General features: G+C 33.9%; 3 protein-coding genes and 1 non-coding gene across 5 annotated transcripts; all 4 read left to right on the top strand.

Moving 5' to 3' along the window:
- Positions 1–15,655: 15,655 nt before the first annotated feature.
- On the top strand, positions 15,656–34,980 carry LOC150109157 (transmembrane protein 272-like). Of its 2 annotated transcripts, none has more exons than XM_090405866.1 (6): positions 15,656–15,773; positions 24,869–24,985; positions 28,060–28,170; positions 31,587–31,646; positions 31,899–32,105; positions 34,532–34,980. In XM_090405866.1, exons 2-6 carry the CDS (start codon positions 24,877–24,879, stop codon positions 34,705–34,707), a joined length of 663 nt encoding a protein of 220 aa, XP_090261992.1. In that variant the 5' UTR covers positions 15,656–15,773; positions 24,869–24,876; the 3' UTR covers positions 34,708–34,980. The 2 variants fall into 2 exon arrangements, with proteins under 2 accessions (XP_090261992.1, XP_090261984.1); XM_090405858.1 differs by lacking the exon at positions 15,656–15,773 and adding an exon at positions 16,819–17,046.
- Positions 34,981–42,603: 7,623 nt separating this feature from the next.
- LOC150109156 (uncharacterized) lies at positions 42,604–75,644 on the top strand. The gene is made up of 9 exons (XM_090405843.1): positions 42,604–42,723; positions 51,935–52,061; positions 54,274–54,356; positions 55,472–55,597; positions 65,669–65,749; positions 66,782–66,862; positions 68,453–68,975; positions 73,002–73,090; positions 75,241–75,644. The coding sequence occupies exons 1-8, from the start codon at positions 42,670–42,672 to the stop codon at positions 73,043–73,045; spliced, it is 1,119 nt and encodes a 372-aa protein (XP_090261969.1). The 5' UTR covers positions 42,604–42,669; the 3' UTR covers positions 73,046–73,090; positions 75,241–75,644.
- A 5,090-nt stretch (positions 75,645–80,734) lies between these two features.
- LOC150109154 (uncharacterized) lies at positions 80,735–102,417 on the top strand. The gene is made up of 8 exons (XM_090401744.1): positions 80,735–80,864; positions 83,196–83,322; positions 85,585–85,667; positions 86,786–86,905; positions 91,956–92,036; positions 93,049–93,129; positions 98,437–98,833; positions 102,335–102,417. The coding sequence occupies exons 1-8, from the start codon at positions 80,811–80,813 to the stop codon at positions 102,415–102,417; spliced, it is 1,026 nt and encodes a 341-aa protein (XP_090257870.1). The 5' UTR covers positions 80,735–80,810.
- On the top strand, positions 97,605–97,686 carry TRNAL-AAG (transfer RNA leucine (anticodon AAG)). The gene has a single exon. It is a non-coding gene; the product is annotated as a tRNA-Leu (tRNA).
- Positions 102,418–107,025: the final 4,608 nt, after the last annotated feature.

The following is a 107,025-nucleotide window of genomic DNA, read 5'->3' as shown; positions in this document are numbered from 1 at the left end:
TCATGATGGTGTGTGCACAATGAAATTTCATTTGTGCAAAAGCCAATGTTAGTTCTAAAAGGTGCCACTAGGGCGATTCATGGCGCTGCAATACCGTAGTGGGTAATTCAAAAAGTGACAAAACACGTAGGGTATACAGAGCTTTGTGTACACAACAACATGTTCGATATGATGTCCTCCGTTGTCAGTAACGTGCTGAAATCACAAAATCGTACTCATTCACAGAACGTAGAGTTTCACTCGATTCATGGCGCTGCAATACCATAGTGGGCAATTCAAAACGTCACAAAACATGTAGGGTATACAATGCGTTGTGTACACAACAACATGTTCGATATGATGTCCTCCTTCAACACGATTTTGTGCTGAAATCACAAAATCGTGCTCAACTGCAGAACGTAGAGTTTCACTCGAAATGTTATGGATTAGGGTATGACAATGCTGGTCTTGAGGTCCACTAAGTTGGTTATGTGTCCATGATAGACAAGGCTTTTGAGAAGTCCCCACAGCCAAAAGTCGCAACGATTCAGATCCGACGAGTGCGCTGGCCACATTGTACAAAAATGGGGCTGATGATTCTCTCCTCAGTAAAATGTGTCTGAATCAACTGCTGGACAGGAGGTAGCAATGTGAGGAGGAGCAGCATCATGCAGAAAAACTGTTGAATTCAGGCAGTGATGCTGTTGAAGTATTGGAATCACCTAATTGGCTAAAAGAGATGCATATCGCTGGCATTAACAGTGCAGGTAACGAGACCATCAGGACCGAGCTCTGCGAAAAAGATAGAGTCCTTTAATGAATTCCGCTGTAAAACCACACCAAACGGTGGCCTTCTGAAATGAAGTGGAATTTGTCGCACGAAGTGTGGTTTGCAGTTGTTCTTATTCACATCACTGTACAGATGGAAGTGAGCTTGTTACTCCTGTAAATGTTCCATGGACATTCGCTTTCCAGTTCAGTCTGAGCAAGAAACTGCATGGTAAATGTTTCTTGTGCACCCCGGTCAGGATTAAGCAATTGCTAAAAGTGGGAAATCTTGTAAGGATCAGAGCGAAGAATTTACCTTACGACTTTATGAACTGTGCTTATGGGTTTGTCTAAAGACTCTGCAATAGGCCATGCACTGCTCCTTCCTACGACATTTGCCATCTTTTCTTCCTTTAAAGCTGTGGCTACTTTCTTCACTTCTGCCGTTCGATGGACTTTCTTTCTCTACAAGGTTTGACATCTAAGGAACTGGTCTCTTCAAATTTTGGAATCATTTTTGAGTAAACCATTTGTAGTCATAGGACCCGTTTTTAATCCCTTTAATGATCTAAACTTTTGCAATGCTGTCAAGGCACAACTATTATTTTAGTAAAATAATAGTTGTGCCTTGACAGAATATTTCACTAATGGTGACATTATTTGGCCACATGCAATGAATTGACGAATTCCGTAACTGAGTGCTTTTATAGAAGCTTCTTTCGATGCAACGTCATTGTGGACATATTTAATTTGCATAAATGGTATTTGTGCAACGTTTCACTGTACCGGGTGATTATAAAATATCGTCAAGTGCTTAGAGCATTCTAGCGAGTAATGTATTGGACGAAATACACCAATATTCGGTAGACGTACAAAGTGGAACATGGGGATTCGATTTAACGAAAAAAAAGTACCAAGAGTCGCCAACAGGGGAAATTTTGGCGCCGCCAAATTAATTTTAGTAGGTGTCACTAATGATTGACTAAATGGCAAATGAAAGACAGCACACATCAATTTCATGACGTTTATTGTTAATTACAAATGAGGTTCAATATAACCACCTTTTCTGATGTTCCAGGAACTGCATACGGTGCACGATATTTTCCACAGTGGCTCGCAATATATCGGAATTGATTTGTCTCACGTGTAACGTTATTCGATCTTTAAAATTAAAATATCGGGTGCATGTCCTTGATACACAATGCTTTTAAGAAATCCCCACAGCCAAATGTCACAAGGGTTGAGATCAGGCGATATCGGTGGCCATGGCGTGGGAAATGCATGACTAATGATTCTTCTGTCAGAGAAATGTTGTCACAAAACACGCGTACCTGAAGTCCAATATGACAATATGCCAATATGCTACAGAACTTTGTGGTTCCACAACTGCACCAAAGAGGATGTCTCGATTCTACCATCTTCATGCAAGATGGTGCACCACCCGAACGAGTTGCCAGTGTTTGTACTATGTTCTATGACTACTTGCATTTAGCTCACTCTAGCAGACACTTTTATAGTTTTTTGTACTATATTCGGCATGAAACTCTCTGATCGCAATCTTTGAGTTTCTTATTCGGTTTTAAAACAATGTGGAATTTAATATCCCCTTAATTTAATTAATGTTTATATCGCCGAAATGAAGCCTGTTGGCTCTTTATATTTAAGTAACTTAATGGGTGCACCTTTTGGACAACTCGTATAGCAGAGTATATAAGTTCATTTCGCTATACCCTTTGGTATTAATTTGGTCTAGCTACTCACTGATGAAGCCTCAAAAAAGGCTGAAACCGGTGGGGGGGGGCTATTATGAGTTCTCTCTCTTAAGATTTTTGCCCTAAGGGAGCAAGTTGAGTCTCTGGGGAAAGTGTTTTCTGGCATGGCCTGCTGAGGGGCTTTGTCAGTGAATGCTTTTCTTCGGAATTTGAACGGTTCTGCTCAGTGGTGGCATTTGGGTGGAAGGCCACCACTGAGTGGAGCCAACGCTGAGATGGACGGTCTTTTGGCCACGATTGAGTGGCCTAGGGATCGTCTAAATTTTTAGACACGGCTTTACTTATTCATAAGGCTGAAACCGGTCTGGGTAGTGACCTCCTTACCATAATGTAATAACAGCATACATTTCCTAGGAAATGTGTTTTTACATTATGAAAAATACCAAGAATAGCGATCAGAACTTTCCCCACCTTTGCAACGAGTTGTCGGTGTTTGTACTACCTTCTAGGACTACTTGCATTTAGCTCAGGCTAGTATTCGCTGATACTTTTATAGTTTTTTATACTATATTCGGCATGAAACTCTCTGATCCCAATCTTTGAGTTTCTTATTCGGTTTTAAAACAATGTGGGATTTAATATCCTCTTAATGTAATTAATGTTTATATCGCCGAAATGAAGCCTGTTGGCTCTTTATATTTTAGTAAATTAACTTACAAGTATTGCAGCGCCATATATCTCCCTAGTGACAACTTATAGAACTAACGTTGGTTTTGGGGTAAAATAAAATTCAATTACAGCACACATCATTATATTAAATATTAAGTCGTTCCACTGAGTAGCTACCAGTTACAGCCTTTTGAAATCTGAACTTTAATAATTACAATCACCTTGTATAATAGTCAATTTCGATATCGTTAAAATTAGCTTATTTTCTCTGAAAAGTTCGATTCTTGTCATGACAAAAGCAATCTATATATGGCCTTTGTTCAAATGAATTAGCCAATTTACTTATGAAGATAAATAACAGGAATTTTTTTTATTTTTGTTGTTGTTATTTGTTTGTTTCTCGTAACTTGAATTTTTCTTCTGGGAAAAACGGGCAAATCGTCCACAGGACACACGTATTTAACAGGCAAAAATAGTATGCAGTGGGGTGATTATCTAGGCATAGTGTGGAGATGCAGGGGAAGCCGATGAAGTTTAGGCAGCACTTCCATTTATGAATTATAAATGGGGGTGCTGCCTATACAAAATAATTAAAAAAATATTTTTTTCCTAATCAGTAACCAATTTAAAAAAAAAAATCAGCTATCTAGCTTTTGGAGACTGAGTGGGCAGTTCAGTCTCCACCGGTAGCCAATCAGAGATAGCTGGCCCATGTCTATCACTATTTACAGCAACCACCAATGAAGAGGCTGGCAGACAAGTGCTGCCATCTCTTGGTACCTAACCCTAACAAGATATGTTACTGTCTGAAATAATGTGGGTACTATGGTCGATTTTCTTGAGTTTATGGGACGAATTACCCTAGTTTCCGGGAGGAAAAACCCGCTTGCCCGTACCAGAGATCGACTAACTCGGGAATCGGCAGAAGAAAGGCTTAGAAAAAGTTCCTCCAGTCGGCGACTAGACTTGAACTTAAGTCTGATTTCGAGCTACCAAGCGCAGAGGACGCTGCGCCACTTCCACTGAGCTACACAGGCCTCGTAACCAATTTATTAATAAATAGATCTACAGATTTATTTATTAATAAATTGGTTACTAATTAGGAAAAAAGTATTTTTAAAAAAAAATTATTTTGTATAGGCAGCACCCCCCCCCCCCCCCCCACTTAAAACTTCATGGGTTGCCACTGGTGGAGAGTGCAGTACGTAGCCTACACAATGGATCATGTAATGTTTTGTAGTGTAGAGTGGCCTCCTACTATCATTTTATCCTTGGATTCCTTGAATATATCATGTAATAACAATGACTAAAAGAAGTAAGTTAGGATGGTATAAAAAAATTCAACGCAGTTATCACAGCCTTGTTGAAGTAAAATTTAGATATCATTTAGAATTATAAATGTACGTATTTTAGAAATTTTGTTTATATGGACAGTGCAATGTGCTCTGCATATGCAAAAGATATTGATGTTTTCAATTGGAGGAGGCTATTGATATACAGACGCATGCGCGCTCGCGCACACGTGTGTGTGTGTGTGTGTGTGTGTGTGTTTCATTTTCCTCCCAATAGTAATCCTACCAGGAGGTAATTTATTCCTACATGCTCCACTGCATTACAATGCTTATATTACATGTACCTTACAAGTACTGAATAACATTTCTATTTATATTTTTGTATCGATTTTCATATTTACATTTATATTTTTATATACATATATTAACACTATACAGTATAATTCACATAATATCAGTGTTTATGTTAGATCACAAGGACTGGAAATTGATTTTATTAGCAAATTTAGTTAATTCTATGTAATACTGTTCGATAAATCTCTGTTTTGACACTGGCCACTTGTCACCAGAAGTGATGACATGTTGTATTAGAGGCAGAAGGAGTCCAATAGCTGACAGTCGTAGAGTATGTGGTCAACAGTCTGTTGATGGTGTGGATTGCAGATACATGATGGTATTTCAGGATATGGAATCTGTGTAGATAGTGTCTTAGTTTTCCGTGTCCCGTTAGTAGCGTGGTTAAACCTGGAGAAATGGCGTGTTTTTTTCAATCAGAGTCTTCTTCTGATGCTAGGAAAGAATTCTTTTGTCGCTGATCCGTTTTTTGATGTTTTCCATTCTTCTTTCCACATGTCTAGGCTTTTCTCTTCTGCAAGTGTTTTTATAGCAGATTTCGGGAATTTCTGATAACTGGTTTCTAGCCATTCGTTTCTAGCTGCTTCTTTAGCCAACTGATCCGCTCTCTCGTTTCCTACTATTCCAGTATGCGCTTTCACCCAGCAGAACTTGATTTCCCATCCCTCTAGAGTGAGATTTCGAACCAAATTTCTTGTCTGTTCTATTAATGCAATATGGTTGTTCTGGTTTTTTATGCCGTCTATAGTGCTTCTACTATCACTGTAAATTGTTGCTGTCTTTTGATGAGAGGTGTTGAGTTCTAATTCCTGGAGATATGTAAGTGACTGAAGTATAACAAATTGTTCTGCTTGATCGTTGGAACAGAGAGGATGTAGTCTAAAGCAGCGTTCTTGTTTTATGGACTGTCTGTTGTATGCAGTGAAAGAACAACCGAAGTTCCTTTCGGTTTTGCTTCCGTCAGTGTATATTTGGAATTCGTCACTTTCAGAGCTTTCCTTCTCCTTAATATTTGTTTTCTTAGTTGGGTGAGGCCACTTACTATAGTGAAGCGGACATTCGTAGCTATTTGGATCGATGTTGTAACTTTCGATAGATCTTCCGGAAGTGATTTCATGTATAAGAGATAATTCTTGTATTTTCAGGCAGATTGGTGTTAGAGCTACAATAACGCAAGCTGCCTCGAAAGATATGGTCCTGTATCCTTTGATTATGCGTATGGCTATAAGGCGTTGAACTCTGTTTAGTTTTTGTCGGTTTATCTTTGATTTTAGTGTATGTTTCCAGGCAGATGCAGCATAACATATCAGTGGTAGTATAGCACCGGTATATATCGTTTTCAGCGCTCGTTGGCGTAATCCCCACTTAATCCTTGCCGACTTAGCAAGGAGGTTTACTATTTGTAAGCTTTTTTCGGCAACATATGAGATGTGATTATTGAAGGTGAATTTTTCGTCTATTGTTACTCCTAGGTATTTTAGCTCACTGGCTACCTCGAGAACTTCTCCGTTTAGGAAGACTGTTACAGGTTGTTTTGAATTTTTTCGTGAGATGTGGAGCACTTTAGACTTGGTGCTATTGAAGGTCACTTTCTTCTCGCTCACTCTGCAATTTTAAAGAGTTCTTCGTTGGCCGTTAACTGCTTCGTTCTAACTGCAAGCCATGGCGTCCCCGAATCATTATCATCGCATCATCGGCGAAAGCTATGACTTTTGCTGCAGTAGTGATGACAGGCAGTCTTAAAAGCGAGTCGTACTGGATGTTCCAGAAACCTGGCCCACAGCAAGAGCCTTGTGGACAGCCTAGTTTTGACGTTGCTCTTCTGTCTGAAAAATAATTTTTTGTAAGGTAGAGTAAGTTTTTAGAGCATTTTAAATCTATTAATTGATTGATTATGGCTGGCCACCACGCAGCGTCGAAGGCTCCTTGTACATCGAGTGGGATCAGTAGTACGTCTTTTTTTTGCTGCAGACTGTGTTCTGCAAACTCTTTCACCTCCATAATTGCATCTACTGTGCTGGACTGAGGTCTGAATGCGTATTGATTACTGATTAATAAGTTTCTTGAGTAGACGTAGTGCATTATTCGGTTTATTAGAAGTTTTTCTAGTACCTTGCCAGCAACGTTTATGAGGCAGATTGTTCTGTATTTGTTAATTTCGTCAGAAGTTTCTTTTCCTGGTTTGATTATAGGTATAATTTTTGAGTGTTTCCATATTGAAGGAAATCGTGCTCTTTTTAGGCATTTGTTGTAAACTGTTGTTATGAATTCGGGGAATTCGAGAAACGTTGTTAAGAGTATGTCGCTGCTTATTCCGTCTTCTCCAGGAGTTTTTCTTGGATTCATTGATCTTAATATTGACTCGATTTCATTAGTTGCAAATGATTCGTCGTCAGGAAAGTCTATATCTGTTTCCATTCTTTGTCTGTAAGGTTTGTGGATTTCTTCATCTGTTGATTCATCGTCATCGGGAATAAACTTCTCTATCATAATAGCTGCAGTTTCTGCTAAGTTTTTAGTGTAGGTGCCGTCTGTTTTCTTGATAGTTGATAGAATAGGTGTTGTCTTGTTCTTGCTTGCTGCTAATTTATATATATGCAATTCCAAGGATTCGATACGGTTGAAACTGTACAAAATTTTTTCCGTGATTTTGTTTTCGCGTTTGTAATTTTGGACTGATAGCTGTATTTGGCTTTATAATAGTTCTGTCTTCTGCTCTCTCTTAAATCTTGGTTATTGTATGTTCTTTGGTAAAGTCGTCTGAGTGCGTTGACACGTTTTCTTAGGACTGTTAGTTCGTCGTTCCACCACGGTACTGATTTTTTCCCATCGATGTTTAGCTTCTTGGTTGTTCTGAGTGTTTGATCGCTGGATTTTTTCAGACCTGATGAAAGTTCAGAAGCAAGGAAATCTATATCGATTTGTGCTGATGCCCAGATGGCTAGGTTTTTGTCTAAGCTGAGCTGTTTTTCTCTGTTCGCATTAAAGTGATGTTCTGAGATCAAGCGTGAAAATTCTCTTTTTAATGCTTTTATAAATTTCTCTAGGTTGGTTTTATTGGTGAAGTATTTGGTGTTAATGCGATGGTTTTTGTTGTCTATTCCGTTTAAAATTTTGTTACTAATGATGATACTTATATGCAATGGTCAGAGCAGCTTTCCTGTTCTTCGCATTTCCATTCAGAAAATAACATTGTTTGCCATTGTTAGGTCGATGAAGCTGCTTCCTCTGCTATTTTCAAATGATGGAGTGTTACAGTCGTCGTAACACACCATCAGCTTTCCAATAATTATTCCCATGTGAAATCATCTAGATGATGTCTTAGACATTACAAGACATCCAAGTTTGCAACTTAATTCCTTTATGAAAAGAGCTTCCGTCAAACACAGTTCGCTTAGCCCATCCTTTTGCCTTCTAGATTGTTCGGTGCTACCACGTGACCCACTTTGCGTGCGATTCGAAAATCGTCAATTATAGATATTGTCTCAATGTGATTTCTCTGAATTTGTGGTTATAATCTTCAGGAATAGTGGTCGTCCTTAGGTTTTGGACACAGTGTATGTCTCATATCATGTTATGCACCCGTGGACTGATTATGATGCAGGCGTCATAATCAGTCTACGTCTATTTTTATAATATCTTTTAAGCCTTGAGCATAATATTTTGTTCCTTCCTCATCACAGAATGAGTAAAGAACCAAATAGCTTACAAACGGGTTAAAAGATTTCTTCACTGCATTATGTTTTTTTTTTCTTCGTCTAGAATGGACTTTAATCATTTTAATCTAGAGTATTTAGCTTCTTCTGCATATAATTGAATGAATGAGATAGGTACGGCATTATTTCTCTTTCTCTGGTATTCTCCCCCCCCCCCACCTCCCAAATGGCTCACTTGCATAAATTCTTAAATTCTTACAAGTGTTGGTACGAAAATAATATCTAATATTTTATTCTAGATATAATTTTTATTTAACAATGACTTTTTACATGGATCAGTCTTCCATGTTTGGAGAGCAATCCATCGTCATTTTTCAACAGTCTTCATCGTTTTCTATGCACTTTTGCCATAATGAGTGAGATAGTCATTGTTTAGTGAGTAGCTCTTCTGGCAGTAGAAATTTTGGTTCCCCTTCCTTTCCAGGAAAATCAGCTCCAGAACAGAGAGCATTATTAGTCAGGATTAGGAACTTGGAATAGTAGCTATCTATCGTAATGCATTCAACTATTTACTGTAATCTGTCTACTATCATCTATCTACTATAACGAATTCAATTCACCACAGTGCAAAGGGTGGAGGGAAGTTGCTAAGTTGATTTCAAAAAACCGTTTAGTGGCTAGTGGAGGGCTTTTTTTTTAGTTCTCCATCTTCTGCTGCTTACCCTAATGCTTTCTTTATTGTTGTTGTAGATATTTGGTAAGTTGTGCTTGGTATATCTTTAGTTTTTCCGTATTATTCAGCGACTTTTTCTATTATTATTATTATTTTATTTTGTTTTACTCTTCTACTGTATTTAGGAGAACCAGTCTGGGTCTGTTTTAAGTCCTCATTCAGCGGTTTTTAAAAATTATTTTTTAATGTAATTTCCGCCAATGGTGGTTGTAAAACTGATATAACTTGGTTGGATTATGGATTTTTTTTTTTACTTTTTAAATTAATTATATATATATATATATATATATATATATATATATATATATATATATATATATATATATATATATATATATATATATATATATATATATATATATATAATCCGGAAATCCTGCTTTAGAGACAAAACATGAAACTTCAGCAAAGTCACTTGAAAAAAAAAAAAAGTAGCGATAAAGTCCATTGGCCACTTAGAGAAAATCACAGATACCCACGTCGGGATTTCAGCTCGCAGCCTGTTGGTTGAAGAGTGATATGCTAGCAAGTTAGCCAACCAGTCCTTGAAACTTTTTCATTGTAGTTAGGATAGTTAGATTCCAAAAATTTATTTGTATCGTTATGTAACATTTTTCTTCTTTTTTTTTAATTTTATTTTTCTTTTTAAAACTTAGTGGAGAAACTCGTGAATGTCGTACTAAACCTTTGTTCCAAATAGCTGCTGGCTAAGATCATTTTTTTAAAACAAAAAGATGCGTCTACTATATTGTCTCTTTCATTTCTTGTTCACAATCTAAAAGGTCTCATGGATTTTTCCGATTCTATTATTAGCAACTTTAGTATCCCAATATCCCAGTCCGATATTATTCTCTCGATTCTACAGATCCTCTTAATCGATAAATTCTATAAAAGCAGCTAATGATAGATAGCCGATTACTCGATCTATCTTCACAATCGCTTATTTGACTTTATTTCTAACGTATACCTCAATGAAAAATTCTCGAGTCTGTAGCACTCTACCGCTTAAGACTTTATATTTTTTACCATTATAGAGCATGGTGCGAACAAATATCAATCCGATCTTTAATTCTGAGTTCTTACAATAGTCACTTTTACATATCCGACCTGAATGGTTCGATGTGTTCAAAGCGAACTGAAGTCCATTCAGGTCATTTGGCTGGTTAAGTAGTATGTCTTGGCTTAAGCATAGTTTTACATTAGGACAAATACTGCAAGAACGTCTCAATATCAAAAAAAAAAAAAAAATGTCAGAAAAAGGAGTGGAGCAGTTTAAGATCCTCACTAACATATGGAAAAGGCAACCTTATTGTGCACTGTTGATCTCTGTAGGTTCATCAGCTTTCTGGGTAAATTTTTCATCCTTCAGATCAAGATTGTTCAATTCTATGCATGGCATGATGTTGAGTGCTTAATAGATCGATATTCGTTCCTAAAATTGCATTAGCCAGGGTGAACGTTTATCGCTCTTCAACGTTTCTCGCATTCTTCAATGACTTTGGTACTTTTGGAGAGAAAATTGTAAATCTGTCATCAATTGTTTGCTATTTCCAGCCCGTAAAATGCTTTTTATGGGCTGGAAATAGCACAAATAGCTGGAAAAAAGCATTTTACGGGCTGATTAAGTTCAGTGTATCACGTCTGTTAATTGCATGTGTTCTGGCCGGCTTGTCTGTTCTGTCAGATGAAAATCTCGAGTTTGCGGGGAGGAAAAAATCCTATGTCACCCCATACGAGACAGGCTAACTTACCTTAAGTTCAAAAAATAATGATTGGCCATTAATAGGTAAATCAGTAGGTCCATAATAAATAAATTCGTTCATTTTTTCTCAGTATTCAGGGAGTTGATCTCTGGCTATTTACGGATTTTTTTTTTTTTTTTTTCTCTAGTGCTCCTATTCACCCCAAAATATTTGATAATAGTCTTACAAATGTCTTGTATAAAAGCGTGAAGGATGAATATGAATAATTTGGGGAGTTCATGCCCTTACTTAGCTAGATGGACTTCAGTCTCACCGGAAGACAGATAATTTTTTAAAAATTATTCTTGGAAAGGAGAGAAGAAATTACTGGTTTATAATATTAGATAGGGAAGCAGTCTAAATATATATTAGTAAAACAAACAAACAAACAAACAATTTCTCTTGTTTTTGAAACCTAAAGGAATATCTTTCACATATTTTTAATAGAATCTATCGAACGCATATTCATGCGTTCAATAGATTTCAATATGAATGAATCTTTTTTTTTTTTTTTCATTTTGAATAAATGCATATGATTAGATTAGTATTTCTTTCTTGTTCATTGATTTAGAATTTTATTCGATTAGACAGTTTTTGCCTCTGGTTGGTTGGTTTGTTATATCGAAAGTATTAACCAGTTCAGTGATTAAAAAAAAAATGAACAACTAAAACGCTTCCTGACAACCTCATTATGCGAGGTCTACAGCAAGAAGAGTTGAAGGTTGGATTTGAATCATGGACAATTCTCACCCCCCCCCTCAACAAATTCCAGTTAGTTTATCTTTGGCGCATGTAAGTAACATCGCTTACTCTCCCTTCTAGAACACTTCAAGTAGCTAATGAATATTCTATCATGGATTAACTCCAGACTCAGAACAAATTTTTCTTCATAATTTCTTGTGTACGGCTGTATTTTGAAACAGTTGCCTCCTATTTATGAAATTCCAAAAGAAAGCAATCTATAAATATTCAAGTCTAATGACCTTTCTTCTCTTTCCTCAACTTTCTGTCCATCCATAGTCCCAATGTATTATAGGTTAAACAGCCTCTGTGTATGAGTTTACTACTGAAAAAAAAAAAAAAAAAAGATTCCATATAACATGTCATAGAGAAGTACTGTACTGCGAAGATTGATTTAAAGAGACCTTCAGAAAGTTAGAGATAAAACAGTACCGTTGTATTTTGCTTGTCATATAAAAACGAGTTGGAGGATTTAGAATTTATTTATATCAGCAATTTAAAATTTATTATTATTATTATTATTTCTAAACTGGCATTTTTGATGGCGCCTTTTTGACTGAATTTTCAAGCCTAGGCCATTTTTATCTGAATAATAAAGTTAAAGGTATCAACAGAGTGATGTTTTAAACAGTGTACTCTTTCCAATAAAATATGAATATAAGATTAATACAGTTCTTGTTTGTTTATAATCAGCTACAAAGCAATAACAAAGTAATATTCTTTGAAACATGTTTTCATATCATCTGCGTGTTGTTCGAGAGTTCATTTGTTCTCGAATTTTTTTAAATTTCTAGCATTTCAAGAAAAAAAAATAGAGTTCATACTTCCAGTTATGAGAAGAAGTAGAAATGATAAATTATTTCTCGTGAAGAAAATGAAGCTGAAGAATAGGGTTACATTTTAATTTATTATGGTTATCAAACATCAACCATTTAAATATTATGAAGAGGTGTGTTATTTATGAAGTGATGTTAAGATAAAATCGTTATATTAATGTGTGCTAAGATTTTAATCAAGATATTAAATGATATTAAAGATAAAAGAGTATATTAATATAATATTATTCACTTTTCACAAAATATGTGATTCATTATGGAATCAGATTTGTTACGTGATTTCATTGATTATCTGTAACCGTTTGTAAGAAAAAGAGGGAGAGTGTGTAAATTCCGGGAAATAGTGTCGCATGATTTATGGTCGAGCTTTTCAAAGTACGTATGCAAAGTATAAACCATTAATATATATGGAAAAAAAATCAGCTCACGCTAGTTAATCCGTTATAGGAAGCAGGCAAGGCAATTTTAGAACTATCTGACTTTCATTTGGAGACTGAGGCCGCAGTTCAGTCTCTACCAGTAGCCAATCAGAGATAGCTGGCCCAAGACTATCGCTGATTATAAGCGGCATACGATGAAGAGACGACTGATATGTGTCTCCATATCGTATTCAATAATCCTAATACAATATGTTATTGTCTGAAATCGTGTAGGTTCTGTGGTCGATTTTCTTGCGTCTACGTGACGAAAAACCCGAGTATTCCAAATAGTTTTCCAAAGACACCATTGTCTTTGGGAAACTTTTATTTTACTTTGCTGTAGAATAACACATCTTACAAAATGCATAACAAACATGTGTTGTTCGGCCTAGCGAGGAAACAGGAGCTATAACTGGTCTACTAATTTTTACCTGTTTATTCAGTTCTACATTTATCAGAACTGGATGTAAATAGTCACTGTAAGTCTTTCCTAAAAATAATGTCATAAATATTTAGGAAGTCTAAATAGTTTATTTTTCTATATGTGTGTGAAAACACTGAATATTTTGAATTCTTCTCTTATTCTCGGTACACTTACCTTTGATGTATAGAATAACCAGGCAAAACAGAGGTTAATAAAATCTCTTGATGTATATCGGGTAATTTTATTTTCAAAAAAGAAAAATTTTAATTTGATCTGTCTATAATAATATCGTAATGATAAGAAAAATAAAAAATAACAAGCATCTGGTACACAAATTTCCAATTTCTGCCTTTAAATTTTCAATGGCATCCTCAATATTTTTTGCTGGGAGGATGGGCCAAATATTATTTAGGCTCCCTTACTAAACTAAACAGTTTATTACAATTTAGTATTGTAATAACTATTTTAGTTATTATTTATAACAATTTATTATTGTAACATGTTCGTTTTAATAATAAATTATAACGAATAGTTTTATTTTTGGATTGTCCTTTAAATTCGACAGAATGGGAGCTCCATCCCCAAGTACGAAAAGAAGACTATGATGTCTTTGTTTTAGGATTATTCCGAGGAAACTTAACCGTGAATCGAGCCTATTATGCCTTTCAATTACATGTGTTCTCTGACCAGATCATCTGCTTGGAAAGGAATGGATCCAAATTCCATGGAGGGAAATGTCTCGCTTCCGTAATGGGACAAACTAAATCACTTTCAGTTGACAAGCCTTTAGAACTATTCCTCGCTTCCTCGACGAGATCCGAATCCAAGTTTTTCTATTAAAGGTATATGTCATTCATCCAACTGCTCTGCAGAGGTGCTTGACTTCGCCAAAAGAGTGTCAGCTGATACGCGTCACTTACTGCATATCCCATAGACTATGTGTTTATAAATGCATGTGGTGGAGTTTAAGCGGCTTTTCGTATCAGCTCGTGCCAACCGCTAGAGTGCAAATAATATGTCTGTTTTTTTATCCCCCCCCTTTAATCAAGGAGAAGAGTCATGACATCTGTCCTATAAAAAGACCTAGGTTGGAAAAACCCACTGAAATTCGTAGAACCATTTAAAATGATTTTCAACTGAAGGCGTGCTACTCGTTCTCATAGGTTTTCTTCCCAGAGATTTTTTATTCTACAAAGCACAATAACCTTGTAGCATAATTGCTTCCTCTGTGTTTCCAACCACCTTACCAGTCATCTTACGCCGAATTAGTTTATCCTATCTACTAGTTATTTTATATAACCTTTTTAATATTTTGTTTTGATATCGAAGTTTTTCCATACACTTTAAAAAACTGCCTGTATTAACTGAATATTCTAGTTATTTTTATTCTAGCAATACTTTTAATCGGCAAATCAAAGATGAGATAAATGAAAACAATTTATACTGCTATTGTGAATTACAGAGAATGTTAAAATTTAAAAATCATATAGCAAAGAAATATTTACACGGAAATATTTTTGAATGTTTATAGAAGAATGAAGCTATCTCTATAAATAATTAAAATATTTATTTTAATTGTTATAATGTTTTTATAAATGTCGTTATTATGCTAAGATACGACTGTGTCTTGTTTTAGCATAATTTTGTGATAATGTCCCAATATAATTTTGCGATAATGTACGCATGTCCCAATAATCACGTTCCAGAACAAATCTTTAAATGATTTGTTCTGAAACAAATTTGTTAAGTGAAATTAATTCTGCTGTCCAAGTTTGCCTTTTGTCCAAAAATATTCCAATATCCTAAAATAACAAAACTGGTCACTTATGCGTCTCACTCATCTCTCTCCCTCCCACACACACACACAATGTCTCACAGTGATCGACATTGTGTGTGTGTGTTTGGGGGGGGGGGGGAGAATGAGGGCGATATAGCAAAGCAATAGCATGGTAAAAAAAATGTTGCACACTATTTTCCCCAAGTTTTACATAACTGAAATGAAATTTAAAAAAATCAGTATTTTTCAATAAATGAATATTCTGTAAAATTATAACAGGTGAATAATCCCACATAAATAAATCACTATTTATAATCATGACACCTTATTTTTGTAACCCTTTTTAATCCCATGATTCAGTATAATCGCAGTAAGTCATATTTATTAAACAGAACTGAATGAAACGTAGCAGTAGTTATCGCTGGGTGGTTTATATACTCGTTTGTTATCGATTCAATTATCAGATGAAAATCAACTAACGTTGAGAAATTATCTGCACCAAACATGCAACTGATTGTAACTTTAGTCAGGTGAGAATTATTTTCTGTATTGGGAACGGATTCTATAAATTTAGCTGCCACCATAATAAGCAACAGACTGAAGTCAGTTTATTTTTTCCTCATTAAGTCAGAAAGAGAACCAAAGAGACAAAAGCGATTTTAAAACAGGAGGTAAGTATGCACATGAACTTAATTGAGTTGGTATTCAGTACTAATTTTATTGTTCACAGAAATGACGTTGAAAAGTTTGAATATTTCTTGAAGAAGGAGAAAATGATTTGTTTTCCCGATGTACCAAATTGCGCGATTGACTATGAATGCAAGTGATGGTTTGTATACATAACATCACTTATTCAAGTGGTTCTCTATTTTTGAAGATAGACGACCATCTATCGCGACGTAAGCAGCATATATCCCACTTAAATGAAGAAAAAAAAAAGTTCAAATTTTTTTTTAAAGAAAAGAAATTTTCTAGTCTGTCGTTCCTAACATTATTGGAGGGAGAACAAAGAGGTCTCTTATTATACTCGATCTCCACAGAGAAAACCTAACTGAGAACACAATTAATAGGCATAGTAAAAGCATCTGTGTTTCCCTGAAATGTTTTATTACTCATACGGACTTTTTAATCGGAAAGCTAAAGATAGTTATTTTCCAATTACTGCTAGACATAGTAAAATATTTTTCTATATTTATTTTTATTTTCAAGTTTCTAGAATTCGTGACAGCTTTTTAATCTGCCGATGAACTAGGAAATATCTTTCATTAAGCAATTACATAGATTAAACTTGTTGTTCCTCTTTTTCCTCCCAGGTAAGTATACATATGATTACACATAAGTTTTTTATACTGCTGACTTGCTCATTTCCTTGGGTCAGACAACCAATTTAGGGGACCTTCCTCTCGCCCACAGAGCTGCATAATGTTTTAGTAAATTCTACATCACGGTCAAAAGTTCGGGCATAGTAACAATACTAAGAAAATTTTTCATGCATTATTCGCTCGTGACTTTTAATTAATTAAAATTACCTCCAGGTAATTTTTAATTAATTACCTGAAGGTTAGCGATTTTTTTTAATTAAAAAGAACACGGTTCTGTTTATTTTTTACTGTTCTCTTTTTGTTTATTAAACGACAGAGGAAGTCGGGGAAAGATAATAACGGTGACACTGTCAGAGTAGGGAGGAAAAGGGGAGGAAGAGATACAGGTATTTACCAAACGGACAGGTGTGACAGGTGTTCCATATGCTATTCGTGTAGTCGCTTTAATGTACTGGTAGGTGAGCATTGCATCAAAATATAGAATGCAGAAACATTTTACACAAAGAAATAGAACAGCTGAATATCACGATTATTATTGTTTTGTATGCATTTCAGTGAAGTGTTTTGGGATATTGGCAATGTGTATTTCATTAGAGTTGAATTCTCTAATTAAACATGAAAGGTAAGCTATAACTTATTTAAAGCCCTACTTAAATATTTAAAGGATAAGCAATGATGATGCTTGTCGTCTCATGTGCAATAATCCCGTGAAGAGCTGTATGCGCGCTAATTTTTTGATTTTTTTTAAATGCTAAGTTGTTAATATTAATTTATTTAGCCTCGCTCCCAATCCTCCCGAAACTTTTATTAGCTTTCGTTTCATATTATCTACAATACTGTTCCAGTAGTTTACCATGACAGCTAAGTCTATGTTTCCATAACCCTTGACGCAGATCAGTAGAATGTAAATAATGTCACATGACTCTTGATAAAAGCAAATATGTACGTCACTGCGTATTAAAATATATGCTAATAGTTTCAAAATGTGCTTTATTTCTTAGGAATTTTAAAAGTAATCTATACTTTATGTTTTATAAAGGAAAACAATAAAAACATTGAATGCAAAAATGATTATTTGTCGATGTATTAATATTTAATGGGAGTGTTGAATAGGCTTACTTATAGCATATACTGAGCTTGCTAAGTGGCATAAATATTGCTAATTGCTAATGCTAATGCCATGATAGGGTGGTAATCCTTATCTACATACTTTTGTTATTGTAGGTTAGTTTTCTGAACCAGTATTTCTTTCATGTAAGACGAAAAGTAATGTCATTTCCTTATGACACTGATAATTTTTACTTTTATTTGAAAGATTCTTATTTCTTCACATCCTTGGCAGGATTCGATCCAGATTCCGCAAAAATGAGCATCGCCAATTATTCTCGATTGAGCTAGAATCAAGATCTCTAGAATAGATGATTGATATCAAATTCTATTAAAGTTCCTTCGTTGAGAATATGGTTATGTGCGTATGGATGGACAACAAAATCTAAATAAGAACTGTTTCGAAACTCACTAAAAAAAAAAAAAAAAAAAAAAAGAACAGGAAGGCCAACTCTCTAAATAAGCTATTCATACTGGAACTTTGCGTAACGTGTTTTGTTTTACTTTAACCAGAGAACTCAATTTCACTGGTAATTCAGTACGCATTTTTAACGAACCAGTATTCCAAGAGCTGTTAATTGAATTTTTGAAATTCTATATCATTAACACTTATATTAAAATAATCGATTTGAATATTGCGTTATTCAAGAAGGGTCAGTGAATGCTTATTCTTTGTGAAACTGAGGACATTCTGTCAATATTTTTATTTAAACCAGCGAACTAATCAGAGATTACCCAATACAAATACAGTGTTAGTTTGAGATCCAGTTGGAAATCAATATGAAACTTCTTATAAGATTATTATTATTATTAAGGTACTCCGCTAACAGGGCTTAAGAAAGCCCTACTAGCGACTGTTTTAATAATAATAAATTTCTTTCCACTTTACTAATTAAAAAAAAACGCACTTTTTGTTATTAGCACTTGTGATTTACATCTTTCCATAAAAAAACGATTCACTCTATGCACAAAATATCGAACACATCCTTGTTTACAAGACTAACATCAAGGAATATACTGATGATCTCTCTCTCTATCTGTCTATAGTTTGATTAACATATTAATATAAAAAACACATAAAACACAGATACATGCATAAGTGGCTTAATGGCCTCATACGAGAAATGAAAGATAAAAAAAATAGTCCTTCAAGCGTCAATTACTGTTTTTCAGAAGCAATTTCCAAATCGAGTACTTGAGTATAAATCCATTTTTTTTTCATACTATATGATAACCAGTTAGTTCTAATGTCATAGTCTGCTATGTCTGACAATTGCATGTCTTAAATGGCATCCTGAATATTTCTTGAACGGATAACTGTATGTATTCAGTGTCCGAGCTATGTCTGTCCATCGAGTGCATTTAGTAGCATCCCCAAGTAGTAAAGGACCCACGTTCAATGTTTTCAGGAGCGTATCACTAGTAGGTTTTTAATACTACAAGCATGATATTCGTTATAGTAATCCCGTATGAAAATACCATGAAACCGATAATTATTATCAGATACTGTATTCTGCTATTTTTTGTTGAAATCCTATAGAAGATAAACTTGCAACTTGCTAGCTAAAGTTAATTTTAACCTTGTTCGAAAAGAAAAAAAAAATCCATTCCTCACACATTGCACATATTGGATTTCTAGTGTTTTTTTTTTTTTTTTTTTTTTTTTTTTTACTCACAATGACACTGTGCGAAACTAATAAGCCATGAAAGTGTCATTTGAATATCTATGGATTGAATAACGAAGAAAAATGTTGTTTGGAAACATAAAGCTTTCTGTCAACATGACTCACTTTTTCAAATAACGGTGAGTTCGTTTTATATATGATTTCATTATAAGCTTCGATAAAAAATATTCTGTTGTTAACAACAATAAGTAAACAGAAGAATATTTACTTATAACAAATGAGAAGGTTAAACCTGCATTCAGTTTTAACATTAATGTTTTAATATTTAATAGTGAATCATTAATCAGTAATGGAAGAAAATAAACCTGCTATTCCAGATGCCGGTTCTTCCTCTCCCTATCAAATAAACGTACAAATTCTTTAAGAAAATGGCCATAATGATTTATTTATTAATTATTATTGTTATTATTGAAGTTCTGTATTATAATCATACTGCATAAAACAAAGGAAAATATACTGCATAACATGAAATATATAATTAATTTATAGTATTTTTTTTTTTTTTGTAAAACCAGTCTTTACTAAAAATGAATAAAACCTATATCACTTTTTTAAAATTGTATTTAATTTTTAGGTATAGTAGCTCATTTAACATGAATGTTAACATAATGTACATTGATGTATTCGTTAAGTGCAGTTAGATATATGTATATAATAATAATTAAAAAAAAAACATGATCTCACAAATACGATCTTTATTCATCACGATCAGAACTGCATATATACTACATTCGATATAAAAGATATAGTTTCAAGCAAACGAGAAAATTTCGCTTTTGTTTGTAAATGACACATTTGACAAGAGCTTCGTGATATTTTTATATTTCACTGTTGCGCCATTCGGAACAAAAACCTGAAACGGAACTATAATTACGATAATTCCGAACAAAAACCCGAAATGGTGAACTATAATTGTGCTAAGTTGGGCATTGCATATGATTTGCTCTGTGCAAAGTGTTAAATAATTCAACTTAGAAAAAAAGTGAATTTTGAGGATATCCCTTTAATAGGAATCCCTACATCAATTTTAGTCAAAAATCATTAGTCGATGTAAATGGTGAAAATATTGCGCTATACACAGACAACGTGTCTGATATCCTACTATAATCAACTTCGCTGATAAAGAAGGCCTAAAAAAGAGGAACAATTTTATTTAATCCTTTCGTTTAATAACACAGCTTTTGTTTTGCCTTTACAACATTAATTTCTTTGATCTTTTGACCTTCTGTGACTAAAAAAGGAAGTCAATTTCGCTTTCCTTTCAGAAAGCAGGCGTGTTTTTAAACTTCCGTGCATTATTCGCAAAACAGGTAGGATGCTTGCATGGATAAACATGGATAATATAAACTGTATGAATGTACTCAGTATATTATCCTTCACGACTAAGATTAAAATATGAATTTAAATTTTAATATTAAAACTAATAAAATGTATAATAGCTTACTGTACGTTTTTAATACAATGGTTTTACAAATGGACAAATAGTTTATATTCTAATTAACTAATTAGAATGGCTGCCTCTTAACATTTAGCCTACGAGAATAGCCGAATTTCACCACCAATACAGTTTTTAAAAGCATATGGAGACCTTTGCTTTACCTTAGTATTAAACGTGTGGTCACCATTTTTTGAAGTACATAACAATATATAGTTGCACACAAACATAAACTTAGTTTAAAAATTGAATATTTAACGTAAACTGTCCATGAGGAACCTTTATCTGATCTCTTTCGACTGAAGGTGAGTTAACCAGTCTCAAACGGCGGTAGAGTTTTTTTTTTTCTCCCGGAAACTGGGGTTTTTCATCACTCAAAACAGGCAAACCGATCCCATGAACACATACGGCTACGGCCATAGGACGCACTGGAAGGCATAGGGCCAAGCAGGTTATCCTCGAGATGGTCGCGGTTGTGAAGTCCACAGCTAAAGAACCTCAATGGTTCGTGAAAAGTTTAAGACTAGCACGAACATATCACTCACATAGCCTCCTTAGACTCTAACAAATTTGGTGTTCTTTTCCGTTCTACACATTACTTATCTTCCTTTGAGCTCCTAATATTTTATGTCTCAGATTCGTCCAACTTTGGAGTACCCTTTCCGCATTTAGGAGTGGAGCACCTAAGCCCTCCCTAAGAATTCTTGATGATCTTCAGAAGAGGGAAATCCGCTTAAAAGATGACCTTCCCTCACAGATTCCCTTCGGTCAATTTATCTTAGTCGCCCTGTTTCATCGCATACCTTAACTATAGTCACTTTCATGGGCATTGCGCCTCTGAATTGGCTACTACCATTCCTCCACTTTCTTCTAACCTTAGAAGAATTAGGGCAGCCACTGGCCAACACCCATACATGTCCAGCTTCGAACACCCGGACTAACTTCTCATCATCTTCTTTCATTCACTCCACCTCTATTCTATCTCCTTTACTGTTTTTCCCACTAAGTACAACCTCCCACTCTTTAAGAAACATATGAACAGGCTACATTTTCTACTTAGTCACTCACCCACACATGGCACTGTAGTGTTATAGGTCTTGTGACCTTTCATGCATGGTGTCATTTAAAAAAAAATCTAAGTGTTCAATTCTAACATGTTTTGGAAAGGAAGTATCTAAAATTTTTCTCAGCTGTGATTTGGAAGTAAACCAACACGGAACATTATTTTGTGCTCTACTCATTATTAGCATTAAAAGGAGAGAATCTCAAAATTCTTTAGTTGGGACAAGATAAAAGGATGAAGTGTTTTTAAGTCTGTCTTCACATTTAGTTCAGGTACTCTTCGTTTTCGAAAATAGGATTCCTGTAATATGAGATTTTTATAGGGTTCCTTGGCTGCTAACAAAAACAAGCCCAAAACACACAACTATGTTTTATAGAGAATACTTAAAACACTAGTTCAATAGGAGTAAGATCGTTCAATTATAATAAAAGATCTGAACCCTGTTATGTTAACCGAAGATAATTCACTGAGATGATTACTACATCAGTATTGCTAAGTTTATCATGAAATTGTGTTTTATTCTATACATTAGATACGTTTGCTTTAGTACACTGTTTTCTGATCTATTTTATTTCAGAAATTAGAAATAAAAGTGCATATATCTTCCCCCAATGAGTCCAGAGTTCGTTTTCTGAGGAATCGAAAACAATCCGCTACTTGTACAAAGAAATGCATTCACTTTTCAGTGGGTATGTTACCTTGTCGAGTACTGCGGCAGTTGGAAGGTAACAGAGCATTTATTTCTACCCGCTTCCTTCGAACCTGACTGCATAAATTGGTGCATATGTTCATATCCGACTGGCACGCTATTACATGCCTGCAAAATTACAACACCTCCACTTCATATTTCCCTGTACAGCATTACTTCACTAAATATCTATAAACTTAAACGTAAATTTGGTAATTCTCAATTTAAATTATTTTTACGTATAATACAATAGAAAAATAAGTTAATTCACACTCGAAATCAGTGAAAATGCAACTATTGATCAAATGTATTACACATTTATTATTATGCATTATCAGATAAGCTGTGTAAGTTAAGTTAAATCATTATGTAGGTATGACTAGAAAATTTCGTTTCAGTAAATAGCCAATACGCCCAAATTGTGATTAAACTGCATTTTTAAGTAAGCTTTTTGTTCGTTTTTCTCTTCTTTTATTTTTGAGTTTTATTACTAATTTTGTCGTACTTTTTTCGCTTTCTTAATACGAATATCAATAATGTTTCTATTTTCGATTAATCGCCAGATTTACTATAATAGTCTTAATTAGTGTCAGCTAAAAGTGACTTTGAATCTTTAAAAAGGGAATAGTAATTCGAAAATATTATCGAAAATAATAATTGCTGGCTAGTGACGACAAAGGAAGAGTCCTTTGAATATATCCCCCATTCTCACGTCAGGAATCACATTTAAATTAAAATATACAGGTCTATCAAAGCATTTTTAATGGCCCTGAAAGCGTATTCAATCTGGTTATCATCCTTCATTTAAAATTTTCTGCGAATTTCATGACTATGAGTCATCATTATGAGTCATTTTTAAATTAGGAATAATCTATTTTGATTGTAGAGGGAAAGGGATGACTTGCTAATCGTATGACTAAACGCGTGTTATAGTTAAGCGGAAATAATAGTGACATGAAGAGATATTTGAACGACTCAATGACGTTTGAAAAGTACAGTATTTTGTTCTTATTTCTGTAATAACAAAAATATAAACGTATGAAAACAAAACTAAGAAAAAGCTGTTTGAGTTTTGAATGCCGCAGTCGCTAAATAATTGAATAATATTTACGTAATTGTATATCCACTTAGAACGCCATTTCATTTGCTTTTACATCATAGTAATTATATAGTATAATATTGCGCGGAGATAAATGCAGATAAAACTACTGTTGCTACTTTGATAAATACCATTTCGAAAATTACTAAATTTAAACTGCTGCGTTGAATTTAATTTCTTTTGGTGATCAAACGAGGATAAAGGAAACCTAATTAGCGATCATTGGAGCACTTATTTATTGCAATACTGAAAGAAAAAGGATGAAGGAAATTTTTAAATAAAAATGTTTGTATTGAATATAGCTTTCTTAAAGCTGCACTAGAGTTGTTAGATTCCATATGGAAAAATGGGAAAAACGGAGCTTATCATCTTTAGAGGATGATGATGATGATGCCTTCAAAGGATGTACAAGTTATTATAATATTAATGCATGATTAAATTTGCGTTATTACTAGCTTCCTGTCAACAATTTTCTTCTAAATTGAACTGATTTTTGTCAGGCCTCCAATACTGTCACATCATACGTTTCAGTCTTTGAGGCCCTACTAACTGCGTCAAAATCCAACTAGATCTTGACCCTCCTCCTCCGGGGTCTTTTTCCTGTAGTCCTGGCAAGAAAAAAAAATGCTAATCTTTCCTCTCTCCTATTCTGTTTAAGTGACCATAACATCTAAGGTTAGCTCTACTAACACATTCCTGAATGCTAACAATATTAAGTTCTTCCTAAATAATCTTCATCATCATTTTCTTCTTCTTATTATTATTTAAACTTTCTCCTTTTTCCATATTAAATTTCATTTTTTCATTATAAAAATATATTTTTATATAAGTCATCTTATGTAAATAAATTTATTTATTTATGTAAGATGAAAATTTATCTTCATCTTATGACATGCTTCTAGTTTCAGTTTTTTCATTCATGCATTCACACACTATTAATCTCTTTCGGTTAACGTCATTCACACAGTTTTCTTTTTGAATATTACAATAAGAATAAATTTTAATTTGATTCATTTGCAGGCAACTGTTTGTTGATTAAAAAAAAAAAGATGACTAGTGTATATATCGTTAGTTTTGGAAATAGGAAGTAAGCGATATTTATTTATTATTGCTGATTTATTGTATTAAAAAAAACTTGACCAATTGTGATATGTTTAAAACTCGTGTGTGTGTGTATATATGTATATATATATATATGTATATATATATATGTATATATATATATGTATATATATGTATATATATATATATATATATATATATATATATATATATATATATATATATGTGTATATATATATATATATATAATTTTTTATTTATTTATTTATATATTTATTATTTTTTTTTTTTCATATCAAATAAAGAAAGAAGAATGGAAGATCAGAGTTCATCCCTTTCAAAACCTTCCACCAGCTATGGAACCACCAATAATGCACCTCCAAGTGAATCAAATACACCTCCACCACCTTTATCACAGAGCGGTGAGTTTTAATGGTTTGTTTATAAAGGTATAAAGCGACGTGTCAATGCTAAAACACTCTTAGTGCTTCACTTAGGACAAATCTCAACGTCTTAGTGTTGGTTTTACAACAACAATTTCAGTTCACTTTTATAATTTTCTCTTCGAATACGTTCCTTTGCCAAAAAAAGGGGGAGGGGGGAAGGTGGAAAATTTATAAACATACTGACATTTAAAGAGCGGCTCTCTCTCTCTCTCCCTCCTTTAAATTATGTGTGCCAGTGTATCGTTTAGGTATTACATATGGCTTATTGGCCAGTCAGTCAGAATTATTTGGCAAATCGCATCCTAATTCATTCAAAACGTCCTTTTTCCAGAATTATTTCATTTAATGAATGGATAGGAGGCTCTATAAGAAAATAAACAGATATCTTCTTATAGAGTAATAAGAACGATAGTAATTTGTATTTATTTAATCTTTACAATAAATCGAGCCTTCGTCAGTCGTTGGAAAGACCTGGGTTCGAATACTGTACAGCAGGGTTTTCCAACTTTCAATATCCACGCACTCCTTTTAAAAGTTTAGCAACACTGGCGTGCCTTCCCTCATAATATAAAGGCAATTGGGAGAAGTTATAATATTTCATTCAAACACAAATAATCATAAAGATAGTTGTGTTAGTTGCGCTAACCAGCCGGTCTGCTTGGCCGAGAGGTTAGCGTATCTGCTCTTCAGCCAAAAGACTGGGGGTTCGAATCCTGCTGTGATCATGAAAAATATTAGTCCAGACGATAGATGGTGTTGTTGTAGATGATGATGGTAGTTGTAGTTTGTGGACTGAGTGGTGGAGACAGAGAGCTGCAGAGCAGGAACCCTCACTCGATGAGTCTTTGGACTCCCTGGAGGTGTCACAAATTTATTTTTAAACACACGCGTATTAATAAATGAATGATTCACACTCTTTACTTTCTTTATAAAAATTTGATCCCCATGAATTAAAGTGTTCTTTCGCACAGTTACCACAATCATTTTCACAATTTTTTTATTGCGCGTTTCAAGCATCCAGCTTTTAAACAGTGATTCTTATTAAAGGGTTTAAGAAATACAAAATAAAGATATTAATATTAGTTAAATATATTTAATACTAATTATCATTAGACTCTATTTCGATTCAAGATTTTTTTTAATAACCAACAACACAACTGCTAAAAAAGTAAGAGTATTTCCCAAGCATGTAACTTGTACATACGTCACAAGTTGCGACACAAACACAATTAAACATATATGCGCTTATTCGGGCGTAACTGAAACAATCGTTGATGACCGTTGCAATTTGAGACACGAATGATTCCGAAATTTAGCGGAGTTCCGATTTTGTGGTTCGAATTATTTGAATTTAAACTTTTAATGCAAATAGTTTGAACTACGCGGGCGGAAGGTGATCGTGCAGTCAAACAAACGCGGCCCTAACGGAGATCAGTCGTCAGATGCCAAGAGATTTTGTTTAAAACTTAATTTAGATTTTTTTAAGTTTCTGAAATTATTGAAAAATTAATTATAGAATAGACCTACCTGCGAGGTATATATTGTTGCGTGACAACAATATATATAACAAAACATAATCAAATTTTTTAAAAAATGTGCCGCACATTCCTGGGGTAACCGCTTGTTACACGCTGAGAAACATTGCCGTACAGAATGCGAGCAACATTTATAACGGAAGATGAGTTATTCATTCTCATTCTGAAGAGGGGCTTTTTTTTTTCAGGAATTTTCTGTGATTGGATTATAAATTATTGGCACATCGATAAGAGGATGGCTGACTAACGGATATCAAAAAGTCGTATATGGGGAATGTTAGTCTGCAAGATTTAAGGTAACCAGTGGTGTGTCACAAGGATCAATCTGTGGTCCATTGGTATTCAATCTGCACATTAATGGCATCGGGAAAGATTTGACCATCGACATACAGATGCTGATGATGCAAAGATAGGTAGGGTAATCAGGAATGCTGCTGATACGCAGTACTTGCAGAAGGATTTGAATAGGCTGGAATTGTGGGCATGGGAAACTGCATGTCAGTTCAATGTCACTAAATCTAAAGTCATGCACTTTGGCATGATTAATTATCCAATGTCACATTATATTGGTGGAATTGTGCTCGAAGAACTAATCAGGCTAGGGATCTTGAAGTTGAAGGGCCATATAGTAAAGACTGCAAATACAACTCAGAGGATGATTGCAATGCTATTACGATTTTTGACATGTAAAGATAAGAGTGTCATTTTGCCTCTTTACCAGGCCTTGATAAAACCTCACTTGGACTATTATGCGCAGGTCTGGTCTCCTCGTTTCAGTTATTGAAAGAGTGCAAAGGAGATTGTTAAAATGCTATCGGAATTGTGAATACTGATTTATGAAGACAGATTGAGAATTTATATACTGAAGACACTAGCAAAGAGGAGAAAGAGTTATATAATTGAGACTTACAAACTTTCGATAGAGTCATACAGGATTTCAGTTGATGGCATTTTTCGCTTCATGGAGGACGGGGAAAAGATAAGAAGGCATCCATGGAATCTGAGAAGTGGTTGAGATCTAGATTTTTCTCTCAGAGAGTGGTGCGTGATTGGAATGGATTGCCATAGGACGTTGTGTGTGCAAGCAGTATGAATGGATTCAACAACAGGAATGACAGGTGAGGAGAGTAGGGTCTCCTTCGATGAATCCTTGAGTCACTGGAGGCCTCTTTTAAAAAAATAATTTCTTCCTTCTGCAAAATAGATGAACAAACCAGTGAAGACACTGATAGTTTCCTTGACGTAATTTGATGTAATTCGCAATATATTAGGTTAATACTAAAAGTCACTAAAGTAGGATTGCGAAAATTTTATATTATGCTATATTCCTAGTTTATTAACCGTTGGTAGAATCTGCCTGATGGAGAATTATTCATATTTAAATAATTTAAAAATAAAGTTTGAAAACAAGTCCCTGAAAACTTGTGAAAGAATTGTGTATTAAAATTGACAACTGCATCTCTCTCTCTCTCTCTCTCTCTCTCTCTCTTATCTGAATAAATCCTTGTCTTCTAGGAAATATCCTTGCACCAATAACCTTCTTGGATCGCATTCGAAGGACAAAAGAAGAATCGACAGGCTGCTGTAATTTCTGTATTTCGCTATTATTAATGATTTTTGGTTCAGGTAAGTAGCTGACGAATTAAGTAAACATTATTTAAATTACTTTCATTATCTAATGATAGATATGGTTTGTTAAAAGAGAATTTGTTCTTAAACATTCTCCGAGAAGTAGGATTGTAGAATTATAGACCAAACAATTAAATCAATACAAATAACAATGTGACAGTAAATGTATGCCAATGTAGAATTTGAAATGGAGAATTAAAAGGAATAATGATCTTGATTAACTGAGAAATAACCGACAAGTAAAAGAGGATGATATTTTCAATTTAATTAACTTATTCAAAATCTTCTAAAAACATTGTTCACAAAATTTTACAGTCTTTTACAAAACATTGTAAAACATTGTTCAAACTATTTAGCTGATTTAACAAGTAAGATGTTTACTGAGGAAGCCTACTGAACCTTAGAAGTAGTGGAGATAAAAAGGAATATTAGTTAACAAGATGAATTCAAAAGGGAACTGAGGAGAGCATCTATGCTAGATGCTTACTACCTAAGTTGTAGCTTGGATGGAGTGAGACAAAAAATCCTTAATGTATAAGGGAAAAAGGCTACTGGGAAAAGGCTGTTTTTATCAGAATTTTGGTAGACAATATTTTGCCTTAAGTATAACTTAAGGCAAAATATATACTTAGTTATTATTAAGTAGTATAACTCTATGGCACAGATTGTGTACGATGACCATACTGAGTTCATGATACCTCTATTATTGTTTCCTACATTTCTCCTTTTTGATTTTTGGCGCTCTAATCTCTTTTGATCTACTCATTAAATGCCAGCAGCCCCAACAGTATTAAGATTTAAGCTATCGTCAGCCATGATAGCATTATGTTTTTTCTATTTTTTTCTCTACAGGCATTGTTTCAACCAGGAAGGAGATGAAAGGAGATAAGAGAATGTGCAAGATAAGAGATAGTGAAAGTGCGAAATAAGCTTCATTTAATTTCTGTGATCTTTCTGATTTCCCACAGTGTTGGGATGGAAAACCCTATTTATTTGCCCCCCGTATGAGACTGTCTAAATCACCCTCACTGAAACACTCTTCATAAATGCTTCTCGAGTCATAGAAATGATTTGAACCCAGATCTTTCCAAACAATGAATCAATGTCACAACCTCTTCATTACTGCTCTATGGAGACATTCATCTATCTTAAAACACATCGTTCAAATTCAGCAAACTGTTCAATTACGATAAACGAAATTAGTTTATCGTAATTGAACGAAATTGTCAATCGTAAATCATAGGGGGTTATTAGTAATTAACTGTTTTACTACTGAGTTCAAATATCGATGCTTCAACTCTAGATAGCTGATCTCTCAATAAATATTATCTACCTTCTGACGGGTATGGACGGGTTTGGAGAAACATGATGTCCTCAGTAGACATATAGGGCATTTGAAGGATATATATAGCACAGAGGTCTATTTAGTAAACTACAATCTCATGTCTTCTACCCATTGCAGTTGAATTACAACTTTTCACTCATTCACTGCTTGTCGCAGTAAATGATCTTCTTCCCCTCAGATTTTTCCGCCTCTGATGCGTACCCAGTGATCCTGTTTCATTCATGCTCTTCCTCTTTATAGATAAATGAATTTCCCCTACTAATCATGAATGTTATTCATAATTTTGCCGAAGACAGCGTACTTCACTTTGCCTGTTCATTTCAGAGGCGCTTAGCTCTCAAACAGTTCAATCTTTAGCATTTTCCATACGAATGTCTTAAACAGAGACTTCTTGTCATTCTTCAGTGAGATAAAGATAACCCTTGCGAGAAATATCTCAATTTTCTTCCTTTTACCTTTGATAACACCTAAATCTCTAGGAAAGATCAAAATCTCTTCATAGACTGACTTAGATCTCCTTCTAAAACTCCTAATAGTGTATAATGCTGTCCAAACCAGGACAGTCCGATTAAACGAACCACCCTTCTTTCACAAACAGACTCCAATATTTTTCTTATGGGTATTCTGTTTCTGCTTTTTCGGTCCATCATAATTCTGAGTTCCCATATGTCTAGAAAATCACTTTTAGTTGTTTGTCATATAGATTCTCAGTTCAGCTTTAAACCTACCGATTCAACTTCTCGTCCTCCTCCTTCATCTCTATTTTCTGGAAAAAGTCTTCATCACACTATTTTCTCCAATGATTACACCATACAGCTGATTGATGAAACGAATCAATAGATTCTGTCTGTCTTTCTTTTTTTTTTTTTACCTTAATTACTTTCCTAAATAGCATTGTTTTTCTGTAGGCTTTGCAAACATGGAGAGAAGAGTGTTTTAATATTAAAACAAATTAGTCCGTAGAATCAGTTTTGCTTTATTTATTGTTACCCGCAACGTATCATTTTTATATAGATTAGACTAATTTACCTACTAAAATCATCCCTTTAAAACTAAAAATAACATTTCCAACAAACTTTAATATGTATCCCAAATACCAAATTTCATCAAAATTAGTTGGTTAGGCCAGAGGAATAATATTCATATAAGGAGGAAGAAAAAGTAATTACTACAGATTTTATGAAATGTAGTGCACAACGGCTTTAAAAAGTCTGAAGGGAATAGACTGAAGAAAGCACTAAACTCTTATCTTCTTAATTTCACATTGAAAATACGGAAACACGACATAATCACGAGAATTCCTGTATCTTAATCAGTAATCACAATGCTCGTTGATGAAGAAATGTGGTTTCAAATCCCTAGACAGGATTCCAATCCAGATTTTTCCTCTTTCTAAGAAACTTTTTTTTTTTGGGAGGCCTTTTCAGCTGAAGATGAGTTGATCGTTCTCATACGGTGTGGAAGGGTTTTGATCCTGGAAACTGGGATATTTCAACCTACAAAACAGACAAACCGTCAGAACATGCAACTTGGCCTACCGGTCTGAATTGCTTCAGCGTTTTTCCGAACAACCAGAGTCGCATAATAATGACACGTTCTATATTTGGATTAAACGCAAGAAAAATAATATTGGGTGCCATGATGAGATTCATTAACCGAAACAGGCATTAGGTCTAGTAAATTAAATTTCATTTTCGAGCTCTAAGACCTTCATCTTCACCATTTCCTCTGGGACGTGCCAATATTTTAATTCAGGCAAAAGTTATTCAAGTAAAATTTAATATTTGTAAATGTTTATTTTCAAATTTAACATTCCGATATGCCAGGCATATGTTAGGCGTACATATTAGGGGTAAATAATGCCTCATACTTTATGATTAAGATTTCGTTATGTACAAATTGTAAGATCTATAAACATTTAAAAAAATTAAGTTAAAAAAACTATATGATTCTTAAACACTCTTTATTTTGCAGATTTATAAAGATGCATATTATATTAATAAAATAAAAGCATTAGTTTAAAATGAAACATATTTAGCTCAGTCAATTGTGTTACATTCTCTTCTAGTGGTGTGGTCATTTATCTTGGTTGTGACGCTGACAATCCCTGTAGTGATGGTAGTGATCGGTAAGTATTTTGTGCTGCAATTATTTTATTCATCCTTGTTTTCGAGATGTAGTAATGACGTCATTCGATCGCAAACTGTAGGGTAGAAGTATAACAATAACTTAATTTTACCACTCTATATATAGAATAAACTATATTTCATTCACATTTGAAGGTTAAGGATTATATTGTTTTGTAGATTACTTATAATTGTTAGTTAGTCACCTGACAAATGTCACGGAGATATCTAACATTTTTACTTTACATTTTAAGGAATTCAGTACATCACAGATTGTCCTTCTCGACCATTCATTCCTATCATGTTAACAGTTGGTGGTTGCGTAATGATTATTAATAACCTTATTAACATCGGGGAGAGATTCTGGAGGCTGTCTGATTCATCCATGCCCCGGCGACCAACAATAATTGGCTGGATCACTACCTTGTTAAATATATTCGCTTTAGGCTGGTTCATTGCAGGTAAGACATTTATAATTTAAGCTTCGCTTTTATACCTTTTTTTTTTTTTTAAGGCAAATCCCATCCTGGAGAGATTTTAAACCTATAACCCAGTTGTTTGACTGAAAATTAGCGATAATCAGGAAATCAGATATGGGCATCAGAAAGGAGACAAACTATGAAGCAATTCATGAAGTCATTTCTGGTCTCCGATAAGCAGGATGGTAATTTCACAGAAAGAGATGAAATTGATCTGCCACATAAAATTTTCGAACATCTATGATACAAAGGGATTCGAATTCACAGTCTTTGATTGGAAAGCAAAGACCGAAGCACTCTACCGTCCCGTAGAATTTCTCAGCTTACTACTGTAAACGAATTACATTATGAAAGATTGAATATGCAAATTGCTTTTTATAATATCACTACCATATACAAGAAGACTCAAGGCCTATAGCAAATAAATCAGATATTTCTGATCAGTGGCGGCTCGTGGCCTGAAATCGTGGGGTGCTGCACCTTTCGAAATATACATACACACTGTAAGTACTACCCAGACCGGTTTTAGCCTTTTTTGAGGCTTCATCAGTGAGTAACTAGACCAAATGAATACCAAAGGGTATAGCGAAAAGAACTTATATACTCTGCTATACGAGTTGTCCAAAAGGTGCACCCATTAAATTGCTTAAATATAAAGAGCCAACAGGCTTCATTTCGGCGATATAAACACTATTTTAAATTAAGGGGATAGTGACCTCCTACCATAATGTAATAACAGCATACATTTCCTAGGAAGTGTGTGTTTTTACATTATGGAAAATACCAAAGAATTACGATCAGAACTTTATTCACCTTTGCAACGAGTTGCCCGGTATTGTACTACGTACTAGGACTACTTGCATTAGCTCACGCTAGTATTCGCCGATATTTTTATAGTTTACTATATTCGGCATGAAACTCTCTTATTCGATTCTCTCAGTTTCTTATTCGGTTTTAAAACAATGTGGGATTTAATATCCCCTTAATTTAAAATGAATTTTTATTATTCTTTTATACAAAATAAAAGAATTATATAGGATTGTTGATGATAAAATTAAATATTACAAGCAAATATAAATAAATTAATAAATATATTTATATATCAAGAAAAATTGGGGGTGCTGCAGTTCCGCAGTGCCAGATGAGCCGTTCCTGTTTCTGATACATATTTCTCTTACATGAATGAAATGCAAGTAATCTATTTATATAAACGTTACTCTAAAACGGGGTGGGAGCGGCCCATCACTATTGTTTTAATCGTATTATATTATCCAAGAAATGATAAAACCAATTCGTTCTAAATGCCATGCCAAAGTGTTGTGTATGCAACTGATATTCTGAAGATGTTCCGACAATTAATCGTTATGAACTGTACACATGGTGACTTCAGCAGAGGTCGTCTTCCTAAAATCTTTTGGAAGTCTCGCTTATTTCGGTACACAGTGGATAGCATCTGTGTTCTCCAGTAAATAGGATGCAGGTTTGTATTCCGCTGTGAGCATAGATTATTTGTGACTGCTTTTAGGTGGTAGATCATTTTCATCGCTCTGTGTGGGAGACTATCAATCAGCGTAACGGAAACCTGAAGTGATTTGTAAATAATGTTCTGTGGAGAAGAGTTTCCGGGTTATCTAACGTTAGTTCAGGCAATGTAAAAAATGGTTTAAAAACCTTTTGAGTGAGTTCACACACACTCTAAATTTGTAATGCACAAGCATAGCACATTTTGAATTATCACTGTCTTACAATTCTATTTTGTGCTTTAAAATAATATATGTCACAGCTTTTGAGATAAACATAGAAAAACATTAGTATTAGATATTAAAATTATTAAGAAAAGTCAACTTTATTCTCACAAGACTCAGTTTAGCGTTCTACAAAAACATTTCGCTTGTCGCATAAAATGGACTTTGAACCTAGTGGAAGCTCGCTTTTGTTGATTGTTGTTCTACCCATGACGGCTGGGATAGGTTGTTAGAAGTACGGTATTTTATTGGCATACATGCCAATGTAGAGAATATAGCTGTCTTTCGGTTTATAGACTATGTCTCGCCGTTTGAAGGAAGAGAAGACTAAAATTTTCATGTTATCAATATTTTAGTGTGTAAACAATGATTTGTGATAATCTGTATCACTTAAAAATGCACAAAAGATGGAAATATTTCAGTTAAAAATGCACACCAGTGTTTAACTAGTGTGCATTGTTTATAAAGAAAAGAAAAATTTTCTTTTCTTTCCCCCAACCTTTTTTTTTTATTTTTAAACTATAAAAATATTTTTCATATGGTAAGTATTCTTCAAATTTAATTAATTCAACGACGCTAGCCACATTGCATTTTATTATTCTACTTCAGTTTTTCAGTTATGATATTTCTGTTGTACTAAATTTTCATTTTTTTCCCTTCCAGCTTGTGTTGTTGTGTATGGTATCTATCCACCATCCTATGAGGTTGGAACATCTACATATTGTGATCGCACCGTCTATTTGTTTTCGTTTTGGCTGTTGAATTTATGTTTTATATTCTTCGGTGGCGTGTTCATCATGGGACTTATTGGGATATGCTTTGCGATGTTGTTCCTTTAGCAACTGACTTAAGATCGATACAAAAGCTTAGTGACTGTTTGTTTACTATTGAAAGGAAGCAAATCAAACAGAATTCGTGATCTATTCTAAGAAAACATGACGTACGGTGCTAGAGTGTGCAGTTTTTGAAGAAGAAATAAAGAAGATTGTAAAGTCGTTAATAAAAAGAACTGCGGAATGATTTTATAACTAAATCCTAAGCAGTAATTTATCAACGAATAAAATTTCAATGACTTGTTAAATAAGTCAAATAAATTGTGAAAGAATGTGTAATTATATCTAATTTTTAATTACTACATGTTCACAATAATTTTTTTTTAAACTTAGTTTTTCAAAATATGGTTTCTTTATTAACTTATTCTCCATCGGAAAACAAACAACGAATATTTACAAAAAAAAAAAAAAAAAATAGAAGAAATTCACAAAACAAACCGAAAAAAAAAAACATTCTGGAGAATTGCTTTATCTATCCTGAAAGGAGGTCGACAGTTTTATTAAAGTGTTTATTTTAAAATAAAAGATAAATAAAATAAAATGGAACGTTCTCCAAGTATTAGGAGACATTTGACGATTTACATAGATACAAATTATGAATTCAAAAACGTTTCAGCAGAAAAAAATTCGATAGACTGCATTTTCTATAATTTTGTACAGAAAGTCTTCAATTCCAAATTAGTATTTATAATCTCTCTTAATTATGTTATAAGCCTCAATATACATTACCAGCTACATAACTGTAGGTTCAATAACAAGTATTTATAAGCTCCTGCGAATAACAGATAATTGAATTTTAGAATTCATAAAATAAATAAATATTTGAATATCATTTTATTTTCCAAAAAGATTTACTGCTTGGTTGTTTAGCATTACCATAGAAACAACCAAAAGGCTAGATCGAAGCGATTTGCTTGTTTTTTTTTTTTTCCCCTCAAAAGGAAAACGACAATTTCAAATTTCAGGGGGAAAAAACCCTTCTACACTCCATATAAAATAAAACCAGCTAAGTTATCTTCGGCTGAAAAATCCTTATAAAGATTCCTAGCGTCCTAAAGGGGAATTCGAACTCACGTATCCTTAACTGAAAGGATGATGTTTCGACTATGTGATGGGGTATACCCCAATGAGTCAGACCGAATTCTTTTACATGTCATCTGACGGCGGCCAATCTTATTATAGATGAATCCATTTCTAGTTAGTGCGTATAGACGGAAGTTCATGAGACTTCTGTAGGCAACAGCTGCCACCTGGCGTTCCAAACGGGAAGAAATTCTATTTATTTATTTATTTATTTTTACATTTGTGTTGATATTTCAGGAGCTGATGTATAAATTTTATTCTACCAGAATTTTGTCTGAAAGGACAAAATAAAAAAAAAGACTGCTTTACTTGCCTGTGTTAGAGATGGACTAATTTGGGAAATGGCTGAAAGAGAGAGAGAGAGAGAGAGACAGAAAGAAGTTGCTTCCAAACTAAATAGAATTGAACGTATAATGTTCTTTCTTCTGGAGACAGCATCGTGGAACTCACCAAGTATGCAGGAGACTGTAAAGATTTTTCAATTAAATAAACCAAGCGTTGTTAATGACGACAAAATACACGTGGGTTATAACTTGAGCGAACGTCTGAACACCTTTTGGAAAGTCTATTGAATTTTTTACAATGAGATCCAGATACACCTCCTCAATATTCATATGGAAGTGTTTTTATATATATATATATAAATATATATTTATATATATATTTCCACTTCCGTATGAATCCGACTAACTCGTCTTCAGTTGAGAAATCTTTACACATTCTAAAATTCGAATTCGTCTTTCCACCCAAGGGACATCAGAATGAATATTTTTAATTTACCTGCTGAGATCTTCACTTTGACAAATTAGTAGAACTATGGGAATTCTATAAAATAAAAATAAATGAACGCTTTATGCCAACCATCTCCAGGCACTACTACTCCTGTATTATTATATAGCACTGCATAGCAAAAATTTCCAATCCTCGAATTCCTTGTTTCTGATTTAAAAAATAAACATGTAAATCAGATTTAAAGAAATCAACCAAAAGGTACAGTTTTTTTTTTATTTTTATTTTTTTTATTATTATTTTTTTTTTTTTTACATATCCTCCAGATTCTCTTCGTTTAAATACAGAAGTGTTTCGCACTTTGTACTACTATTAAAAATAATTATGAAAGACGAGTTATGTCTTCTTCTCTTTTCGTATATGAACCTAGTATCTAGAAAGAGAGAGAGAGAAAATGATAGTCAGTACCGAGTTGCACCTTTTAACACGACTATTTGCAATATCTAGACGCAATCTTCCCAAACTGGCACGAATGATATTTAAGCGGTTGGGGATTTTGAATTTCTAAAATTATATTGCAACATTTACGTAAGTTACGATTTTTATTTCCTAAGAAAACCAAATGGTTTTCCAGCTAAATATTACACGAACAACAATCACGTTATCCAGAACCTGCTTGTTATGTATGATATTCTCTTCCGTATATACCCTTTATAGGCGTATCTCACACTGCCCATAAAAAAGGTTTGTAAAATGTGTAGCTATGGAGATTTTTGTGGTATATAATGTGACATACAGTATGTGGATTCTGATGGATATTTTGTTCGCTTAATCTTCTCTCCTTTCAGTCTGCAAATTATTCTACACGCGTTTCAGTTCAGTTCAAACTTCTATCTTGGAGAGTTAAGTGCAAAGTTTATATATTTTTATTTTTCGTATTGTAAATAGCAGCAACGGATATGTATTTTGATGAGAGTAAGAAAAAAAACCCTGAATAGTCGCAACAATGTGAAAAGTCCAGAAACTATATGAACCATACTTTTCATCTCGGATGTCAGACTTTCTATTTCACATTTCACAATATAAATTATTGATTCGGACAATGATTAGTGCGGAAATGTCTGGATATGTTAATTACCGATAGCATGAGATCTAGCGATCTAAAAACGTATTCTTTATGCCAGGCATTTTGAAATCAAGGGCAAACCATGATTATTTTGAAAGAAAAAAACAATTATCACAGGTTCTTCAGATTTTCTGGTATCTTAAAAATAAAATTTCTATAGGTATTATGTGAAAGTTTACTTATCACTTTAATTAATAAGTGAGACGTGGTTAGATGACGATGACATCCTGACAGGAATAGAGATGATCGGAAATGATATTTTTCGTGAAGATAGACAGGGAAGAAAGTCAGTACCGATAGTCAGTACCGAGCAGTGGTAGCAGATGAGTTGTGCCCATATAAGGTGGATTTACAAGGTGCAAATAGTGGTCACGATTTTGAGGCAGTATGGTGTGAGGTAGAAGTAAACAGGTTGAAATATTGGTTGGGTGTTGCTATGGACGGTAATGAGAAGGAAATGCATAGGTAAATTGGCCTAGCTAGCAAGAAACAAGTTATCATTATGGGCGACTTTAATTATGATATTATCGACTGGAAGCATAAGACTGCATCTGGAGGAAAAGAAAATTAATTTTTGGAGTTTTTGAAAGACAATTACCTTAGGCAGCACGTAACGGAGGGTACACGAGGATCAAGAGTATTAGATTTGATCATCTCATCAGATGATGTTATTATAAATGAGGTGTCAAATCTTCCACCAGTTGGTGAGAGTGACCACGAGGTGATCACGTGCAGGGTGACCAGTCATTCGAGGACGTCTGTTAGAAAGGGATATATGTGGAATTATAAGACTGGTAATTACGAAAAGCTCAGGAAACAGCTTGCAATAATAAATTGGGAAAAGGAACTGGATAGAAAGGATATCAATGCTTCTTGGGCCATACTCAAGAACTATTTGGGAGGCAATATCAGAGTGTATTCCAAAGGTTAAGAGGGTAAATAGAGTAGGTGTAAAATGATGAATCAAGAGATAAGGGATGCAATCTGGAAGAAGAAGAAGGTATTATGGAAGAAACACAAAATGAGTAACAACCAGTTTATAACAGCCAGTTGCATGAGAAGTATAAAGAGCAGGCGAGGAAGGTGATTAGCTTGATAAGGGTAGTAAAAATACAGTATGAGCAACAGTTAGCTAAAGCGGCAAAAAAAAAATCCTAGGGAGTTTTTTCGATATGTAGCCAGTAGCAGAAAGAATGATTATGGTAGGATGAGATTGATTGGTGAAAACGGAGGAATGATAACCGCTGCGAAGGATATAATTGATATATTTACTGAGCAATTTATAAAGGTATTTCATTATTGTAAATGCGACATCATGCAGAACTTGAAAGCAGTAGGAAAGGAGGAGGAGGAACTGTTAGTAAGTGAACAGGAGGTATATGAGAAATTGAATAGACTTGATGTAAATAAGGTTGTGGGACTTAATGCTATTTCACCACGTGTCTTGAGGGAATATGCCAGAGAGTTAACAACAACTTTTGCATATCTTTTCAACACGAGTCTCTCTCTCACTGGGTCAAGTTCCAAAAGAGTGGAAAGAAGGTAAAATTGTTCCAATTCATAAGGGAGGTCATAAGAGTTAGGCTTTGAATTATAGGGCCGATTTGCATGTCTGGAGTTGTGGTTAAGGTATTAGAGAAGTTAGTTAGGACAAAGATTCAGAATTGGGTTGACAACAGAAAATATTCTTTGGCGGCCAGCATGGATTTACTAAAGGAAGAGCGTGCTTTAGACCTGCTTACTTTTTATAATAAAGTGACAAATGCATTGGATAAGGGTGTTGCATATACAGTGGTATATTTAGATTTTGCAAAGGCGTTTGATAAATTGCCACATGACAAGCTGGTAATTAAATTGGAACGGATGGGGCTGAACAGTGGATTGGAGATTGACTGTCTGATAGGTATCAGAGCGAATTGTCTATGGAGGAGCGATATCCCAGAAGACGAAAGTTACTAGTGGTGTACCTCAAGGGTCTGTTTTGGGTCCATTGCTGTTTAATTTGTATGTAAATGATATTTGGAGAGGTCTGAATGGTGATATGCAGGTGTTTGCAGATGATGAAAAGTTGGGGAGAGCTATCAGGAGTAGAGCGGATGCTGTAGCTTTGAAAGAGTACTTGAATACACTGTCTGAATGGGTACATGAGTGGGAATTTCAATTCAATGTTTCAAAGTGTAAGGTTTTGAAATTTGAGAAGCAGAAATGGGATGTAAAGTACACAATTAGTGGAAATATCTTGGAAGAGGTAGAGGAGATGAAAGATCTGGGAGTGATTGTAGACAAAGACCTAAAATTTCGGGGACATGTTACTAAAATTGTGAAGACAACACAGCGGATAATGGCAATGATGCGGAGGACACTGACTTGTTGAAGAAAAGATATTATGGTTCCTTTGTATAAGGCTTTGATAAGGCCACATATGGATTACTGTGCACACATCTGGTCACCTGGTTTTCAAAAAGATGAAATTGCGTTGGAAAAAGTTCAGAGGCGATTGACTAACGTGGTATCTGGAATGTAGAGTATGAAGACAGATTGAAAAAATGCAATTTGCAGAAATTGGTGGATAGAAGGAGGAGGGGGGGGGATATGATCGAGACATATAAGCTGTTAAAAGGTATTACCAGATTAATGTCGGGGAGGTTTTGCACAAAATGGGTGAAGATAGCAGGAGAATAAGAGGTCATCCCTTGAAGCTGTATAAGGAGAGTGTGAGCAAAGTAGTGAGGAGAAGGTTTTTTGCATGGAAAGTGGTGAGTGATTGGAATGTATTGCCCGAGAGCGTGGTGAGCACAGAGAGTAAATATATTTAAGGCGAAGTATGATGAACTGTGTGTATAACAGTGGACCTCCCACGATGAGTCTTTGACTCCATGGAGGTTTTTATAATAATAATAATAATAATAATATACTTCAGTCTTCTCAATACACCTCAAAAGATTCTCAATACACTCCAAAGAATTCAACTGTAGAATGAAAAAAAAAAAAAAGAAACAGAAAAATTAAAATAAAAAGAAAATTACGGATCAATTAAGAAAAACTTATTAAAGATTCTTTTTCTTCTATAAATGCTCAAAATAATTTTCTGACGAGATATTACAGCAGCAGTTGTGTTATGTTTGTTACGATATCTACTGCTACTGCTGCTGCATGTGATATAGTTGCTAATAAGAACACTATCACAACAAGTAAACTGTTCGCGTTAGATTTAGGTTTTATCTCAAAGAAGACGATTGTGACAGAGTCCACAGTCTGTAAACTTCTGTATATTGTATAAACAGATTTGTTTTGGTCGAAATCGAAAGTTTTTGTAATCTGTAAGACAATGGTAACCACTTCTTCAAAAGAATGTTTTTTTTTTTTTGTCATACTTTTACTGTAGTTCACACAACAGAGGTAGTAAAAAGTATATCCGATTATTAGTGGGGAGAGAATAAGCTCAGCGATTTTTGCTTAAACAATTACTAAGTTTGTAATTTGAGAAATATTGGAAAGCTGTAGGCTGTTTAAAGAGACAGAGGTGAGTGTCATGGGAATGAAAGACAACCGAAAAAAAAAAAAACAGGTTTGCTGAGTATGAAGCTAGAGTGTATGTAAATAGTGACTAGTTAATTATCAAGTCTGAAAGAGCTAAGGTTATGAGACTGATGTATTATATATGTTAACTGCGTGTATTTTGAGTATTTTATCATTTTTGTGGGATGAAAAGCCCCACTTTCTGGGAAGAAATACTTGTCACCTCCGTGAGGATAATAAATGCTAGATAACTGAATAGTGCCCCGTGGAAGTACAGAGAGGAAAGAAATAGAGCAGTGTGACAGAGAAAAAGACGGAGATTAGTTGAATTGCTCAAGAGAGCAATTAGTTGTTCAATCTGAAATTTGTCCAATCTGTCCAATTTGTCCAATTAGTTGTCCAATCTGAAATTAGTTGAATTGCTCAAGAGAGCAATTCAACTAATTTCAGAGACATTTCCTGAAATTTCTCAGATATGAAAGTAATATTCTGTGGGTAGTTTTGTGGTCTGGTCTTATTTCGAATCATTTATTTAAGCTTTTATGGTGAGAAAGAAATATAATCCCAAAGTATTTATGAACACATTCATTAACAAAACAAGTGGAAGTACAGAGAGGAAAGAAATAGAGCAGTGTGACAGAGAAAAAGACGGAGATTAGTTGAATTGCTCAAGAGAGCAATTAGTTGTTCAATCTGAAATTTGTCCAATCTGTCCAATTTGTCCAATTAGTTGTCCAATCTGAAATTAGTTGAATTGCTCAAGAGAGCAATTCAACTAATTTCAGAGACATTTCCTGAAATTTCTCAGATATGAAAGTAATATTCTGTGGGTAGTTTTGTGGTCTGGTCTTATTTCGAATCATTTATTTAAGCTTTTATGGTGAGAAAGAAATATAATCTCAAAGTATTTATGAACACATTCATTAACAAAACAGTCCATCTACTTTTTCAAATAAAATAGATCCTGAATGTCCATTCAGAATATTTCACTCGATGAAAATTGCTTTTGGATTACGTGATACTGGCAACTACCTGAATGAAGAACGGTCATGCTTGTTTGTTTGTATAATAAAAACTGACACTGACAAAAATCGTGTCTTTTTCTTTTCATTTTTTTTTTTGTCCAGAAAATACAGGTTAGAAACCATATACTGTACTTGTGTTATAACAGGGTATACTATTTTTGCATTCTTAATATTTATTTATATTTCTCCGTAGAAATTTCCAAGAGATGTTGATAGAATAAACGTACACTCATTAATTGCAGTAATGATAATCATGCGTGAACACTTTGCACCGTTTGAATTAGTTTTTAAATCAGAGATAAGCTTTATTGTTTTTGTCTAATCTCTTGAAAAAAAATGATTTTATCCTTATCAGCATATCACATTAATGAAATATCTTGTAGGTGTTTTCAATGCTTTACAGCTGACAATGCACTTGTAGTAGCCCGTTGTAGGGTGGTAGGTTGTAGAAGGATCCGAGCAAAGTGTTTTTCAACACCGCAAAACATGGGATGTTGTTCCTTGTCTACATGGGTAAATACAGCAGTATTTTTAAGTGTGGTAAGTAAAATTTTGGCGATTTATGGTAACTATCGTTCATTTAATGTGTTACTTGCTTGCCTCTTAGTATGCGTTGGAAGTACATCTTCAAGTAAGTGATTTAAACAAAGGTATTGTTTCATTTAAAATCTGCTCCCACGGTCATCATTGAGAAATTCATCTATCATCACGAATTCCTCTTTTGCTGTACAGTAAGTCTCTAAATAATTGTTAATTGTATAGTCTGCTTAATTTGCTTCATTAATTAAACGCACTATTCGTTTCGTAATGGCAAATTTTCAGAGGACTTGTCAAAGTTTTTTTAAAACTCTAGAAATGAAAATAAGAAAAAACGTAGAGCAAATAATGTTCAACTCCATTATAACTCAAGTTCTACGGATTAACTTGAGTTACTCTCTACTAGATATAAAGAAATTAATTGGCGTAATGGGATATACCATTATATTTTTAACATATTATTTCTAATGTGGCTATCGGAATGATAGAGTGTTTCGAAGGCTGTAAGGCACATCGGTTACGCAGGGTGTGTGGAAAACAAAACGTGTCAGACGGATGTAGGAGATCATTGGAGTGCTATTGTATAGAAGAACAACATGCAAAATAAACTACTGGAATGTAGAATGAAGGAAAGCGTTTTTTTCTCTCTCATATATAGACGATTGTGAAGGGTATATAAAATGAAATAGGTTAATAAACAAACATGACAATAAAAAGATTATTAGGATTTTGGTTGTTTTCAGATTATCAACATCAGCAGATTCCTGATATGCATCTTCAGCGGTGTACAGAATACTATGACAGGATAGCTATCATTAAGTTTACATTATTACTAACTTTCTACCGCAAATTGTACTCCAATTTAGCATGTTATTTAGTTTCAATATTGTCAGATCTTATATTCAAGGCTTCTAATGCATTTCTAACTGAAGCAGTGCGTCTTCGTCTTTCTCAGGGTCTTTTCCCTGTCATTTCCTTCATTTCTAATTTTTTTTTTAATTGCCTCTAGAACAGGCCTGAACAACTTGATTGTCTTTGAGGGCTAAACTCAACTTGAACCACCTGACCAAGGGCCAGATAACTTCGGACCTTGAATCTTAGAATAGTCCACTGCAGTTAAACTTAAGTAAATTTGTTAGTAGGTCTACAGTAAATACTAATTAATATGCATATTTAAATATTTTAGAGAGTTACAATTAAAATTATAATCAAAATTATTTACAAACAGATATAGCTGCAAAATTTCTCAATAAACACCACTTAAACATAAACACAAAGTTTAGTAATAATTTCACTGAGAATATCACACTTATTCTCAGTGAAATATCAGTGACTGAATGTCATATTGTGACATTCTGAATGTCAAAATGTGACACATTGCATTTCTTTGTTGGCACTATTTTATCAAAGTTTGGTGTCATGTTTGAAGTGGCCGTTCTTAATATGGCCTCTAAATTGATATCACTTAAAGATGAATGCTGTTTGGTTTTGTTCAAGTTCATGACCGAAAATGTTTGTTCACAAGTATATTGCTCCCAGACATACAAAATACCAGGGAGACGATATCCAACAAACTTTTAAATTTATCCTGATCCAGAATAGAATAAAACTCTTCTAAAGTACTCTCTCTATGCTTTACCCGATAGTTTTCAGAACACTGGAGATCAATAACTTCCATCTGGAGTTCTACAGGTAGATTTCTTGCTTCGACAGAAAATGGATCCTCAATCACTTTTATGCGGACTTCGTCTTCATTACTCTATGGCATTCTTTTCTGAACTCCTCACTTAGAAGTGATATGTGCTTCTTATATTTTCCACCCACCATTGAATGATATTCTGATGGAATATTCTGTCGACAAGTTAAGAAATGTGACTATCCCCCTTAGCAAGTTGATTTTCAAACAAACTTAATTTCATTGTGAATGCCTTTAAGAGACATGAACTAAAAAACAAACTTATTTTTTCCTTGAAGCTGTAAGTTAAGTTCATTCAAGTGACCCAAAATATCACACAAGAAAAATAAATCTTGATTCCGTTCTTCATCCATTATTTCTGGGAATTTTTCCATATCTTCTTGAGATTCCAAAAATTCAACTAGTTCATTTTTTTAGAGTGAAAAAGAGTGACAAAAACTTTACCGCGGTTCAACCATACCGTACATTAGTGTGGTATGGTAGATCCACATACTCGCCATTTTTCTTCTAGAAACGCCTGAAACATTCTGTGTTTCAAACCCCGATCTCGAATATAGTTGACCAGAGCAAATACTCTTTTAATCACATGATCAAACTGCAAAACCTTTGAACATACCACCTGCTGATGAATTAGGCAACGAAATTTTGCCAATGGTTTACCTGCATACTGTTCAATAACTGTTACAGCAGCAACATTTTTTCCACACATAGATGGGGCACCAGCAGGGCAAACTGCTACTAAATTCTTGGAATTTAAGGATAGTTTTTCGGTTACACACATCTTTACATTTTCTGCGATCTCCTTTCCTGTTGTTCTTCCTTTCATTGAAACACAAACCAGCAAGTTCCTCTGTCACCCCAAAATTCTTATTAACACCTTTTACATATATTAAAAGCTGTTCAGGATCTTTTACGTCAGTGCGTTCATCCATAGCAAGCGAATAGTAGAAAAATTCACTGCCGATTTTTGCAGGTTATCTTTAAGATTCTAGGCAATATCAGCCATCCTGCGCTGAACAGTCATACGAGACAAACTGATATTTTCAAAATAATTTTTCTTATCAGGACACAATTCGGAAACGGCAATCATCAGACACTTTTTTTTATCAACTCTCCCTCAGTAATGATTTGCCAGCACAAACTATTTCTTGTGATATTTTTAAGCTTACCTTTGTGGCAACTTCATTTGCAGATGTCACTTTTTTAAAGGCTTATTGCTCACCGCTAAGGACTTTTAATAACTTTGCTGCTTTTATTTGCTTTTCAATTGCATCCAAATTGCCAAGGTTAGGATGTTTCGATTCAAAATGACGTTTCAGATTGTACTCTTTCGGCACGGCGATAGAGTCCCGGCAAACAATGCACACTATTTTGTCCTTGTTCTAAATCGATGTTCTAAATCTATTTTAAGCTTTTTACTTAAGCTCATTGTGTCGAGATTGACAATATTAATTACAAAAAACTAATGATGAAAAACTCACAATAATGCAGGTTATTATAACAGTTATGTAATGTATTGCTCCAGCTACAACCACCAACCACTACACTGCCAAAGCCAGTCAATGCACGGCCAACTTTGTGTAATACGATTCGCTCTCGTTCGTAGACATCAAGTCGTTATCACGGAGAAGTAATTTTGAATTTCCCCACAGCGACACTAGCGCTAACAAAACCTCGAAGCGATTGTAATAATTTGTTATTAAATATGACACTGGGAATAACTCCAAATGCAATTTATTGTCGAGTTGAAAGAAACACGATTGTGACATTAATCGCATGAACGTAAACATGCAGAGTCTTACTAAGTTTTTAAGAAGATTTTTTCCTAGCGTAGAATTAAATTAATTCAACGCTAGGAAAAAATCGTCTAATTTCATATTCCACAGTATGATTAAATAATTTCGATCAGGCAGATGGGCAAAAATAAATAGCACTGCGGGCCGTATGTTGTGCAGACCTGCTCTCCACGTCTTTTTAATAGAACCTTCTATGGGGCTATAGGCATAAATAAATCTCATGGTTTATTTTCCTATTTCAAATTTGCTCCACATCACTTTATTTGAAATTGCTAATATTTTTGAAATTCTATATTCAGCAAGTCTATATTCAGTCCATCAGAAAATATTAATAAATTAAAAATAAAAAATAAAAAAATTCTTCATCAATCTGTCGAACTACTCTCACCTGAGTGTCCTCTAAAATAACGGAACAATTTATCAACAATCAGATCCCTCACTTAGAACCCCACAAGTTAATCGATGACTACTAGCATGATTTCCGACTCAAGGTCTACAGCAGATCACCTTGACTACATCACCTATCTCTGGACACGTGCAACGGAACGGTTTGGAAAAATCTGCTGTTGTACTTGACTGACATTTCCTCGACATTCGATAAGATTTAGCATAAAGGATTGCTCAATGAAGTGCATCTTATTTTTGTATCTTTGTAAATGAATAGCCAGTTTTCTGTCTGGTTGTTCCCAGACATGTGAGGCATGTCTGAAATCTTGTGGGTAATGATGAACGGCATTCTCTCTCTTACCATTTCTGTATTAATGCAAACGTTCCTCAAGACAATGAGGAACGTTTGGAATATATCAACTACCCTGCTTCTCCTGAACATAAATGCATTCATTGGCCCGTACCTAATTTATTGTATTTGCTAGTGATAATATCATCCTCCACTCCGCTTACACATTTTACACAATCATCCATTGCTTTAAATTTCAAGTTCTTTTATAACAAGTGAACTAAACACTGATCATTATTGGGATGATGATAACCTATTCATCATCAATCAGTGTTATCAAACCACAGGCAGGTCTTTTTTTTTTGCAAATAAAGATCCTATATTATGTCTCATATAATTATCTCTGATAGCATTCAGAGATAATTAAGACCAGGATCTCTCTTTTTTTTGGACTGATATTTGACTCTAACCTTTCCTGGAACCAATATCCTCATCATCGCATGTGTAGGTTTTCTCCGTCTCGTAAAATTGGGGATTCCTCACTCTATTGCTATCACATTAAGGATAGCGCACCAAACACCTATTAAAAATTATCGATTCTGTTCAAAATTAGGCTAATCTACTGATTTTCTCTGTCACATACGTTAAGTTCTTTTTCTTCTTTGCCTTTTCTACTGAATTCTTCCTATCAGTTAAAACCGTATCGTATCCCAACATTTCGTATGGTCAATATTCAATAGTTCAATAGCTAATTCACAGAGCCCATTTCCTCCTACTCCCTCTTTCATTCTTTCTATCTTTACTTGAAACAGGCTTTCCCATAAGGTATTCACCAAGGGACAAAACCTCTTTCGCCCCACCCCCCCAACCAAAAAAAAAGCTTAACAGATTTCTCCTCTTTTTAAGTCTTCCTCTCGCTTAGCATTAATTTGCTATAAGTTCAGATGATTCTCGTATTGGAACTGATAAGAAATTACAATTTCATCTATCTCTTGTAACATTTTCTTCAAAGGTAACTTTTCTTATTTGAAAATAAATTAAAAAAAAAGAATAAAATGGGAGGTAAATCGTGTATTGATGATGAGCTGTTTTTGTTTTTATTTTTTAAATTGCGGCTTAAGGTTATGGAGGCAAGTATAGTAAGTCTGTTGTGTGTGTGTTTTCACGTTTGCCTGATTCGAGATATAATAATATCTCGAACAAGAAATAAGTTTCCCTTTTTCAAAAAGAACAACAATTCTTCCACCGTATGAAGTAGGTTAACTCACCTTCAGCTGCCAATGATCAATTAACAGTTCAAACATGCAATTATACAGATTTTGTGTTTAAATATATATTATTATGATGAAAGATTTCCTTTTCCGGTAATCAGATCGTTACTTGAGCTGAAGCATTTCGAAATTTGTGTATCAAATGTCTATCATGAAGCCTACCCTACTTTTAATGAAAGCGACAAGGTAGTTTTTTTTTCCTGACAAAACTGTTCCTTTATTTTTGACGCAACATTATGTGGCCAACTTTCAGTTTTGTTTCACATGATTTAACAAATAAAACATCAGCTTGCATCTGAAGACTGTGACTGGTTTCAATTAAGCCAAGGCATACAACCAAGATGGCAAGTTTATTAGTTGCCAGTGGTACATTTTGCGAGGGAGTGGAGAACTAAGTTTCTAGAGGAAAGATTCTGTTACCTTCGTATGAGATTCTGCTTCTGTTGCAAATATTTTTGAGTGAAAAAACTCTTCTTTTTATACTGTAATCTGCACTGAAATTTTGGAATCCAATTTCCCCCACCCCTTCCCATAGATTTTGTTCGTATGAACAAAGTTGACATACGTGAATACTGTTGTGTTCAGAAACGGTTCCTTAGTTTACTGTTTCGGGTATCAACCACTTAAGTACCTAGATATACCTGGTACTTAGGTGTTTTGGTACTGGAGAAAAACCATTGGCATAACCAAAGCCAGAGATCAACCAAAATGGTGCAGAAAAAAAAAGTCTAACATTAATATACAATCAAATCAACATATAATTTGAAAAACTATATACTGAGTGAAACACATACTGGTGAAAACAAAAACATACGATTCACCATCTATATAAAGGATGCCATGTGTATATCTAGATTCATAAGCATACTTACTTCTCCTTTTCTATTTTTTACATATTTTATGCAGTTTTAGTTTTGTTTTTTAATTTTACTTTTTAATTTTAATTTTATTTCAACGGACATATCCATACACAAATCCATAACAACAATAATGGCTTGTTCCACAGTGCTAAATTAGATAATCATTGTACTTAAATTTTAAATAATTTATCTGAAAGCCAGAACAACTATCCAAGTTACATCAATTCCTTTTACAATCACTTTTACAATCGTTGCTGGAGTTTGTTCTACATATTTTCAATCCTAACAATAAAACATGAACTGCATATATTTTTTCTTCTTTTCACAATCATTTTATTATATCCTTTGGAAGAGCCTCATTCAACAAACACATATTGACAAACTTCTGCCGCATCTTATATATTGTCCTGAACAAACTTCAATTACATACTTTTTTCCCTCTTTCTCCTGTTAGATAAATTCAGCAGATTACAATTAACGGATTCTCATAACATTCATGACATAATCTCTCCTTAGTGAGAGGAAATGTTTCAGTCTTCTCGGAATACCTTCATTTTTCATGGCATTCATTAGAAAACTTGGTAAAGCTGAGAGAGCTTTGCCAAGTTTTGAGTATAGACTTGAATAATGGTATTGCAACTTCCTTTCTCTTATACAGGGTGTTCGGGATAAATTTGACATATTTATAATTAATTATATTTTTCCGTAAGTTACATGTATTAACACACACTTCTCTTCATTTAAAAGTTTGGACCCTTCTTCATTCATATACAAGATGTCAGAAAGGATGGATAGCTGGAACCCACCTGAATCATGGAAGAGAATAACTTGTATCATGATGATTCGTGCCCGCCATCAAAATAAGGATATTACGACTGCTGCCCAATGCTCCCTGAATACAGTAAAAACAATCAGGCATGAACTAGAGACTTGCAATGGTGACTACGAGGATGTAGCAAGAAGAAAGATCCCTAGCAGACGATCTGATTGCGTTCGTACAGCAGAATTCCTCGCAAATCTGCAGGAACAGGTGTTGAAGAACCCTGGCATTGGAATTCGGGCTTTGTTCGTGGAGTTGCTAACTGTAGTCAAGCCCTGGATAACAAGGGTAGCCAATGGTAGGCCGTATGTATGGCAGCAGGATTCGGCCCCTTGCCACACCTCTGGGAAAAGTCAAAAATGGTTGTCTGAAAATTTCTACGACTTCACCAGTCCAAATGTTTGGCCTCCAAACTCCCCAGACCTTAACCCCATGGATTATTTTGTATGCGGCGCAGTTGAAAAAGACACCAATCGCACTTCCAGTAATACAAAAGCCCAGTTAATGGATAAAATTAAAACAGTTTTTGCGGCCCTTCCCAGGGAGACTGTAGCATCAGCTTGTTCGAGGTTCCGAAGCAGAATTGAAGCTGTGATCGATGCTAATGGTGGTTATTTTGAGTAAATCTTGTTGATAGTATTGTAATTAACTCTGCCTGTAATGTTTTTTTGTCAATTCATTAAATTTAATAGATACAAAGAAGATTTTCTTTTTCCTTACGAAACTGTCAAATTTATCCCGAACACCCTGTAGATGAAGCTTCTTTTAATTAACCCTACAATCTGCAGATCATCTTTAGTAGTATGTATGTATGTATGATTCTGAACTTAAATTTGCTATCAATTAACATACCCAGATCGCTGTGTTTATTAACTCTTTCTAAAGCCAGTAGTCCATTCCGTTTATAGCTAGCTAATGATACTTTCTTACCAATTCTCATATATAGTTGCATTTATCATATAGTTTTAAACCACACTTTCTCTACTTTCCCAATTCGATTCCGTCTTTTAAGATTATTCTGTGAAAAAATAATTGAGGTTGTTTAAACAATTAACTATTCACATCTTCACGTCATCTGTAAAGAGAGAGAAAGGAAAGTATATTTTAGTTTGATATTTGAACATCAAATTCTTTCATGTTTCCATTACACATTCATAACAAGAATGAGCTTTTTTATTTTTTAATCTTCAACAACTTCTCACTCGATTCCTTGAAAATATATGTGGAATCCTTTGAGAGCTTTCAGGATTCCTTTTAGCCTTATCGTTTCCTAATTGAGAGGGCTTCTCCTTATAGTACTTAGACCTTTGATCTAATCTATACCTTTATGTATATAATACTACATTTTATCATAATGTGCAGTTGTATCTATAATCCTTTTTTTATTTTTTGACAACGTAGTTTTACTAAAAAAGATGCAAAATTCACTTGTTAACACCGTTATTTCTTATTGGTAATTATTAGTATCCAACATTATTTTTTAAGAGCTTCAGTTGGTTCCGACGATGTGCTTTTGGTTTGAAAGATCTCTGTTCGAATCTCGTAGAGAAAGCAAAGAATTTAAGGATTTTCGTTTGAAGAGGAGTTAGCTAGTCTCACGAGGAGGTAGCAAGTACTTCCCCCTTGGAAATCAGTTTTTCTGCCAGAAAGGTACACACAATTTACAGACATAATACACTATTCAGATAGGAAACCTCTTATCAGAGCACTAATTAGGTTTTAAAAAAGCCAAATTACTTGGCTTGGACAAGTATTGAGCCTAACAAGCCAGGGAAAATAAGAAAAATTATTTTAAATAAATTCGAGCGATCCCTCAGATTACCAAACAATGAGCAACCTGAAGGATCATTTAATTCAGTGGTAGTTCTGTTCAGTGACAAGGTCATCCTACCACTAAGCAGAACATACAAAATTTACATACAAAAAACGACCACTTTATCATATAAGACATCATTATATTTCACTTTATTAATTTTTAGTTTCTTTTTCTTGTGTTCTCTTCAAACTAACGATAATATTCACGCTTGGATTTGTAATATAAATTTAATAAACTTTTCAATTTAATATTTTATTCTTATTTTATTTTATTTTTCAGTGGGAAGGATTATACGGAATATCTTGGACAACTACAGTGATCTCAGCAATCAGTGGTGGGGATGATTTCGATCACACAACTCAAATTTTGGCAAATATATACAAGGGCGAGGACCCAAAATCTTCTGGTAAGGGAAATAAATTATGAGATGACTCATTTATTTTAAGCATTATTATAATAGCAGTGATGTATTGTCCAATTATACGAGGATGGTCTGGAATGTTCTCTGCCTAACAATCAAAATTTATAATTTCAAAATTATTTTTATGATTTTGTAATGGCGATGTTCCAGCGCCATTATCCCGTCCCTGTAGTGGTTCTCAGTAAGATTTACAAAATACTCTGCAGTTGCAATCACCTCTTCATTCGAAGAAAAACGATGACCAGCGAGGAAAAGTTTTAGTTTTGGGAAGAGATAGAATTCAGAGGGAGCCAAATCTGTGGAATAGGGTGAATGTTCCAACAATTCATAGTCCAGCTCCCTTAATTTTCTCATTGCCAAAACACCTTTGCGGGCAGGTGCATTGTCCTAATGAAAGATGATCTTTTTCTTTTACAAACCGTGAATTTTCTCACGTATTTTTTTGTTTTGTCCGGTTAAAAGATCAGAATAATATTTCCCGGTTATTGTTTTACCCTTTTCAAGATAATTAATAAACAATTTTAGCATCCCAAAACACCGATGCCATGACCCTTCCTGCTGATGTAACCAACTTTGTCTTCTTTGGCGGTGAACAACCGGCTTCTGCCCACTGTTTTGACTCCTGTTTGGATTCTGGAGTGTAATGATGAATTCAAGTCTCATCCATAGTAATAAATCGACGCACAAAAATCAGTTTTATTCTTGTTAAAGAATAAAAGCACTGTTAAGAGATTTTCATGCGAGTGCGTTTTTGGTGTGCTGTGAGCAAGAGTGGTCCCATCTTGCGCAGAGCTTTTTCATTTGCAATTCTTCATGGAAAATATATCCTACACGTTCTTTTGAAATGTCAATAGTCTCAGCAATTTCACGCACTTTGACTCGCCGGTCATTCAATACCATATCATGCACTCGATCAATGATTTCTGGTGTTGTTACACTTTCTGGAAGTCCTTCACGTTGATCATCTTCAAGGCTGGTATGGCCACGTTTAAACTCGGCAGCCCATTTCTTAATTATCGAAAACAAAGGAGAAGAGTGCCCATAAATTTTTATGAACTTTGAATGAATTTCTTTTGCCGTTAAACCTTCTTTTACCAAGAATTTTATAACCGCACGATACTCAATTTTATCCATTTCAAGGGATACAGACACCACTTCAGACAGCTGCATAAAACAAACTGCTTAGTAGAATGACTTGCAATTTCACATGGATGCTTATCATAGATGTGTCGACTTAGAAAAAAAAAATTCTTGCCGATAGTGTTGCCATCTATGGTCGAGGCCGAGAAACTTTCAGACTACCCTCGTAGTTCTTCCTCAGGAAGGTTTTTGCAATATACGAGTAAAATGCAAAGTTATTGTTTCGGTTGAATGTCAAAGGTTTCCTTTTACTTTCGTATATAATCACATGAACAAAATAATTTTTTCATGTGAATATCATGTTCATGTAATTTCAAGCAGATTGATGCAGGCAATGCAGTGAAATGGTAGAAATTGGAGGGAGAGAGAGAGAGAGAGAGAGAGAGAGAGAGAGAGAGAGAGAGAGAGAGAGAGAGAGAGAGAGAGAAGCTGATATATAGAAAAAGGAAACGCTAAATCTTGTAGGTGATCTAAACGCAGAGTAGGAAATGACTACTCGACCTTCAGATATATCAGAATATATGGAGAAAAGAGTAAAGCTAATAAATATGATTAAGTACCTGTTTCTTTCTGTTCATGACTTGGACTAGTATTTGTTGAAAGTGAGGATTCATAGGCAGTCTTGTTTTTTTTTTTGCCATGGTTTTCATAAGAAAATTACTCAACCTTACCTTTATGCAAACATAATTATTTCTAAAATGTATGTATACAAGCGATCAGATGGAGAGGTCACGAATATCAATACTAGATAATTACCTTTTAAAAAGCAACAAACTATTTAAACTGAATTTAATTAGGCTTGGTGAATATTGTCAGAATTATTTTGCACCACAATGGTCATCACTCTTCATTTACCTTTCGTTTAGGATGCCTCATTAGTTTTCTAAGCATTTATCTACAAGTACAACCAAGTATTTATCTTGGTTGTACATTTTGTATTTTTCAATTTCATAATCATCTAACTAATGCAAAATTATAGAAAATGGCAGAAAAAAAAATCTCATAGAAACATTCATTTTTTTAACACTTGTCTAATTATACATTGTTTTTCCTTTAGCAATATTCTACATTGCAGTGGCATTTTTAGGCCTAAATATCGTATGGCTGTTTTCAGCTGTTTGCCTTAAAGTAGGAAATAAAGTAAGTTTTCTTTATTTCATTGATAGAAAAAAATTAATCACATTATGACAAAAAAAAAGTAGTTATGCTACAAGTTTTTAAACTGTTTCGTTATTTAGGCGACTGTGCCGCGAACGCTTCCTCTACATTCCTAAAAGAACAGTGGTATAAACGAAAATACATTTCATAAGAAGTCAGTCCAAGCGTTTTAGTTCGTTCATTTTAGAATATTTCGAATATTTCATCCTCATTTTAACATTAAATCATAATAATAGTTTTCATTATTAAAATTATTATTACGATAAGAGATGGATAAACCATCAGTAATAAGGTGAAGTACACAACTTATCCCAAATTTAACTACAGCGTAATACGAAAAATAATTCGAAAATTTCCTTCTATATGCACTAAAGCAGAAAATAAAATTAATAAAGAAAACGTTCATTTATATTTTAAATAATTTCAAATTCATTAATTAAAAAAACAATTTATTTATTTATTATATAAACATACTTTAAGATTCTGTAAGAAAAGTTAATTATAATTTATTAGTACCTAATTTAAAAAATATGTATAAAACAAAAGACAAATTTTTAAGTAATTATTACTAGATTATCTGTACAGGACTGGGATTTTGACAGCATTCGTTTCCATGAAAATGAACGCACAGCAAATTTATGATTCAAAATGAAAATGAGTTTACTTGCCAACAGTCGCAAACATGTTGCATAAACTGATGGGAGTTTATCACTGACAAATCCCAAGATCTTTTATCGATTTATCGCGTTTTAAAATCTACAGCTTTTCCTGACACATATCGCGTGGAAATCTATCGTTGAAGAGACGCTTCACAATTTGATTCTGTAAACTAAAGTATTTTCGTCATACATCATTCAATGCCTCATCTCTGTTTATACAGCGAGCGGAGTAAACCAGTTCTGAACCGAACTTTAGTTTTCTTCTAGAACTACGAGACCCACTACAACTACTTTATGGACCCCACGTCAAAGAATAAGTAAAAACCTCCAAAGTTGCGGAGTTACTTGGAATAATCTTGCGATCTGTTTATATTTAGAATACCTAATTATAACATTTATAAACATATACTTATACTGAAACTTCTGTTCTTCTTTTAGCCCACTTCGGCAACGACACTAATGATTCCATGGATTACCATAACACTCCTTATTCTGTTGGGAGAAGTGATAACTACGGCAACTTTTATCTACTTAATGACTGACAAACTCAAAGCAGAGGCAAAGGTAAGACAATGTATTTCTGGTTTAAATATTGCTATGACTGGATTTACAGCCCTCTAAGTTAAGCCTAATAATTAAAAGGAAACGCGGACTAGGATATTTCTATCTATAATGTGAAAAGCTTTATAAGCATCCTCTTTCCTGGTCGAAAATCTTCCTCAGCATTTTCAAAGCAGAACACAAAGATAAAATTGTCAGAGTTAGCTGAAGAGTATGATAGAAATATGAGGTTTTGGTCTGTTTTAAGTTATATCGAGTTCTCCCATCGAAAATATGCCATCTCTTAAAAATAAAGCAAGATCTCTTTGACGCCGGAGTACATTGACATCTTACATATATTCTGACTACCACCGAAAGCTGCTTGCTTACATGGATAAGAAATCACACACGCTAAAGAACTAAAATAAAAACCGATAAACTTCTAGTTTAGTTGAAAGGACAAACTTCAAATATAGTCTCCGAACATAACCTTCCTTTATATATTCACAATGTAAATAGTTTTTTTTATGAAAATATTTTAATTCTTGACAAAAAAAAAAAAAAACATAAGAAAGTTAAAATCGATCTGAAATTAAATTCCTACACAAAAGGTCAACAGAATATATGTGAGTCAAATTAAATTTCTACATAAATGTTAGTAATTGCTATGTAAATAGAATGATTTAACCTATAAGCTGATTACTGCATTGCTAAGAAGAATAGTAGGTTTTTTTTTTTTTTTTTTTTTCGGAATACTGGGCTGACTAGAATTGGGTCGAATTGGAATTACAAAAGCTCAATTAAGGCTGTGATGTCAGCATATTAGGCTAGTTTACCCGTTTCATTTTGTACGATGAAACTCTGAGTTTCAAGGTGGCAAACTTCGCATTAGCAGTAACATACATTCAGTTTAAAAGATCTTTTAACGTATGGGCAAATGTCTCAACTCCCTACAAATACTAGGAATACAAAGGACATTAAATCTGTGGAAGAAAAAGAGGGAGTTGAAAGACTAGAAAAGAGATAATTAATATTGAGTTGGGTTGAAATGTTCAGTAGAAGTGAGAAGAAACTGGGGAGGGGGAGTAGGAATATTGAAAAATCTATTTTCATTTCATTGTAGCACCGGAGTGAGGGATCAATGAAATAGGAAGAGATTGAGTCACGTGCTTCTTGCAGTTCGAAGGTGTGTGTGTGTGTGTGTGTGTGTGTGTGTGTGTGTGTGTGTGTGTGTGAGAGAGAGAGAGAGAGAGAGAGAGAGATAGAGAGAGAGAGAGAGAGAGAGAGAGAGAGCTTGAAAAAGTGCTGTTTTTAATATAGGATTAGAGATGATGTCATCAGCGCTGTTATCGAAAATAGGATATGAGATCGCCTGATAAGGAACTCTGATAATGCATCTTTGCGCTGTCTGTTCTGAACAGAAGATCGAAGTACAACATCATTCCAGTTTTTAACAACCTCCTCTAATCACCTTAAAACTTCAGGGGAAACTTAACGCATATGTTCTCCTTTCACGTATCCCTAGTCCGATGATGATGTCTCAGACTCAAAAGTATTTCGGAAATTTTATCGGCCAACTTCTCCTCCTCCTCATTTCTTACTAAAAGTTTTCATCCTAAACGCTCATACTAATTACATTCTTCTATCCCTCCTTTCTCTTTTCTGCCATTTTCCTCTTTCTACTCCAAACTAATCCAAATTTATTCCAGTTTTGTCCCACACAAAGAACCACCTAACTCCTTCCCCGATCTCACTCCTTTTTTTTTTAAACAATGATAGACGCTTTTTTGATATAACCAAACACTCTGAGAATTTAGCAGCTGCTAAAGTACAAACTACTCGGGGACAGTGGCGCTCCCAGAGGGGGGGGGGGGAAGGGGCACGGGCACCCCCCAAAGAAAAGGAAAAAACACTAGAAATTTTTTCAAAAATCTTTTCCTAATTTAAATTCATTTTTTTTATTTATGTTGTGTCGTGTCTTCTATTTCTATACTACTTACGAATTAGCGATCATTGCATTTGCTCAGTCAAAGGTCGTATGCGATGCGTAGTGTGTATTCGCAAATCGTCTACTCAACTCGGCCTCCCCCCAAAAAAAAGGTTAAATCCTGGGCGCTTGGTCCCCCCAAGATTAATCCTGAGTGAGCCACTGCTCGAGGATAATGGTGGAAGTTCACATATTTCTGAGGATGCCTTTTTAAATTAACTTATATAATCAAACATATGGAAAACATGAACAGATTATTATTTTTTTTTCTTCAATCCGTTTAGCTCATCGTATAGAAATGAAAGTTTTCTCCAGAAAGCAAAACCACAACACAGCTGAATAAGAAAACAAGAAAGACCCATGAATTAAAACTTGTAGAAATTCACATCCAATCTTTTCTCACCTTCAAGTAACGAATTGGTCATAATCAAGTCACGTGATATTCATAAACGTAATTTTGTAGGTATAGGACGGTTAATTCTATCACCGTATTTTTTGTTTGTCAATTGCGCATGTTCTGATTTGTTTATTTGTGTGTGTGTGTGTAGTAGATTAAGGTTTCAAAGGAAAAAATTCCTGGCCACTTCGGCATTGTTAAAAAGTTCTTCAATAAAGTTTTTCGCAAGGCGAGATATGAATGAGATTTAAGGCGAAACACGAATTGTTCATCTTCACCCGATGAACAATTGAAATATTGTTCTGTGAAGTCACTCTTCCAAAAAAATTATATGATTAAATTATTTTCTTACATCTGATAGTTCAGGTAATGAAATACAACATTACAGCAATTCCTATTTCCATAACTTCCTAAAATAATATTAAGATATACAAATACTTCAACATTACCTTTCTTCTTCAAAAATTCATATTGATTACTTTTTTGTTAGATGTTCAAAACATGACCAATAGGCAAATATCAGTTGTGCTTAACTAATTCGTAAGAATTAATTAAGACTCATCACATTACTTTAGGCATGAAGTTGTTAAATCGCTGTAAAGCAGAACTTTGTCGAATAATAGTGTATATTTTTTCAAAAATAATAAATAAATAAATTTCAAAAATAAATAAATAAATAATTTAAAAAAAATAAAATAAAGTTTTAACGTCTCATACGGAGGTAGCAGGGTTTTAAGCGGATAGGATTAATCTCCCAATTATAAACAGTAAGCAAGTATATAATAAGAAAAGTTACTTGCCTGTGGCAGGCCATTGAGCCTAACACGAAGGGGAAGATGAGATGTTTAATATTAATAATATTTTACTTATTTATTCACTAATTTATCATCTCATTCACTGCAAATAACAAACGAATGCAATTCGCAAATACAGGCTAATTAAAAAAAGTTAATTATCCTCTTAACGGACATACTGATCTTGTTTTCATTAAAGAGGTTCTTTCAAATAAAATCATCTAATTATTTGAAGGTTTTTTCCTACATGAAACAGAAATATTATACAAGGCGTTATAGATACCAACTGGAGAGAAGTAGGAGAGACCATAAGACCACCTAGAAAAACAATTATTTCATCAATAACGAATTTTTGAATCCGAGTCTGGAAGTTTCAGTATACTGAATTCTGTGCTCATCGAGACTGATAACGATCTTCATTTCAACATTTGGATAGATTATTTTTCGAATGAACCCAGAGGTTTCATAGATACATCAACCAACAAGAAAGAGTGGGCTTCAGACACACTATATGTGCGATTTTTGGTACTAATTTAATGAGATCATAATAAAATACCCGATGATTAGGCTGCAATGCTAAATGTGTTGTGCTTACCTTTCGTGAGTGGAATTACCATGTAAATGCAGAAAGAAAATTGAAATCACACGTGGAATTTCTTATGGAGCAGAATAAAATCATGTAAGATGATTCCAGAGAACATATAAAAAAGCATATTCCGTACTTTAATCTGATGCGGTTTATGGATGTCTCACACGAACACATCACGGATGTGTTCGTGTGAGAGTCCAACTAACCCAAGCATCCGTTACTCATGAAAAGATTTGTGTAATATATAAAAATTAACCAGACTCGGCATACAAAAGCTTTATTTTTTGAAGAATTTTCGAACCATGTCTTATGGTTATCTTTGTTATAACTACAAAGTATATTACATTTTTCGTATTAAATGTGCAACTAAACCCACGAAGTGGCGGTTGAATAGAACACACACACACACAATTCAGGGACAAATACTATTGATGGTGGTGGTGGTGATTGACGGTAGATGGCGTTGTCTGTCGGGTGGTAGTGTTCATGTGAGCAATTGGCAGGTTAAGTAGTTAAGAAAGGGAATTGTAGTGAGTAAAGTGCCATCCCAAGAGAAGTTCTTGGACTCAATGGAGGTCTCACCTAATAATAATAATAATAGCTCGACTTGAAAGAGAGTTCAAATGTTTTTCCCAGCAGTAATGTTGAATATTTGATAAAATGATTTCACAAAACTGCGAATGTTTGAGACTGTCATTTCTGTTTAGTACTAAATAAGTACCGTTGAATTACCGAATAATTTCAGCAGAAAGAAATTATGTAACAAACTCTTCCAATTTTGTTAGTTTACAAATAAGTTCTACAGGTATGCATTTTTATATTTTTATATCTGGGATATCTTGTATTTTAACTTCAAATTAATTGTCATGAAAACATTTAAACTTATTTTAGTAACAAGCAAAGTAGCAAAGAAAATATTTTTTATAGTTTATTTCATAGTCTATTTTGCTTGTTATTAAATCCCTATAACCTAATACTTAGTACCGTGAAACTTCGAACTAGAGCTGCTTTTTTTTCTTTCGCGATTTTTCTTTTTTTTAAAAGGACAAAGAAACCGTTAGACTGTTGGATGCTTATGCCATTCTATTAGAGCAAAGTACTGATAAAACATTCAACTATTCTGAGAAATGCAAAACATACAAACATAAGCGTAAGAGCAGTTGCCCCTATTAGACAGTGTTATCTACTTCCAGGACCACTAACTGAACTATATACTGAACTATACTATCGTGTGGTAAGTAGTGACAATGATTTTATCTCAAAGCAGTTCCTGCTTACCTGATTAAGATTTTATCATTTATCAATGTCAGTTTGCAGATTCCTGTGAAAATTTATGCTGTGACAACGATTTTTATAGTACATCAATGTGGTGGGTAGGATAAGAAATTTTTTAAGGAATTTTTTATATATAATTTTATTTATTTATTGTATATTTACTTAGTCCAAAAACTATGTCCTTGAGACCAAGTATGAAACTTTTCCAAGCTACTTCAGGCCTCCAATAATCGATGATGTTACACCCGGTGATGAAATTCATTAACCACCTAAAGACACAAATAATCGTGAATTGTGAAAAAGTGATGTTAGTCTAATTAAACATGGTTGATACACATAGCTAGTTTATCGTACTAAGACTGTTAAACCACTGGACAAATTGGTTTGGTTTATTTGGATTTTACGTTCGAACCAACTCAGGCTATGAGACCAGTATTATTATGTCTGTCAATAGCGTGTGTTCTATTGGCCGGTTTGCCTGTTTTGGGGGATGAAAAAACCAGTTTCCTGGATAGAAAACACTTCCACAACAAGGGGAAAATAAGTTTATTTTCCCCTTGTTGGTTGTGAAGAAACCACTCAGACAGTTCCTCCAGTGATTTAACATTCTTAGTACGATAACCTACATATGTGTATCAACCATGTTTAATTAGACTAACATCACTTTTCCACAATTCACGATTATTGCAACTGATATTCATTTCAATAATAATATTATTATTATTTCTTCCCTCCTCTAGAAGATGAAAGTATATTAATGGCAGTTACGGTAGCATTAATTCTCAATCGGTTTAAAAAAATATGCAAGATCGTATTCAAGTTTTTGTGAGAAAACCGAAGCCTCTCGTATCCGCCCCCCCCCCCCACAAATACCAGCAATTGATCCATTCACTAGCGAACCCAACTGTAGTGACAACCGAAACACTTCCTGTCATCATCCTAAATTCTCGTAAGCCACATGCCCTTTCGCTTTTCACATTCATCGGTTTTTCTTGTATTCTCTTGTATTTTTTTTACATACACTTTTAAATAAATGAATAAATAAATAAAATATATTCATCTTATTTTTATTTTTTCCACATTTTTATACATATACAACAATGCCACTACTAGACAGTTATCTACTTCCAAGACCACTAACTGAACTTAGATACTATCGTGTGGTAAGTAGTGAACCCACATTACCATTTTCATTGCTAATTACACATTATCATCGAATCACTATTTTCCTTAAATATTCGTCACATGAATTCATTCGGAATCCATCAATACTAAAAACAGCCAGCACAATAAAGTGCCTTTTTTTTAGCCAATCTAGAATCCAATTGTCACCTATCAAAGGCTGGAAGTGGTTCTTCAACTTCCTTTTCATGGAATATGCAAAGAACGAATGCACTTCTTGCTCGTATGAGTGTATGGACTCATACTCCTCCACTCCCCCTCCCCACCAGTATTTAGATTTCGAATTGCAGAAATGAAGCAGATAGTAATGAATAAATTCGTTAAAAAGAAAAGGATCAGAATTGGTGAGCGACAACATTTTCCTTTATTGATTATTCAAGTTCCTCAGTAGTGCACCCTTATTTTTAGAGAAGATAGAGGGAATAGGGCAGGAGAAGGATGAGGAGGAGGACGGGTATTATTTAATGATAACTGAAGAAAGAATTTCAGCCAACAAAAACAGAACATGATGAAAGACACCAGAGGTTTGAGAGGGTTGGATCTGGTAACACTATCAGACGTTCTATCTATAACTGCAGTCGAAACTCTACCTTCGATCAAGCAACGTTACCATGTATTCTTGTTCTGGAAGGTTGCTGAACATATGAAATTCTCAGTCAAGAAAGAGTTAATGTAGAACAATAAAGCTGGAGATTATAACAAACTTAGGTGGCTGCCTGGAGCAGCGCCATGGAAAGAGAGCTACATGGAATGAATGTGAGTAGTATGCATGAGAGGTGGCCAGGGATTGTTTGCGAAAGGCAGTATCAGAATGCATATCCATATCCAGAGTCAGGAGGATAAACCGAGTAGGGATTAAGTGGTATGAGTAGAAATATAAGCAAGAGCTGCAAAAAAAAAACATTGTGGAGGGAATATAAATAAAAAAGTGATCAGCATGCTCATGAGTAATGCAAAGTGTAAGCAAGAAGGATAACTAGTATGGTAATGAAGGCTAAATCAAATTATGAGAGAAAATGAGCTAAGTAGACCAAAGTAAATCCTAAAGAGTTTTTTGCTAAGAAATAAGTAAGAGGAAGTATAATTAGGGAAAGATAACTTAACTCTGTGCTGATAATAGGAAAGTGAGAAAAGTAGAAGAAATAGTTGAGTTACTATGAGATCATTTTGCAAGAGTGCTTCATCCAGATGGAGACTTTGCAGTTACTGAGGCGACAGAGACTTACTGAGCATTGGAGTAGATGAACTGGAGGCACTCAACTTATTGGTTTGCCTCCATAATGCAATTGGAAGCACAACGGGATAGTGCGTCCTTTGACTGGAAAAAAACTGAGTTCGATACTTGCCACGAGGAGAGAAATCTTAATTGGCTTTTCTTTATTATTAGGAGAGTTAGCCGATCACATACGGAGGTAGCATGGGTTTTAATGGATGTAAACTGCAGATAGCGTTATGAGTTGATAGCGGTAGTATCGTTGTGTGTAGTTGGAGAATTAAATAGATGATGATTAGGGGTGTGGAATGTAGCGTGCCCAAGGAGTCATTGGACTCCTTGAAGGTGTTACGTTATCATAGTAATAGTAATAATAGTGATGATGCCATTTGATTGAAAAGGTCTGGATTTAAATCCCGCCTGTGAAATGAGAAATTTATATTATAAGGGCTTTTCAAATGAAGATGAGTTAGTGATCTCCTAAGGAGGCGTCAAAGTGTTCCATTTCAGAATCTCAATTTCCTCCCCTCCCACTGAAAAAATAGACAAACCAACCAGAAACACCAGTGGTCGTAGATTATCCAAGAGAAACAAAATTAATTTTCCCACCAAAACGCTACATGATTTATGTGAAACGAACTTTGTTCATCATGACAAATCTCTGAGCCTGACACGTGCGAGAAAGATAAGATAAGATGAGATGAAATGAGATATTCAGAAATGCTTGACAATAAAAGAACTTTAAATATCGGAATGAATAGTTTTTGTCTGTGTTTTATGTGAATTTCACCACAAAGAGGTTGTTAGCCTTACAGTGTGTTATCATTACTGCCATACATAGACCAAGGGCTAGATAATCCGAAAACCATGTTCTCTAGCCTAAACATGGAAATTATCAAGCCTTCAGGTATCTAATAGCAGGCTATCACACTAGACTATAAAATTCATCTACCAGATTGTCTATTTAGACAGGTTATTGTTCCTATTTATTTATTTAAGGTGGACTTACGAGCTGGATTCTTAATGAGATGCATCTGAGTCTCCGAAAAGACTCTCCCAAGTCAACGTTTCCACGGAGTCACATGATTCATGCGTTTTTCGTGCAATAAAATAGTTCTAAATTCTTCAAAAATATGAGAAGATCGCTACATTTTTAAGCCTTTTTAACACACCAAAGAGATGAGAGAATTTTTTTTTTGTTTCTATTCGGGAGACGTGGTTTTGCATACAGCGATGCCTCGTGACTGTTATATGTATTATTGGTTCGGAAATAATTCTAAATATTGGAATCAGAAAATCATGATCGTTGAAATCTAAATGAATTTTGAGTGGAGACCTTTCTCAGACTCTTAAATATTTATATAATTATAATTCAGAACACCAGAAATTGATTAATCCATGTGTTAGGTAAAGAATTAGGCAGCGTAATTATTACGAAATTATTTTAATTAGAATTAGATAGAGCCAACTGAGATCACGAGACCATTATTATTATGTTAGTTAACTGCATGTGTGTATTCTTCGGCTGATTATCCTTTGTTGGAGGAAAACTCTTTCCATCCTCTTATAAGATCGACTAAATCATCTTTAATAGAAAAGCCCTTATAAAAGATATTCGTTCTAGACAGAATTTGAACTTAGATCTTTTCAACAGCAGGACAACTACTGCGTTTTTCACTCGAATGCATTACACTTCTAAGGCACTATAAAAATGTAAGCAATTTGTGAAAAATATTAAGAATATAGAACCACCTAACAGTCCACTATTATTTAGTAGTATCATTAAGAATGAAGGCATGGAACCCTACATTAGAAGGAAAGGGATCCAAACTGTGTGGACCTTCCTCATGTAGTGTCTCGCGACAAAGATATGGTTTGAATAAACACTTGTCGATTACAATGTTTTCATCGAACAAATTTAGTATAAAAATTAGTAAAATTGGAGCCAAACTGAAGGTGAGTTAATGGGTCTAATACGGCAGGAGTGGGTTTTTTTTCTCCCGGACAATCAGGATTTTCGTCCCTCAGAACAGACAAATCCAGTAGAACACACGCGATTTAGAGACAAGAAAAACAGGGTTAACCACTTATCCTCGTATTACGGTTTGGAAATCCAAGGATACTTGGAAGGCCATGAGCACTTAAATACATGTTAGAGCCACTGATAGAACAGAAAATTGGAGTCAATTTTAATGGTTACTAATTATTTTCAAAAATATTGGCAAATGGGTGTACATGAACATGAACTTTCGGAGAACAAAACTTTTATTCGAAAAAATCAAAACACATACAGAAGAGGGTCACACAGGATGATTAATATAGACCTGTACCCAAAAATTCTGTTATAGACTAAAAATAGCAGTACAAATTCTTTTCGAAGCGCTTGCGAATTTCCGGGCTTCATGTCAAGGCAAGTCTTCTAAAACTCTGATCGGTTTCAATTCATTCATTTCGAATCTAGAACAAAAACTTTGAGTTTAGTTCTATATGAATCACCGTGCACAATGATTGTAACTAATTCTTGGTCGCTCATTTTTAGCTGGGGAATCCAAGTTGGCTTTGTATATATCTTAGTTTGGAGATCCCTATACTAGATAAGGACATTTGATGTTATGTTACGAGTATTTTCTATAAATATTTTTTTCTTCATTTCTATAGAATTCCGCTATTTTAGAGAACAAGTATTTCATATCGGCGATTTTTGTATCCAAAGGAGCGGGGATTTTTTGGATTATTAATGTAAGTATTTGTTTGTAATTTTGTTATGAATATGAATATATATAATAAATCTAATTTTCGAATTTTTGCAAATGTGTTTACATGGAATATTTTTATTATTATACACTGTTGACCCTGGATTCTGCTCATACAAATCTGACTCTATATGCGAGACTACATTCATTGGAGATACTGCAGGTATTGTTAGTATGGTATAAAGTCTTAAAAATATTCCGTGTCACTACAAGATCAGAAAGCTTAGCTGGACAATCCCACTTTTTTACAGTAAATCAGAATAGCCATTGTATTAACATTTGAAAAGTGTCTGGATCATTTTGAATCTTCTCTCTGGTATATAAGTCCTAGTTCTTCGATCCTGTGAGTAATGGACCTCATCCTTCTCGAAACTATGGTCTATTATAAACGTGAGTTCGTGTATAAAAATGCGAATTATTTTATACTCCGCACCCATCAAAAAAATAAAAAAAAAGGACGGTTTTTATCAGCGATGCTATCATAAGATTACTAGATAAGCAACCAAAGATTGCTTCTGTTTTTCCCTCATAGGATCGAACAAATAAATTTCTTTTTGTCCCTTTCTTCTCCTTCCTAATTTTAGGAAAGGGATATTTTTGCACATTAATTCTTACATATGCACACGAGAGACCTAAAACCTACAGACATAATAATGCAGTATATGAGCAAATCGATAAGGAAATTCTGTAATAGTTTTTAGTTGAAGGTGAATTATGTGGGATTTAATGTGGATGAATTATTTTGGGATTTAATATTTTCAATATTAAATCCCAAATAACAGTATACCTGCCTTTGTCTGCATTTGAGATACTATACGAATTTACAAACGTATAAATCAGAACTCCTCCCTTCTGAAAAGTGCCAATGCTCTTAAAGACACTTTTTTTTATTAAATATTTCCCCCATTCTCCGACAAGCTGTCTTTCTTCATCCCTACTAGCATTCGATTGTTATTAATATGTTTCATTATATTCTTATTCTACTGCAGCGTTTTTCAGTATTTTTTCCCTCGTTTAGATAATCCTGCTCGTTTTCGTTGTACGAAGAATGAAAGAAATAGAACATAAGAAGAAAGCAACTCGAGTTATTTGCAGACAGGTAGGAGTTCTTCATTGCATGTGAATTTGAAAACAAATAAGTCTTTATATTATTATAATAAGGTATAGTTCCTGGAAAAATTCGGTATAGTCTTTACATAGTCTTTATATAACTTTTAACACCAACAGAATTTATCTTAAACAGTAGGAAATGAGATATGAGAAAAGTAAGTTTGATATGCGTAAGTATATCAAAAGTGGGTGTCCTATTACAAAACAAATTTCTTAATATATGCTTTGTGATATGTCAAAAAAAAAAATTAAAAATTCGAGAATCTTGAAAGGTGCTGAAAAATACTGAATTTTAAATTATTTTAATTTACTTGACACTGAAAAGTAAAAATAAGCTTACATGGGAAGACAAGCTCTGTGTGTTTGTGTGTGTGTGCGTGCGTGGTGAGTTTCTCGATAAGCGCGTTTTAGTCATGGTTTTATATATTAGTTAGATAGAGAAGTTGGTTAGATAATTCAAAAAACTCATCTTAAACCTCATACTATTTGCAGCTTAGATGAATTCGTCAACCAGTGAAAAAGCAGATTAGATACAAAACTTCATAGATTTACCCAAATACTTTTCTAAAAAAATAAAGTATTACTAATACATGCAAGTGTGAGGAATTTAAGCTCTACAGTTTCTAAAGGAAGGATAGATCTCTGATTAAAAATCGAAAAAGTCTAAAGCGATAAGAAGCCTCATAAAACTAGATATAAATGACAAATTAGAAATTTTTGAAAGATGAATTGAGTAGGTAGGGTGGCCGAGCGGTCTAAGGCGCTAGTTTAAGGCACCAGTCTCTTCGGAGGCGTGGTTACATCCCACCCCTGCCAAACGATTTTTTTCTTTCCAGGGCTCTTGTAATAATAATTAGTAATAATAATAAAAAATATTAACAGTAAAACTGAAAACGCTCATCAACTGTTAGTAACAATCATAAGTACTGAGTTTGAACGAAAGCTGTTTATTAAGTGCCATGGAACAATATGCAGAAGGACACAAAACAAATCTAATAGGCATTAAGCATATTGCGAATGCACCTCAAACGAACTCTTCAGATTATAAAAACCGTAAGAAATTCCTCATAACGATAAATAATATGCCAGTAATAACTGAATTATATATCACTAGCTAAATAAGCAGTGGACAGAGCCTCCATAGCCCACTCGATGTGAAATGAGCCGTTTGATTGTATACCTGGTTTCGAATCCTAACCTTCATCAGGAATATTCAACTGAAGTTGAGTTTCCTCTCTCATACTGAAGGGGGGTTCACTCTAAATAACTAGGGTTTTTATTTCTTAACTAGGAAAGCTCGCTAGTAGAATACATTCAGTGTACATACAAAAAATATCAATTTAGTTATGATCAACCATTATCTTAAAATTATGGTTGTGGAAGCCTATTTGAGCAGGTCGTGAACTATAAGAGACTGTAAGTACCGAGGATTATTATTATTATTATTATCATTACTGGATTTACTTCCCAGTATGTCTATATAATAGTTTTATTAACTAGTATGATCATAACAAAGATTATAATTTTTATTTAGTGAGCTTATTATATTCTGATCAATGAACTGTTTTTATTTCCATAGGACAATGGAAGGGAAAGTTACGAAATGCAGCCATTGAAGAGAGGACAAAATCCACACGCCCGTAATGAAAGACAATATAATTCTAGAGAAGTAAATCCCGCTCCAGAATCTGACCATCCACGTGCTTTTAGCAGAAGAGTTCGAGAATCCATGAATTATGATGATGAACGTTTTTCTAACTACCGTGAAGGCGGACGATCGAATAATCCGATCAAGTATGACCATCCGCGTACATTCAACTATAGTGAAGGAAAACGACTTGAAATGCCTACAAAACGAGATGATCGAAACTCGAATAGCGACCCAGATGCGACCAATGTATCCGTAAATATCTATACACGTGGAAGCGATCAGTGTTCGTATAAGTCTCCTGAAAATGTTGGCCGAAAATCTCCTATAATCAGACAGGCAAGACAACAAATAACAGACTATGAGGATGAGGAACCAATCAGACCATCAATGCCACGAATTGGCTTCAGTTATCAAAATAGGGCTTACGAAGAGGACTATGAAAGAACAAGAGGTAATTAAACCAATGGTAAATAAAATGATATAATCTGTATTTATTGAACAAAAATATGAATAACGATACCATAAATACCTGGGTTCGATTCAAGTCCAAGACGTCAGGAACCTTTATTTGGTCTCTTTCGACTACAGATAAGTTAGCAGGTCTCATATGGAGGTAGGGATTTTTTTCCACCCAGAAACTCGGGTTTTTCGTCCCACAGAACAGGCAAACCGGCCTGAACACACCTACAGACATAGGGCACACCACGGGGCATGGAGCTAACCACCTTATCCTCGAGGCGGTTGCGGTTTCAAATCGTAATAAGTCATGCCTAATACGAACGGAACAGGCTACTAGGCATAATATAAGTATAAGGAGGAGGAGGAGGAGAAGGAGGAGATCAATGCCATTTTGTTGATATTGGTGACAATCCTTGTTGCCTCATAATGCACTGTATCAGGCGTACGCGATTGTATAATTTAGATATGGATATTGTAGTGTAGTGAATAGGATGGATATTGTAGTGTAGTGAATAGGATATATAATAATCACCGCTTGAAGAACCATTCTAACCTCACTTAAGAATAATATAGTGTTTATAATAATAAAGGACTACAGGTTTAGGAGAGATTGACCATCATAGCATGCATCTGGTAGGATAAAAGTCATAGCTATGTTTGGGATGATGCAGAACTCTCAGAGAAGAATGAAATATACCGGAGCGCATGTAATTCCTACCAGAAGAAAATTCAGATCATTACTAATATTATCATTTTTGAATGAAGTGGTCAACAGTTCATTGCGCTCTCTACACTACTGCATACAATACTGTTAGTAAATTGGTCACACAAAAGGATTACAGAGTTTTTATGCAGTTACGTGCATGGTTTTAGTAGAAATATAATTTTAAAAAAAGTCCTGCTGATTTTCTTAGCTATTCCTTCCAGATGAGTTACAATGCACATTCTAGTACTTCGTATGGTGATTCGTTGGGTGGATTATTTTCCCCAGCACATTCGGGTATTCGAATGTTTCTTTTATTGCTACAAACTTTCATATAGAGATGTAGGAAGTGAATCTATCGACTGTAATTAAAAATCACAGAACTCATCAGGTGATTTATAGGATAAGAAGGCGAGTGATAAATTATTGATATAAATAATATAACTCTTCAAAATATGATACTACATCTCAACTCCAGAATACCACACCTGCTGATCAGGCGTAGTATTTATTGGATAAAGAAGAAACAATTGCTAGTGTGTGTGTGTGTGTGTGTGTGTGTGTGTGTGTGTGTGTGTGTGTGTGTGTGTGTGTGTGTGTGTGTAAAGTAAGGCTTTTAAAATAACATACTGAATTAAATTGCATTTCTATTTTCATTGTTTTCAAGATTAGAGAAAGATGAATTCAATAGAAAAAGCTTTTTTTTTACTGCGTTAAAAATTAAAATCCTTTTAATTTTCAAAGGCATACAGTTCACATGAAAAACTCATTTGATTTGATTTATTTGCAGAATCACAGGCGATTTTTATTTTAAAAAACAAAGAAGTTCGTTTTCCATATCGGTTCTACACAAAAACGTTCTACGATAATTCAATAATTTTATGCAAATATTGAATACATATTGAATGGTTGAATAAAGTGAGCAGTGTCAGATGTCAGAATTATCGTGTGGCCTTACTAACATTATGGTGGAAGAATGATTACTACAATAGATTATTACTGTAGATGAAGCCACGTGAAGTAATCCCCCAAAGGTTTCATTTAGCTTCTTATATTTGCTGAATATTCAAAATACTCTAAAACCTATGACTTCTGTTGTCCATTATGTGGACATATTATGTATTCTTCTAAACAACGCCTGATGATTTGAATTAGAGCTCTCATAGTATTCATCTATAAAAAAGAAATAAAGCTGAATGTTAGCATTACAGAGGAATTTCTCTAGTAGTATTCCAGGTAAGATTTATAAAATCATACTTAAAAGATTTAGAAAGATGTGGAAGAGAGACTTGGAGAAGAACAAGTTGGGTTCAGGCCGAATACAGATTGTCAAGATCAGATTTTGACAACCTGTATGGAACATTATACAGAGCAATACATAGTCTATATTTAAGTTGTATATCAACAGTTAGAATTGATGGAAATTCTGGAAGATGGTTTGACGTCAAATCAGAGGTAAGACAAGGATGCATATTATCACCATCTATATCATCTTATTCATCATCTATATGATCACATTATGAAAGAAAGTGGCATCAAGCCTGATATGAGAATTGGAGATGTCAAATTTAGTACTTCGCTTTATGCAGATGATGTTGATCATCTAAACACATTTATTGTAAGTCTCCAGGAATCTATAACTAAATTGATGACAACAGATATAATAAATTTGGCATGATATTCAGCAATAAAAAGACCAAAACTACGAAAATAGGTAGGAACATAGAAACTTTCAGCTGCATTCTGAATGCAGAGCCTACAGAACAAGTAAATTAATTCATCCTTTCTTTTAAGCTTACACGGTGATCCGAATGCATTTTTGAAAATTATGGAGACAACTACCGTGTTTGAATAAAAAAACTTATTTTAATATAACTAAAATCTACATTCGACGTTTCGACCTTTATGTCAAGATCATCTTCTGGAGCATACAACTATACACAATAGTTGTATAGTTGCATAAATTATTTCATATTTTTAGGTTAAGTGTTTAGTGAAGATGACAAATGAAATTTGGAAAGAGATAATAGAATTAGCAAAGTTGGTGTTGTGGCAAGCTAGCTGAATAAATTTTATGAAATAAGAGAGAAATTCGCCAAACCAACAGTACACAAAACAGTGTTCAAATCAGTTTCAAGTTATGGATCTAAGAGTTCTGTTAGAAATAAAGCACTGGATCAAAGACTAGAGACCACAAATATGAGGGTTCAGATAAAAATTAGGGAAGTTAACCGATGGCATCAATGGCAAAATGAAGATATTAGAAAGGAACTTGACATTATAACACATTCAAGAATGTGTTAGCAGAGCTAATCTAAGGTGGTATGGCAAATTAAACAGAATGGTGGAGGAAACGTTAGCAAAACAGGTGGTTATGCCAAGATGGCAGGAAAGAGACCCAGAGGAATATTAATATCTAGGTGATATTGTTATCACCTAGATATTGATATCTAGGTGATAACGAGGAATATCAATATCTAAGGCACTTCTGACTGAATCTAGTATTGATTCAGTCTGAAGAGCCTTAGAAGAGGCTTATAACAATATTGGCCTGCTCACTAGTAAGCATTTGGACTGATTTCGATCAAAATTGTTGATTTGATATTAATAATAAAGTAAACTTAATCATGTTGTGTTATCATAATACCTGAATACCCCTTGAGGGTACAAATCCTGAAATTCATGATGATGATGATGATAAAAATAAAACATTCCAACTCAAAGATGTAACTACCATAGAATGAAAAACCTGCTGTTGTTCAAAGCACGTCCTGTTATTTTTTTTATTTAATGCGAAGATTATCTTTATCATGGAATATAAAATATGAAAATGAAAATTTTATTTCAGTGACTTTCGTGCAACACCTTTTTAAACTGGTGCACTCCAAATTTTTCGAGGACCCATATTGATCAGTCATACGTCCCTTCCAGTTTGTCTTTGATTGCAATGATATATTTTACACGTTAGACAAATCACCTGTAAATTTTATCATGATTGGATTTTATGAAAAATAAAATGATAAAATCATTAAAATCATACAAGTTTATATGAAGATTCATAATCTCTACACAAATAACAAATTGAGTCAACTACTAAAGTAGGGATCACAAACATTTCTGAAATATATACAGTATATTAATGTAATACGATGCATTGTATTTTGGCTGTTTTTATCTATATGTATTTTACCGTATTTACGAGTAGATATATGTAAAATTCCAGAATTTAAATACCATTTATTAATTATACATGTTCATTTGACGTAATATACTCTTTTTAAGAAAATAATTAAATTATTCATTAACATATTTCAGGAAATCGTTTTAGAGAAAGACCTAATCAAAGAGATCGATACTGAAAAGAAGAAATTAAATGCCTGTTTTCGTGTATATCTTGAAGAAAGGTAAAGTAAATTGGACGAAATGGTGAAGAAGAAACATAAATAAATTATTACTGCAACAAAGTCGCGATTTGCATAAGTAAAAGGGAAGAAAATATTTAAGATATATATAAAAGTGTGTGTGTGTGTGTGTGTGTGTGTGTGAGAGAGAGAGAGAGAGAGAGAGAGAGAGAGAGAGAGAGAGAGAGAGAGAGAGAGAGTATATTTGACAAATTTGCTGCATATAGAATAAAACTAGTAAAATTATTTCTTACTATAACCATGGATTTGCCGTTTTGGTGTGTTTTAATTTTTAAGAAAGGATTATTACTATTACTATTATTACGAAAAGAGTCCAAGGAATGATCGTAGGAAGGCACAATAACTCCACTACACAACCCTCGTCTCCCATCCCTAATCATCCAACTGTGCACACAACAACAATACTAAAATCACAACGCAGTCTTCTGGCCACGACCACCAATGATATTTTATGCCTGTAAATGCCGTGTGTTAGTTTGGCCGATTGGCTTGTATGTGAGATGAATAAATCGAGTTTCTTATAGAAAAATCCTTCTACGTCAGTACAAGAGCGGCTAGCTTATCTTCAATTGAGAAAGCTCATATAAAGATTCCTCTCATCACGACGGAAATCGAACTCAGGCATTTTCCAATCGAAGGGCGCAACGTCCTGTTATTCTTCCAATTTTTAGAATTATTTTCAGAAGGATTTGCAGAATTCTAATTATTCTTTTGTATATATTATAATTATTTCAGAAAAATAATTATAATTCAGACATTTAAAGTTTTAATTATTGACTATAAGAAGATATACATAATCAAAATATTTTTAGTAATCATGTAAGATGTAATTATTAGGAGAGATTGTAGGAACATATATTCATTTTTGCTTCTTTTTCTAAATGTCTCCGTAGCGAAATCATGAGCACATCTCGCATTTGCAATAAAAGAGACGTTGGTTCAAATGCTGTCTAGAAACCTTCAGAACAGTTCTTCAACTGCAACTGAGTTAGTCAGTGTCATATAGGAGTAGAAGGGCTTTTCATTCGTGAAAGAAGTAACCTGGAAGAAGGCTACATTTCGATTAACACAGTGTACAATTATGAATAAAAACATGATAAAAGATAGTGACCTCCGTTGAAAACATTACAATCGCAATTAAAACGGAAAAAGTCACGTCAAAATTTATTATTCCTAGACTTTTCATTATCTCATGAATAATCATGAGATCATTATCAGTGCAGCTGTATGGTTAAAGAGAGAGAGAGAGAGAGAGAGAACAGAATAACGTTTTTATTTTTTAAATGTTATTTTGTTTTGTTGATGTCACAAGCAGGAGAAAAATTATATTTTATTAGATTAGAAAGGAAATAAATAAATAATACAATAATTCAACCATAATAAAAAAACAGAATTCATGAATATAACTAAAAATAAAAATTAATATAAAGAAAAAAAACTACAGAGGTGAAGTATATTTTAGGAAACTTGAATCATTCTAATGCCTAAATGCTATACAAATAATGACTCTATTCATGTGTGTTAACGGAGACCATAATAGTTAGTGATGTACAGCAAAATTTCTGTGCCATTTTGGATAATGATGATCTGGAGATTTTGCACAATATCATAAATTACAAGCTAGAGAAGAACCATAAAAATCGTTTGAGTGCAATATATCAGCATAGAACAATTACAATAAACACGATTTTTTTCAAGATAAAACAAATAAAGAAGTAATGCAAATATACTATTATTAGATAGCCATCCTGCTTAAATCCATTTATCAAATCTGATACAAAAATTACGAATAAAGCTTTTGATCAACGTCAAAAGCAAATCAGTGATTTTGTTTTATTTATTAGGATAATTCTAATGAACTGAAGCCACCCAAATAAGAGCTTTAAATAATGGAATTAAAGCTAACATTTGTGTGGACGTAAGCTGGTCTTTTATCAATTACCAAAGATATTTGATTGCCTGACTTTTTTTTTTAATCAGTGATTTCTGCATCTATCGCTTATAAAAATGCATTGTTTACAAGATTATATAAATTTTGAAGGAATTAATTTTCTTGTCATCCTTATTATTGTGTTACTTTTCCAGATATTCCAATATTAAAATTGTAACAAGTTTAGCTTTTATTATTTCAGGTTTCATTTTTCTGTAAGAACTACCTGGATTCATATATCGGTGGAACATTAACAAATTGCAATGAGATGGAATTTTTGTTTTCTTTCTGGCTGCTTTAGATTGTATTTTCTATTATTCGACAATATTTATCAGAAGACTGTTAGATATACTAGACACACCACATTGTCTTATGACAATTGAATTATTTGTTCATACAAAAACTTCTTGACTGTTCTTATTTTATAATTAAGAAAGACAATTGCAAAGAAGTTGAATTAACTGTAATTAGTTGTGAAAACTGAATTCATTTTACTGAACTGATCCACAGTAGCTAAATAAAAGAGATTACTGTAAAATTGGGAAGCAGTTGACAACAACAACAAATGAAATTAAAGTGAACTGTGATTCAGATATGTAAGCATTGTCAGTTACATGTACATATCTAATTCTGTAATATTTCTGTTTATAATAAAATATTTTTATTCTAATTTGGAATCAATGAGGAAATATAACATTTTTAGATGAATTAGTAGGAGTGAAATTTTTGTTAAAATATAGAAGAAAATATTTCGAAAAGTCGAGATATTTTCATTAAAAATATTTGGGGAGAGAGGAGATCTTCAAATATATCCATGTAAGGAAAAAAGTTCCAGGAAAGTGATTTTTGTTCCTTCAGATAATTTCCTGGAATGAATCATCCATTGATTACATAATGCTATTTTTTGGATGTTTATATCCCATCCCTCTCATAAGATTCTTTCAATTACTATTATTAAGAATCCATTTTTTATCACTACCAAAAGCATTCTGTAATTTATGGATGAACCCATTCTCTTCTGCTTCTTCTTTTGATAATTTTTGACACACGAAATGAGAGAGAGAGAGAGAGAGAGAGAGAGAGAGAGAGAGATAGACTTATTTCTGGCAGACGCAGAATTCCGGAAGTTTAGGGAAACTGGTAATCTCAGACAAGTCATATCAGGTGCATCTTTACTTAAGGCAGTACTGTCGTGTTTGAAGAGATATCTGCTAGACAAGAACATAAAGACTGATGGAAACACTATCACAGCTGTTGTGACAAGCAATCACTATTCTCATTAGATTAGTTAATTATCTAAAAGTCGTTTGACAGAGTCCATGGTCTGTTAAAAAGTCACCTATATTTTGATCCAATGTAAATGTTTTAACAATGAGAAAAAAAGCAGCATCTTATCTAGGAAAAATATATCATTTATGCTTTCAAGTTATCACTAATACTTGGACTAAAATCAGCTAGCACTTCTAAAATTTGATACGAAATATGTTTTTTTTTGTTATACGTTTAATTATTATTGATAAGTATATATGATATACTTCAATCTGATTACACAATATTTTAATATGCTCTACGGAATTACAGAGGTAATAAATTATAATAAATATAGTTATCGTATGTTGATAATATAGTTGATAGTATTATGATGATAGTAAAGTGACCATATCTTCGGGGGAGAGGGAACGAAAACATGATGGATACCGTAATATCAACATTGCGCAATGCATGAAGATCCATTACAACAAAAATAAATAAATAAACATGAAATGAAATGAAATAAAAATAAAATACTGTACATAATACAATTTTAAAGATGTTTTAAAATGCTGATCTAGTTTCAATTACATCGATATGGAGTTCAAAAAAACTGATTTTTAATTGTTAATTTTTCATTCAGATCAGTGGACTTTTACACTTAGACATTTGTACGTAAAATGCTAAACACCTCTTTGCAATATAATAATAATATAATAATAAAGTGAGAAATGCGTTGGTTAAGGGTATTGCATATACAGTGGTATATTTAGATTTTGCAAAGCAGTTTGATAAATTGCCACATGGCAAGCTGGTAATTAAACTGGAACGGATGGGGCTGAACAGTAGATTGGTTCACTGGATTGGAGATTGGTTGTCTGATAGGTATCAGCGAGTTGTCTATGGAGGAGCGATATCTCAGAAGAGGAAACTTACTAGTGGTGCACCTCAAGGGTCTGTTGTGGGTCTATTGCTGTTTAATTTGTATGTAAATCATATCTGGAGAGGTCTGAATTGTGATGTGCAGTTGTTTGCAGATGATGCAAAGTTGAGCTGAGCTATCAGAGTAGTGTGTATGCTGTAGCTTTGCAAGACGACTTGAATACACTGTCTGAATGGGTAAATACTTGGGGATTTCACAACCAGCCTTGTTCTCAAAAACATCTTCTGAATTAATTTTATAGAAACCCTTCAGTAATTTGAATGTCTGAATCATATATGCCCTCCTCCCCCTATCGACCAATTTTTGCAACCCACAAATCCTCAACCTGTTCTCATAAAGTTCATTCCACAGACCTGCTATCATCTTGGTCACTCGCCCCTGGATCCTCTCCACCTCCTTTCCATCAAGAAGAAACCTAGGTGATCAAATCTGGGCACAGTAGTCGAGATGGGGTCTTATCAAGGCTCGATACAGAGGAACAATAACCTGCCTGTCTCTGCTTGTCAACGTATTCTTCAGCAACCAAGTGCTTTAATGAGCTGATTTGGCCACTTTTGCAATGTGTCCTCTAAATTTCAATTCCTTATCCACCAACACTCCTAAATCTCGTGCCTCATCAATTTCCTGGAGCACAGTTCCACCAATGCAGTAAACTGCCGCCAATCTTTTCACCCAAAAATGCATAACCTTACATTTTGCCACATCAAATTGACATCCATTCTCCTTAGCCCAGACTTCCAATCTATCCAAATCATCCTGCAAAATTTTGACGTCATCCGCAATCACCATTGCCCTACCCAACTTCGCATCATCCGCAAACAAATGAACTTTCCTCTCAGATCCTTTCCTATATCATTAATGAACAAATTAAACAGCAGTGGTCCAAGAACAGATCCTTGTCGCACACGACTAGTCACAGGCTGTCTTGTGTATGAAGCTATAGTGTATGTAAATAGTGACTAGTTAATTATCAAGTCCGAAAGAGCTAAGGTTATGAGGCTGATGTATTATATATGTTAACTGCGTATATTTTGAGTATTTTATCTGTTTTGTGGGATGAAAAGTCCCACTTTCGGGGAAGAAATCCTTGCTACCTCCGTGAGGATAATAAATGCTAGATCAACTGAATAGTGCCCCGTGGAAGAACAGAGAGGAAAGAAATAGAGCAATGGTCAGACGAACTTAAGCTCAAAATTAACCCAGACAAAACAAAACTAAGTACTTTTAGTACAGACAGGAATAATAGACATTCCTACAATCCCAAAGTCATGATCAACAACAAGCTAATTGAAAAAGTCACAAATCCAAAATACCTTGGTATTACGTTTGATCAGGAATTACGTTTTGCACAACACAACTCTAACACTTCCAACAGAGCTCTAAAAAAATTAAATACACTGAAAAGGCTTTGTGGAACAAATTGGGACGCAAAGCCAAAAATCCTCAAAACTACTTACACTACACTAATAAGGCCAATAACGGAATATGCAGCAGCTATCTGGTCACCTTCGGCCACATCGGTAAAGAAAAAATTAAACAAAATTCAAGCAAAAGCATCCAAGATTATCATTGGTGCAGTCTCATCCACTAACGACATCAGAGCCTAACAGGAATGTGAGCTTGACTTGCTGGAGGACAGACGAAAATTTGCCACCATAAAATTCATAAATAATATCAGAAGCTACCAAAGTGATCATATCTCCCTAAAAACTTAGGAACATTGGAACCAAAAATGCAGACTTCACAGATCATCAACTTTACAATATGATGACACTATCAGGAAAGAAATAGGTCTTGATCAGCTAAATGCCCACATAAACAAAGAACCTCTATTTTCCAGTCCTTTACATTCAAATACCTCCATACATCTAAACCTTACCAAACTCTACAAAAAAAGAACCAAAAGAAATGCTCAAAGAAAAAGGCCTAAATACTATCAACCTTCTTTCATCCTCCAAACAGGTTATTTGTTATACCGATGGATCATCAGACACCAATATGATTAATGGAGGCACTGGTGTTCTCCTTCTACTCCCGAAAGGTGAAAAACTTTCAATAAAAGTTGAATCTGGGAGAATCGCTTCCAATTTTACCAGCGAACTCTACGCAATAAATAAAGCACTAGAAGCCTACTTAAATCTATCATCATCTCAACGATCTGAAGGAATTATAATTTACAGTGACTCAAGATCAGCTATGGAGGCAATCAAAAATGGCAATACCAAGCTCACACAAGACATCCATAAACTCTTAAATCAACGAAAGTGTTTTGGTAAAAGTTCCATTTTACAATGAATTCCTGCTCATGTAGGCATTGATCACAACGAAGCAGCTGATAAATTAGCAAAAGAGGCCAGAGAACTCAACCAAGAAACTCATATGATAACTCTTACTGATGCCAATGCACTAGCAAAAGCTAAACTAATTCCACTGAAGTCAGTGATACAACATCAAATTCCCGAGATTAGTGCTGACAGAAGGATCTCCACCACGATAGCAAGACTACGAACAGGACATTATAGAGGAATGAAGATCAATACAGATGATACGAGAACATATAGAAACTGCAACAACTGCCCCAATACTGAACTGACACCCACTCACATCTTTACCTCTCCAGCAATTACAGCAGCCTTGCAAGAAATATATCCTAATCCTGAACAACAGCTCTATACAAACAAAATCACAGACATAGCCAAAGCAGTACAAGGAGCACACGGAAACATCTAAGACTCTTCAAAGGACAAGACAACAACAACAACAACAACAATAGAGCAATGTGACAGAGAAAAAGATGAAGATTGGTTGAATTGCTCAAGAGAGCAATTCAACTAATTTCAAATACATTTCCTGAAATTTCTCAGATATGAAAGTAATATTCTGGGGGTAGTTTTGTGGTCTGGTCTTATTTCGAATCATTTATTTAAGCTTTTATGGTGAGAAAGAAATATAATCCCAAAGTATGTATGAACACATTCATTTACAAAGCAGTCCATCTACTGTTTCAAATAAAATAGATCTTGGATGTCCATTCTGAATATTTCACTTGATGGAAATTGCTTTTGGATTACGTGATACTGGCAACTACCTGAATGAAGAACGGTCATGCTTGTTTGTTTGTATAATAAAAACCCACACTAACAAAAATCGTGTCTTTCTCTTTTGTTTTCATTTTTTTTTGTCCAGAAAATGCAAATTAGAAACCATATACTGTACTTGTGTTATAACATGATATATTATTTTTGCATTCTTAATATTTATTTATATTTCTCCGTAGAAATTTCCAAGAGATATTGATAGTATAAACGTACACTCATTGATTGCAGTAATCACACTCATGCGTGAACACTTTGCACCGTTTGAATTAGTTTTTAAATCAGAGATAAATTTTATTGTTTTTGTCTAATCTCTTGAAAAAAAATTATTTCTTCCTTATCAGTATATCACCTTAATGAAATATGAAATATCTTGTAGGTGTTTTCAATGCTTTACAGCTGACAATGCACTTGTAGTAGCCCGCTGTAGGTTTTGTAGGTTGTAGAAGGACACGAACAAAGTGTTTTTCGACATCGCAAAATATGGGATGTTATTCCTTGTCTACATGGGTAAATACAGCAGTATGTTTAAGTATAGTAAGTAAAATTTGTGCGATTTATGGTAACTATCGTTCAATCTGATTGCTTTTAATGTGTTACTTGCTTGCCACTTAGTATGCGTTGGAAGTACATCTTCAAGTAAATGATTTAAACAAAGGTATTGTTTCATTTAAAATCTGCTCCGACGGTCATCATTGCGAAATTCATCTATCATCACGAATTCATTCCTCTTTTGCAGTACAGTGTCTCTAATTAATTGTTAATTGTATAGTCTGCTTAATTTGCTTCATTAATTAAACCCACTATTCGTTTTGTAGTGGCAAAATTTCAGAGAATTTCTCATCGTTTTTTTAAAACTCTAGAAATGAAAATAAGAAAAAACTTAGAGCAAATAATGATCAACTCCATTATAGCTCAAGTTCTACGGATTAACTTGAGTTACTCTCTACTAGATATAAAGAAATTAATTGTCGTAATGGGATATACCATTATTTTATTAACTTAATATTTCTAATGTGGCTATCGGAATGAGAGAGTGTTTCGAAGGTTCTAAGGCACATCGGTTACGCAGGGTGTGTGGAAAACAAAACGTGCCAGAGGGATGTAGGAGATCATTGGAGTGCTATTGTATAGAAGAACAACGTGCAAAATAAGCTACTGGAATGTAGAATGAAGGAAAGCGGTTTTTTTTTCTTTCATATATAGACGATTGTGAAGGGTATATAAAATGAAATAGGTTAATAAACAAACATGACACTAAAAAGATTATTAGGATTTTGGTTGTTTTCAGATTATCAACATCAACAGATTCCTGATATGCATCTTCAGCGGTGTACAGAATACTATGACAGTATAGCTATGATTAGGTTTACATTATTACTAACATCCTACCGCAAATTGTACTCCAATTTAGCATGTTATTTAGTTTCAATATTGTTAGATCTTATATTCAAGGCTTCTAATGCATTTCTAACTGAAGCAGTGCGTCTTAGTCTTTCTCGGGGTCTTTTCCCTGTCATTTCCTTCATTTCTAATTTTTTTTTTTAATTGCCTCTGGAACAGGCCTGCAAACTTTGATTGTCTTTGAGGGCTAAACCCAACTTGGGCCACCTGACCAAGTGCCAGATCACTTTGGACCTTGAATCTTAGACTAGTCCACTGCAGCTAAACTTAAGTAAATTTGTTAGTAGGTCTTTAGTAAATACTAATTAATATGCATATTTAAATGTTTTAGAGAGATACAATTAAAATTATAATCAAAATTATTTACAAACAGATATGGCTGCAAAATTTCTCAATAAACATCACTTAAACATGAACAAAAAGTTTACTAATAATACTAATAATTTCACTGAGAATATCACACCTATTCTCAGTGAAATATCAGTGACTGAATGTCATATTGTGACATTCAGAATGTCAAAATGTGACACATTGCATTTCTTTGTTGCCACTATTTTATCAAAGTTTGGTGTCATGTTTGAAGTGGCAGTTCTTAATATGGCCTCTAAATTGATATCATTTAAAGATGAACGCTGTTTGGTTTTGTTCAAGTTCATGACCGAAAATGTTTGTTCACAAGTATATTGCTCCCAGACATACAAAATAACACGTAGGCGGTATCCAACAACTTTTAAATTTATCCTGATCCAGATTAGAATAAAATTCTTGTAAAGTACTCTCAAAATAATTTTTCTTATCAGGACACAATTCGGAAACGGCAATCATCAGACACTTTTTTTTATCAACCTCCCTCAGTAATGATTTGCCAGCACAAACTATTTCTTGTGATACTTTTAAGCTTACCTTTGTGGCAACTTCATTTGCAGATGTCACTTTTTTAAAGGCTTATTGCTCACCGCTAAGGACTTTTAATAACTTTGCTGCTTTTATTCGCTTTTCACGTGGATCCAAATTGCCAAGGTTAGGATGTTTCGATTCAAAATGACGTTTCAGATTGTACTCTTTCGGCACGGCGGTAGATTCCCGGCAAACAATGCACACTATTTTGTCCTTAAACAACGTAAAAAAATATTTGTTTGTCCACTTAGGATTAAATGCTCGATGTTCTAAATCTATTTTACGCTTTTTACTTAAGCTCATTGTGTCGAGATCGACAATATTAATTACAAAAACACTAATGATGAAAAACTCACAATAATGCAGATTATGATAACAGTTATGTAATGTATTGCTCCAGCTACAACCAACCACTACACTGCCAAAGTCAGTCAATGCACGGCCAACTTTGTATAATACGATTCGCTCTCGTTCAAACTAACGATAATATTCACACTTGGGTTTGTAATATAAATTTAGTAAACTTTTCAATTTAATATTTTATTCTTATTTTATTTTATTTTTCAGTGGGAAGGATTATACGGAATATCTTGGACAACTACAGTGATCTCAGCAATCAGTGGTGGGGATGATTTCTATCACACAACTCAAATTTTGGCAAATATATACAAGGGCGAGGACCCAAAATCTTCTGGTAAGGTAAATAAATTATGAGATGACTCACTTACTTTAAGTATTATTATAATAGGAGTGATGTATTGTCCAATTATACGAGGATGGTCTGGAATGTTCTGCTCCTAACAATCAAAAAACAAATTTATAATTTCAAAATTATTTTTATGATTTTATAATGGCGATGTTCCAGCGCCATTATCCCGTCATCGTAGTGGTTCTCAGTAAGATTTAGAAAATACCCCTCTACAGCTGCAATCACGTCTTCATTCGAAGAAAAACGATGACCAGCGAGGAAAGGTTTTAGTTTTGGGAAGACATAGAAGTCATAGGGAGCCAAATCTGTGGAACAGGGTGAATGTTCCAGCAATTCATAGTCCAGCTCCCTTAATTTTCCCATTGCCAAAACACCTTTGTGGGCAGGTGCATTGTCCTAATGAAAGATGATCTGTTTCTTCTGCAAACCGTGAATTTTCTCACGAATTTTTTCGTTTAGTTTGGTTAAAAGATCGGAATAATATTTCCCGGTTATTGTTGTACCCTTTTCAAGATAATTAATAAACAAAATATCTTTAGCATCCCAAAACACCGATGCCATGACCCTTCCTGCTCATGGAACCAACTTTGTCTTCTTTGGCGCAGAACAACCGGCTTCTGTCCACTGTTTTGACTCCTGTTTGGATTCCGGTGCGTAATGATGAATTCAAGTCTCATCCATAGTAATACATCGATGCACAAAAATTAGTTTTATTCTTGTTAAAACACTCCAAGCACTGTTCAGAGATTTTCATGCGAGTGCATTTTTGGTCTGCTGTGAGCAAGAGTGGCCCCATCTGGCAAAGCTTTTCATTTGCAATTCTTCATGGAAAATATATAGTATACGTTCTTTTGAAATGTCAATAGTCTCAGCAATTTCACGCACTTTGACTCGCCGGTCATTCAATATCATATCATGCACTCGATCAATGATTTCTGGTGTTGTTACACTTTTTGGACGTCCTTCACGTTGATCATATCCAAGGTTGGTATGGCCACGTTTAAACTCGGCAGCCCATTTCTTAATTATCGAAAACAAAGGAGAAGAGTTCCCATAAACTTTTATGAACTTCGAATGAATTTTTTTTGCCGTTAACCCTTCTTTTACCAAGAATTTTATAACCTCACTATACTCAATTTTATCCATTTCAAGGGATACTGACACCACTTTTGCTTCAGATAGCTGCATAAAACAAACTGCTTAGTAGAATGACTTGCAATTTCACAGGAATGCTTATCATAGATGTGTCAACTTAGAAAAAAAAATTCTTACCGATAGTGTTGCCATCTATGGTCGAAGCCGAGAAACTTTCAGACTACCCTCGTAATTCTTCCTCAGGAAGGTTTTTGCAATATACGAGTAAAATGCAAATTTATTGTTTCGGTTGAATGTTAAAGGTTTTCTTTTACCTTCGTATATGAACAAAATAATTTTATCATGTGAATATCATGTTCATGTAATTTAAAGCGGATTGATGCAGGCAATGTAGTGAAATGGTAGAAATTGAAGAGAGAGAGAGAGAGAGAGAGAGAAGCTGATATATAGAAAAAGGAAACGCTAAATCTTATAGGTGATCTAAACGCGGACTAGGAAATGACTACTCGACTTTCAGATATCTCAGAATATATGGAGAAAAGAGTAAAGCTAATAAATATGATTAAGTACCTGTTTCTTTCTGTTCATGACTTGGACTATTCATTACTAAACACCATATTTAAAAGAGTACGAAGAAGAATGAAATAGAACGTTGACTTTTAATCTCATTATCTCTTTTGCTGATATTTGTTGAATGTGAGGATTCATAGGCACAGTTGTTGTTGTTTTTTGTCAGAGTTTTCATAAGAAAATTACTCAACCTCACCTTTATGCAAACATAATTATTTCTAAATTGTATGTATACAAGCGATGAGATGGAGAGGTCACAAATAGAAATACTAGATAATTATGTTTTAAAAAGCAACAAACTATTCAAACTGAATTTAATTAGGCTTGGTGAATATTGTCAGAATTATTTTGCACCACAATGGTCATCACTCTTCATTTACCTTTCGTTTAGGATGCCTCATTAGTTTTCTAAGCATTTATCTACAAGTACAACCAAGTATTTATCTTGGTTGTACCTTTTGTATTTTGCAATTTCATCATCATCTAAGTAATGCAAAATTATAGAAAATGGCAGAAAAAAAATCTCATAGAAACATTCATTTTTTTTAACACTTGTCTAATTATACATTGTTTTTCCTTTAGCAATATTCTACATTGCAGTGGCATTTTTAGTCCTAAATATCGTATGGCTGCTTTCAGCTGTTTGCCTTAAAGTAGGAAATGGCGTAAGTTTTCTTTATTTCATTGATAGAAAAAAATTAATCGCATTATGACAAAAATAAAGTATTTATGCTACAAGTTTTTAAACTATTTCGTTATTTATGCGACTGTACCGCGAACGCTTCCTCTACATTCCTAAAAGAACAGTGGTATAAACGAAAATACATTTCATAAGAAGTCAGTCCAAGTGATTTAGTTCGTTCATTTTAGAATATTTCGAATATGTCATCGTCATTTTAACAATAAATCATAATAATAGTTTTCATTATTAAAATTATTATTACGATAAGAGATGGATAATCCATTAGTAATAAGGTGAAGTACAAAACTTATCCCAAACTTAACTACAGCGTAATACGAAAAATACTTCGAAAATTTCCTTCTATATGCACCAAAGAAGAAAATAAAATTAATAAAGAAAACGTTCATTTATATTTTAAATAATTTCAAATTGGTTAATTAAAAAAACAATTTATTTATTTATTATATAAACATACTTTAAGATTCTGTAAGAAAAGTTAATTATAATTTATTAGTACCTAATTTAAAAAATATGTATAAAACAAAAGACAAATTTTTAAGTAATTATTACTAGATTATCAGTATCGGACTGGGATTTTGACAGCGTTCGTTTCAATGAAAATGAACGCACAGCAAATTTATGATTCAAAATGAAAATGAGTTTACTTGCCAACAGTCGCTAACATGTTGCATAAACTGATGGGAGTTAATCACTGACGCAAATCCCAACATGTTTTATTGATTTATCGCGTTTTAAAATCTACAGCTTTTCCTGACACATATCGCGTGGAAATCTATCGTTGAAGAGACGCTTCACAATTTGATTCTGTAAACTAAAGTATTTTCTTCATACATCATTCAATGCCTCATCTCTGTTCATACAGCGAGCGGAGTAAACCAGTTCTGAACCGAACTTTTAGTTTTCTTCTAGAACTACGAGACCCACTACAACTACTTTATGGACCCCACGTCAAAGCATAAGTAAAACCCTCAAAAGTTGGGGAGTCACTTTGAATAATCTTGCGATCTGTTTATATTTAAAATACCTAATTATAACATTTATAAACATATACTTATACTGGAACCTCTGTTCTTCTTTTAGCCCACTTCGGCAAAGACACTAATGATTCCATGGATTACCATAACACTCCTTATTCTGTTGGGAGAAGTGATAACTACTTTTATGTACTTAATGACTGACAAACTCGAAGCAGAGGCAAAGGTAAGACAATATATTTCTGGTTTAAATATTTCTATGACTGGATTTACAGCCCTTTACGTTAAGCCTAATACGTTAAAAGGAAACGCGGACTAGGATATTTCTATCTATAATGTGAAAAGCTTTATAAGCATCCTCTTTCCTGGTCGAAAATCTTCCTCAGCATTTTCAAAGCAGAACACAAAGATAAAATTGTCAGAGTTAGCTGAAGAGTATGATAGAAATATGAGGTTTTGGTCTGTTTTAAATTATATCGAGTTCTCCCATCGAAAATATGCCATCTCTTAAAAATAAAGCAAGATCTCTTTGACGCCGGAGTACATTGGCATCTTACATATATTCTGACTACCACCGAAAGCTGCTTGCTTACATGGATAAGAAATCACACACGCTAAAGAACTAAAATAAAAACTGATAAACTTCTAGTTTAGTTGAAAGGACAAACTTCAAATATAGTCTCCGAACATAACCTTTCCTTATATATTACAATGTAAATAGTTTTCTTATGAAAATATTTTAATTCTTGACAAAAAAAAAAACCATAAGAAAGTTAAAATCGATCTGAAATTAAATTCCTACACAAAAGGTCAACAGAATATATGTGAATCAAGTTAAATTTCTACATAAATGTTAGTAATTGCTATATAAATAGAATGATTTAACCTATAAACTGATTACTGCATTGCTAAGAGAATAGTAGAATGGCAGGATGTTTTTTTTTTTTTTCGGAATACTGGGCTGACTAGAATTCGGTCGAATTGGAATTATAAAAGCTCAATTAAGGCTGTGATGTCAGCATATTACCCGTTTAGCATGTTTACCCGTTTCATTTTGTACGATGAAAATCTGAGTTTCAAGGTGGCAAACTTCGCATTAGCAGTAACATACATTCAGTTTAAAAGATCTTTTAACACACACACCGCAAACTACTTCTTGCAGTTTGAGGTGTGTGTGTGTGTGTGTGTGTGTGTGTGTGTGTGTGTGTGTGTGTGTGTGTGTGTGTGTGTGTGTGTGTGTGTGTGTGTGTGTGTGTGTGTGTGTGTGTGTGTGTGTGTGTGTGTGTGTGTGTGTGTGTGTGTGTGTGTGTGAGAGAGAGAGAGAGAGAGAGAGAGAGAGAGAGAGCTTGAAAAAGTGCTGTTTTTAATATAGGATTAGAGATGATGTCATCAGCGCTGTTATCGAAAATAGGATATGAGATCGCCTGATAAGGAACTCTGATAATGCATCTTTCCGCTGTCTGTTCTGAACAGAAGATTGAAGTACAGCATCATTCCAGTTTTTAACAACCGCCTTTCCTCCTGTAATCACCTTAAAACATCAAGGGAAACTTAACACATCCGTTCTCCTTTCACGTATCCCTAGTCTGATGATGATGTCTCTGACTCAAAAGTATTTCGGAAATTTTATCAGCCAACTTCTCCTCCTCCTCTTTATTTCTTACTAAAAGTTTTCATCCTAAACGCTCATACTAATTACATTCTTCTATCCTTCCCACATTGCTCTTTTCTGCCATTTTCCTCTTTCTACTCCAAATTAATCCAAATTTATTCCAGTTTAGTCCAACACAAAGACCCACCTAACTCCTTCTCCGATCTCACTGCTTTTTTTTTAAACAATGATGGACGCTTTTTGATATAACCAGCAACTCTGAGAATTTAGCAGCTGCTAAATTACAAACTACTCGGGGATAATGGTGGAAGTTCACATATTTCTGAGGATGCCTTTTTAAATGAACTTATATAATCAAACATATGGAAAACATGAACAGATTATTTTTTCTTGAATCCATTTAGCTCATCGTATAGAAATGAAAGTTTTCTCCAGAAAGCAAAACCACAGCACAGCTGAATAAGAAAACAAGAAAGACCCATGAATTAAAACTTGTAGAAATTCACATCCAATCTTGTTTTCTTATTCGGAGTAACGTACTTCAAGTAACGTATTGGTCATAATCAAGACAAGTGATATTCATAACGTAATTTTGTAGGTGTAGGACGGTTAATTCTGTCACCGTATTTTTTGTTTGTCAATTGCGCATGTTCTGATTTGTTTAATTAAGGTTTCAAAGGAAAAAATTCCTGGCCACTTCGGCATTGTTAAAAAGTTCTTCAATAAAGTTTTTCGCAAGGCGAGATATGAATGAGATTTAAGGCGAAACACGAATTGTTCATCTTCACCCGATGAACAATTGAAATATTGTTCTGTGAAGTCACTCTTCCAAAAAAATTATATGATTAAATTATTTTCTTACATCTGATAGTTCAGGTAATGAAATACAACATTACAGCAATTCCTATTTCCATAACGTCCTAAAATAATATTAAGATATACAAATACTTCAACATTCCCTTTCTCCTTCAAAAATTCATATTGATTACTTTCTTGTTAGATGTTCAAAACATGACCAATAGGCAAATATCGGTTGTGCTTAACTAATTCTAACTAATTATAAGAATTAATTAAGACTCATCACATACCTTTACGCATGAAGGCTGTTAAATCGCTGTAAAGCAGAACTTTGTCGAATAATAGTGTATATTTTTCCAAAAATAATAAATAAATAAATTTCAAAAATAAATAAATAAATAAAAAATTTTTTAAAAAATAATAAAATAAAGTTTGACCCTCTCATATGGAGGTAGCAGGGTTTCAAGTGGATAGGATTAATCTCCCAAATATAAATAGTAAGCAAGTATAGAATCTCGATTTCTTTCCCTCCCACTGAAAAAATAGACAAACCAACCAGAAACGCGACTGGATTATCCAAGAAAAATAAAATTAATTGTCCCACCAAAACGCTACATGATTTATGTGAAACGAACTTTGTTCATCATGACAAATCTCTAAGCCTGACACGTGCGAGAAAGATAAGATGAGATGAGATGAAATGAGATATTCAGAAATGCTTGACAATAAAAGAACTTTAAACATCGGAATGAATAGTTTTTGTCTGTGTTTTATGTGAATCTCACCACAAAGAGGTTGTTAGTCTTACAGTGTGTTATCATTACTGCCATACATAGACCACGGGCTAGATAATCCGAAAACCATGTTCTCTAGCCTAAGCATGGAAATTATCAAGGCTTCAGGTATCTAATAGTAGGCTATCACATTAGACTATAAAATTCATCTACCAGATTGTCTATTTAGACATAATTATTGTTCCTATTTCTTAGGAACAATAATAATGTTCCTAATAACATTAGGAACATTATAACATTATAATAACATTAAAATAACATTAGGTTATTGTTCCTGTTTATTTATTTCAGGTGGACCTAGGAGCTTTATTCTTAATGAGATGCATCTGAGTCTCCGAAAAGACTCTTCCAAGTCAACATTTCCACGGAGTCACATGATTCATGCGTTTTTCGTGCAATAAAATAATTCTAAATTCTTCACAAATATGAGAAGATCGCTACATTTTTAAGCCTTTTTAACACACCAAAGAGATGAGAGAATTTTTTTTTGTTTCTATTTGGGAGACGTGATTTTTCATACAGCGATGCCTCGTGACTGTTATATGTATGATTAGCTCGGAAATAATTCTAAATATTGGAATCAGAAAATCATGATCGTTGAGATCTAAATGAATTTTGAGTGGAGACCTTCCTCATACCCTTAAATATTTATATAATTATAATTCAGAACACCAGAATTGATTAATCCATGTGTTAGGTAGAGAATTAGCAGTGTAATTATTACGAAATTATTTTAATTAGAATTAGATAGAGCCAATTGAGATCACGAGACCATTATTATTATGTTAGTTAAATGCATGTGTATATTCTTCGGCTGATTTTCCTTTGTTCGAGAAAAACTCTTTCCATCCTCTTATAATATCGACTAAATCATCTTTAATAGAAAAGCCCTTATAAAAGTTATTCGTTCTAGACAGAATCTGAACGTAGATCTTTTCAACAGCAGGACAACTACTGCGTTTTTCACTCGAATGCATTACACTTCTAAGGCACTATAAAAATGTAAGCAATTTCAGTGAAAAATATTAAGAATATAGAACCACCTAACAGTTCACTATTATTTAGTAGACTGTTAATAGATCACAAAATTATTTAGCAATCTAGAAGCAACCAAATTCTAAAACTAGACCAAGTGTCGAATTTTTAAGATCGTCTATCAAAATTCTGAAAATAAATAATCTTTGTTTATCGAAGACATTAAGAATGAAGGCATGGAACCCTACATTAGAAGGAAAAGGATCCAAACTGTGTGGACCTTCCTCATGTGGTGTCTCGCGACAAAAATATGGTTTGAATAAAAACTTGTCGATTACAATGGTTTCATCGAAATAATTTAGTTTAAAAACTTTAGTAAAATTGGAGCCAAACTGGAGGTGAGTTAATGGGTCTCATACGGAAGGAGAGGGTTTTTTCTCCGGGAAATGAGGTATTTCGTCTCTCAGAACAGACAAATCCAGTAGAACACACTCGATTTACAGACAAGAACAACAGGGCTAACCACTTATCCTCGTATTACGGTTTGGAAATCCAAGGATACTTGGAAGGCCATGATCACTTAAATACATGTTAGAGCCACTGATAGAACAGAAAATTGGAGTCAATTTTAATGGTTACTAATTATTTTCAAAAATATTGGCAAACGGGTGTACATGAACATGAACTTTCGGAGAACAAAACTTTTATTCGAAAAAATCAGAACACATACAGAAGAGGGTCACACAGGGTGATTAATATAGAACTGAATCCAAAAATTCTGTTATAGGCTAAAAATAGCGGTACAAATTCTTTTCGAAGCACTTGCGAATTTCCGGGCTTCATGTCAAGGCAAGTCTTCTAAAACTCTGATCGGTTTCAAATCATTAATTTCGAATCTAGAACAAAAACTTTGAGTTTAGTTCTATATGAATCACCCTGCACAATGATTGTAACTAATTCTTGGTCGCTCATTTTTAGCTGGGGAATCCAAGTTGGCTTTGTATATATCTTAGTGGGGAGATCCCTATTCTAGATAGGGACATTTGATGTTATGTTACGAGTATTTTCTATAAATATTTTTTTCTTCATTTCTATAGAATTCCGATATTTTCGAGGACAAGTATTTCATATCGGTGATTTTTGTATCCAAAGGAGGGGGAAGTTTTTGGATTACTAATGTAAGTATTTGTTTGTAATTTTGTTATGAATATGAATATATATAATAAATGTAACTTTCGAATGTTTGCAAATGTGTTTACATAGAATATTTTTATTATTATACACTGTTGACCCTGGCTTCTGCTCATCCAAATCTGACTTTATATGCGATACTACATTCATTGGAGATACTGCAGGTATTGTTAGTATGGTATAAAGTCTTTAAAATATTCCATGTCGCTACAGGATCAGAAAGCTTAACTTAACAATCCCACTTTTTTACAGTAAATCCGAATAGCCATTGTATTAACATTTGAAAAGTTTCTGGATCATTTTGAATCTTCTCTCAGGTATATAAGTCCTAGTCCTTCGATACTGTGAGTAATAGACCTCATCCTTCTTGAAACTATGGTCTATTATAAACGCGAGTTCGTATATAAAAATGCGAATTATTTTATACTCCACATCCATCAAAAAATAAAAAAAGAGGAGTTGACTGCTTTTACCAGCGATGATTTCACGTGCTTACTAGATAAGCAAACAAAGTTCCTTCTGTTTTTCACTCATAGGATCGAACAAAGAAATTTCTTTTTGTCCCTTTCTTCTCCTTCCTAATTTTAGGAAAGGGATATTTTTGCACATTCATTCTTATACATGCACACGAGAGATCTAAAACCTACAGACACAATAATGCAGTATATGGGCAAGTCCATAAGGAAATTGTATAATAGTTTTTAGTTGAAGGTGAATTATTTTGGGATTTAATATTTTCAATATTAAATCCGAAATAACAGTATATCCCTTTGTCTGCATTTACAGAAAATCTACAGAATTTACTAAGGTATAAATCAGAACCCCCACCCCCTTGTGAAAAGTGCCAATGCTCTTAAAGACACTTTTTTTATTAAATATTTCCCCCATTCTCCGACAAGCTGTCTTTCTTCATCCCTACTAGCATTCGATTGTTATTAATATGTTTCATTATATTCTTATTCCATTGCAGCGTTTTTCAGTATTTTTTCCCTCGTTTAGATAATCCTGCTCGTTTTCGTTGTACGAAGAATGAAAGAAATAGAACATAAGAAGAAAGCAACTCGAGTTATTTGCATACAGGTAGGAGTTCTTCATTGCATGTGAATTTGAAAACAAATAAGTCTTTATATTATTATAATAAGGTATAGTTCCTCGGAAAATTCGGTATAGTCTTTACATAGTCTTTATATACTTTTAATTCCAACAGAATTTATCTTAAACAGTAGGAAATGAGATATGAGAAAAGTAAGTTTGATATGCGTAAGTACAGGGTGTTCGGGATAAATTTGACAGTTTCGTAAGGAAAAAGAAAATCTTCTTTGTATCTATTAAATTTAATGAATTGTCAAAAAAACATTACAAGCAGAGTTAATTACAATACTATCAACAAGATTTACTCAAAATAACCACCATTAGCATCGATCACAGCTTCAATTCTGCTTCGGAACCTCGAACAAGCTGATGCTACAGTCTCCCTGGGAAGGGCCGCAAAAACTGTTTTAATTTTATCCATTAACTGGGCTTTTGTATTACTGGAAGTGCGATTGGTGTCTTTTTCAACTGCGCCCCATACAAAATAATCCATGGGGTTAAGGTCTGGGGAGTTTGGAGGCCAAACATTTGGACTGGTGAAGTCGTAGAAATTTTCAGACAACTATTTTTGACTTTTCCCAGAGGTGTGGCAAGGGGCCGAATCCTGCTGCCATACATACGGCCTACCATTGGCTACCCTTGTTATCCAGGGCTTGACTACAGTTAGCAACTCCACGAACAAAGCCCGAATTCCAATGCCAGGGTTCTTCAACACCTGTTCCTGCAGATTTGCGAGGAATTCTGCTGTACGAACGCAATCAGATCGTCTGCTAGGGATCTTTCTTCTTGCTACATCCTCGTAGTCACCATTGCAAGTCTCTAGTTCATGCCTGATTGTTTTTACTGTATTCAGGGAGCATTGGGCAGCAGTCGTAATATCCTTATTTTGATGGCGGGCACGAATCATCATGATACAAGTTATTCTCTTCCATGATTCAGGTGGGTTCCAGCTATCCATCCTTTCTGACATCTTGTATATGAATGAAGAAGGGTCCAAACTTTTAAATGAAGAGAAGTGTGTGTTAATACATGTAACTTACGGAAAAATATAATTAATTATAAATATGTCAAATTTATCCCGAACACCCTGTATATCAAAAGTGGGTGTCCTATTACAAAACAAATTTCTTAATATATGCTTTGTGATATGTCAAAAAAAAAAAATTAAAAATTCGAGAATCTTAAAAGGTGCTGAAAAATACTGAATTTTAAATTATTTTAAATTACTTGACACTGGAAAAGTAAAAATAAGCTTATATAGGAAGACAAGCTCTGTGTGTGGATGGTGAGTTTCTTGATAAGAGCGTTTTAGTCATGGTTTTATACATTAGTTAGTTAGATAGGGAAGTTGGTTAGATAATTCATGAAACTCATCTTAAACCTCATACTATTTGCAGCTTAGATGAATTCGTCAACCTGTGAAAAGCAGATTAGATACAAAACTTCATAGATTTACCCAAATACTTTTCTAAAAAAATAAAGAATTACTAATACATGCAAGTGTGAGGAATTTAAGCTCTACAGTTTCTAAAGGAAGGATAGATCTCTGATTAAAAATCGAAAAAATCTCCGGGGAGAAATGTGACATGATTGTAAAAGGATTCGTAATGCCTAATAGAAAAAAATTCTTTGATACATCTAATTCTTTCATTGTGGAGTGATTTATCTCCCAAGATCCGACAAACTGGATATTGACAGGCAGAGCAGAATATGCAATTATGTCAACCACTCACTCAAAGCATTAATTCATTTATATGTGTATATCATAGCTTTAATTCCCTTCTCATACATTCATAAAGCAGACTATTCAGGTCTTCCCAACCAAAGAGTATCAGTCGCATTGTCCGATTTACAAGGCTTTAATAATATACATTAACAATCATATTTTAAAGATGCTTCAAGTCAAAAGTTGAATAACTGGGAGAAGATTCCCATCTCGATTTTTAAGGAATGCAGAGAACCGACCAGGGCTTCAGATCTCATATCCACTTCTCACATTCTCGTGGTGCACTCAGTTAGTAGTTATCAACCTGGATACTGCCGAACTAGGATGAGTTGGTAATTTGGAATTTGGCTAACCAAATTGTATTTTTATTGACTTATATATCTCTAAAATAATGGTACAATATTACAGAATTTCATGCTAGCTGGGGCATAGTCCAGTTAAACAAGCCACTCCACCCCCTACTTTTTTTTTCAACACTGAGAAGTCAGCTACTGGAATAAACCTCAGTTCAACATCAGAATTCAAGGTTGAAATCATCAGGTTCAAGATTGGCACTATCAACATAAGATGCGTCAGAAGAAGAAAAAAAATGGAACTAGCAGAAGAATCAGATAAGTATCAGATTGACATAACAGGCATTAGTACTGAAACGAAGAAGATTAAAATAAGCGAGGTTTATCTCAGCAACAAATAGAAGACATTATATTCAGGAAAATATTGTAAGGGAAAAGAAGGGGTATGCAAAATGAATATGAGAATAATCTTCCTGAATAACAGGCAGTACCAAGTAGAATGATGTGGGCGAAAATCAGAATGATGAACTGGACAATGAGACTTATTTGCCTCTATAATGGCATGGAAGGTTCTATTAAAGAAGTAGTTGAGCAGTTTTTGAAGCATTAAAGAAGGTCGCTGACACAGCGTAAGAGGAAGCGTTGGTCCCTGTTGGAGTTATAAACAGTAGAGCAGAAAATGATTACCAGACATATAGAAATGTTTTGGGAAAAATTTGGAGAAAACAGCAAAGCTAATAATAATATTATTATTAATGCTAAGTGTCTGCTTGATTTAAGTCCAACAAATTAATTAGTTATTACTCTATGTTCCAACATAAAGATGTGTAAAACTTCTCATGAAGAGAAGATTCTAGGAATAAGAAAAGTCATATTGACTATATTATTGTTGATAACAATTCCCATTGGTTCGGGACACACAAGAGTGCACAAAGGATTTGAAATTGGAAGTGATCATTCAGGTTTTGAGCAGGATAAAACTGATCATTATATTGAAAAGAAGCGTGTGTAAGAAAGTTTTAAAACGAATCAAAGTTGAGCAGTTTGAAGATGTGAACTGTATACTCAAATAAATACAAATAATATCCAGGAAGAAATGAAAGATGTAGAAGAGAATAGATCCAAACCATGGAGATTCATTGGCAAAACCTGAAGAAAACTTTGACTGATTCACCCAGCGTGGTATGTGGTGAGGTTATCTGCAAGGATTGAAGAATTAGAACGCCATGTCGTTCTAATTCTTAAGTCTACCATGGCGTTCTGCAAAGATTAAAGAATTAGAACGCCATGGTAGAAATTTAAAAGTTAAAGAGGAAACAAAGCTTAAAGGAAGGCATTTCGAAATTTTCTGAAAAGCAAGTCAGCTTTTATTCTCAGAGAATACAGACAGAAATATAAGAGAGCGAAACACCATGTAAAGCTAATCAAACATTGGTTTGGAAGACATGAGTTCGTGATTCCTGTACATGAATCACTGACTCACATGAGAAATTAGGCAAATCTGTTAGCATATCCATATGATGAGGATTGTATCAAGTAGTCGCATGATAAATTTAGAGAAAGGAACAATAATGAGAACCGTAAATAAAAAAAAATCAATTTCCTAGATACTTCGTTGTTCCGAATGTTACATCTTAGATTTGTATTCCCTGTTGGTTATGTTTAGGTGAAGAATAGCATATGGACTAATATTTTCAGAGTAACCACAGCATCATCCCCAATTTTGCCTTTAAGCTTTCCTTCCATATGCACATGCTATTCTTTACGTAACTATAAGTCAAGAGCAGAGCTCTACGTATGACAGAAAACAAACAAACAAACTTCACACACAGGAATGCCGTTCACGATATTGTTACTTCTGTAATTGATTTTTATAAATAAATATATCTAAAATTTTTAAATACCAATATCTTTTTGCAGAAACCCTAATACTCCCTCCTGCAGTAAAGCAGTCCAATACAATTGCTTCGAAGCGCTTTAAATTAATTAATTAATTAAAGAAAAAACCCTCTTCAAATCCTGTGTGGGACGACAAAGTTTTGAAGGGGCTTTTCGGAAGAAGATGAGTAAATTTAAAAGGTCTGGAGTAGAAGAATTTCCTTCCCGAATAGCTTTTCCCTCGTGGAAAAACAAACATGATAGACTGACACGAATCGACACACCAACAGATTATTTAGGATAAACCTGCCTAACATTATCAAAATTGGCTTCATATAATATCATTCCTTTTTTTCCTACGCCGACACAGGTAGCCTGACTTAATACGAAAAGAATTATGGAATGTATAATAAGTAGAAACTCACGATAGCAACACTTGATCAATAGATGGCGCTAAACGTTTCTGACCTTCATAAATTATTTCATTGTTACTTTCTAGCGATAAAAAGCCTCATAAAACTAGATATAAATGACAAATTAGAAATTTTTGAAAGATGACTTGAGTAGATAGGGTGGCCGAGCAGTCTAAGGCGCTGGTTTAAGGCACCAGTCTCATCAGAGGCGTGGGTTCAAATCCCACCCCTACCAGACGATTTTTTTTCTTTCCAGGTCTCTTGTAATAATAATTAGTAATAATAATAAAAAATATTAACAGTAAAACTGAAAACGCTCATCAACTGTTAGTAACAATCATAAGTACTGAGTCTGATCGAAAGCTGTTAATTAAGTGCCATGGAACAATATGCAGAAGGACACAAAACAAATTTAATAGGCATTAAGCATATTGCGAATGAACCTCAAACGAACTCTTTAGATTATAAAAATTCCTCATGAGAGAAATTCCTCATAACAATAAATAATATGCCAGTAATAACTTAATTATATATCACTAGCTAAATAAGCAGTGGACAGAGCCTCTATAGCCCAGTCGACGTGAATTGAGCCGTTTGGTTGTATACCTGGGTTCGAATCCTAACCTTTATCAGGAATATTCAACTGAAGTTGAGTTTCCTCTCTCATACTGAAGGGGGGGGGTTAATTCTTAACTAGGAAAACTCGCTAGTAGAATACATTCAGTGTACATACAAAAAATATCAATTTAGCTATGATCAACCATTATCTTAAAATTATGGTTGTGGAAGCCTATTTGAGCAGGTCGTGAACTATAAGAGACTGTAAGTACCGAGGATTATTATTATTATTATTATCATTACTGGATTTACTTCCCAATATGTCTATATAATAGTTTTATTAACTAGTATGATCATAACAAAGATTATAATTTTTATTTAGTGAGCTTATTATATTCTGATCAATGAACTGTTTTTATTTCCATAGGACAATGGAAGGGAAAGTTACGAAATGCAGCCATTGAAGAGAGGACAAAATCCACACGCCCGCAATGAAAGACAATTTAACCATCCGCAGTTTGACCATCCGCATCCATTCGACTGTAGTAAAGGAAAACGATTTGAAATGTCTACAAAACGAGATGATCGAAACTCAAATAGCGACCCAGATGCGACCAATGCATCCGTAAATATCTATACACGTGGAAGCGATCAGTGTTCGTATAAGTGTCCTGAAAATGTTGGCCGAAAATCTCCTATAATCAGACACGCAAGACAACAAATAACAGATTATGAGGATGAGGAACCAATCAGACCATCAATGCCACGAATTGGCTTCAGTTATCAAAATAGGGCTTACGAAGAGGACTATGAAAGAACAAGAGGTAATTAAACCAATGGTAAATAAAATTATATAATCTGTATTTATTGAACAAAAAATATGAATAACTATATCACTAAAGACTTCGATTCCCGTCCAAAACGTCAGGAACCTTTATTTGGTCTCTTTCGACTACAGGTGAGTTAGCAGGTCTCATACGGAGGTAGGGATTTTTTTCCGCCCAGAAACTAAGGGTTTTTCGTCCCACAGAACAGGCAAACCGTCCTGAACACACGCATCTACGGACATAGGGCACACCACGAGGCATGGAGCTAACCACCTTATCCTCGAGGCGGATTCGGTTTCAAATCGTAATAAGGCATGCCTAATACGAACGGAACAGGCCACTAGGCATAATATAAGTATAAGGAGGAGGAGGAGGAGGAGATCAATGCCATTTTGTTGATATTGGTGACAATCCTTGTTGCCTCATAATGCACTGTATCAGGCGTACGCGATTGTATAATTTAGATATGGATATTGTAGTGTAGTGAATAGGATGGATATTGTAGTGTAGTGAATAGGATATATAATAATCACCGCTTGAAGAACCATTCTAACCTCACTTAAGAATAATATAGTGTTTATAATAATAAAGGACTACAGGTTTAGGAGAGATTGACCATCATAACATGCATCTGGTAGGATAAAAGTCATAGCTATGTTTGGGATGATGCAGTACTCTCAGAGAAGAATGAAATATACCGGAGCGCATGTAATTCCTACCAGAAGAAAATTCAGATCATTACTAATATTATCATTTTTGAATGAAGTGGTCAACAGTTCATTGCGCTCTCTACACTACTGCATACAATACTGTTAGTAAATTGGTCACACAAAAGAATTACAGAGTTTTTATGCAGTTACGTGCATGGTTTTAGTAGAAATATAATTTTAAAAAAAGTCCTGCTGATTTTCTTAGCTATTCCTTCCAGATGAGTTACAATGCATATTCTAGTACTTCGTATGGTGATTCGTTTATTGCTAGAAACTTTCATATAGAGATGTAGGAAGTGAATCTATCGACTGTAATTAAAAATCACAGAACTCATCAGGTGATTTATAGGATAAGAAGGCGAGTGATAAATTATTGATATAAATAATATAACTCTTCAAAAGCATACATTTCACACGAAAAACTCATTTGATTCATTTCAGAATCACAAGCGATTTTTATTGCTACAAACTTTCATATAGAGATGTAGTCGTTTTCCATATCGGTTCCACACAAAAACCTTCTACGATAATTCAATAATTTTATGCAAACATTGAATTCATATTGAATGGTTGCATAAACTGAGCAGTGTCAGATGTCAGATGTAATATTCGCATTATCGCGTGGCCTTACTAACATTATGGTGGAAGAGTGATTACTACAATAGATTATTACTGTAGATGAAGCCAAGTGAAGTAATCCCCAAAGGTTTCATTTAGCTTCTTATATTTGCTGAAGATTCAAATTACTCTAAAACCTATGACTTCTGCTGTCCATTATGTGGGTATTATATATTCTTCTAAACAACGCCTGATGATTTGAATTAGAGCTCTCATAGTATCCATCTAGAAAAAAAGAAATAAAGCTGAATGTTAGCATTACAGAGGAATTTCTCTACTAGTATTCCAGGTAAGATTTATAAAAGCATACCTAAAGATTTAGAAAGTCTGTGGAAGAGAGACTTCGAGAAGAACAAGTTGGGTTCAGGCCGAATACAGATTGTCAAGATCAGATTTTGACAACCTGTATGGAACATTACACAGAGCAATACATAGTCTATATTTAAGTTGTATGTCAACACTTAGATTTGATGGAAATACTGGAAGATGGTTTGACGTCAAATCAGAGGTAAGACAAGGATGCATATTATCTCCATCTATATCATCTTATTCATCATCTATATGATCACATTATGAAAGCATCAAGCCTGATATGAGAATTGGAGATGTCAAATTTAGTACTTCGCTTTATGCAGATGATGTTGATCATCTAAACACATCTATTGCTGGTGTCCAGGAATTTATAACTAAATTGATGGCAACAGATATAATACATTTGGCATGAAATTCAGCAATAAAAAGACCAAAACTACGAAAATAGGTAGGAACATTGAAAATTTCAGCTGCATTCTGAATGCACAGCCTACAGAACAAGTAAATTATTTCAGATGTTTAGGTTAAGTGTTTAGTGAAGATTACAAATTAAATTTGGAAAGAGATAATAGAATTAGCAAAGTTGATGTTGTGGGTAGTTAGCTGAATAAATTTTATGAAATAAGAGAGAAATTTGCCAAACCAACAGTACACAAAACAGTTCAAATCAGTTTCAAGTTATGGATCTAAGAGTTCTATTATAAATAAGGCATTGGATCAAAGACTAGAGACCACAGATATGAGAGTTGAGATAAAAATTAGGGAAGTGAACCGATGGCATCAATGGCATAATAAATGGCAAAATGAAGATATTAGAAAGGAACTTGACATTATAACACATTCAAGAATGTGTTAGCAGAACTAATCTAAGGTGGTATGGCAAATTAAACAGAATGGTGGAGGAAACGTTAACAAAAGAGGTGTTAATACCAAGATGGCAGGAAACAGACCAAGAGGAATAACAATATCTAGGTGATATTGTTATCACCTAGATATTGATATCTATGTGATAACGAGGAATATCAATATCTAAGGCTCTTCTGACTGAATCTAGTATTGATTCAGTCTGAAGAGCCTTAGAAGTACAAGATATAACAATATTGGCGTGCTCACTAGTAAGCATTTGGACTGATTTGGATCAAAATTGTTGATTTGATATTAATAATAATGTACTCTTAATCATGTTGTGTTATCATAGTACCTGAATACCCTATGATATAGTACCTGAATACTATGATATGGTATAGGATATGGTAGTTACAAAGATGTAACTACCATAGAATGAAAAACCTGCTGTTGTTTAAAGCACGTCCTGTTATATTTTTTTATTTAATGCGAAGATTATCTTTATCATCGAATATAAAATATGAAAATGAAAATTTTATTTCAGTGACTTTCGTGCGACACCTTTTTTTACCTCGTGTTCTCGAAATTTTTCGAGGACCCATATTGATCAGTCATACGTCCCTTCCACTTTGTCTTTGATGGCAATGATATATTTTATATGTTAGACAAATCACCTGTAAATTTTATCATGATTGTATTTTATGAAAAATAAAATGATAAAATCATTAAAATCATACAAGTTTATATGAACATTCATAATCTCTACACAAATAACAAAATGAGTCAACTACTAAAGTAGAGTTCACAAACATTTCTGAAATATATACAGTATATTAATGTAATACGATGCATTATATTTTGGCTGTTTTTATCTATATGTATTTTACCGTATCTACGAGTAGATATATGTAAAATTCCAGCATTTAAATGCCATTTATTAATTATACATGTTTATTTGATCTAATTTACTGTTTTTAAGAAAATAATTAAATTATTCATTAACATATTTCAGGAAATCGTTTTAGAGAAAGACCTAATCAAAGAAGATCGATATTGAAAAGAAGAAATAAATGCTTGTTTTCGTGTATATCTTGAAGAAAGGTAAAGTAAAATGGAAGAAATGCTGTAGAAGAAACATAAAAAAATTATTACTGCAACAGAGCCGCGATTTGCATGAGTAAAAGAGAAGAAAAGATTTAAGATATATATAAAGATATATTTGACAAATTTGCTGCATATAGAATAAAACTAGTAAAATTATTTCTTACTATAACCATGGATATGCCGCTTTGGTGTGTTTTAATTTTTAAGAAAGGATTATTACTATTGCTATTATTACGAAACGACTCCAAAGAGTCCAAGGACTGATCGTAGGAAGGCACACTAACTCCACTACACAACCCTTGTCTCCCATCCCTAATCATCCAACTGTGCACACAACAACAATACTAAAATCACAACGCAGTCTACTGGCCACGACCACCAATGATATTTTATACCTGTAAATGGCGTGTGTTAGTTTGGCCGATTGGCTTGTATGTGAGATGAATAAACCGAGTTTCTTATAGAAAAATCCTTCTACGTCCGTACAAGAGCGGCTAGCTTATCTTCAATTGAGAAAGCTCATATAAAGATTCCTCTCATCACGACGGAAATCGAACTCAGGCCTTTTCCAATCGAATGGCGCAACGTTCTGTTATTCTTCCAATTTTTTGAATTATTTTCAGAAGGATTTGCAGAATTCTAATTATTCTTTTGTATATATTATAATTATTTCAGAAAAATAATTATAATTCAGGTAAAGACATTTAAAGTTTTAATTATTGACTGTAAGAAGATATATATAATAAAAATATTTTTAGTAATAATGTTCGATGTAATTATTTGGAGAGATTGTAGGAACATATATTCATTTTTGCTTCTTTTATCGAATGTCTCCGTAGCGAAGTCATGACCACATCTCGCATTTGCAATAGAAGAGACGTTGGTTCAAAAGCTCTAGAAACCTTCAGAACAGTTCTTCAACTGCAACTGAGTTAGTCAGTATCATATAGGAGTAGAAGCGTTTTTCATTCGTGAAACAAGTAACCTGGAAGAAGACTACATTTCGATTAACACAGAGTAAAAATATGAATAAAAACATGATGAAAGATAGCGACCTCAGTTGAAAACATTACAATCGCAATTAAAACGGAAAAAGTCACGTCAGTATTTATTATTCCTAGACTTTTCATTATCTCATGAATAATCATGAGATCATTATCAGTGCAGCTGTATGGTTAGAGAGAGAGAGAGAGAGAGAGAGAGAGAGAGAGAGAGAGAAAACAGAATAACGTTTTTATTTTTTAAATGTTATTTTGTTTTGTTGATGTCACAAGCAGGAGAAAAATTATATTTTATTAGATTAGAAAGGAAATAAATAAATAATACAATAATTCAACCATAATAAAAAAACAAAATTCATGAATATAACTAAAAATGAAAATTAATATAAAGAAAAAAAAAACTACAGAGGTGAAGTATATTTTAGGAAACTTGAGTCATTCTAATGCCTAAATGCTATACAAATAATGACTCTATTCATGTGTGTTAACGGAGACCATAATAGTCAGTGATGTACAGCAAATTTTTCTGTGCCATTTTGGATAATGATGATGATCTGGAGATTTTGCACAATGTCATAAATTACAAGCTAGAGAAGAACCATAAAAATCGTTTGAGTGCAATATATCAGCATAGAACAATTACAATAAACACGATTTTTTTTCAAGATAAAACGAATAAAGCAGTAATGCAAATATACTATTATTAGATAGCCCTCCTGCTTAAATCCATTTATCAAATCTGATACAAAAATTGCGAATAAAGCTTTTGATCAACGTCAAAAGCAAATCAGTGATTTTGTTTTATTTATTAGGATAATTCTAATGAACTGAAGCCACCCAAATATGAGCGTTAAATAATGGAATTAAAGCTAGCATTTGTGTGGACGTAAGTTGGTCTTTTATCAATTACCAAAGATATTTGATTGCCTGACTTTTTTTTTTAATCAGTGATTTCTGCATCTATCGCTTATAAAAATGCATTGTTTACAAGATTATATAAATTTTGAAGGAATTAATTTTCTTGTCATCCTTATTATTGTGTTACTTTTCCAGTTATTCCAATATTAAAATTGTAACAAGTTTCGCTTTTATTATTTCAGGTTTCATTTTTCTGTAAGAACTACCTGGATTCAAATATCGGTGGAACATTAACAAATTGCAATGAGATGGAATTTTTGTTTTCTTTCTGGCTGCTTTAGATTGTATTTTCTATTATTCGACAATATTTATCACAAGACTGTTAGATATACTAGACACACCACATTGTCTTATGGCAATTGAATTATTTGTTCATACAAAAACTTCTTGACTGTTCTTTTTTTATAATTGAGAGAGACAGTTCCAAAGAAGTTGAATTAACTGTAATTAGTTGGGAAAACTGAATTCATTTTACTGAACTGATCCACAGTAGCTAAATAAAAGAGATTACCGTAAAAATGGGAAGCAGTTGACAACAACAACAATTGAAATTCAAGTGAACTGTGATTCAGATATGTAAGCATTGTCAGTTACGTGTACATATCTAATTCTCTAACATTTCTGTTTATAATAAAATATTTTTTATTCTACTTTTGAATCAATGAGGAAATATAACATTTTTAGATAAATTAGTAGGAGTGAAAGTTTTGTTAAAATATAGAATAAAATATTTCGAAAAGTCGAGATATTTTCATTAAAAATATTTGGGGAGAGAGGAGATCTTCAGTTATATCCATGTAAGGAAAAACGTTCAAGGAAAGTGATTTTTTTTTTCTTCACATAATTTCCTAGAATGAATCATCCATTGATTACATAATGCTATTTTTTGGATGTTTATATCCCATCCCTCTCATACAGTACCATAAGATTCCTTCAATTACTATTATTAAGAATCCATTTTTTATCACTACTAAAAGCATTCTGTAATTTATGGATGAACCCATTCTTTTCTTCTTTTTTTTTTTTTTTTTTTGATAATTTTTGAGACACGAAATGCCTCATGTCATGAGTTCTAGTGCACAAGAACTCCATTACCAAAATGAGGTTGGTCCTTCTGAATAAACAATACACATTTTCCGAACAAGCTATTAGTTCCAATGGGAAGAGAGAGAGAGAGAGAGAGAGAGAGAGAGAGAGAGAGAGAGAGAGAGAGAGAGAGACTTCATTTCTGGCAGACGCAGAATATTCCGGAATTTCAGGGAAACTGGTAATCTCAGACAAGTCATATCAGGTGCATCTTTACTTACAGAAGTATTCTCGTATTTGAAGAGATATCTGCTAGACAAGAACATAAAGAATGATGGAAACACTATCACAGCTGCTGTGACAAGCAATCACTATTCTCATTAGATTAGTTAATTATCTAAAAGTCGTTTGACAGAGTCCATAGTCTGTTAAAAAGTCACCTATATTTTCATGCAATGTAAATGTTTTAACAATGAGAAAAAAAGCTGCATCTTATCTAGGAAAAAAATATCATTTATGCTTTCAAGTTATCACTAATACTTCGACTAAAATCAGCTAGCACGTCTAAAACTTGATACGAAATATGTTTTTTTGTTATTCGTTTAATTATTAATGATAAGTATATATGATGTACTTCAATCTGATTTCACAATATTTTAATATGCTCTACGGAACTACAGAGGTAATAAATTATAATAAATATAATTATCTTATGTTGATAATATAGTTCATAGTATTATGTTGATAGTAAAGTGACCATATCTTCAGGGAGGGGGGGAAACGAAAATATGATGGATACCATAATATCAGCGTTGCGCAATGCATGAAGATCCATTGCAACAAAAATAAATAAATAAACATGAAATGAAATAAAATAAAAATAAAATACTGTACATAATAAAATTTTAAAGATGTTTTAAAATGCTGATCTAGTTTCAATTACATCGATATGGAGTTCAAAAAAACTGATTTTTAATTGTTAATTTTTCATTCAGATCAGTGGACGTTTACTATTAGACATTTGTACGTAAAATTCTAAACACCTCTTTGCAATATAATAATAATATAACAATAAAGTGAGAAATGCGTTGGATAAGGGTATTGCATATACAGTGGTATATTTAGATTTTGCAAAGGGGTTTGATAAATTGCCACATGACAAGTTGGTAATTAAATTGGAACTGATGGGGGCTGAACAGTAGATTGGTTCACTGGATTGGAGATTGGTTGGTTGTCTGAGAGGTATCAGCGAGTTGTCTATGGAGGAGCGATATCCCAGAAGAGGAAAGTTACTAGTGGTGTACCTCAAGGGTCTGTTGTGGGCCTATTGCTGTTTAATTTGTACGTAAATGATATCTGGAGAGGTCTGAATGGTGATCTTCAATTGTTTGCAGATGGTGCAAAGTGTTGCAGAGCTATCAGGAGTAGTGTGGATGCTGTAGCTTTGCAAGAGGACTTGAATACACTGTCTGAATGGGTAAATAAGTGGGGATGTCAATTCAATGTTTCAAAGTGTAAGGTTTTGAAATTTGGGAAGCAGAGATGAGATGTAAATACACAATCGGTGCGAATATCTTGGAAGAGGTAGAGGAAATGAGAGATCTGGGAGTGATTGTAGACAAGGACCTAAAATTTCGGGGACATGTTACTAAAA

Source organism: Typopeltis vanoorti, chromosome 2 (genome assembly GCF_054136105.1).
Source record: "Typopeltis vanoorti isolate ZY-2024b chromosome 2, IOZ_Tvanoo_1.0, whole genome shotgun sequence".
Classification (NCBI taxonomy): Eukaryota; Metazoa; Arthropoda; class Arachnida; order Uropygi; family Thelyphonidae; genus Typopeltis; species Typopeltis vanoorti.
This window is presented reverse-complemented; position numbering and strand designations above follow the sequence as displayed.

What these genes read in the sequence shown, in the direction of transcription:
- LOC150109154 (XM_090401744.1), top strand. Translation starts at nt 80,811, where the DNA reads ATGGGATGTTATTCCTTGTCTACATGGGTAAATACAGCAGTATGTTTA. An exon ending in CAGCAGTATGTTTAAGTATA is followed by an intron (nt 80,865 to 83,195) that starts GTAAGTAAAATT and finishes TTTATTTTTCAG; the next exon opens with TGGGAAGGATTATACGGAAT. An exon ending in GGACTATGAAAGAACAAGAG is followed by an intron (nt 98,834 to 102,334) that starts GTAATTAAACCA and finishes AACATATTTCAG; the next exon opens with GAAATCGTTTTAGAGAAAGA.
- LOC150109157 (XM_090405858.1), top strand. An exon ending in ATTAATGATTTTTGGTTCAG is followed by an intron (nt 28,171 to 31,586) that starts GTAAGTAGCTGA and finishes ATTCTCTTCTAG; the next exon opens with TGGTGTGGTCATTTATCTTG. An exon ending in TGTAGTGATGGTAGTGATCG is followed by an intron (nt 31,647 to 31,898) that starts GTAAGTATTTTG and finishes TTACATTTTAAG; the next exon opens with GAATTCAGTACATCACAGAT.
- LOC150109156 (XM_090405843.1), top strand. Translation starts at nt 42,670, where the DNA reads ATGGGATGTTGTTCCTTGTCTACATGGGTAAATACAGCAGTATTTTTA. An exon ending in GGATTTTTTGGATTATTAAT is followed by an intron (nt 65,750 to 66,781) that starts GTAAGTATTTGT and finishes TCCCTCGTTTAG; the next exon opens with ATAATCCTGCTCGTTTTCGT. An exon ending in CTCGAGTTATTTGCAGACAG is followed by an intron (nt 66,863 to 68,452) that starts GTAGGAGTTCTT and finishes TTATTTCCATAG; the next exon opens with GACAATGGAAGGGAAAGTTA.